This window comes from Prosopis cineraria, unplaced genomic scaffold (genome assembly GCF_029017545.1).
Source record: "Prosopis cineraria cultivar Desert tree isolate PC_DT_omini unplaced genomic scaffold, ASM2901754v1 PC10, whole genome shotgun sequence".
In the NCBI taxonomy this organism is placed as follows: Eukaryota; Viridiplantae; Streptophyta; class Magnoliopsida; order Fabales; family Fabaceae; genus Prosopis; species Prosopis cineraria.
Window position 1 is genome coordinate 12,122,267 of NW_026555341.1, and position 144,179 is coordinate 12,266,445.

The 144,179-nt window shown below is 30.2% G+C and overlaps 11 protein-coding genes and 1 pseudogene across 19 annotated transcripts; 7 read left to right on the forward strand and 5 right to left on the reverse strand.

Moving 5' to 3' along the window:
* The first annotated feature begins 17,356 nt into the window (after positions 1-17,356).
* On the forward strand, positions 17,357-23,913 carry LOC129321931 (peptide chain release factor PrfB1, chloroplastic). Of its 2 annotated transcripts, XR_008596154.1 has the most exons (9): positions 17,357-17,598; positions 18,129-18,328; positions 18,564-18,626; positions 19,239-19,459; positions 19,799-20,002; positions 20,999-21,214; positions 21,629-21,815; positions 22,231-22,802; positions 23,397-23,913. XR_008596154.1 is itself a non-coding variant. In XM_054967922.1 (8 exons), the coding sequence occupies exons 2-8, from the start codon at positions 18,163-18,165 to the stop codon at positions 22,524-22,526; spliced, it is 1,353 nt and encodes a 450-aa protein (XP_054823897.1). In that variant the 5' UTR covers positions 17,357-17,598; positions 18,129-18,162; the 3' UTR covers positions 22,527-22,805. The 2 variants fall into 2 exon arrangements, 1 of the variants encoding a protein (XP_054823897.1); XM_054967922.1 differs by lacking the exon at positions 23,397-23,913 and having other exon boundaries at positions 22,231-22,805.
* On the reverse strand, positions 23,367-27,816 carry LOC129321932 (ATP-citrate synthase alpha chain protein 1-like). Of its 2 annotated transcripts, XM_054967923.1 has the most exons (14): positions 27,725-27,816; positions 27,499-27,585; positions 27,135-27,244; positions 26,232-26,408; positions 25,965-26,126; positions 25,772-25,852; positions 25,558-25,609; positions 25,349-25,463; positions 25,193-25,274; positions 24,786-24,881; positions 24,599-24,700; positions 24,283-24,399; positions 24,078-24,194; positions 23,367-23,640 (listed from the first exon to the last, which is right to left on the reverse strand). In XM_054967923.1, the coding sequence occupies exons 3-14, from the start codon at positions 27,231-27,233 to the stop codon at positions 23,569-23,571; spliced, it is 1,272 nt and encodes a 423-aa protein (XP_054823898.1). In that variant the 5' UTR covers positions 27,234-27,244; positions 27,499-27,585; positions 27,725-27,816; the 3' UTR covers positions 23,367-23,568. The 2 variants fall into 2 exon arrangements, with proteins under 2 accessions (XP_054823898.1, XP_054823900.1); XM_054967925.1 differs by lacking the exons at positions 27,499-27,585; positions 27,725-27,816 and adding an exon at positions 27,386-27,456.
* Positions 27,817-38,591: 10,775 nt separating this feature from the next.
* Positions 38,592-43,484, reverse strand: LOC129284341 (uncharacterized). 3 transcript variants are annotated; one of them, XM_054919784.1, is made up of 9 exons: positions 43,269-43,482; positions 42,407-42,776; positions 42,017-42,050; positions 41,564-41,764; positions 40,299-40,388; positions 39,817-39,882; positions 39,644-39,735; positions 39,513-39,560; positions 38,592-39,026 (listed from the first exon to the last, which is right to left on the reverse strand). In XM_054919784.1, exons 2-9 carry the CDS (start codon positions 42,727-42,729, stop codon positions 38,909-38,911), a joined length of 972 nt encoding a protein of 323 aa, XP_054775759.1. In that variant the 5' UTR covers positions 42,730-42,776; positions 43,269-43,482; the 3' UTR covers positions 38,592-38,908. The 3 variants fall into 3 exon arrangements, with proteins under 3 accessions (XP_054775759.1, XP_054775758.1, XP_054775761.1); XM_054919783.1 differs by having other exon boundaries at positions 42,407-42,791; positions 43,269-43,481; XM_054919786.1 differs by lacking the exon at positions 39,817-39,882 and having other exon boundaries at positions 42,407-42,791; positions 43,269-43,484.
* A 9,585-nt stretch (positions 43,485-53,069) lies between these two features.
* LOC129322975 (ubiquitin-40S ribosomal protein S27a-like) lies at positions 53,070-53,809 on the forward strand. The gene has a single exon (XM_054969460.1). It carries the CDS (start codon positions 53,124-53,126, stop codon positions 53,592-53,594), a length of 471 nt encoding a protein of 156 aa, XP_054825435.1. The 5' UTR covers positions 53,070-53,123; the 3' UTR covers positions 53,595-53,809.
* Positions 53,810-60,516: 6,707 nt separating this feature from the next.
* On the forward strand, positions 60,517-62,519 carry LOC129284439 (axial regulator YABBY 4-like). The gene is made up of 7 exons (XM_054919926.1): positions 60,517-60,614; positions 60,734-60,868; positions 60,986-61,118; positions 61,247-61,295; positions 61,375-61,450; positions 61,548-61,625; positions 62,146-62,519. Exons 1-7 carry the CDS (start codon positions 60,534-60,536, stop codon positions 62,233-62,235), a joined length of 642 nt encoding a protein of 213 aa, XP_054775901.1. The 5' UTR covers positions 60,517-60,533; the 3' UTR covers positions 62,236-62,519.
* A 15-nt stretch (positions 62,520-62,534) lies between these two features.
* LOC129284440 (uncharacterized) lies at positions 62,535-63,598 on the reverse strand. The gene is made up of 4 exons (XM_054919927.1): positions 63,370-63,598; positions 63,148-63,253; positions 62,958-63,038; positions 62,535-62,832 (listed from the first exon to the last, which is right to left on the reverse strand). The coding sequence occupies exons 1-4, from the start codon at positions 63,433-63,435 to the stop codon at positions 62,807-62,809; spliced, it is 279 nt and encodes a 92-aa protein (XP_054775902.1). The 5' UTR covers positions 63,436-63,598; the 3' UTR covers positions 62,535-62,806.
* Positions 63,599-68,020: 4,422 nt separating this feature from the next.
* LOC129322882 (DNA-directed RNA polymerase subunit 10-like protein) lies at positions 68,021-70,842 on the reverse strand. The gene is made up of 4 exons (XM_054969330.1): positions 70,715-70,842; positions 70,493-70,551; positions 68,514-68,608; positions 68,021-68,418 (listed from the first exon to the last, which is right to left on the reverse strand). The coding sequence occupies exons 1-4, from the start codon at positions 70,748-70,750 to the stop codon at positions 68,393-68,395; spliced, it is 216 nt and encodes a 71-aa protein (XP_054825305.1). The 5' UTR covers positions 70,751-70,842; the 3' UTR covers positions 68,021-68,392.
* Positions 70,843-82,597: 11,755 nt separating this feature from the next.
* LOC129321552 (E3 ubiquitin-protein ligase BOI-like) lies at positions 82,598-86,937 on the forward strand. Of its 5 annotated transcripts, none has more exons than XM_054967351.1 (5): positions 82,599-82,890; positions 82,971-83,031; positions 84,817-84,996; positions 85,356-85,729; positions 86,251-86,937. In XM_054967351.1, exons 3-5 carry the CDS (start codon positions 84,891-84,893, stop codon positions 86,800-86,802), a joined length of 1,032 nt encoding a protein of 343 aa, XP_054823326.1. In that variant the 5' UTR covers positions 82,599-82,890; positions 82,971-83,031; positions 84,817-84,890; the 3' UTR covers positions 86,803-86,937. The 5 variants fall into 5 exon arrangements, with proteins under 5 accessions (XP_054823328.1, XP_054823326.1, XP_054823324.1 ...); XM_054967349.1 differs by having other exon boundaries at positions 82,974-83,031; XM_054967352.1 differs by having other exon boundaries at positions 82,599-82,874.
* Positions 86,938-88,497: 1,560 nt separating this feature from the next.
* On the reverse strand, positions 88,498-89,743 carry LOC129321481 (cytochrome b-c1 complex subunit 8-like). Its single transcript, XM_054967250.1, has 2 exons — positions 89,498-89,743; positions 88,498-88,790 (listed from the first exon to the last, which is right to left on the reverse strand). The coding sequence occupies exons 1-2, from the start codon at positions 89,665-89,667 to the stop codon at positions 88,742-88,744; spliced, it is 219 nt and encodes a 72-aa protein (XP_054823225.1). The 5' UTR covers positions 89,668-89,743; the 3' UTR covers positions 88,498-88,741.
* LOC129322409 (thaumatin-like protein) lies at positions 89,738-114,728 on the forward strand. The gene is made up of 5 exons (XM_054968738.1): positions 89,738-89,812; positions 95,618-95,699; positions 96,271-96,778; positions 113,007-113,073; positions 114,612-114,728. Exons 1-5 carry the CDS (start codon positions 89,738-89,740, stop codon positions 114,726-114,728), a joined length of 849 nt encoding a protein of 282 aa, XP_054824713.1.
* A 4,446-nt stretch (positions 114,729-119,174) lies between these two features.
* LOC129321804 (S-adenosyl-L-methionine:benzoic acid/salicylic acid carboxyl methyltransferase 1-like) lies at positions 119,175-121,136 on the forward strand. The gene is made up of 4 exons (XM_054967712.1): positions 119,175-119,249; positions 119,395-119,799; positions 120,415-120,669; positions 120,789-121,136. The coding sequence occupies exons 1-4, from the start codon at positions 119,175-119,177 to the stop codon at positions 121,134-121,136; spliced, it is 1,083 nt and encodes a 360-aa protein (XP_054823687.1).
* A 19,675-nt stretch (positions 121,137-140,811) lies between these two features.
* Positions 140,812-144,179, forward strand: part of LOC129321803 (S-adenosyl-L-methionine:benzoic acid/salicylic acid carboxyl methyltransferase 1-like) — a 6,376-nt pseudogene continuing 3,008 nt past the window's right edge.

Genomic DNA, 144,179 nt, shown 5'->3' on the forward strand with positions numbered 1-144,179 from the left:
GAACTACATTATACAGATTGATTGGGTTGAAACCTTTTTTTTTTTGCATGATTTTTTTTTTTAAAAAGTTACACCTAAATGATAATTAGTTCTCATATAATATTTCATACAGCTAAGAAAATTCATATAATAAATATATGAGATTGATTGATTTCATCATGATTCATTCTAAACCTTCTTGTCTTGGGGTTATGCCATTGTGCAGCCAAAAACTCCATCCATTTTTATTTTTCAGATTTTTTATTCTTATTAATAATATGAGTTAAATGAGCTCAACATAACCCATTAAAAGGTTAGCCTATTTGGTTTACCAAGTATTTGGTATGGCAAAAAAAAGATCCATATTTATTTGGATCAAAATTTTTTTCCAACTTAAGTCAGCCTTTATAATAAGTTTTTCGGCTCAACTTATATAATACAATCTATATTCCTTGCTTTAACAGACATATATAGACATGTAGTGACCAAATTGACCAAAAAGGGTGAGAGAATTTAGGATGCAAAAATCTTCTTCTTTTCAACACACAACGAAAGACAAACTTGTCATTCATTTAGAAACGAAAAGAAAGAAGTAGAACAAGATGAAAAAGAAAATAATCACATTGAATTTTTTATTCTTTACGTTGATTTTTCAGAAATTCCATAGGAACTCTAAAATGAAACATTTTAGATAATCCTTAAATATTTTTTTATACTGGTCTTGCCCTTTCTAATAAAGTCTTTTTCATAAAAGAATCGAACCCTGATAACATGCTTAATAGATCCAGCTATCGATCAACTATACTAAACATTGTTAGTATTTTTTACAATCTATTTACTCAAAAAAATAGTGTGTTTTTTACCCAATTAGTTAAGTTACATTCATAAATTATGAATTTTCATTCGCAATTGAAGAACGTTTTGTAAAAAATAATAAAAGTCTTAACTGACATGATTTCATTAAATATAGTGCAAGAGGATTATGAGATCACTTATATTTTGACACAATTTTTTTTTCCCTAAAACAATACCTATATTTTGTATCGGAGAATACTACTTTATAAAATTGTCCTTAATTGAATCGACCTATTTTAACGTACTAGTGTTTTTTCTATTTCAATAGAAGAGAAATTAAGTCAATAAAACCACTTCCAATGTAACAACATTTGTGAGGGGGGAAGTTAATGTTATAATAATATAACATATATATTTAGGACCACAAAATTTCATGTATGATATACTACTTTTAAACTTATATTATATAATAATTAGAGACTTATTAATTATAACTTCATATATTTAAGGCTGCCAGGTAAAGGACGGTGACGGTGACGGTGATGATGATGGCCAAACAACCCACAATCAACATGCTTTTTGAATTAAAGCACTGATAATTATTATGATGCTACGAAAATATTAAATGACAACTGCATTTTACACCGTAAAAAGACAGTTAAAAACTTGAATGATTAATGATACGAATTGTCCCCACATCTAAAAAAAAATAAAATTCAGTATTTTTTGTTTTTTTGGGGGCGGGTTTAAAAGTAATTTTTAACCTTCAACTTTACTTGAAGGGTCACTGATGAGCATCCTAAACTTAATTATGAATCCATTATATCATTTAATGTTAAAGATTCTGTCTCTTATCATCCTGATATTAAAAATGTCTAACATTTGTTTGTTATCAATGGATCCTATCATATTTTTAATTTTGTTTATTTAATTAAGGGTCATTTTTATTTCTTAACATTTACGCAAAAGGCTAATGAAAATCATTAACTCAAATATTTTATAATAAAAAAATATAATGTGGGGTCTGTTAATATTGAAAAGATGATGAGAAAACAGAAAGATGATAAGAAAAATAATTTTCAACATTGAAGGATGAAATTAACTTATAGTTAAATTTAGAATACTCAATGCTCTTTTAGGTAAAATTAATGAATAAAAATTACTCTTAAAAAAATATGTTCTGCATCAAACTCACCGGACAATCCAAAACATTAATATAATAATTTTATTACTTTATTCTTAATTTATTCATAACGTTGCCCCCAGAAGGAAACATAATATTTTAAAAAAAATCTAGAAGTTTTAATCTTGCTTTAAAAGCAAAGACATTAAATATTATTTGATATCTATTAATGTAAACAAGGGGGAGACAATCAGACAATGTCCTTGTTTTTGTTAGTAATCGAAGATTGGCGTTGGCATGCACCCCACTCGCACGAGCGCACTTTTAGCTGCATTTATAACTTATTTTTAATATGTTTTATTGACAATAAAAAATATTAAAAATTCATGAATTTTTAAATTAAATGATAATTTGAATCATAAACAATAAGCTGAGTGGCAATTTAAATAACAAACTCATTTTTAGTGCATTTTAACCCTATACAACTACACTCTAAGCATCCTCCTTCTACTGTTAGGTTGGAATGTACATCCGCTACTTTTAAATGATGAGGCCTAAATCAGCGGCAATAGCTTGTGATGATGAGGACTCACTGGAGACAAGATGACAAAATTGATGGCTGTTGTTAGTGTGACTGTTGTTTGCAATGACGGGTAAAATTATAGTTTGAATCATGTTTAAAAATATTATCCTTAAAAATTATTTTATTTAAGTTAATTGCATGACAGAATTAAACAAACTTTACTGACAAAATAAACAAGGACTCAGAATGAAAATTCATATAATAAACTTAGATAATAACACAGGTGAAGTGATATGATAGAAGATAAGAGAAAGCCCGAAAGCTAGTCTAAAACCCATGGCAAGCACTGTTTTTATAGGTAAAGAGATATTAAAATACTGGACAATAAAAACTCTTTACTTGCAATTGAAAAAAAAAGACAGTTTTAGATAATAATGGTGTTTAAATTACATGTTGCAAAATAATAAATAAACTTAAATAATAATTAATATTATTAATTTACAATAATTCATCTTAAAGTATTCATGAATATTTTATAATATTCAACAATTTTTGCCGTCCCATTTCAAGGAAGGGAGGGAGAAGTTGTGGAGAGGCTGAAACTTCACGGATGTGCTGACCATAAAAAGCCTCACTCTCTTCAAGCAAAGCCAAACAAGGTCACATTATTCGAAATTGTATCCCATAAAAGCAAATAAAGAGAAAGAAAGAAGAGTTTCAGGAGACGGGGAGGGGGAGAGAGAGAGAGAGAGAGAGAGAGAGAGAGAGAGAGAGAGAAGAAATGAAGGACTTTTGAATCAATGCCTCCATTTTCAACTGCTGCACCCCAAGTTTGGCACTTTAATTTTTCTTGCAACTTAGGTGTATTTCCAGACTCTACTCACAGGACGCGTTCCTTTGACTTTTCATTTTTCATTTCAATCCACTCACAACCTTAATTACAGGCAGCAGTGAATGAGTGAGGAAGGGGGCGAGAGAGAGAGAGAGAGAGAGAGCAAGAAAGTGGAGAACGAAAGGCGATCAGGTGAAGAGGGCAATGCAATTCTTGGCCGCCCAACCACTTAATTTTTGATTTGAAGGCCTTTTATTCTCCAAGTGCTTGCCATATTGGTTAGGCATAAAGTATCGCTATCAACCTGACTTTGATACATTAGCCTTTGATTTCACCAAAAAACATAATCTTCTGGAGGATCTTACTTATCTCATGCATTAAACTCCTGTTTGGTCATTAAAAATGAATGAAATTGAATGAATTAAAAAAATAAAGATAAAAATAAGATGATCAAATTGTGAAGGAGATGAATGAACTAATGTTATTAGAGAAAACGGTAATTTAGTTCAAAACATTGAAAGTCATAATTCATGAAAGTTTTTGAGAATGTAATGATTTTTACATTTATGATATATAATATTGAGTTTTATTATACTTTTTATGAGAAAAAGAATAATTTAATTTATTATTATTTTAATTTTTTTAATCCATTCAATTTTCATCCATTCTAGCAACCAAAAGCACTTAAGTTCCGTTATGGCATACTTGTATAGATTGATTTATACAGCAACAATCAAATAAATAAAAAATAAAAAAATGATAATAAAATTCTTTTGAATTATGTAAATGACATTTTTATCTTTTGAAGTACCATAATACCACTGAAATCCCTAGAGATCTCTTCATCAATAATTTTTTTAGAGAAAAAATTATTTTACTTTTATTGACAAATTACAATTTTTTGTTCAATTATTGCAATTCTTTACAGACAAGTTGTAATTCTTTAAATAAAAATTGTGAATGAAGTTTGTTATTTTGAGAACTTATTTTTTAATAATAGAAATTACACTTGACAAATTATAATTTTTTGTTTAACTCTTACAATTCACAAAACAAAAATTATGATTATAACTTATTTTTTAATAATAGAAATTACACTTGATAAGTTATGATTTCTTATTCAACTCTTATAATTTATAGAACAAAGATTGTAATTTTTTAAATAAAAGTTATGATTGGGTTTATTTTTTCAGTAAAGATAAAATAATTTTTTTAAAAAAATTATCGACAAAAAAGCCCCTAAAGACTTCATTGATATTAAATTATGACATTTTAAGAGATCAAATTATCATTTATATAATTTGAAAAAATTTTATTATCATTTTTCTAAAAAAATATTGATGAACGTAACTGCTATATTTGTTTTATAGCGATAAATCATGCATATATATATGAGTTATTTTTCTTTCCAATATAGGAACAAAGTTAATAATTAGAAGGCACGCAGACGATTAACAAACGGCAAACATAACGTGCAATAGTATTTCAAAGTTTATCGGGTAAATGTCTTTTCCTTTAAACTTATGGATAATATATTATATTTAAATTAAATACGTTTTATTAAAATTAACACACTCCAGTTACGTAAACTATTATACTTGAATAGGTGAACAAATTCAAGACTTTTGAATTCTACTTTAACTATAAAAAGGGGAGAGAACAAAATTGAAACTCGTTCCTAATTTTGGGTCTCATATATATAAAGGTGAGTTTTCTATTTTAAAGGTAAAATTTATTTAATTTTTTTTTAGAGTAGCTGTAAAGACGCCAAACTAATTAAGCATAAATTCTTTAATGAATCGTTGAGGAATTTCTGGGAAATAAAAAATATTATTGTTTTCTTCAATATTAAAGAAGAATCGAAATGTATGAAAATTTCAAAGTTGTCAATGAATAGGCTAGCTCCCATGTCATATGTAAAAGGAAAATGAATGACATTTTCAAAATACACACGCGCATCATGCACGTTAAAAAATTATTTTTTAAAATTTCATGAAAAAATGACTTATTATTTAACCTCTGGACTTTGTTTTTTCTTTTCTTGTCCACAACTAACATCAACAATTTCTTATACATAATTATATATTCAACTTACATTAATCAACATAGGGGTAAAAATGAAAATGTAATTTTAAAACAAAATACATCCTATAAAAGTTAAACCAACCATAATTAATCACATACCTGGCTAAATTATACGTTGTATCTATCTTACAAATAACTAGATTAATTAATGTTTACATACATACATACATTACAATATCATGATACTTCAAATTAGATCTTATGATATGCTTGTAGATCTCAGAATGTGTATAGACAGACTATGTAAATTATTTAAAGTATTAAAAATCAAATTGATTATTAAATTAGTTAACATAGTATTTTAAAGGTCAGTGGTTTAATTTTCAATTAAACCAAAATCAAACTGGTACTAGTGTTGATTAAAATAATTAAATTTAATTAAAATATATAAAATATTTTTATTTGACTAAAATATCAATGGAACATTTAAAAAAAAAAAATCAGAGTCCTCTTTCTCATCTTTTTCTTCCTGCTTCTAAATAATTATATGCATTCAATATAAAATTTACGCACACAATACATCTCCGCATGTAATTAAAAGTCCAAAAAGTCTTCTATGCACACTCACGTTTCTCAATGTCTGTCAATGTTTTTCGGAACCATCTTCGGAATCTGAGCCACCTAAATTTTTATTCTGGTTCAAATTTAAAAAAATAATTTAATATTTTATTTTATATTTTTAAAAATAAAAATTATAAAAATTATAAAAAAATTTAATAAATATTTTCTTATTAATCTAAGTCTATATTTAATCTATAATGTCTAATTTAATATTAAAATTTTTATATTTTTATATATTAACTATCCAGATGTATTTTATATAGTTCAGATTTAAAATTTTTAAGTTATAATTTTTTTAAAAAATATTTTTTAAAAGTTATAATTAAAATATTATATATTTTTTTTTAATATTGTATTCATAAATAAAAAATAAAAAATTTAAATTTAGACCTTGCAAATAAACATTTGATATCGAATATAAACTGTTCAGAATATATATAAATAGTCAATTTAAAAAATTATAATATTAAATTAGATCATTTAAAATTAAATTAATACTATTCAGATCAATGGTCAACCTATTTTTAAAAATTATAAATTTTTATTTTAATAAATATAAATTTAAATTTAAATTTAAATTAAAAAAACTGGGCCATTCAAATTTATTTGAATGGTTCAGATAGTTGCTGAAGAAGACCCATGTTTTTCCTTCTAATTTCAAATCAATATCCTTTCTCTCTCCTCAAAACTAAAAGCGACCCCTCTCTGTCTCTCTCTCTCTAGAGTCTCAAATTTGATGCTGAAGAAGTACCCATGTTTTTCCTTCCAATTTCAAATCAACATCCTTTCTCTCTCCTCAAAACTAAAAGCAACCTCTCTCTCTCTCTCTCTCTCTCTCTCTCTATAGTTTCAGCCTCAAAAATCTTCAACTGCGTCCTTCTATTTTTATACTTGTAGACTACCCAGTCTCGCGTCCCGTGCCCTCCTTCCTTTTGATTTCGTTTTCTCTCTTCCATTTTTCTTTTGTTTTTTTGTTTTTGCCGACTCTCTCTTCCATGTTTTTATTTCATCTTGTGTTAGACTTTATTTTTCTGGTGTTGCAATGCTCTTTTACTAGTTAGCATATTCTTCCTCTTCTTCCTTCCTTTTCATCCTTCTTTTTCTTCTCTTATTTTTTATCAGTCTGTTTGGATTGCCTCATTATTCGATTTTTGAGGTAAAAAATCGATTAATATGAAAAGTTAGTCAAACAGTCGAAAATCATCAAAAATTGATTATGGGTCAGGACGCGCGTTTTTCCGTAAGTTCTCTCCATAAGCTTTTGCAGAACGTTTATCAAAAAGCGTTGGAAAAAATTACAAAGAAAGGCTCAAGAAAAAATTACAAAGGAAGCACATAATTTAATAAAAATAAAATTAAACTCTCTTCTTTTCCTTTTTTTTCCTTAATAAAATTTAAACTTTGTATATTCAAAAAATTAATATTTGGTATTTAAAAATTAAATTATATAGTAATTTATATAGTTAAAAATTAATTTTGATTAAATTATCCAAACATCTTCAATTTTGTTAAAATCAATTTTAAAAAAACAGTATCCAAACAGATTACGTTATAACATAATCAATTATGATTAAAATCTATCACTTAATTAATTATTTTCATAATCTATTATACCCAACTGAAATCCAAACGGACCCTATATGCTTCTCTCTTTTTCCTCTTCTGTCTTCGACGGATGCTGAAGACTTCAAGTAGCAAAATAACATGAGCTGCTAAAGAAATGGCAAATGGCAATAATATTTGGCATTTGACTCTTTTGCTTTTTTTTAAACTCTAAAATGGGATCGCTCATGAGATTCACATAGGGAAAAAAAGTAACCCATTCAACTCGTCCGACCCATCAAGTTGAACTGGTTAATTTGGATTTGCTCCAAATCATCCGAGTTAACTTTTATCCAGTTTAATTATTGGGTTACCGATCCGACCTTATTTTCCAAACCATGAAATTATTTTACATTTTAAAACATTTTATTAATTTTGAATCATATTAGTATTCTGTTTAGGGGATATGATGAACAAATACATGAATGCATCTTAAATACATTTATACAAGGAAAATTAATTTGTATATCCTTATATTTTTTTCTTAATTTTAAATTAGGTCCTGTAATTTATTTTATTTTAATTAGGATTTTATATAATTTGTTGATACAAATAAAAAAATTATTAATTTATTTTTTTCTAAAGAAGAATGTAAGAATTTTAACCTTTAAGAATTACTCCCACCTTTAAAAAATGTAAGTCATTTTTTAAGAAGTTAGATATTCAAAATATAAAATATTTTTAGCCTTTCAATATGTAATCATGACTCTTTCTTTTAAAAAGTACCCCTATTGATAATAAATTTATATTTATTGTAGGATATTTAACAGTGATAAATATGAAAAGATATAATTAATTAAAAAATAAGTAATTACTTTATTAAGGGGTAAAATTTGATTAAAAATACCTTTCATTTTTTAACGGAAGGAGTAATAAATTTACTTGATCAAACTAAAAAACTTAATTGAAGTAAAATAAATTATAAGAACCTAATTTAAAGTTAAAAAAATTATAAAGATTTACAATTATATTTTCTCATACATATATATATACATACATATATAAATTCCAATATCATGAACTTTAACACTGTGAAGGTATGGATGTTAGATATTCCCTCCGTTCAAAAATATAAAGTATTTTTTAAAAAATTAAATGTTTAAAAATATAAAATATTTTTAATCTTTTGAGGTATAATTATTATCTTTTTTAAAAAGTGCCCCTATTAATAATGACTTTATATTTATTGTAGGGTGTTTAATAAGGGTAAATATAAAAAGATAGAATTAATTTAAAAGTAAGTAATTTTTATTAGGAATGAGATTTAATTAAAAATATCTTATTTTTTTAATAAAAAAAAGTATATTATGAAGTAGTGTCAGTCACGGACTTGCACCTGAGCTAGTGGGGTATGACAATTTAATTTAAAATTTAATTGTTTTAAAAATAATAACAATTTAGTAATTAAAAATAATAATTATATTATAACTAAAATTATATTCAATATATTATTATGATTTTCATGTAAATACACTCTCAATATATCTTAATTATCTTGATTATAAAAATAGTATATTTATCAATCCTTAAAACATTACGTTTTTAATCAGACGTCAAGAGCAACTTTTGAAAAGAATTATATACAGGTCTTATCTAAAAAAAATATTTATTATAAAATTTATTAACAATTAAAATAAAACATTAGTTTAGTTAATAATATATTTTATAATAATTAATTTTTTTATATAAAATTTTAATGTAATTCCTCTCTTACATTGTCAATAATAGAAAACTCACCACCTACCCCAAGTTACTGCGGGCTAAGGCTGGCCCCTCCCAAACAAATAAACAACAACAAAAAGGTGCTTGGGTGGATGTTGGCATGTGCCAAATATTAAATATATATTAAATTAAATAAGTTAGTTTCTTCTAGAAGCTTGTCACATCCCAAGTACTGTTCATCAAGTGCATCTTTAATCTGTTATCACACGTATATGCACTTAGGCATGTTTGGTATATCAAAATTTAAAAAAAATAAAATTAGATATGAAATTTTTCAGACTTGTTTGGTGTATCAGAATTGCTTTTTTGAAAGAATCTGATTCCATCAAAATTGATGGAATCTAATTCCATTATAAAAACCATAAAATCCACCAACTCAACATGTAATTGACTTATGTGTCATTAAAAAAATAAAATAAAAGGTATTTTGAGCTTTAAAAGTACATTCTTTATTTTGTTATTGTTAAGTTTTTCATTAAAAAGATAAAATAAAGGATATTTTGATTTTTATATTTTAAATACATATACTTATTAAAATTATATCATGATTCCATCTTCATACCAAACACACTTTTAAAACTCAATTCAATTCTGATTTCTTTCAATTTCAATTCTGATTTCAATTCTATCAAAAACTCTTTCATTATACCAAACGAGGCCTAATAATTATTAAAAAGTGTATAAAAAATAAATTATTAAAAAATATTTTATGAAATTTTACATTATTATTCTTGCAAAAATTTTAAATTTATGGTAAGACGAGAAAATCTCTCATAAGAAGTAAGCCCCTTTTAATAAAATTTGCTTCCTGTATACATGAAAATTTTGAACCAAACTTCAACCATTTGCGTAACTTAAAGTGCTATAGATTATATATTTATTACATATTTATTTTTTAAAAAAATATGATGGTAAAAATACCAAAATTAACTGTAAATGAAATCCATGTAATAATTCAACCAAAAGAGAGGAGACAGAAGTCAAATTTAGTTTGCTTAATAATTGAAAAGGGTTGGAGATGTGGTGATGGATAAGTGACAAGTGACAAGAGATATAAATATGAAGTGACCAGATTGGCCAATTGGAGGGCCTTCTTAGTCTAATCCTTCTTAATAGAATTAAGGATGAACTGGCCCTGTCATCATAATTAGTTAGTAATTATAGTTAAATTATCATTTTCTCCCTTCAATCCTAATTATAAAGTAAAATTAACAAATGATTGTATATTTGTATATATATCAGTCAAAAGTGCTTATAAGACCGGTGTTGAAATAGCTTTGTAAATAAGGGAAGAAATGGTAGCTGCTTTCTACACCAATTATCTATAAAACTGGTGTAGAAATTTATAAAAAAAACGTTCACTTACTTTTGAAAATGTCACTTTACGTATTTTTTACATCAGTTTTTTTTTTTCACTCGTATAGAAAGTGCCTTTTTTTTTGGTAGTGGTGGCAATTAATTATAAATAAGAATTGAACCTCTAATTGATAAAGGCTAACTAAAGTATTAGACTTTTGAAAAATCATGGGAAGTTCAAAGAATATGCCAACAAGAACAATTTCAATGAGCCAAATATGAATGAAGAATGATAGGTGCGATTAGTTCAACCATGATTGACCATTTTAACAGAACCAACCCCATCTAACAACTCAAAGTGAGCCTATTATATATCCAAATATCAACAAGATTATACCAAGATCCATAGTTTCAAGAATCATGCATGAGATAGGACATCTAACTAAATCCAGCCAATTAGCTATAATTCCAAGGCATCTAGAGTTAAACATCCCTTTCATTAAGCCATTCCAACATTTAAACATTTCCAAAATTCAAATTATTCTGCATATCCTTGGAAGTTTTTGGACTTTGAGAATGCAAATCATTCAAGGTTATATTTCGTATGAGGTGTTCGATTAACTTATTTTTACACGGGTTGGAATTTCTAAAATTAAATTATATTGTGTTAATGAACTATACAAACCAGCCCACAAACTCACCATGTGTTTTCCTCGTAAATTTTATCAATTTCTAAAACTTATAGCTAATTCATATAACTCATGTAATCCATCTTAAAATCACATACTATATAATTCATAATATCTAATTTCCATCTTTCTTAAAATAACATACTTTAGTTTAATTGATGTACATTTAAGAAGCATACTATTATTCATATTAAAAAGATAAAAAATAAAAAATAAAAAATAACAATCAAATCGTAGGTTAAACAGGTTAAGGTTAACTCATCTACCCATAAGCTAAATTTAACCCATTTTTATTTAGGTCAATTTTTTTCAACACAACTTACTTAAAAAGTAGGTTATAAGGGTAAACCCAACAAATTGAGTTGTATTCTTGGTTCTAGTATTTTCTATATCCACAATGCATAATTTCACAAACATATATAAAATATACCTGTCAAAAGCCAAACCTGACAAAGAACGCATACAAATATACAATAAGCAGAACCATGGGCTTCGGAAACAGACTTCGCAACCCATTTTACAAAGACAATTCAATGAGGGGCCCAACACATGCTTTCTTCCTTGTATAGCCCAGTAACATTGTATTTTTTTTTTATACAGATATTTAATTGGGTAAGATTCAAATATTGTCAAGTTTAATTGGAAGTGCCTCTTCTAAAAGTATTTTTTACGTTCATATGGATTTTAACTAGAGATTTTATATCTGTACGTTCATAACCCATTTTATTAATTAGGACCAACCACTGTTGGCAAATGAGATTTTATTTAGGAAATGGGTATAAGCATCACTAACCATCCATCTTTTATAACTCTGAAAAGGCATTTACTGAATAGTCTATGAATAGGCATTTTACCTTTTATAATTGAGCACAAATGCTACAGGCCTACATCATTTTTCACTCTCTAATTAAAGGATTATAATTTATTGAATATAGTTACAGAAAATGTGTTGCACCACCTTTTACACACATAACTTGTGTGTAATTTTTTTTTTTAAACAAATCACAGACTGTGACTGATTAACTTGGATGGAGCTGAAAGAAAAACCTTGGTGTACTTCTAGTGAATAGATATCTACCACTTGATAAGCATCAACAAGGCAATCAACCATCATCCCAAGTTCTTCATCATCATATTACCATGCATCATATATGGGGAAGTGTACATTTCATCCTATAATTTTATATAATGTTCCAGTTTGTCAGATTGTTTTGACCTGGTTGACTCTGTTGATACTATTGTAATATGCCTTGAATGGAAGTGCTCAACTTTAGTGGATTTCATTGTGAATTTTGGTCATACACTTAGCGATTATCACTTTTAGGGGATTCCCTCTAGCCTGTTCCTAGATCAAGCTAATTCTGATCTAGAATCCTGAGTTCTGACTTTGGAGAGTTTTGATTTTGTTTTTGGGATGTTAACGCATTTCCAGCTTATATGTGGTCATATTTTTCTGGCAAAAAAAAAAAAAAGGGAAAAAAAGACGCATGTCTAAATTCTAACCATTCTCTCTCTAGATATTCTATGCATCAGCAAAGTATAAATTATATTACCATCTTAATAATAATAAAAAGTAAAAATTAATTACCACGGGCTAACATAACATATTTCACATCTCATTTCATCTCACTATATATAAAATCTTGTAATTTTGTGAGCAAGATTTTGAATCTATATATGCACCCAGAACAATTAACACACCCCGTATGCAATGAATCTGCAGATGAACTAATGTTTGTCAAGAACTTTAAAACGCAAGGTTGATGACTTAATATAATTACCATAGAATCAGCACAGATAATAATTATTAATCGTACGTTTAGAATGTATCTATAAGTATGTGTGCGTGTGTGCAAGTGTGACATAAAATATAGACTATTACATTATTTGTTTCTCTTGCACTGTGACTTTTATGAACAAGTGATGATGAGTAAAATACATTTACTTTCCATTTTGTTTTAATTATAGAAACCTCTCTTCTATTTTCAAAATTTATATCTGCACTTTAATCCAATTGTTAACATGCTAAAAATATTTCATTCCATACTCTAAAATACTTAATTTTTTATTTGTAATTATGTTAAAAATTTTAAAATTATTATTTTACCCGTATGATTTAATTGTCAACTCTTCCTCTTAATTTTAAAAACTTTAAATAATTATGTCGATACTTAGATAAATAATTTAAATTTTATGTTTAAATTAATAAAATAAATATAAATATAAATTATATTGAATTTTTATTTTATTAAGTTTTTTAACTGCATGTTTAAAATAATATTTTGGTCAATTGATATATTTAAATTTTATAAAATGTTACTAAATAAATACATTTATATAATTAAAAATTTTAAATTTAAATAAAAAGGTAAAAAAAACATATGCATCAATTTTGTTTAATTTGAATGATTTTTAGACCACATTTATATTTAAAAAAATGAATATTTTGGTCAAATACAAATAACTTAATAATCAACTAATGGTCGGATGAATAAAAATGAAATTTTAAAAAGATAGAGAATGTTTATATTTTATAGAAAAAATTATCTTTTAATCCTTCAACTTTTAATTCATTTATAACTCAATCCCTTAACTATTACTCACTGAGTCTCAGTCCCTCAACTATAACTCACCGCAACTCAATCCCTCAACTTTTGATTCACCTATAATTCGATCTTTATTTTTTATTTTTTTTAAATTTTTTTATCAAATAAGAGGATAAAAAATGCTCATATATTATTTTAAAATACCCTCCTCTTACTCATTGATGTGAGATATAAGTTAACATAAAAAAAAATTAACAAAAGTTAAGGGACTAATTTGTAAGTAATTCAAAAGTTGAAAGACTGAGTCATAAGTGAGTCATAATTGAAAGACTGAGTCATAGCAAGTCATAATTGAGGGATTAAGTTGCAAGTGATTTAAAAGTTAAAAGACTAAAAGATTAATTTTTTTTATTTTATAATTATTTATAATAAGAGATGTTGATATAAGTTTTTAAAATAGGAGAAATGTACATGTAATTAACATATAAATACATTTTACTCAGAGAATTTTACTCGGGGGGGGGGGGGGGAATCTTGGTGGTGAAGTAGTTGAAGCGTTGAACAATTAGAAAAGATAGAGCTATGCTATGATAAAAAGAAAAGATAAAGCTGTTTGTATGAAAGAAAGAAAGAAAGATAAAGCTATGAAGGAAGGCCCACCAAAACGCAGAAATTGAGTCCGCTTTCCGACAGCCTTTGCTATGTCGGCTTCCTATTCTAGATTTGGCTCCATCCAAACTTGGCTTTAGTTATAAATTTTAAATTGAAGATTTGATTTTTGGAAGATTGCTCTCCTCTTAGTTTAATAGTTCAAAGACAAATTTTTCCTAATTCTATCCGTAAAAGATCCGTATCTTGATTTAATTCATAAAAAAATTAAACAATTAGATTTATGATCACTAAAAATGAATGAAATAAAATAAATTAAAATAATCAACATAAAAATAAACTAAATCATTATCCTTTCTTACAGTAAATATAATAAAACTTATTAATATATATTATAAATATGAAAATTATCATACCCTTAAAAAATTTTATGATTTATAATTCCTAACTTCATGAACTAAATTTTTCCTTTCCTTTATAAATGTGGTTCATTATTTCTTTTAATCATTTTATTTTTATTTTTATTTTTTAATTTATTCTATTTCATTTCTTATTATTAACCAAACAGTGACCTTAGTTTTTAAATTAACTTTTCTTTCCCAAAAAAGTGATGCCGCCCCAAAATATTATTGGTGTTATGAATATATTATAAGCCAAATGGGCGTTTATGTTCACATCATATATATTACATATATTATATATACATTCTTTATTGTTTTCGTTGTTTCACCAATATCAACTATTTATAACAATTGACTAAAACAAAAATGAGTTCATTTTTCTTTTTTCCTCGAAGGAACTACTTTTTGTAGGAAAAATAATATTTAAGGGACTACATTACTCATTATGAGTGTTGGTTAGTGTAGAATTTGTTGATTACTGTAGGTCTGAAAAATCTGAATAGAAGAAAAGAGGAGTGAAGGACGGTAAGTATGTGAAAAAAAAAAAAGGAGAGAAGGATAGGGTGAAAGAGACAAGAACAATATTTTCTTTTTCATTTTAAATACATATACAGAAAATAATTAATTTTAGGATTCCATTTTTTTAATCTCATACCAAGCATTTTTTTTTAATCAACACTCATAATGAGTAATGCAGTCCCTTAATTCTATTTTCAATTTCAATTATATCAAAATGCTTTTTACAAACTAAATGAGGCTGTGGTGAAGGTAGGGTGATATATAATCACAATAATCTAGGTTACTGCATAACATTCTCTCACAACCTATGAGAGGCAGGCAGGGTATTCTTATTATATAAAACATACAATGTTCAGGTGTCCTAATTACAATCAGCCACCAAGGCAATCTCCAGGAATCTAAAAGAATGAAGAAATGAAGCAACAGCCAAGAGCCCAAGAATGCACCTCAGCCCAAAAAAACCTTAACTACTATGGGCCTTGGATCTAGAGCCCGATAACCTTGGGCTTTAGTCTATTACTTTTAACTTATATTAGATGAATGCATAACACTGGGCGTTTGCCCTCTTTCTCACAAGAAGAAGAACAAAATGACATTTAAAGCTATATCAAAGAAATTTATTACATTAAAAGTCCACTAGTTTTGCATTTGAAATTATCTTCTAAAAGTATGCATATATTATTGTTAAAAACTGAACTTTAACAAATTTAAGAAACTAAATAGAATAAATAGAGTTTCTAAAAAACTTTATCTTTAGATAACTAAACAGGGAGAAGAATAATCATTCACGGACTAGATTTTCTTTGACTTAAGCCTGCTCATAAATTACCTAAAATCCATTCATAAGAAAGCACTGCGTGCCCATGAAAGTAAACCCAGAATAAATAGGAATGAATAAGATTGATCTCTTTGTTATTGTACCAAGACTGTCATGAAAATGAAGAAACAAAACACTCTCGGACATTATTTTTTCTCCTTTTGCTTGATAGCGCTCTAAATTTGTGAATGCTGGGAATAGAAAAGAGAATAATCAAGATAATTCTGGGAATCAACAATCATTCTAGACCAAAATAAACCTTGTCTGGTCATGGTTTTTTTTCTGGTCCATAAACCTGTAAATACGCTCACAAAAATAATCACTTGGTTTTGTTTCAAACTCGTGCCTAATTAGTTTCTTTATTCGCCTTCGGATCATTTCCATTCACAATGTGAAAGTAGAGGGTCTATTCTCTGAGAGAGAGAGAGAGAGAGAGAGAGAGAGAGAGAGAGAGAGAGAGAGAGAGAGAGAGAGATACAAGAGAATGTGGTTGTATATTGTTGTCTGGCTTGCTGCCTCCTCAACCATGGGAAGATTATTAGTGTTACTAATGAAGCTTTTAAGCATCTTTGCCGCTTTCAGCTAGGACTGAGCTCCAGACTTGAAGCTTCAAGATAGAAAGCAATTTTAAGCCGCTTAGGCCTTTTATTTATTTATTTATTACATGTTATTTATTATGCTAATATAATTAATATGATTAATTTTGAACATAACCAATTGTGTTATATGGTATAATTGATGTACAAAATTAATTAATAAAATCAAGTAAAACTATATTTTATGAAAATATATCCAAACTCCTTTTTTTTTTTTTTTGATAAGATATCCAAACATTGTTATTATATGCTATACTATCATCTTCTTAAAAATATTTAAATACTCAAAGTCAATTATAAACTTAAAATCATAATTATCTTATAAACTATTGCTATTTACTTTACAATTTATCTTTTCAATTTATACTTCTTTAAAAATATCTAAAAACTATACAAACTTTGTTTTATAAATTATGATTTTAGATTTATAATTGATTTAAAATACGAGAATATTTTTTAAAAATTATAATTCTAAATTTATAATTCACTTTGACTTGTAGAACATGTGCTTGAATATTTTTTTAAAAAAAATTATAATTTTAATGTTTTGAGGTTATAATTGATTTATTTTTACATTAATAAAAATATTCAGATATATTTTGACATAACCATGTTCTGACTCTAAAAATTAATCATGAATTCCGAATGAAATCCTTTTCCGTTTTCAGTTTCATAATGAAACTTCAGAAGACAGCGGCTTTCCTTCTTCGTTTAATCGTGTTATCATCCTCTACCTCAGACTTCAGCAGAGTTGCTCTCGTCGCTCTCCTTCCTCCGTGGCTTGCGGCCTCAGTGACTCCTCTAGTCTGCTGCTTGTTGCTCTTCATTCATCTCCCTGGTCTCCCTCTCTTCGTTCATCAACATTATCTCTTCTTCTCGGTGTCTTCTCTTTGCTTTGTCTCGGTAGGTCACATAACTATTTGATTTTTTTTTTTAACTGTTTCTGTCGTTCATCCTCTGCTCGTTCTCGCTGATCTCAAATGCTGAAAGTTATTAGTTATAGGGTTTGATTTGTATCAGAACTGATTTTGTTGTGATATTTATGTATTTTATATCTTGATGGGTATTGTTGTATTTTACATTGTTGTGATACTTCTCGTTGTTTGTTTTCCTGAAGCAAAGACCACATAGGTTATTTTTACATAATAACTTATGAGCTGGGATACTGCATAGCTAATTGGCTATATGATAGTTACCCTGAACAAAAAAAATTATTCGATTGTGTCATAGAGTTAAGTTGCTCTTTGCTTCTTTGTTATCATTGTTGCCCGCACTTTTCCAACCCCATGAAAACACCCACAATTCAGCTTTCAAAGCATCACAGCAACCAAAGCTTCTTGCATAACTAAATAACCAGTTTTCCTCATAGTCTCGCATGACATCAATTTTCTAGATAGGTCTTAACCATCATTCTCCCTCTTTATTATCGGCAGCAAGCCAAGCGCACCCTAAGAATTGGTACTCTTCATGGAAATTCTCTCGCACCCTCTCTGCTGCTCCACCACCATGTTCATCAAGAACAGTTTGAGCTGTAGACAACCCCTTCAGATGCGCCGCCAGCATAATATTTTCATTTCAAGACATATTTCGTCACTATCTTTACCAGTCTGCACCAATCTCTCCCACCATTCTGGTAAGTAAATATGAAATTATGTATATTGACCTGTTTGTATTTCCCCCGTAGAGCTTATGGAAAGAATGGGCAAGTTATTTTCCCATGTTGACTTGTCTTCATCAATTATATTATTCTTTTCAACCGATTGAGTTTCAGTGAATTTCTTTTTCATTGGTTTGTTCCTAGTCTTACCCCACTTTAAATGATCCAATCTGTTATTTCTCACTGGTTTATTTTTCTGGATTTCTACCAGTTTTATTCGCGATGCCAGATAACCAGTTGAGCCTTGGGGTGGACAGAGAATGGGCACTACAAGGTGAACTTAATTGATGTACCTAGTTAACAATTAAACTAGGAATATTTATCTAGTCTACTTTGGGGTAGATGCGATGATAGTATAGTAGTATTAGCATTTGAATTCAAGGTGTTCTTGGTGGGAGATTGAAGGAAATGCTAGTTGATACTTCTTCATTTACTTCTTCTATTTTCTTATTGATCATGCATAGAGTCTTTTCCACTCTACCCACTTTATTGCTACCTATCATGTTCTTGTCAGGACCAATTCTTGTTTTATTTGATCGGTTTCAAATGTATCCACTTTTGTTGTCGAATTTTTCTGGAAACATCAAAAGGATGACACAAACATAATAAGGCCATTTCATTTTACTTTGCGTTCTATTTTTTTTTTCTCTTTTCCTAATTGTTGTTTCCCTTTTCAAATTATGGAATATATATAACCTTGGCATAATTTTGTGGCATTCTTTCCATTTAAAGTTCACTTTGCAAATCCAGTTTCTCCTTCTTTTCACAGTGACCATGCTGCATTTTTTTGGGAACATTCATTTGTTTTCAGAGAAAAGTTGCTAAAAGACCTATGAATTTTTTTTTTTTTTTTACAACATGGAACATATGTTATTATTATTGCCAGATTTTTATTCCTTGCGGAGGGATGTTGAAATTTTGTCAAGACGTGTTGAAGAGACTAGAGAGTCTGCTGGTATACTGCGATTGGAACAAGAACTAGCTAATTTGGAGTTGAAAGCTGCCGATAGCTCCTTTTGGGACAATCAAGCCAAAGCTCAAGAGGTTCTTCTGACCTTGACTGATGTAAAAGATAAGATTAGAGTTCTCACTGAGTTTAAAACCCAGGTTAGATATAATTCTTTTACCAATTTTCAACCATTTTTAACCTTATCCTCTACTTTTGTAGTCCTTCCTCCTCTTCGTCAATGATATAAAATAAGGACAAAGGTTTATAAAAAAGTTTGATCTCATGTGGCTAGTTTATAAAAAAGTCTGTGTTCTATAAGTATTGCTGAATTAAATATTCATTATGCTTGTCTGGACTCGAAACCCTCCCTCCCTCCCTTCCTCTCTCTCTCATACACATACTCTTATTTGTATCTCCTGAAATCTTGCCATATCCTAGATTTTCCCCCTGCACCTATTCATGATCGTAAAGTTGAATATATGTCAAAATGACTGTAGGTTGAGGATGCAGAAACAATAGTTATGCTGATGGAGGAGATGGACTCCATTGATAGAGGACTTCTTGAGGAGGCTGTCAATATTATCAAAGAACTGAATAAAGCACTAGATCGATTTGAGTTGACTCAACTTCTTTCTGGTCCTTATGACAAAGAAGGAGCAGTTATCTCTATTACTGCTGGTGCTGGTGGTACAGATGCACAGGTAATTATATATCCTCCATAGCAGTGGCTAAACTGTTGAAGGCCAGAACTAGTGAACCTGCCCCCTCTCCAACAAAGAAGGTTTCGGGAGGAAAAAAAAAGCCAGAATGAGATTTATTCCTTTTTGTTTCTAGTTAGTTAGAATATATACATACCACTTCAATTATGTCTTAACATTGTTTACCTCTCTAGGCTTTTAGGAAAAATCTGTTTGTCAATATTAATTTTACGCAAATAATCCGGTAGGGACTCAAAACAAATATAAAGCAAAAAGGAAGAATCTATTAAATTAAATAGAGCAAGAATCTCACTCTAATTAACTTAATAGCCAAATAGGAGAATCTCCAAGGGAAAAACAAGGTTTATTAATCTTTGATATTCCGCTGTCATACCAGCCAGGATATTTATAACCAGAAATTACAATTAAACAAATCAAATAATGCAGATAATTAGCCTAAAATCAGGAAATAACTGACTAGCACGGGGGTACCCCACTAACGAAGTGAAGGTCCTCTTATTCAGCTACTAACAGTTACTAACAGCAAAACAAAACAATGATTAATTAAAGTAACAGCAAGGAATTAATTTAAATCAGGTAAATCCCTCATAATCTGCGTAACAGCATCAGATTCTGTTATCTTCCTCCTCTTGCTGCGTTGATAAGTGATTATGGGTCTGTTATGCTGACTTGGACCCTTATCACTATCCCATCTTGTGTAATTGTACCTAGATAGGAATTCCCAAGTGTTAATGTGTGAGATTGTCAAAACATTTAAGATTGAGAACTGGATATTAATAATATGTAGTCAAGTAGAGGGCTTTATTAACAGATTATTATTTTCCAAACTACATGGTGGATGTTTGTCCTCCAGTCTAGAAAAAGGAAGTTAACTGTCTCTCATATTTCATTTTCTGTTAACTTATTGCTTGCAATATGAGTACTTGCCAGTTATTCTGATTGTTCAATTCAGATTTTGTACAAAAATTACTAGTGCAGGACTGGGCTGATATGCTTCTTAGAATGTACATGAGATGGGGAGAAAAACAGAGATACAAGACCAGGGTGGTTGAGAAATCCTCTGGAGAAGAAGCAGGGATTAAATCTGCCACCATTGAAGTTGAAGGTCGTTATGCGTATGGGTATATATCTGGGGAAAAAGGGACACACCGTATTGTTCGACAATCTCCTTTCAATGCTAAAGGCCTTCGTCAGGTAACAGCTAGTAACAGCTAACTCCTCTTATAGCTCAAGTCAAATTGCAAGATCTGGGACTTTAGGTGAACTATTTTGGTGTTTTCATTTTCTTACTGCTGACTGCTGAGTATTCAATTGGTGTTTTCTTCCCTTCCCCCCCAAAGTATCCAATGGGTTGTCCCCCCCCCCTTTTTTCCTGAAGGAACCCAATAACTGGCCAAACACTGTTTTTTATCCACATTTTTGATCTGTCATGAGTTGTTGATTAGGAGCTAAAGTGGAATTTTTTATGTTATCCAATGAGGCACACTCATGGGCTTTGAATAACAGATTCGAGCATGAATATCAATATGTTATTCAACGCCTATGAGTCTGCCTCATTGGATAACACCGCAATTACCACTTTAGCTCCTAATGTAATATTGTAAACAGACAAGCTTTTCTGGTGTTGAAGTCATGCCTCTTCTTCCTGAAGAATCTCTGGATGTTGAGATTCCTGAGGAGGACCTGGAAATCAGTTTTTCAAGAGCGGGTGGAAAAGGAGGTCAGAATGTAAATAAGGTTGAAACTGCAGTTCGGATTACGCACATCCCAACTGGTGTTACAGTTCGCTGCACAGGTTCTTTGACATCCTTTGTTATTTATGCAATCTCATTGTGCTTACTGAATCTTGGTTTGTCAATAAATTGGTTGTTCAATAACTTTATCTAGAAAAATAATGAACTGTCGTTTTCTGTGTGTTCAATTTGGAAGCTTTTTCAGGAGACAGTTTGAATTGTCAGCTACAAAAAGCTTCATAATTTTAGACTTTTTATTCGTTGAAATCGGTACATGTCTAACCTTGGGCATTGTACACACCCCAGCATCCAACTTATAATTTTTTTTTTTTAATTTTCCAAGGGATGCCACTTGCTCTTGGTTGTTTTTCTCCTCTATTTGTTTTTTCTTTTTAGTGACTCCAAGGGAAAGTAGTGAAAATTTCAAATGGTGTTGTTTCTAACTTTTTTTAATGGTTAACTGCAATATCTGTGCAGAAGAGAGATCCCAACTAGCAAACAAGATAAAGGCATTAAGCCGTCTAAAAGCTAAGCTGTTAGTGATTGCTGAGGAGCAACGAGCGTCGGAAATCAAGCAGATTCGCGGAGACGCAGTGAAGGCTGAATGGGGACAACAAATACGAAACTACGTTTTCCATCCGTACAAACTCGTAAAAGATGTTAGGACGGGGTATGAAACTTCTGATATTTCTTCAGTTATGGATGGCGAGCTAGAGCCCTTCATCAAGTCTTACCTCAAACACAAGTTCAATATGGCATCATCACAAACATGATGAGGATTAAATTATGTATAGGTGCCAGACATGGTTTCTCTTTGTTGTGTTTTTGTTATGATTCTAAACTATTGAGATCATCTATTAATAGTAAGATTGAGTTGTAGAAGAAAGAAAAATCAAACTCAAAATATAGGATAGAATAAACCCTGTTAGGCCATACCTGATAGCTAGAAGGCTCAAGAATGCATGATGGAAGCCACAACCTCCATATGGGTTTGTAATCCAAGAATCTTCCATGGTTTGGTCTCATAATCTCATTTGTCGATTGGGAAGGTATTTTCTGCTCAGCTTACTTGGCTTCTAATATTCATATTTCATAATTTATATCTTTTAATACCTCCATTATTCTATTATATCTTTTATTATAATCCAATTTATAGGTTTTGATTGGATTAGAATTTTTAAACCTGTACGTATAAATAGAAGACATCCTAGTTATATTGTTGCATTGATATATAAGAAAGCTCTTTTTTTTTTTTCACTCTCCTTTTAACTTTCTCTTTCTCCTATTGTTATTCCCTTTCATCGTTTCACGGTATTAATTATTTAGAACAATTGGCTAAAACAAATATGACTTCATCTGGAAGTTGAATATGTCGCGGCAAATTCTTGAAGAACCATTTTAAGTAGGAAAAATATTTAACGGACTAAAAACGTAGGGTGATACATTATATATTAAATTAAGAAACTTTATTTTTAGAGAACTAAACTGAGAGAAGAATAATCATTCAGGGACGAAATCATTATTTGACTTAAACCTGCTCAAAGAAAAATACTTAAATCTATTCATAGGAAAGCACCGAGTGCCCATGAAAATGAACCTAGAATAAACAGGAATGAACAACATTGATCTCTTTATTATTGTAGGAGGACTGTCATGAACATGAAGATACAAAACACTCTTGGACACTATTTTCTCTTTTTGGACGATGGCTCTAAATTTCTGAATGCTGGGAGTATGAAAGGGAAATTAAGAATCAACAATCATTCTAGAATGTGTAAAATAAAACCAGGTACAGATCTAACAATGAGAGGATCCTTAAGCAGCTGCAGTGATGCATTGGATTGCCTGCTTGCATATACCAGTCATGGTTTTTTCTGGTCCATAGACCTGTAAATACACCCAGAAAAATGGTCAGACCCAGTTGTTTTGGACAAAATATGACCTTCCACAGAACAGAGGATTTAATTGTGTTTGCAGTTTCCATGGGATTTGTGTCTCATATAATGCTTAGTTTGTCTTACTTGCCTTTGGATAATTTCCATTCACATGTGAATGCAGAGGATGCATTCTAAGAGTGAAAGACATAAGAGAATGTGGTTGTATATAAGGCCCACACCTCATACTAAGAGAATGGGATCTACCATTCCATTTTGATTTTAATCCCTCTGAATTTACGCTAATAATTTTATGAAAGTAAAGGATCCGGTCATTGTGTATTGTTGTCTGGCTTGGCTCTTTAATCATATCTACTCGTTTGACACAAAAAATGAGGACCAGATACTTATGGTGTTACCAATGAAGCTTTGAGGAGTAAGTTATATAACCTCAATAGGGAGGCCGATATCTTCTCCAAGAGCCCGCATTTTTGCTAGACCTTTCTGATAGTTGGGACCTCCTCTCCTCACATATATGTGCATCCTTGCCGCTTTTAGCTGTACCTCCTGGATTGCAAAACCTTAACGTTCAACTATCTGTACTACCAATTGGATGATTTAAGCTATACCATGATGATATACTGATATGCTTTACCTTCTCCTTAAGTGCTCGAATTATGCCATTAAATGTAGCAGCAACATCAGTGAAGTTTGCTATCCCTCCTCCAATCACAAGTGCTCTCTTTTGGCCATCAGGGTTTGCTGTTGCACACTGCAAAAGAAACGTTTGGATTATCATAGAGATACAGAAAACCTGTCGCTATAAGTTGCAGTGTTAAAAATCATTTTCATAGGTCATCTTTGGATTCTCCTAATAAGGTATTGATTAAGATAGTAAAGTAACAATGCTGGATCTCTAAATTCAATTGTAGAAGCAGAGCACAAATAACATGAAGATGAGGTTTACTTACATCAATTACAACTCTGGCATACTGCAAGACCTCCTCTTCCTTGGGAGCTCCACTGTATTCTGCGTAGTTTCCAAGTTCAGATGCATATCCAAGATCTCCAACCTGTTTAGATCATTAAATTTGATAGTTTAGTTCCATGAGAAAACAGATTAGCTGAATTTCATTTTTAAATTTAAAAGAGACGCACCGTGTCAGCATAGATGACACTAGCACCTCCCCCGGCTACCATTGTCCAAATTCGGCCTGCTGGGTTCAGCACTGTGAACTTCAGAGATGCGCTAGTCTGCAAGCAATATCAACGCTTGTTCGTCTTAAAATATTTCACTAACAAAATAATTTATAACACATGGTCACTAGACACAATAGTATTATTGGTGAGAGACTAATATGAGGGGTTCAAATATTTCTTAAGAGGGCTAAGATCTGCATTTATTTCTAATTACCAAAGATAGGATGTTCTCTGTGAAATAAGTATTGAATTATAGTTATGCAAGAGGAAAATAATTTCATTGGTTAACTCTTGTTCATAAATGGAAACAAAAGGTTATACCCCTCCACACACACCCACACGTCAAAGGTACAATATTTTCTCACCTTTTCATCTAATCCATGGATGACACTCTCTGTGGGACTCATAACCCTCCCAAACGGCATTGGAAATTCAATGTTTCCCCATCTGTTGCAGGTTAAACAGATTAGGAATTGGAGTTAAACAGTATTCTTTGAAGAAGATTTGAAATCCATACTTACTTTTTGAAGTTCTTGAAAGCAGCGGTGTCATCTAGCTCGCCTCTCATATCCAAAGGATAAGGCTTTCCCTTGACCAATGTGAAAGGGTTCATTTCTAGGAAAGTGAAATCCAGGTCTGATACACGAAGAAAAAAAGGGAAATTCAAATTCAAATGAAATAATAAAGTTGTCCCCTAATCCGTTGCATAAATACGTCCTCTTATAAATACCTTGAAATAAAGCAAAAACCACCTTGAGGAATTCCTCAATTTCTCCCCTGATCTGTTGCATGCATGAAGAGAGATTATTATAAATAACGCAGACAGTCAATTCCATCACCCATTGATTTAAATTCAAAGTAACAGGCCAAAATACAGGTAAAGAAAAACGTCAAAAAGATGTCCTGTTCATACAATGACATGTCATCGAGGAAACAGAATTTACCTCCAAGGGAAGGGTTGCAATAAGTGGAGCAACGATTTCAGATGTAAGAGGCACTCCTGTTGGAACAAATACTGTCTTAACCTGAAATGCGAAATAAACCAAATTTTAGCTTATGCTACTCTGAGGGAAGGATATGTGAGTGAACATATATTGATTAATAAATCAGTAAGGTGAAAAATCAGCACTGTAACACCTTATCCCAGTTCTCTTCAATTTCAATTCCTCCACATTCTGAAAAGCTTATACTGTTCCCAAGTCTCTCTGAGACAATGTTAAGGTAGAACTCTTTATTGTGTGGGATGAAAGGCTCAACAATGAAGGTTGTTATTGGTCCTTTACATCCACTCATCTCAACCTATACATAACAAGATTTATGACCAAACATTTCGGGAGCATACAGAAAGACCAAAAAGGAAAGAACATGCAAGAAAGGTTAACTTCACAAGGGGAGGGAAAGCACCTCTTTGCCAAGACGCTCTTTCACAAAAGATATAACTTGTGCCAAATCCAGATTCAAGGCAACCAAACCACTTTTACCACGCTTTCCAAATAACATGTCAGGTTTCACAACCAATTTGGAAGTTGAAAGCCATGGTTCCTTCTCCACTAGCTGATTAAAATCAGTGGACTCTGTAATCTGAGGCATTAAACACAGAGAGAAACATATTTGAAAATTAAGCCTGATGTGCATTCAACATGCATGTCTTCTGGCCCAAAAAAAAAAAATGCATGTCTAAGGCGCAGATAACTGGTTTATGAACTTAAAGAATTGTTTACTTTTAATTATGGAGTAACATAGACTGAAGAGTAAATACCAGTAAAATTTTCAAATGGAAATGGAGCTTTCTTGATTTGATTAGGGAATTTCAGAGAAGAAGGTTCAGAGCATATATTTTCAGATATAAACTTAACATTTCAAATGTAAATTGTAATTACCACGCTGATACTTTCACAAACACGAAAAACGGAAAAAAAAAAAAGATACTAGCGTTTATAATAAGCTTGTAAGATCTTGGACGATAAACTCAATTGCAAGCTACGGAGATTGATATATGACTATTGTACTCTCCTAATAAAGTTATTGATAGACGTGTAGCATCCCTTGAAAGTGCAATCCCACGAGGTGAGCTCTGTTACTATCTTATATAAGGGAAACATACATGATGATTAGAGTTTAATATTGGATTTAAATAACAATGAGGTCATAAACTTTACACTGAAACTAACATTCACAAGCCCAAATTGATAATCAGCTTAATCCAGCAGAATTGGGATACAAGATTGAAATCTAAGTAAACTTATGGATGAAATTTTTAGAGGCGTGAGCACAAGAAATACTGATAGAAACGACAAGCGTACATACTTGTGCAGACTTAACAGGTAACTCATAGCCAGAGAGTCTCTTAAAATGCTCCTTCAACAATCTCTTGGAATCGTACTCTCTGATCTTCTTGCGCGCCATTTCTTCTTGGTCTATTTATCAAAAATAATAATAATAATAAACACAATCAAATCAGCAACTCATTATATCGGACCCAAACGATCAAACCAAACAAAATGTGCAATAGTTTTCAGAAAACAGCATCTCATTTCATCTCGCAATAGAAATCCTACACTAAATTCTTCAGAAACCTCAAAATTCAAAGCGAAATGAAGGAATCAGAACGGTGAAAGCAGCGAAGTCAAATGCGGAAAGGGAATGAAGAAGGTCCGGGAATGGCATTTACCGTTTGAAACAGGAAAGAGGTGGGAAGAAGCAGAGGCAGGTGGGTAGTTAGATCCCAACCAACAGCTGAATGATGGGAGTGGTAGAGCTGCATGTATTTATAACTAAAGCTTTGATTTTTACCAAAGGCCAAAAAAAAAAAAAAAACAAGAAGAAGAAGAAATAATAAAAGTGAGGGTTAAGAATTAAGAAATTAGAAGGGGAGGTAGAAGGATCCAGAGGGTTACCTAACTCGCGGGACCAACATTTCAAGCTTTCAGCCACGACTTCTCTGTTGCGAACTGTGAAGCAGGTGGCGGTGGTTGACGCCGTGGATCTTGATGGCGTGGTGCAGGAATCACCCCTGAGCATTACTATCTGTTACTGCTCCCTTCATTTTAAATTATAAAATATTTTTAAATAAAATTTTATACATTAATAAATTTTATTAAATATATTTAATAATTTTATTTTTAAAAATATAAATTTTTAAAAATATTCCTCATTTAATATATTAAAATAAAAAAAGACATGAATTAATTATAAAAAAATAATAATATTAAAATTAATGTATTTAATTAAACTTTAATCTATTTAAAATATTTTATATTTTAAAATAAATTTTTTTTAAAAGTATCATATAATTTAGAATGAAGGAAGTATTATTCTTTTTGTTTGAAAAATTAATTATTTAATTTCATATTTTTAATTTAATTTTAACTCAATCCTTAGGCCTTATTCCAAACAACTTGGTTCATATACTTTCACTCAGCTGTAAATTAGTCTTTAATTTTTAAGTCAGTGTAACTCAATTCCTCTAATTTTAGTCATTTAAAACTTTAGTTCCTAAACTTTGATAATAATAACAACTATTATTTATAATTTTATTTTTTAAAATATAATGACTAATATTTTAAATAAATAAAACTATAGTGACAGAGTTGTGAGAGTTAAAACTATAAGATGGATAAAGTTTTAATTAAGTTAAAACTATATAAACTGAATTGTATTAAATTGAAATTTATAAATTAAAGTGTAGCTATCTCATGATTATATAAATAAAATGATTAATTTTTTCCTTCTTTTGTGATACATATGTCTGTACTCCCTCCTTCCTTTGTGCTTGTGCTATCCACCCCCCCCCCCCTCTTTTTCTCTTTCATTTTGTTCCTAAGCAATGGTGCGTAGATGTCTTGTTATTTTAGGTCATTTTGTGCATCGAAATTTAGCTCGCCATAATGTGAGGATTAGCTCTTCTGCTATACTCAAATCTCGTTGTTTTAAAAATATTTATTATCATAAGTTTTCCCTTTCATCTCTATTGAATATTGGAGAAAAAATATATTATTTAAATATGTATATTTCATAAAATAAATTTAATTTATTAAATTTTTAGACAACGTTAATGAGTCTTAAGATTTTTTTTTAATTCTAGTAAATGTACTAAAAGTAATTTATGTATAGGACTAGAAGAAATATATAAGGCATTCTCTAAGGGATAAAGTTAGTTTAATTTACCAGGAGTTGTTGTGAGAAATACCAAATGAGTTTCTTTTTCAAAGGAAAAAAAAAAATACGAAATGACTTTTCTTTTTCACCCTTAAAATTTTAATAGTAGCCTGGTGACTTGCGCTGAAAAATATAATTAAAATATTTTTTAATTTTAATAAATAAATCCAAATAAGAAATTTTCTTGAAAATGTCTTTGACATTTTATAATAACTACGGGATATTTTAGGATTTTATGCTCAAGCTTTATTTCGATGTGTTGATTTTTTTTTTAAAACAAGTCTGGATTCTATGGGTCTTTTTGATTTTTATTCTCATTTTTTATTTTTAAAAATTATTTTCTAATATAGTATCCAAATTTTTTTAAAACAAAAAAATGAAAATCCATTACATTAATTTAAAAATAATTTTAGAATTAAAAAGAGACTAACAGTGATGGTTATAGGAGTTAATGTTAGTAATTTATGATAGAAATTAATTAAGATAATTATAACTTTTAATAACCAAATGTATTATGTTTTAAAATAAAAAATATAAATAATTTTAAAAATAATTAAATAAAAACAGTTATATACATTTTTTTCATTTTTATATTTTCAAAACTAAAGAACAATTTTTAAAAACTAAAACAAGCATGTTCTATTTAACGTGACCGTGTTTGTGGGGCCTTAGGGCTGTTTGTTTTTAAAAATTATTTTTTATGAAAAAATTGGTCGGATAAGTATTTTTCATTTAATTATTTTTAAAATTGTTTTTATTTTTATTTTTTAAAAAACATAGAAATAAAAATTATAATTATCTTAATCAATTTCTATTATTAATCACACCATTACTGCCAATAACCATTATATCAATTTATTTTTAAATTTTACAATTATTTTTTAATTGAAAGAACCCAACATATTTTCATTTTATTTTTTTAAATAATTTTAAAAATTATATTATAAATTAATTTTTAAAAATAAAAAATGAACATAAAAACTAAACAAGTCTTGGTATTATCTTTTGAGATTCTTTTTTTTTTTTTTCGGCCAGCATCTTTGACTTTGGGATTCCACTTTATTATATGGTGCTCGTGCAAAATGAGGAGTGTCATTTTGTGAAATCCACTAATTAAAATATAACTTCAGTTGACTTGTTTGAGTTTCATTTTGCCATATGTATACTAAACATGTTGTGATGATGATAAAAAATAAAAGAAATATTGGAAATATATAAAGTTTAAAATGTATTAAGCTATTTTAGTGAACTAAATTATTCTCTAGCATACTTAATTTAAAAAATTAACAAGATAATTAAAAAATTGATTAGAAATATGTAAAACTTAGCGTGTGGCCAACCAATGATTTAAGTTATTTTAATGAAACAGAGCATCTTCAAACATATTATCCCTTTGGTATTAGTTAGTGCCTATTTAAATTTAATTGGGTATAATAGATTATAAAAATAATTGATTAAATGATAAATTTTAATAATAATTAATTATGTTATAACACAATCTATTTAGACATAATTCTTTTAAAATTAATTTTGACAAATTTAAAAATATTTAGATAATTTATTCAGAATTAATTTTTGTTGTATAAATTACCATAAAGGATATTTCCTTTCAAAATTAATTATTAATAATTTTGAATCTAATTTTATTAAATTTTTTATATTTTATTTGAAAATTAAAATATATTATTTAAATTACATATCTAATTAATTATAAAATTTAAATTATATTAATATTAACATTTAAATTACTTAAATACATAATTTAATATTTTAGTTAAAATAAATTTAATAAAAGAGAAAGATTTAATTTTTAAATATTAAATATTAATTTTACAATAATTAATGGAGATGATAATATATAAATTGATCTCTAATAACACCATGGATATGAGTTATATTTAACGAAGATGTTATGCAATGCCATAAAATTTTAGCAACATAAAAAATATAGCAATATAATGAATGACGCAAAATCTCTTTCTCTGGACCTTTGTAACAATTTTTGTAATAACCTTAAATTTTAAATTAAATTAAATTAATTTTTCTCTACAATTAATAATTTATTTGAATTAATTTTTTAATAAGTGCTAAGTGAATGATGGTGGTTGACAGAAACTTATGTTAGTAATTTTTTTAAAAATTTAAAATTTAAATTTTATTAAAAAAAGAGAGAATTTAATTTTATTTTTATTTAATATTGAGCTTTTTTATAATTTTTTTTAAGTCTTTCTTTGTCATTTTTTCCTAACATTTTTTGAATACCTTTTTCGGAGAAGCCAGAGACCTCATGAAAAAACGTGCGTTTAAAACCTAGAATCGATTTTTGGCTTTTTTTGGTTTTTTGGATAATTTAGCCCAAAAAATTAATTTTAAATTATTTAATTAATTTTGGCCCTTATTCAAACACATACTTATAAGATACTTTTAACATATTTCACTGAATTTTTTTTAAGAAAGCTTATTAATTTTGTTTAAAAATTTAATAATCTCTTAATTTTACCCCTATTAATTATACATATTTTAATAATATATTTTTTCTCTTCAACTTTTAATAGAGGTCAAATAAAAAAATTTGTGATAAAAATTTACTGAGATGATTTATAAATAGGATAAATAATTTTTTTTACTTTGTAAATAAAATTAGAGGAGTATTTAATGTAAAAAATTCAACAATGATGATAATGATAATTAAAGAGTAAAATATTCTTAGGTAAAAACAGTGTAATTTTTACTCAAAAAAAGTGTACTTTAAATTTTGGATAATAAACTCCTGCATTAGCGTAATTTTGACAGAAAATCCTTCACGTTTTATACTTTTTATTTTCACTAGTTATAATTTGTTCTTCTTCAATGAAAAACTAATAATTGTGACGCTAGGCGACCATAATAAAATTATATTTTGAGTTAAGATATATTTTTATCTTTAAAATATTTACAAAATGCACCTAATACCCTAAACCTAAAACATTGATTGTAGTAATGTTACGCTTAAAGCGTTAAAAGAAGAGCAATTTTATTTGGGTGACATAGGACCCACACACATGTCCAGTGCAGTACACGTGGCATTTATGTGCAGAACTTGAAGGGGAAGACGATAGGGAAGAGTTGATGTGGGCTGCAATCGAGAGGCTATCGACTTATGATAGATTAAGGAAGGGCATGCTGAGGCAGATCTACATATTAATTTGGGTCTAAGTTATGTTCGGTCAGATTTTCAAACGATCAACATTGTATATTTAACGTTAGAGTAAAGAATATTGCATTTTAGTTATTTTAAAAATAAAAATATTATACCAAATAGTTTAAAATATTTGATATTTATTGAAGAATATTTTAATGGTAAAATTATACATTTATCATTTTATTCTTAAAACTTCATTTCTAGATTTCTTTTTTAAATTTTACGTTAATTTTGAATGAAATAGTTATTATTTTAATTTTGGTTGCAATTTTGATTTTGCACCTATAAATTATTTCATTCGTGGCTTCAAACTTAGACAGCCACCATTTTTAGAGTATTTAAAAAAAACTGAGAAACTAAACTCGTAGTAATTTGCTTATTTTATTGTCGAGGAGGATATCAATAAATGACTTTTAAAATAATTTAATATTTGCTAAGGATTTGGATGCCTCACATACTTGTTTTTTTTTTTCCTTTGCCAAAGATGGATCACATACTTGTTAAAACAAGAACTTCACTTATTAATTGTTAATATTTATTTATTAGCAGCCTTTTTATGAAATAAAATTGCTTCTAAGGTCTTTTATTGATGTTCTCCCCATTTATTAAGTATAAGCAACCATTACAAGTTAGCTAGGCCAGTTTAATTAATCATGTATACTATTTTTCTTTTATTTTTATGTTAAATTGGATGAGAAAAAAATGAATAATGACATGTCTCCCTACGATTCAAATATAAGCAGTTTTTAGAAAAAAAATGGTATACCAATAAAATCTTCATTCCCTTAAAAATATACATTGTTTTTTCTCTTTACTCCTAATTTCAATTATTAATGCACTTTATGATGAGTAAGAAATAACTTTACGCAAAAATTTAGCCATTTAGGTCAATAAATATATAGGATAAAATAAATTTTTTTTTATATATTAGGTTGCTTATATTTTGAACAACAATAAATTAAAAAAATATTTATATTTTGGATTAGAGGGAGTAAGTTAGATTGTTAAGTAAGAGCCCCGCATCTCTTTTATCTTCCATATATATAAAAATTTTTGGTCCATCAATTTTGTCTGCATAAGTCATGGTACAAAAATTGGATCGGATTGATAACCTGATGAGTCAGTCACCTGACAAATCTAATTGATAAGTTGAACTGGGGAAGCTATGAAACCTAGCTTCAACCCAATTGACTTGGTTTACTTTTTTTTATTATTTATTTTTTTTTCTATTTTCCCTTCTAAATATTGGATAATAAATTAAATCTAAATCCTTTAATTCATGTTTTCAATGTTGTTGTATTTTATTTTATTTTCTAAGACACATAAGGTTCTATAGATGGATTTTTCATTTATTTGAAAATGGACTTTTTTATTTGAGTATTTTTACATATCCAAATTAAAATATATTATGACAGACCTAACTTTAAGTTGACCCTTCATTGCACTACTAACTCTTAAAATATTACCTGAATTGGCTCAATAATCAATCTATTTTTTAGTACTTGGGTCTAAGTTATCAATTTAATTCTTAGAGTATTTATCAATCAAGTATTTGAAGTTTCATAACCATTACTCTTTGTGGTGACACTTTAAATCATAACGACTAATTATGTATGCTTATGAAATTTCAATGACTTGATTTATAAAATTAAACTTAAAAATTAAATTAATAATTAAAATAAATTTGAGAGATTAAAAGTCTTATTATCCATATTATATATATACATATATGTCACACATTATAGCTGCTCAAGACCATACTAATTTTATTTTTCTTAATTTTATTATGGACATATATTTTTTTATTAGAGATAATTCTATTCAAAATACAATTAGGTACTAAATGTGCACTTCTCAACAAGAATTTAAATATTAACCTAGGAGAGATTAATCCTTTTTACCAAATTCAACGCTGGTTGGTTCTAAAGTTATTTTTTATTTCATGCATCACATAAGAAAATTTTATTATTTTTATGAGAAGGACGAGACAAATCTACTAAGAATAATGCGCATTTGTCACGCCTGAAGTATGCAGCCATATTCAAAGGGAATGCCATCCACGGGCACTTAATTTCTCTGACGTGTTTCTTACCTGCAGGATTATTGCCATTTGTACATCTTTCTATTTGAATGATATATGCATCATGTATGTATATGTATGAAGTATATATGTATAATGTGTTTGTAATTGTGTTCCTATCCATGTCACTTTACATCCATTTATTATTTATTTATTCATACTGTTGCATGAATTATTTTAGTCATAAATAAACAAATGGGTGCTTAGAAAGTTATACAAAATTACATGTTCACATATTAAATATAGGAAAAATTAATCTTTTAGTCTTTTAACTTTTAATTCACTTGTAACTTAGTCCCTTAACTATGACTCGTTGTGAATCAGTCCCTCAACTATGACTCACCTATAACTCAGTTTCTCAACTTTTGAATCACTTATAAATTAGTCCCTAAACTTTTGTTAATTTTTTTTTCATGTTAACTTATATGTCTCACATCAATGAGCAAGGGGAGAATATTTTAAAAATAATATATGAGCATTTTTTATCCCTTTTATCTTATAAGAAATTTTTTTAAAAACATTAAAAAATAAGGACTAAGTATAATAGGTGAATCAAAAGTTGAGAGATTAAGTCGCATCGAATTATAGTTGAGGGACTGAGTCACAATGAGTCATAATTGAGGGACTGAATTATAAGTGAGTTAAAAGTTGAAGGATTAAAAAAATAATTTTTCTTTAAATATATTATAAACAGGGAAATAAAGTAATAAATAATAAGAATTTATTTATCTAGGGAAAAGTAAACCTCAGGTCCTTATATTGATTTCAATTTTGACTTAAGTTTTTGTAGTTTATTTTATTTTAATTAAGTGCTTGTAGTTTAATACGTTATATACGTTAATTCTAAAAATTAAAATTATTTTTGAATGACTAAAATTCTAAAAATAAAAATACCTTTAAAATTTATAAAAAATTTGATTTAATTTGACCCAAAAATTTTGATTTAATATTGTTGGCCAAAAAAAGAGAATTTAATTCAATACAATGCTTATATTTTTATTAATTTTTTATAAAAATTTTATATGTATAAAAATTATTTAGTAGACATAACTTAACTATATAAATTTTGAGTTAAGAAATTTATGTAACTAATTAATTCTAAAGTTATATAATTATTTGTAACAAATTTTTTCATCACTTGGCCAATACAAATTTAATCTAAATTGTTGGAAATTATTTCAAAGCTAATCCTTATATGTTAATCCTTAAAAGTTGATCCATTATATATGTTAATCTTTAAAAGTTAAAATTATTATTGAATGATTAAATTTCTCAAAATAAAAACACTTTTAAAATTTATAACAAATTTTAGGATAAATTGGCTCACTAGCTAAAAAAAAATCTTACACCTAAAAATATGGACTAAATTTTGTAAAATTTAAGAATGTGGCCAGTTCATATTAAAAGGCTTTATCATTTAAAAATTAAAAATTTACAAGAAATTTATTATTAATATATAATAGTGTGTCATTGATAAATATAATAAAATAGTCATGATGTAACATGTAATGAATATTAGGCTATTTGCTTGATTTAATCCTATAATAAAACCCCAAAATTTTATTAAGAAAAAAACATAACTTTGAACTCTTGCACTTTACTCATGTTTTGCTATATGTCCCTTTATTTTTTTGGTATTCTAGATTTCTATACTTTTATTTTTTACTGTTCTAGGTCATTAAATGAATAAAGTGTAGCAATCTTAGAGAGATCTAGAATACAAAAAAAAATAGAGAGATTTAGAATAATGAAAAATAAAAGTGTAGTGACTTAGAACATAAAAAAAATGTAGGGACTTATAGCAAGACGTGAACAAAATATAGAGACCTAAAGTTATATTTTTTTTTATTAATATTTTTGGCCAAAACAGGAAAAAAAGATAATTTAATTTAATATAGTGTTTATACTCTCTCTATTAAAAAATATAAAGTATTTTTTGAGAGATTGAATGTTAAAAAATGTAAAGTATTTTTAGTATTTTAAGATATAATTAATATATTTTTTCTAAAAGTCACGTAATAAATAAATCACTTTATATTTAGTTTCAAGTTAAGCACCCTATTAAATAAGGGTAAATATAAAAAAATGATGTTAATTTAAAAATAATTAACTAATTTATTAAAAAGAAATTTAATTAAAAATGTCTTATATTTTTAACAAAGTAAATATTTTTATTAATTTTTTATAAAAATTCTATATGCATAAAAATAATGTACAAAACATAACTGAATTATAAAAATTATGTAACTAATTAATTCGTAAGTTATATAATCTTTTAATAAAAATATAAAAGCTCTAAATATTTTTTAAGGAAAAAATTCAAGAATTTAACCTTTTAGGGATTAAAAAAATTCTAACAATTTAAACTATAAGGACTTCATTAAAATAAAATAAATTATTAGAATATAATTTAAAATTGAGAGAAACTATAAGGATTTGTAAATTATTATTATTATTTTATTATATAGTATGGCTTACCACATGTTGATAATTAGACAAGGACTAGTAAGCCTCAAGTTCAAGCTTACATGATTGCAAAATTATTATTAGGAAAGTTATTTCTCATATTATGGTTTGTGGAACTCAACAATATTCAAATATATTTCAATAGTACTGGATATCAAATATTTTAAAAAAATTACATATTATAGTTTATATATTTGTATATACTTCATCAGTAGATATTTTTTAAGGAATAAAATATTAAAAATATTAGATATTTTTAGTCTTTTGAAGTATAATCATTATTTTTTAAAAAATATCCTACTATAAATCACTTTATATTTTTTTAGGTGTAAATAGAAGTAAATATGAAAAGATAAGATTATTTAAAAATAAGCAATTATTTTATTAAAAAATATAGTTAAAAATATTTTATATTTTTTAATGAAGGGAGTACCATTTAAAACGTGAGAGAGAGAGAGAGAGAGGGAAGTTATAGTATTTATAATACGCGATGAATTACAGTTTATTTTAAACCGAGGTATATAATTCACAGAAAATATGTTTAATTAACATAACATAGAGAAGGGCGGAAAGAATAGAAAGAGGACAAACCTTACGTGGTTTTACTTTCAAAATATTTTTTTTCTTTTTACCATTTCATTTGAGAAGTCAAGAAGTGAAAAAAGATATGTTATCGTTTTATTCAGGGGTAATTTGCCCTCTAAATTATAAGACCTATGGTGTCTCCAATTCTAAACTCACTTTTTAAGTAATTCCCGTCTTAACTTTGAAAAAAGTATAATATAATCTTTATTATTAATAAAAATTAAGTTTAACTGTTAATTGATTAAAAATTAATAAAAAAAGACTAAGAAAATTACAAAAAAGAACTGAAAACCAAGAAAATTTTCTGTAATTTTTTAGTCCCTTTCTAGTCAATTAATGGTTAAAATTAGCTTTTGTTAATGACAGATCATACATTATACTATTTTTAAAAGTTGAAAGGAAATAATACACAAAAAACAAGTTTAAATTTTTAAACATTTCTAGACTTATAGTTTAAGGATCAAATTTTTATTTTACCCTTTTATTTAACTAATCAAGTTGGTTATCAATATTTTTTTACGTTAATATTAGAGTTAAATAGAAATTTAAATTTTAAATTCGTATTTAGTACATTTTAAATTTTAAACAATTAAATTTGAAGTTACCTTGCCTATGCTGGTAATACCAAACTAACGTCCTCCCTCCCTCCCCACTTGGATGCGGATATGGGAAGGGCCATCCACATTCGTGGGATGCAAAAACTTCTCCGTAAAAGAAAGCAGAAAGCAGAAAGAGTTCTTATATAAAAAGAGAGAAAGAAAATGCAAGATTGAGAAAAACAAGACAGGCTCAGAGACTCGATAGAATAGTTGGAAATAGCTAAAAGCACCTGAAGTGTGAATTCGTCTATGATCTTCGGTATCCACGTGCAAGAAGACTAGAGCAACAGATCAGATAAAGGCACCCTAGCAAGCAAAAGCAGATGAGGAATGAGAAAGGGAATGGGGCAAATTGTGACAAAGTGGATGGAAGAAGACTTCTTGGTGGAAGAAGAGACACCAGAGTGAGAAAGATGGATGCTAGTTTGAAATTAACAGCAGAGTGACATTATCCCAGATTTAATTGTTCAGGCTGGACCTATAATTTAAAATCCAAATTACCGTTTAATCCTTCATGCTATCTGTCTAAATTTATAGCTTGGTGCTAAAAGAAAAACAAAAATCTCTCTTTGCATACAGCTAACTTTTCTCATTTTCACCTTGAACATAAAATCATCATTTTTTATGCTTAAATTTTCATATGAAACTGTCATCCACCCACTAATTCTTTATTTTCACATGATAATTCAACAAGACACAATGAAAATTGCTAGACTTCATTCCAGTCCATTTTAAATTTTAAATAATGAAACTGCCTGGAATTCATTTTTCACGATAATTATCGACAATACGACTCATCTCAAATTTAGTACAAATTGTAAGAGATTCAAACATGAATCTCTACCCTCAACATTGGCCACAGAGATAAAATAATGGCAAGCTCCTCTAGACACGCCTCTTAGTATTTCTTAAAGAGAGAGAATGTTAGGGCTTCACAAAAACAGCTTTTACAACCATCATTGTTGTTCAGAATCCTTCTGCAAGAACGAACACTGGAATCAATACGTTAATTTCATCTCACAATCTGAGAGGAGCCGGGAAATGATCTTGACAACCACAACTGCTTCAGCTTCACTACCAAAGCAAATGCTCCATAGCATGGAATATGCATCAGACCCACTGCTAGGTACCTAAAAGTCCAAGTTTTTGCAATACACAGCAATAAGTAAAGATTATCTGAACATGCTCTCTCTTGCTTGAAAGATCCCATCTTTTGTTTTCAAGTTGGTCACATTTCAAGACATTTACTGAAAATGATATTTAAGATTTCACTTGCTTGTATAATCTTGTCTAGTAACATTCAAATATCACAAGCCAATCTGCCAGCCATTCTGGGACTAGGAGACTGGTCTATAAAAGAAAAGTAGATCAAGGCCAATCATGAACAAATATATAGACTCATTCATCAAGATAATCTCCCTTATCTTGCTGAATGAGTCTACCTAAGAATTTCTCCATTTTTAGAAACTCTTGTTGTCTCTATTCATTCTTTAGTTTCTTAGCATATGCTCTCCCTCCCTCCCTCTCCCTCCCTCTCTCTCTCTCTCTCTCTCACACACACACGAAGGAGGAGAAAATCATTTGAATGAAGGTCAGAAACAGAATTAACAACATACCATAAGGGAGCAGATGGGGATGACAAGTCAAGGAAAGGATAAGGCCACCTGCAAAGAAGTTTAGCAAAATTATTAAGACCATAATTTTGTTGGAAAGCTATGTTGGAGAGTGAAGAGAGACTGAGTTTTACCACATTGAAACACAAAAATGGAGGATCCATTGGAAAATTACGAACATACTTGTCCACAAGACAAAATACCCGAACCGAAACATTGGAAATCTCTGATATGTTACCAAGAGACAATGGTGAATCAGAACTTGATCATTGAGAAAGAAATTTAAACCATGAGATGCCAAACTCACCAAGCAATTCAGTGCCATGTCACCGAGAAGGAAAACAGCATTAACTGAGTGCATGCAAACAATCAACTGCAATTTAATAGTGCAAAATTCTTTTCAGATGAAAAATTCCCTTTACAAAATCTAAGGGTAGCATGAAGGACTCCATTACTCTTCAAGAGTGAAGTTAGCATCATGTACAAACACATTTCCCCATCTCCAAGATTTCTCAGTCATGATTAACGTATTGAATGTGGTAATTATTGTTAATTATTGTTTATCAGATAGTTCAAAGAACAAAAAATATGATTTATGTTGATTCAGCAAAGTGATGAACAAAACCGCTAGCAACTTTGATGAAAATGACAGAAATTATCTTTATTTCCCATAACTGCAACACTGGAAAGTATGGCCCAAAACTTTACAATTGCCCCCTCCCAAAAAAAATAAAAATAAATAAAATCCTGAGAAAAATATATGCCACGAACAGAACTGATCGTACTTACAAAATCCAGTGTGATTGCTTTCCCATTCAGAAATGGATAGAGAATGAGCCAGAACACACAGTCAGTGAGTACTACAGCTCCTGCGCACATCTATAAATTGCAAACAAAAAATAACAAGGAAAAAATTAGTAGATAGCTTACTGGATTCGACTTAAAATGCCTAACTGTTTGACATTCAAAAAAAGAAGTTAGTTGTGCAATGAAAACCAAAATAAATAACAAAATATATCAGTTTAACTTTTTGAGTTTGTAAAATAGTTAGGAAGCATGCAAGACGCATAAGAAGACATCTTAGGAACACGACATTGACAGAGACTGCAGAACATAATTTTGCACACTTCTGTTGGTTGTCGATACATTCATTGCCTATCCTCGATTTGAAACACACTAATCTTTAGTAATGGAATTGCGCTCTGGCACTTTGCATCTAAAGTTTTCCAAACAGGGAAATCAAGTGCATTCCTGGAAAGGACAATATTATTACTGTTCCAACATAAATATCACAAGAACTTCATATTGCTGAAGCCTGAAGAATTTTTTCCATGAAACAAATATTATTACCACAGAAAGGGGAATGATGACCTTCTCAATAGTGTTCTCGAGGTTTAACAAGTATTTTGCTTAGAAAACAGTGTAAAAGAACCCCAAAAAAAAAAAAAACAAGTGTTGCATACTCAAGTCATTGCCTCGTAAAAATTTTCTCACAGACTTAGGCTTGAAACCCAAAATGCCTTAAGATAAGTTTCTCATATTCATTCCAGATTCAAGAGAATGAACAGATATCTGCTAATGCTGTTGCTGCCTCTTTTTTTTTTTTTTGGGTGATAAGGTAGTGTTGTTGTGGTTAATTGTGTACACTGAATGGTGTCTCAGGCACCTTGGAAAGTCAACCAGAAATAGAAATTATGTTATTTGGAGACCCAGGTTTTCAATAAGTATAAAACATGACACATCTTACAAGAGGCTGCCTCCAAATATAAAGTATGATACAAAGTGTCAACAAACATGGTAATTTCAGAACCAAGAAAACTCCATTCAATCAATCCCTTCCTTCCCAATAGGACACCTATGTATATATATATATATATATGTATCTCGCAAGGGTAGTTGTTAACTATTACATTTGATAGTCAGTTCTAACTACCCTAGAAGAATTCCCTCCTGTATATTGAATGCATCAAAATATAACCTGGGATATTGGATTAATTAAAATTAAACATTTTCATGTGAAATATCTAAAGCAATAAAATCATGAAAAATGTTACCTGAAAAATTATTTGAAAGATATAAACCCATACACCAGCAGCTTCCCGTGCATTAGGCTCCTGAAGAGCATTTGAATTCTTCAGCAGGTTAGACATATCTACACCAACTCCAAGTGTTGAAGCCATATTGCTGCTTGGCATGACAGCCCCAAACTTATTTCTGTTGACGTGATATCCATATATGGATAAAGATAATCCAAGCTGCAAGAGAAGTTGAAAGCATAAGTCACTTGGAGGGGTATGAACAAGATACATGAATCGTGAAATTTGACAGGTAGTTCTATTGTTCTCTATCAGGAGGATCTGAACCTGTAAGTTGTGCTGCATTTCTTACAATCTAGGTCCTTCTAACGCCATAAAAAGGAAGAAAAAAGTCCTAAAATGTCCTCTTGCAGTTTATTCTGTGATTTTCTAAAATTAATATCTAAAAGAGTTAAAGATGTTAGATGTTACCCCAAAGTAAATAACGACCAAAGAAAAGGTCCACCTGTTCAGCACAAGAAAGAAACAAAATTACACGGTCAGCATATTATAATCAGGATTCAGGAGAGCTGGTTATAAAACCAGCGTTTCGAACTTTATTGAAAAATGAATCATAGACCCATCCTTCTCTTTTCCTTAACTCTTCCTTGATCCATTCCTGATTCATACCAAGGTGAGATAAGAAGCACATCCATTTCTAACTGAGGCTTTCCATTATATAGATATCAACCATGTCTTGGCATGGTACTGAGAAACCTTAAAACTGGATCTTGGAAGGACAGAAATTCTCTTTAATTGTTTGATCCAGCTTATCAATGAATTGTTTTATACTATACTGCAGTGTATGAATGTGAGGCTTACTGAGTATAGAAGTAAAATATGCCACCTCCATTGCAAACGGCATCAGCAATGAGCAATCCCAAAAGCACAAGAAAAGCAATTAGTCTATAGGCCAGCAGCCAAGCAGGATGAATTCCTTTGAGACATGTCATCCATGCTTCATCCTTATATAAGAAACCAGCTGCTTCCCGCTGACTCTCTCTCCCCTGACGTCTTGATCTCTTCAATCCTTCGTACTTCCATATTAAAAACAATCCAAGTACGACGGAGGCTAAGATGAATATTGCACAGAGCAAAAACCTCCAGTTCAACCAGTAACTTAGATCAGTAGTATCTGGAATCATGGTGGGCTGCCAAATATAACTTTAAGGCCGAGATATGACACTTGCTTCTGCAAATACGCGTTCTGATCAGGTAAACCAAAGGGGAACAATTTAGCAGGTGATACTCAGATGGGAAAATAGGGTAGACAAAGAAAGAACGATATGTGGAAGAAAGAAAACAGACATACGAATTGATTTTGGTATTTGAGTATATGAAATTGATAAAGGAAGAAAGAGTTATAAGATATTTGGCCAAAAGAAAAGGTACAAGTAGTAGTCCAAAAACAAAATGGGAGAGAAACGAAATTTAGTAAAGACGAACTCAAATTCTCAATTCAGTCCCTCAGAACAATCATGACAGGAGAAATGGAAAGTCAAAATATTATAATCTAAGCCGGAATTCCGTGGAGACCAAAACCAATTCTTCGCAGGATAGTGAAACAGATGCATGAAAGAGAATGCACTTTCTCAGATTGTCTCATCCACATCACAAATGAAATAAAAGCAAAATCCTTAACCATCAGAGACTCAGAGAAAACTAGAAAAAAAACAACACTTACTGCTCCGTGGTAAATTCACAGGCCAAAACAAGATGCTTTGCTTCTTCCTTTCACTCGGTACCAGGATGAACAGTGAAGCGTGAAAGGTCAAAGACCGGGACGAATTCGATTGGCCTTCGGATTTGTGAGCCTCTGGGATGAGAAAAGATTCAATATTTTTGTGGGTGGTCAAGGAAGATTCATGAGCTTATTGGAAAAGAGAAGACCGAAGAGTGGAAGACGCCATGGTTTGTTATATACGCCCTTTGTTCTTTGTGGTCGTTAACCCTTTTAACCGTATCAGGTATTTTTATGATCATAATATATATATATATATATATATTTGAATTTAAATAATAACATAATTATATGAAATATCTTCCTGCTAATTAAAAAATAAAATTTAAAAATAATTTAATTATTATAAAATATTTTATATTTTAAATTAAAAATTATTTTTAAAAAGGTATCCAATAAATCAGATTGAAGGGAGAAGGTGAGAAGATTCTTGTGTTCAGATGAAATGGGCTACCATTGTACATGACATAAAAGAACCACTGATTTGGCGGCTTCCACTTGGTTTGGTTAGAGTAAAAAACTGCCTTAGTTGAGAGCTTGTGAAGAATCGGTTGAACTGGCCTCAAACCGGTTAAAATCCACAAAACCATTTAAAAAATTGATTGAAGTGGTTCTCTAATTTTTTTTATTTTTTAATTTTAATTCAGATTTACAAACTACTATATGCTAGTAACTAATAAACATTGATAAATGAAAAAATAAACAAAAATTTTAAAAATATGTATAGAATATGTATATATGTATATATTTTAACGTTATAAATTATAAATTAAGAAATATGTATATATTTTGAATTAAAATGATAAATATTGATAGATATTTCTTTTTGATTTTATACTATTTTGTTTGAAATCTAAAAATTTATTTTTATTATATATAACTATTTCTTTTTATTTCAAGTTCATGTTATTTAAAATATATTATTTATTTATTTATAATATGTTAAATCATGATTCAAATCTCGATTTAAATTATGATAAACTATAAACTAATCCCTACTGGTTCAATGACCAGTCATTGTTCATGACTGTCTATCAATCACAATTAATTTCACAAGGTAAGACTTATCACAAACACCGACAGCACCACGTCTACTTTATGGGGGGAAAACATTCAGCTTCAAATTTTTAGACTTTATTGGTGTCACGGTCTTTTTATTAATTATAATTGACTAATTATTATTATTATTATTATTATTATTATTATTATTATTATTATTATTGAAAACGGATAGTTACGTGCGGGAATGGCATTGGCAGGCGGGGTATGGAGCAGAGTACATAACGGAGAGAGACGTGCTCCAATTGGAGAGCCCAGCTAGCCACTTTCCTTTCCTTTCTCTCTTTTTCTTTTTTGCCCTTTCCTTCCTTTTATTTTACCGTTACGTGGTCTGTGTAATGCAACTCCGATCTTATTTATAAAATATTTGAGACATTTTTTACGTGTTTTTAAAAAATTATTATTATTATTCCCTCCTCTGGTGTTTTGAGGTATTCCTAACCAAAGTAGGCTCTCAATGAGTGTTTTTTGCCGCTTCTGTTATCTCTATTGTACAACTCCGATCTTATTTATCTACACACTTTTTACGTATTTTTAAAAAATTATTGAAAGAATGACATTTGAGTTTTAAAGAAGTCAATTAATAACAGTTAAGTTTTTGGGAAATTTTTTTATAGAATGAATTATAAATATCAATTTAAATAATTATAAATAAAATTTCTGCTACAATCTAAAAATTACATTTAATATTTAAATATTTATTTATAATTGAAACTCCTGAATTTATAATAATTTAAATTTATATGTTTAACTTATTTTAAAAAAAATTTGTCAAGGACTTAACTGATATTAATTCAGTGTTTTGAACTTAAACTGTCATTCTTCAATCTTATTATGAAGTATCTACAGTTGAATTATACTTTTAATAAATTAGTTAATTATCTTTAAAATTATATACTTTTTACATATTTACTCTTTGGCACAATTAGAAACTTTTATTAATTACACATTTAATTAAAAATAGTTTTAAAAAAACTTTATTAGTTACACTTATATTTTAAAAATTTAAATACTTTATATTTTATAATATGATATTTTGAAGGAAAAAAAAATCTTATAATACTGAGTGGAGGGAGGATAAAGTATGTTACTTTATTTGTTAAAAAATATCTCAACTTTTTAGTTACACTCTTATTGATTAAAGGGAGTAGGGAGATGATGAGCCATCTTATTATTTGTATGCAGGATTACTTTTTTATTCTTATAAAACAACTTATAAATAAGAACATAAATACTGATTAACAAAGAATTATAAAATTGGTGCGTGTCCGAACATCCAAATCCTTAAGATGTCAGACAAAAATATGATGCCCCATGTTCTTGTGGAGTATGTACTTTGCATTTGGGAAAAAGTTATAAGCGGTGCAAGTAAACTTTATAATTTTACACCTTTTATTCTTAATATTTTTGCACCCATAAAATAAATATAAATATTTAGGTTTAAAAATTTATCAAATATATAATATTTTAACAATATTTTAACGAGCAAGATAAAATAAGAAAATCATATTTATATAAAAAACTTAAAAGATCATATCAATCCACTCAATATAATTTTTCAAAAATAAAAATGATGACTAATCTATTTATATTATTATAATTTTATTCATATGATAATTAGTATTTTAATTACTAAATTATTTTAAAAAAATATTAAATTTTAATTAAATTATCTTGCATTCATGACTCAAGGTGGTCCTAACTCTATTTGTTACTCCAAGTCTCCACTCAATGGATGTTTTAATTATAACCATTAATTTTTATCAAATTTTAAAAATTATTAAGATACATTTTTCTTTAAAAATTCAAAATAAATCTCACGATCAAAATATTTTTTTCATATGCAATCCTTTTAAAAAATTTGAGATTTGGTTCTTTTTGAATATCATATGACAAATCTTTTAAAACTATTCAATCGAAACAAATAATTATTATCATGTTATATGAGATACTCATTAAATAGGTAAATTTTAGTTAGACTATTTAGTGAATCCAACTCCATCCACCCATTTATTTATAATAATAAAACAAACCGTGTGTAACTCATGTGGACCTTTGAATATTAGCCACAATGTTTTTTTTTTTTAATTCAAGGTATTCCCATCACTCACAATCATGAGATTAATGCTTCAAGAAATTAAATGGTCATTTATTTAGGGGATTGTCCTCTCTCAAGAAATATTTTTCCATACACACTAATAAAACATATTTTATAAAATACTATATAAAAATTACTTATTTTTAAATTTTAAACAAATATACCTATAATAAAGTTAATGCTTTTGTTTAAGCTCCGAGAATCATAACTTAAGTACAAGAAGACAGATTATTAATTAGAGGTTAATTAGTGGTCGCCATGTGGCCTTCATGCTTACTGATTGATCATCCTATAAATTTGTCTTTAATCAAATCACTATAGTAGGAGGACTTTATTTAAAATTCAAGGAAAATACGATGCGTGTCTGCACGTGCACCTAATTTTGTCTTCGTTCCAAAATCCAAAGGGAAGGAATAATAAAGATGAAAGTACCTATATGCCCTCCTACTTTGTCTGTTTTTCTGATTTGTCATTCCGCCCAAAGCCAACCTTGACTTCAACGACAAGTATACTTGTTATTTACATATTTTTTGGAATGAAACGGCACGCGATCGCTTAAATGTTAAGCTAATCCATTATAATAAAGAGAATAAAACAAAAGACTGTAAAGTAACTCTGTTAAGCTCCTCAACATAGAGGGTCAAGCAATCTGCAGGTGCCGTAGGTGACAAAATAAATTCTTGATCGTATCTGTGAGCCGGTTTAGCCATTATATCAACACATCCAATACTCTCCCGAAAGTATGATGTAACTCTACTAAATGTTTACTGAGGAGAAAATTTGTTGGCAATGGGTACAGGGATACCTGCCACATAAAGTATTTGATATTTTCAGGAATTGTCCATTTCCAAAAACTACTCCAAACATCACTCTGAGATTTCTCATTCTGCTGGTTCACCAACTTATATGCTGCTTTGACAGAAAAATGACCATCATTTGAGTTTTTGCAGCACCACAGATACACACCCTTTTGATTTGGTGGCTTGTCTTTGTGAATATTATGAATAACCCAAGTTCATTTTATAATTCAGCACGCGTATTTGACGCCACTCTACTACAAGGAAGGTCAGGTCGCTTTCCAGCCCACGACTCCACTCACCAGAACCTTCCACCATTAGTTTCGTTGCATTATATTTAATTATTAAAATAAATTAATCTTTTCATCTTTCAACTTTTAATTACTTATAATTTAATTTTTTAATTATAACTCACTTATAACTTAATTCCTTAGCTTTTGAATTACTTATAAATTAATTCTTAAACTTTTATTTATTTTTTTTAAATTAACTTATATCTCACATCAATGAGCAAGGAAGGAATATTTTAAAATAATATATGAGCATTTTTTTATCCTTCTTATTTGATAAGAAATTTTTTAAAAAATTAAAAAATAAGGACCGAGTTATAGGTAAATTAAAAGTTAAAAGAATGAATCCTGGCGAGTTATAATTGAGAGACTGAGTTATACGTGAGTTAAAAGTTAAAAGATTAAAAGATTAATTTTTCTTAATATTATTATTTGTCTTTTATTATTTATCATTCTCCCTCCCTCCCCCCCTCTTTCTCTAAGTGTTTAACTATTTATGGATTCTGACATTTAGTCATTTGATATGATAAAATTTCACGGTCAGAAGTCAGAAAGTTATTTTTTTAAATAAAAATTATAATTAAAATTTATTTTTTAAAAATAAAAACTATATTTGATAGCTTGTGATTTATTGTTTCAACTTTTATAATTTATAAAACAAAAATTATAATTAAAATTTATTATTTTTAATAATAACAAAATAATTTTTTATTTAAAATTATTGACTTAAAGATATATAAATTAATATTATAATATTTTAAGAGATTAGATTATTATCTATATAATTTAGATGGATTTTATTACCATTTTTTAAAAAGTTATTAACTACTTAACTATAGCTAATTTAGTATTTTAGGATTCATATGTTATTCTCCCTTGATAAATGCCCTCGTGTAGCCGTACACCCACGAGCTGATTTTGTGTGTGGGTGGAGACGGTTACGACGGCGTTGACCGTCGCTGGTTTATAGCCGGACAGAACCACGTGGGTCGGTGGCCATAGCCATTAACGTTGTGTTGTGTGATTTGCCAACAAAAGCGTGTCTTTTGCACAACAATTCGGCCTTGCTTCTCTGTTGGACTTCGTCGGAAATCGGTTCCCACTCTCGCCTGTGATTAGTCACATCCCACCCGCCATATAAGATGCATATGTTGCCATAAAAAAAATGGGTTAATAAAACTGAACGCGAAAGCTACATGAATCTATTTGTAATTATCACGAAATTAATGTGTAAAGACTATAATGATATTTATAATGAGAAGTCAAATTGTAAAAATCACAAATTTATATTTATAAATAGATTTTGTGGCCACGCTTACGTGTGTATTTGGTTGGCACGACAAGAAACTAGTCTTCGACGTCTTTTGGATGTCTGCAATCTGAAATATCATAGCGCTATCAATCTATTAACATATTTGGCCAAATAAAAAAAAAAAATCTATTAACATATGGAATCTCATGACACGTGTGACTACGATTTTAACTATTTAAGTATGCTTTCACATTCAGTTTTATTTCTCTAAATTGACATGAGATTATATTTAAGTTTATGTTTTTATGGATTTGGTTGCAAATATTGCTGTGCTTTGTGTAATAGCCCATAATAATAATAACAATAATAAGTATATATTTATAAGTTTGTATGTAATAGTAGTTATATTAATTTGGGAACATGTTTAGTAAAGAGAAGTTGGTAGAGTGGAACCATGCATGTTAGAGTAATTCAAGGTCCCAAGTTTGAATTCCTGGTGTAAGAAATGAGATTTTTATTTTGTTTAGTTCTTCTGAAATTACTAGAACACCCTTGCTCTATTAGATATATTTTCTTTCTTCTCTCTTTTATCCAAGTCGGTTTTACAGAATATGAGAAAGAGGTAGAGAAATTTGGAAGCTTATACCGATTCTTGCTCTTCGTTCTGCAGTGGTCACCGACTAATCTTCCCCTTCGTATTCTCATTGGTTGTCGGCCAGAGTGGAGCTTGGGCTGTACTAGGTTGATCTACCCATGCTTCTTGTCTCTATTTTCCTCTTCATTTTTTGCTCTATTTCTTCGAGTAGCTGTTGGGATGAGAGAGAGAGCTACGAAACTGCACCGAACTTATGCTTTATTACTGTCGAATCACTATCTTCTTCTTTCTCAACCAAGAGTTGCAGTCGTTTATGCCAGTCACCACCACTAGAGTGTCGCCGCTGTGTCGTTTGCTACTTCTGTCTATGGGAAGAAAAACACGTGAAATTGGGCTTGCTGGTTGAGGGTTGATCACCGAGCTTCATCTCCTCTGTTCGGCATTCCAGATTTTCTTTTCCTTCTCTCTGGTTGTCTGCCACTGTACAGCTTATTAGGGTTGAGAGTGTGAGGAAGAACGAGACCCTGACCAGAATTAAAGGTAAGGATATCTTTAAAAATTTAAAGCTCTAACGAGTAAGTGAATAGCATTCCTTATAATTATTTATTAAAAATCTTTTATTGAAATATTTCATTTTTATGAATTATGTTAGTTTTAAAAATTTTGAGATAACAATAAAGGATCGTTACATTATGATTTGTGCATTTTCTCAAAAATATCTTTCTAGTATTGATGAAGGCACCTTTACTTATTGAATTTGAAAATTTCTTGGTTACATGATTAGTGCAAGTTTGTATATTCACTATGATGTATTGATTTGGCAAGTTTCATATATTTGAAGCAATTCATGCGAGTTTGATCTTGAGAATGAAAATTTGACTTCACAAATAATTATTTCCCTCGTATGTTTGAAACGGGCTTTCTAAGAGAACTCTATACAGAACATTGCTACTAATGGCAATTCCGTTAGTCTGTAACGCGTTGTGTTTAAACACTAGCTAGTTTGTTTTGTGAGTTTTATTCTCATGTTTGGTATTCGTGGGCTTCGTACCCGCGTTTGATTTTGTGGTCTAAGCCGTGTTTGGTTATTTACCCTCGTGGGCGGTGTGTCCACGTTTGTTCCGTAGCTACAGCTGCATTTGATTACTTACCCTCATAGACTGGCGTGTCCACGTTTGTTTTCGTGGCATAAGCCGCATTTGGTTATTTACCCTCATGGACTGAGTGTCCACGTTTGTAATATGTTCTATTGAGTTCTCAAAATTTTAAATGTTGAGTATTATGTGTTTTCAAAATTTATTTAATTTTAACTAGTAATTTGTATCACTTTGAGTTATATGAGAGCAGATTGTTTTCTTTAAGCATGATAACATAAATTATTTTAATTTACTCTTATTTTATAAATATGGTTATGATTTATATGTTTATAAATTTTGATAGAATTGCTTTTAACTAGCTGACACTATTATTAGAAATTATTGATTAAAATTTTAAGAAATTTTTTATGGGAATGCTATTTACTAAAAAATTATTTTGGTCTCAGATTTGTTAGCTGACGCTGATCCCACCAACGACCTCAAAAAGGGCAATTAGCTACAATGGGTGGACCTTTTTGATTGGTATTGTTGCTTTAATGTAAATATATAATCTGTATGTCTATTTGATTTGAAAGAAATAGCAAATACTCCACATAGGTTGTTGATGAATTTTATTTTTGGTCTGTATATTGGTTGTTGGCTGGAAGGAACTACGCTCCTGATTTATACTGATATTTGTAAAATTTTTTGTTGTAGAATTTTTGAAAGATCCTAGTTACAGGGAAGGTTCTGCCTAAATTTCTACAAAAATGTTGACACTTTCTTATAACAATAAATTTAAAAAGGTTATTTTAGTTCTCATATGATTTGATGGAATTTTATTCTTCTCTTGAAAATGAAATAAATATTCATTTGGAGGCATACGGGAAGGTAAGAATGGTTCACACCTGTACCGGTCACCTTCTATTTTGGGGCGTGACACTTTGAATATGAATTCAATTGATCATAAAAAACAATCAATTCCAACAATACGAACCATACAATTTATATTTGCACTCAACAAATTTAAAAAAAATTAACTGATAAATTTATTGTTTGTGAAATAATAGTTAGAAAATTATTTTTATTTGCTTTTATTAAAATAAAAGGATAAATGAGAAAGATACCCTTAAACTTTAAATTTAATGATACCAAAACCTTGAATTTATTTATTGTGTAAATTACTCTCTTAATTTTTGAAACATTACAACTTGGCTTTTACTGTTAATAAAAATTAACTTTGATCATTAATTAATTAAAAAATAATATAAAAGGATATCAAAAATTACAATAAATGACTCAAAATTACAAAAGGATCAAAATAATTACAGTTGTATGATTGTGAGGTTCTTTTATGTCATTTTCTAATTAAATGATAGTCAAAATTAACTCTCATTAATTGTATAGGCCAGCTTGTACCGTTTTAAAAAGTTGAGAGAATAGATTATACAATAAATGAGCTTAAGATTTATAATGATACTAGTTCTAAAATTTAGCAGTAATTTGCTCAGACACCTAAATAAAAAATTATTAGAAATATAAAAATGCCGACCATTCAACTTTAATTGGTTCAGTCCAAATTTGGTGATAATCATTCCGAGACTTTTCACAGCGGTCATCAAAACTAAATCTTGTGACTCTGTGAGTGGTGAATCAATTAAAAATTCCAAACATGATACTAGCATTTTTATTGTAAGTTTCAACCACAGATCATACTAATTAAACGAAAAATAATAATAATATACTGATCTAATCACAGATTTTTGTTAAACATACTCGAACAGATGCTAATAAATATGCATGCTAACTTATTTCACCAAAAAAAATATATGCTAACTTGTTAAAATAAATTAGCTCATAGCATGGATGTTCATAATATTGGGCTAACTGAACCTCCCATGACATTTTGGAAGTGGACTGGGCTAGATTATCAGAAAGACGTGCCACTGTCAAGAAAGGATTCAAAGTTCCGCTCTTCCCTTCTCACTATCTTCTCTCCTTTTTATTTATTAACCTATTAGATCAAGATTTGAATGGTTGAGATTTGATATGTTATAAAATTAATATTAAACTGTGAAAGTATAAAAGAAATAAATAATCAAATTAAAAAAATTCCAAAATTTAATTCGAACAATTTAAAATAAGATTAAAAATGAAATAAAAATAATTATTTTCTAAAAGATCAAATCTAAACCACAGGAGAATCCTCTGCCTAGTGTCTAATCCATTTTGCTTTTCCCTTGTGTACTGTCTTTATCCATTTTCTATCCAAAAGCAAAAACAACAGCCTCGCAATATCTTTACGTGCTTTAGGTTTGTGCCAAAGCCTGACCCAATTCTCGCTTCCCTAAAACGGACACGTTAAAAACACTAAAGCCCAGTGGGCGTCGATATGGGCTACAGAAGATTTAATGTGATGAGCCCAATGTTGATTTGGACTCATACAGTGAGTCCAATTATGAGATTGGCTCACGGATTGGCGAGTCGCGATTCCCTGGATCCTCATGGATCCGCGTTGCACCATGCAAACCCTAAGCCCATTTCACCGCCGCCTCACTATATAATCTCCGTTGAGCCAATTTTCCCACCTCGATCGTCAATCGGCGCCGGTGAGGCTTAGAGACAGCAACCATGCAAATCTTCGTGAAAACCCTGACGGGGAAGACTATAACCCTTGAGGTTGAGTCTTCTGACACCATCGACAATGTCAAGGCCAAGATTCAGGACAAGGAGGGCATCCCGCCGGACCAGCAACGTCTCATCTTCGCCGGCAAGCAGCTCGAGGACGGCCGAACCCTAGCGGACTACAACATCCAGAAGGAGTCCACCCTCCACCTGGTGCTCCGACTCCGTGGTGGCGCCAAGAAGCGAAAGAAGAAGACCTACACCAAGCCCAAGAAGATCAAGCACAAGAAGAAGAAGGTCAAGCTCGCCGTCCTCCAGTTCTACAAGGTCGATGATTCCGGTAAGGTCCAGAGGCTGAGGAAGGAGTGCCCGAATGAGGAGTGCGGTGCTGGGACTTTCATGGCCAACCATTTCGATAGACACTACTGCGGCAAGTGTGGCACGACCTATGTCTACAATAAGGCTGGTGGTGATTAGAAATGGTGCTTTTTGATCATGCATTTGCTACTTTCTTGATACCCCCCCCCCCAAACTTTAGCGCTTTTTAGTAATTTGAGAATTAGTAAGAATTAAGAATTTAAGAATAGCGTGTTATCAATCGTGTTTTTGATATGGATCTGAATTGAATAGCTCTGTTATTTGATGCTTAATTTTCTTTCACCAATGAATCCATTACGCATGTTCTCTTGTTATCGCTAATCGCTATCTGGTTAAGATTTCACTGCTGCTTTAAAATTTCTTTCCTATAGGCTTTATGGTTGCTCCGAAAAGTTGTCTATTTTGCCATTGACGGGTGTGGCTTACCTCTGATAGACACTCTGCCTTTTTGTGTTGACTGTTGAGTTGCCATTTGAAATGTGATATTAGTGGTACAGTCCGTATCAGGCACCATTCCTTGTGAATCAATTCCTGAGATCACGTATATGTCGCATAATTGATGGCAATAGCTTGGGGGGTATGAAACTTGTCAGGATGAACTCGTGTAGTAGATTGTATTTATTCTAGTCTATCAATCAAGGAAGATCGTAGAAGTACCATTTCACCCTCCTATCCACGCTTTCATATTCCGATAAAGAATGATTTTTTGTCAGTCGTTACTTTCTGGTTGTATTCAGCAGAGCCATGGGAGGCTGTTATTCAAATAATATGATTCTGCATATTAACCTGTCCTGCTTCTTGGGAACACTTGCTCTTATCCATTCAGATTCTTAATGACGCTGTTGCTCTATGCTTTTTGATTCTCTGGGTATTATCTGACTATGAAACCGTATGAACAAGGTTAGGTTTTGACAGTGTTAGATTAGCTGTAGTGTTCCTTCAAGATGCTAGATTTGGCGTCTCGATTTGAATGATAACCCCAATGCTCTGGCTAAGTGGTGAATGTGATGCTTTCTTTTACTTTGACGCCCTTAATTTTCTTGTGTGCCTCCATCTCTAGTGTTCTAGGGAACTTGAAGAGGCCAATAAACATCTGTATGTACGTCGCTAGAAAGCTGAGTAGATTTTTATTGCTAGCAAGATTACTTATTGGAGTTGAAAATAATACTCGTGGTTTTCCGCATGCATGCTTCGCTCTCTGAAATCTGAATTCTGTCATATTGGTCATGTATGTGCGGTAGATCTGTAATTTATTGGGGCCTAAGACTTCCATTGTTGAAGTTCTTGTTCTCAGGAACTCTCACAGGCATTAGGAAAGAACGTTAGATGAGTTATTGGAAGAAAACACAAATGATCTTCAGCAAATTAGCAAGTAACTTGGTACTTGTGATTTTACATTCGTCAATATATACAAGTTAAAATCTAGAGCATTGTGATATCGATGCTGTATGAAGTTTGGTGCCAAAAACATGTAGAAGCGAAGAAAATTAGCGAAAATGCGAAGTCAATCAAATGGCCAAAAAATGATACGGACGAATCGACGAATTGAGTCAGCAAAGAGGTGTCACTTAGGTTTCCGGTATTGACTATGGTTTTGGTACGTATCATATTGTTGGGGTTCTAATCAATACATCAAATTCTTAATCAACCAAATCTAATTAAATGGTTTAGATTTGATGTTTTTATTTATAACTTTTACGAGAGAAGTTCATTTTTTTCCCCTCAAAGAGTGATGGAAGATTATCTTTATCCTAGATTTTACATATATTAAAATAACAAGCTTTAAAAATATTAAAAATAAAAGAATATTAATTTTGGATTCTCTAAATTCAATCTAAAGAGATTAGGACCATCTTCTCCCATGTCAAGTCCCAAAAAATGTGGGATTGAATTTTAGTCTTATGTCTCAGCTTGGATAACAAGTTGAAAAAAGAAGAGATAGAAAAATAAAAATTAATCAATTAGTCTCTACGACAATATTTAATTAATCAATTAGTCTTTATGACAATATTTACACCTTTAAATTTTGAATAATCAAGCATGCTTTTTTACTTTTTCCCAATAAAAATCCATTTGTTTTAAAGTATTATCAGTTAATAATCTTCACAAGATATAAAATAATGAGAATTATTGTAAATTTAACATAAAATAAACTTGTAAAATTAAAAATCAATATATTACCAAAAATTACAAGTTGAAATACACAAACATGAATCTTAAAAAGGGAGCAGTAAAATTGGTATGACCATAATATACAAAAAAAAAACTTAAATTCAGTATAATATTTATCAAATCACACTCCTTCTTTGAGCCCAAAACAACACAAATAAACAACCATAAATCACGAGATATTAAAAAAATAAAATAAGTTTATTATTTATAAAATAAAAGAATGAAATAAAATTAATACATACAAGCACAAATACTCATACACACATATTCGGGAAAGAACAAAGCATCCTGATGCTAAATCCATTTCTCATCCTTTCCTGGCACTATTTTGTTCTAGTTTCGTTTTGTCTCGTCTCAATTTTTTTCTGGCCAAAAACAACCTGTTTCTGGTAAATGCAATTATTTTTGGTAATGATGCTGAAGTTTCAATTCCTTTTTATTGGCTTGGAAGATGGTTGTCCAAAAAAAAAAAAACACACACACACACCCACAAAAAGAAAAAAATGTTATTTTATTAGCTTATTAGATTTGTTAAATCCTATTAGTAACCTATGTAACACGGATACTTCAAAAAAGTAAACGTACCCGTATTCGATACGTATCCGATACGATACTTGTATGATATTTCTGCATACGTATCCCATATTCTAACATTTATTATATGATTTTTTTTCAATAATTTTTTACTATATCACTTAAAAACTTGAAAAAACACTTAATATTTTAGTTAATTACTATAAATATCCATATATTACTTTAAAAATTCTTGTTTAAAAATTAAAATACCTATACTTACATCACAAAATGTTGAAATATACATTATAAATATTCCCGTACCCGTATCGTAAAATTTTAAAAATTTGCCATATCCCCATATCATGTCTTATCATATTGGATACTTGTACCTGTATCTATGCAACCTAATCAGCAACTTGGATTGCCCAATTACAGAAAATTGTTATTTCTAATTTTCTCATTAACCTAACGATTTTTTGTTTTTTTGATACAATAGTATTCTAGATTTTAGATATTAGAGTATGGACTTAAAATTTCACCAGCCACCTGACCAACTCGATCCAAGTCCATGAATTCCTACCCCAATAAGGTTGTATTGTAGCCGTGTAGGGTATCTTGAGTCTGACAAGACAAATTTGCAAAGGCAATTTTTAGCAAAAAATAAACAAAAAAACAAAAACAAAAACAAAAAAACGAAAGCAAATAATTGACTATAAATTTGTATACCATTAACATACATGATACATGGCATTGTAGTAAACTGGAAATGGATTCTTTGCAATTATTGCTGGGAAATGCATGGACGAGTAATGTTAAATTAATATTATGCCGCTTTATAAAGTTAATTTTGAACATCCTATACTTTTTTTCCCATGATATGACTAGTTGATTGGGTTAAATTTGAATATAATTGGATTCAATTAAAAAAATAATGTTCAACTTATTAGATTTATTCAACTAGATATGTTTTGTTCATTATATAAAATATGAAGAATCAACCTATTCATGGCATGTGAATGATGCAGTTTATATTTTGTTATAGTACATTGATATTGATTTATGTATGCAATTTTTTTAATATTTAAAATGGAATTGAACTTTTTAAATTTACAGATACATTTCTTCTCTCTTACCTTCATTTATATTTATCTTAGTTCTCCATCTTTTCTCCTTTTTCTTAAGTTACCTTAACCTTTTTCCATTCTTGTAATGACTACCGGATATTTGCGACTATTAACAAGTAATTCACGTTTAAGCACTTGTGGAATTTGCATGAGAATAACACTCCAAGTATGATTTCTTTTCTTCTATATTATTGGAACCATCTATGTTATTTTAAGGATATCAAGTCATTTTATTCAACCTAACAATCATTAATAAGTTATCTAAAAAACAAAGTAGAAGAGACTAACATCCATTAGTTCTAGAAGAAGGGGCAATACCCGTTTAAGTACGAAGCCTTAGTTTGAGTTTGTATGAATGTATAAAACTTGCCTTAGTTTGAGTTTGTATGAATGTATGAAACTTTCATGGCAAAGCTTTTCTCAATTGTGTCAAAAAATGCACGAGTCTGACCTAGTTAGATTGCCATATAAAAAAACAAAGTAGAAGATTATATGAAATTATTAATTATTTTTAAATATTTATTTTTTCAAAATACTCTATTGCTACTAAAGTCAATAATTCAAGCAAATCGAGCTTATTTGAATTGAGCTTAAATATTTTAACATATAAAAAAATCCATATAACTAACTCCAATCTTAACCCCTCTGACTTTCAAGTTTATTTGGGCTAGCCCAAATGCTTAAAATGTTAAATATTATTTAATGTCATTTTAATTTTTATTTTAAAAAATAATATTTTCAATTTTTATCTTATTTTTATATTATTTTATTAATAAGAAAATAGAAATTTGGGTATTCAAAGTAAGCCAATTTGGATTTACGCTTGACTTAGATTTTTTTGAGTTTATTCAAATGACCCAAATAAGTTGAACTGAAAAAAATCTTTTAAACTTATTAAAGTCAGTTCTAAGATTTTTTAAATTTATTCGAATTAGCCCATTGAGCTTGAGTCAAATTACTACCTCAAGTTGCTATTAATAACAAGTCTTATGTCCACCCCTTCAGCATTTATAAATATTTTTTTTTTCATAAAGCGTTTATAGATACATTGAATTAAATATTGATGCTAAACATAACATGTGGGTGTGACAAATATGAGAACATAGAATTGAAAGCAAAATTCTAGCCACCTTATCACTAATATTGCAGTTCACCCCAAAAGCCCAAATATATGTGGAAGTGAGGAGTAACTGCAAAAAAAAAAAAAACAGAGTAGGTGAAAACTTTTGGCCTGACTTTTAATTGATAAAATCGACACCTCTTTGTATCACCCTGCAACGATTAATGATCTGATATTGGACTCACTTATTCATCTCACCTCGAGTTCAAATGCTTACTTAGTCCCTTTCTTGAGCATGAGCTTCTACATCCCATAATTAATGACATAGCCATTACAGTCTTCTTCTGGGTTCTGATGTGTTCTCTTCAATCTTAATTTCCTCTACTGCTATATAGTAATTCATGCCTTTAAATGGCTTGCATTGCTTTCCGTTGCACAGTTTTCTCAGGTTCATGAAGAAAGCAAAAGTTTCTGTGAGTCAAAAAAAGAGTTCAATCCAAGACTGACTTTCCCTTGTGCGCAAAAACACAGCTTTTGAGTGGTGTTCTCTATGTGGTTGCCTTCCAAAATAAGATGCTTTCTCTCTTTCATTGGCCACATTAACTTTTTTCCTTCTCTTCAGATAGATGTCATGTGGAAAGAAGCTTCTTATTGCTGCTTCATCAATTCTTCAGTGCTCATCACTTCCCATAAGTAGCAAGTAAGGCCAAGATTTTGAGGAAGACTAAATCCTCATTTTGCTGTTCCCAAAATCTTTCTGTATTGCTTTTAGTATCCGAGGGTTAATTTTGCTCTAATTTCATATTTTTGCGATCATGAAATAGGAGTTTCCTCTTTCGAGATATTAAGAGCAAATGATAGACTCCTTTCAATTAGGTTTGAGGATCAAACTTCTAACCGTTTACTTAAGGGACAAGATTACCTATCACTTATGCCAACTTAAGTTGGGGTAGTCATTGGGGTGTTAAAAAAAAAAAAATTTTTAGTCTTGAAACAATCAAGAGTACCAAAGAAAAAGGGATTATAAATTGGTGCACTTCTCGTCATGCGAAAGAAACCCTAAACACAGAAGTATATATTTGCAGGTCTTGATTTAATTTCTACAACCCACAGAGACAGCGTTCACTTGCTTTGTCCAGAAAGACATGACTAATGTATTTAACATAAGCAAAATATTTTCACGAATTTGGTCCTTGGTAGGAACTAGTCTCATTCACTCCTGAATAATGGAACATGGCCTTGCAGCAGTGGTCACAGGGTTCCCAACGTTGCCCTGTGCAGTGACACAAAGAGGAAGGTTATCACTTTTCAAATTGTCCCATGTCAATGCATATGACAAAAGATGAGTGTTTGACATGTATCCAACATAAATACAGTTCTATTTTTAAATTATTTGTTTTTCTCTTTTCTCTTTTTCTAATGGATGCTTCTCCACTTACAAGATGCTGAAGAAGTATAGTGTCTCCTTATTTTCATATTTACCTTCGTGTGGAATAACATTTGAAGAGGTTAAGGTAAGAACAAGCATTGGAACTCAATGTGAAACGAAAAGAGATGGAAAGTGACAGATAGCAAGAGCACAGAAAGTGGGGTTGGTTCTGTTTCAGTGGTCAATTGTATTTGCTCTCTTTCAGGAAAGACAAATCCTAAGATTCCATTTTCCCTTCCCCATGCAAAGTCTTCTGTGACTTGAACTTCCCTCCTATCTCTGCACTTTCACTTTCATCAAAGACAGAGAAAGAGAGAGAGGCTTAGAGAGGCAGGAGTGTCAATAAAAGAGAAAACAACACATGAAACAAACAAGTGCTTTGAACTCATTCTGTAAAGTACCATAGAAATTTGGGCCACTTCAATCGCTAGAAGAAGCTTGCAAAGTCTCAAACTCCTTCAGTTGCTCAACTATAATTTATTTCAATCATGAAGAGGCATATAAATATATTGGAGATAATCTCTATTGAAAAGATGTGTTTGACATGCAAGTTAGAAAAATAAAAATATTAAATAATGATAATAAGATCATAATAGATATTATCCATCTCCTTTTTTACAGTGGAAATGGAATTTATTTCTCTTGATTAAGAGTGCCTATTTTCAACTATAAAAGCTTCCTTGTGGGTTGGATTTTCATTCTCGCTTTTTCTCATACAAATCCTCATTCTTGCAATCATGTCAACACTCAACCATCTTTTTGGCCTTCCAGAGCAAATATGTTACGTTCAATGTGGATTCTGTACCACCATTTTAATGGTAACTAATGAACAGTCTGGTCTTTAAGAATCTGATTCATTTGCTTTTAACTTCTTATTACTAACTTCTTTCTTCCACTTTGTATTTTCTGTTTTCAATTCAATCTTGAGCTGCTACAGGTGAGCGTCCCATGCAGCAGTTTGTCTATGGTGGTGACAGTCAGATGTGGACATTGCACAAGCCTCCTCTCTGTTAATATGATGAAAGCTTCTTTTGTCCCCTTTCACCTTTTAGCTTCCTTTACTCATCTTCAGGTATCCGATACTCTCAAAGAAAAAGGAACTTAGGTTCAATAGGTGTTTTTATTTGTTGTTAAATTTTTTATATTCCAAGTTGAACTTTTCTTTTAACGTAACTGTTAATATTTGCAGCCAAAAGAGGGAAGTCCAGAAGAGGAAGCAAGCAAGACTTTGGACAGCCATAATCATAATGGATCCATGATGACCTATTCTGATTGTGAGGAGGAAGGGGACGCGATTCCTATGAGTATTGTCGTAAATAAACGTACGTAAGACTACAGTAAAATTTTTCATAATCAAGGGAAAAAAAAAAGAAAATGAGAGTTAGATTTATGCTTATGTCATATTTTCTTAATCCATCAATTTTACAACTAATGGCTACTTTCTTCATAGCCCCAGAGAAGAGACAGAGAACACCATCAGCTTATAACCGATTCATCAAGTAAAATTTTACCGTATAAGTTGTCTTGTTTCATTAAAAGATGAAGTTCAAATCATGAAATTGCTTTACATTGATGCAGAGAGGAGATTAGAAGGCTAAAGGCTGAAAATCCAGACATGGCTCACAAGGAAGCTTTTAGCACAGCTGCAAAAAATGTAAGTTTCAGGAGTTAAAAAAACTCAGCACTTCATTAAATTATTGTTATAATATGGTGAACTCAAAATCTGAACATTTTGTTTTTATCATTTTCAGTGGGCCTGCAAAGGAGATGAAGAAAGCTGCAGCCAGACAGAGCAACTTGTGGATCTTGACTGTCATGAAGATGCTGAGGTAAAACCATCATTGCTTTGTAACATTTGACTGAAACATGTATCCGATCAAACTTCTCTCATTGTGACTGAAACATGTTGCTTTAGCAAGTTAGAGCTAGCAATCAGTATTCAAGGTGCTTTATCAGATATTCAATCTGAAAGGATTGGCTTAATCGCAGAAGTGAGTGTATAATGCATGATTCATCACATTGTTTCAAGTTCAAATGTTAGCCTTGTCAATTTATTAGTTAGGATACACTTAAGTTGACTCTGACATTACATTATAACAATCACAAACAACTTTTCCCAGATAAGACAACATAAAATGAAATCCTTGTAATATGTTTTGGTAGTCACTTCCCAGGCAGCTTCCTGAGTATGCCATCATAATTTTCAAAGGGTAATATATGTATGTATGTATGTATGTACACACACTTTGAAATTTTGAATTAGACAACTTTAAACCTGCCATGGTTCTGGGCTAGTACATAATGCCTTTGGAATGAGTTAATGACATGATGTGTGAAACATTGGATCAGGTTAAAGAAGAAGAAGAAGAGGAAGGCCAAGGTTACCGTGAAAGAAAGGTTCCAAGGAATTCCATCTGGGCAAGGACACCATTTGAGTGATCAAAAGATAAAGAAAGGCTAGCTGTTTCTGTGTCTCGATCCTTTTCCTTCTGCAGAAAGATTCTCTTGGGAATGAAAACCGTAGCTTGCAGACAGTGCACGATAACTATAATTAATAGCTTTTTGTTTTTTGGACTTCCTGTATTCATGCTTCAAGCCCCATTAGTCTGGAGGATAAGAGGTTAGGTTTGTGGTTAGAATATGCTCGGGTTTCATAGTAGTCAATATTGAATATGCCTCTATACCATCTTGATCTATATTTAGACTTGTCTTGTTAACTTGAAAAAGACACAGCTTCGTGTTAAACAACCTTTTCGTCTCTATCTTTAGTAAGGTAATACAAACAAACGCACAAATATACAAAAGAGGTAGGCACAGAAGTTTCTAATACAACTTGCTTATCACAACCAGTAATCATCACTCTCAAGCTAGTATTTTATAAGAATTTAACCCTGATCCTTCTTGAACTTGATAGTAACTGGTAACATAGTTCCCGATTCTTTTTGTAAACATAGGATTACACAGTGATTCCTCCCAAATTCTCTTATTTCCATCGTTTCCTTCTTGGTAATCATGGTGCCATTTGAAAGCTTCTGCCTGAAACAAAGAATAAGAATAAGTATCAGTAACATAAAAACATTTTTTTTTTTTGGTTTGGAAAACTTAATGCAATCATGACAATCTTGAAATAATACATAACAAAATACAGTTTTTTCTTTTACCATTGATAGGCCTGGGAGAGAAATTCTGTGAATAATATGCCCTAAAGAAGTCTTTGTTCTCTTTCTGTAACTCTTTCCACACTGTAAAGAAAGGAACAAACTTTACTCGAACCAGAAGGCAAATTTCCCAAAAAAAAAAAAACACACACACACACACACACACACACTCACAGTTTGTCAAGTTGTGTACCTGTAAGGGTAACAAGTGGGGTGATGCTGGCATGCTCTGCTAGAGCCTTAATGCACTGGTCCAGGCTCATATGAAGGAGCAAGCATCTCTCAATAAGATGTTGAACCTGCACATTGATGTTTTCATGCATGAAAATGAAGTTTATAACATTTCTGTGAAGAGTAGTTTTGAAACATGGCAGATGATGAGACGGGGTGAGAGAGAGAGAGAGAAGATTCTTACCATCCTAATATAGGAATGTGGGTGGCAATACAAACAAAGAAGAGGATGTTGGTGAGTGTGATGCATGTTGTTCTTGATCTGTAGAAACAGGTTAAGCAGTGGACAAAACACACAAGAAGGAATATAGAAGAAACAAAACAAAATTAAATAGCAAAGGAAAAAGGTGCATGAGGAGAGAGAGAGAGGGTTAGATGTTTTGGGGAGGTTCACTTCTTATCATAAGCAAACAGATGAGAGCCTCATGGTGGTATATCCATTCATATCTCAAGTGAAGGGCCAAAATGGCTCAACAAATCCGAACCTTAGATTCATCCCATCTATAGATAAGGAAGCTAAGATTGATGTGATCTGTCTCTCTGTTTTTTTTTTTTTTTGGGGTTCCCGTTTAGACATTAAGTAGCTTTCTTTTACACCAAACAAACCTGGGTCCTACGTTCTTGAATTGCCATGAGTATGTGGAGTGGTCCTCTCATCATTATTATTAGAGAAACTTCATGATGTGAGACTCATAATAATATCACTCTGTTTGAAAGTTAACATCCCCTATAACTCCATTCCACGGCATTTTGCCTTGTTTCCTACTAATCAAGACTCTTCTTGGGTGGTATTCTTTGTGATACCAACCTCTCAATGAAAACATTAACGTTATAAATATAAATTTAAAGAGAGATTTCATCCTAAAAGACTAACATATTAGATGAAAGGACTATTTGAACTTATAAACACTCACTTTATTTGTGAAGTTTCCCCACATGGTACTCATTACATAAATCTTTTTGGTTTGGTAAAAGTGAACGTGGTCGGCAGAGCTAGAACACGAAGGTTTGGCCTCATGAACATGAAAATAAAGTTCCATAGAAAATGATAACACTAATGTCTAAACAAGTTTAATTATTTTAATCATCATGATAATGCTGTATCCTTAAAATTCACAGAATGTGGTGTAAAATTCGTGGGTTACTAGTTCTGACCCTAAAAAATATTAAACTCTGGTCAGATTATTTTAGTATTCTCAGCGTAGCCCTGATTCTGTTGTTGTGCATGGAGCATGGAGGCACGTAATCTCCTGTTCTTTCAGTACTTCGAGCCCTTGCTATATTACTTCACGTGATTTACATGAGTTCCTTAGTTCAACTTTGTGTTCATCACCATGGTATTTATCAGAATGATGAAATTTGGACCATCTAAATTTTGATCTGTATGGTCCAGATTTAAAATATTATTATATATTTTTATTTTATATTTATTAAAATCAAAATTGATAAATTATAAAAAATAATTTTTTTATCATTAATCTTGTCTAAATTTAATTTGAAGAGTCTAATTTAATATTAAAATTTTTATAATCGTTAAAATAAAAATTGTAAAATATTTTTAATATTTTTTTATTTTCAATCTAGGCTAGATTTAATTTAGAGAGTCAAATTTAATAGTAAAATTTTAACAATTATAAAAAAATTACTTTAATAAATATAAAATAAAAACATATTTCCTTCGTTTAAAAAATGTAAAGCATTTTTAACTGAATCTCACTTTTCAATAAAATAGTTACATACTTTTCAACTAACCCTATGTTTTCATATTTATCCCTATTAATCACCCTACAATAAATATAAAGTCATTATTAATAAGGATACTTTTAAAAAAAGGCAATGATTACATATCCAAAGACTAAAAATGTCTTATATTATTGAACATCTAATCTCTCATAAATGCCTTATAATTTAAAACGGAAGAAGTATAATATTATTTTAAATTTAAATCATCCAAATTAAAATTTAAATGATACATATCTTATCACACTAATGAGCACTTTGATGTGGTGGTCACCAGTGTGATGGACATCCAAGACGAACCTAGCTCCTTGCACATGGTGAGCATTTCATTTTCACTTAAATTTTAAGAATTCAAAAGTTTTCATGGCGTCGCTCATCATAAAAGTTAAAATTAGTTATTTTTTGGCCGAAACAAAATAAAATTAGTTAAAGTTGGTTAAACTAACTAAATATATGACAAAACATTTTTTTTTTGTTTTTTCATTCAGTTGAAATTTTTTCTAGTAAATTTCAAACTTCTTTCTCATGCTATCAATTCGGGGAATTTTACAAAAAATATATTCAATGACTTAAATAGTGATTTGTATTTGCTGCCCCTAACAAGAACCATATATTTCAGATGGGAGAAAGAAACTTCAAACGGAGTGAAATTTTAGTGAATGTGTTAAAGGCAACTTCAAGTTAATGAATGAAAATCAAATACATAAAAATGGTGGTTGTTTCTAGCCTTAATTAATATGGGATCAAAAACTATTACAAAGAAATCATAGTTTTCGGTTTTTAGAATTGTAATCAATTTTAGTCAAGCCCTTATAATTTTGTCATTAAAAAAATTAATCCTTGGAATCGTGGTCAATTTTTAACTGAGGTTAAATAGCAAAAATGTCTAAAAATATTTTCTTCAGGAGTGTTCAGTATTTTTAAATCAAGAAAGATACAAAAGTATCCATTAACTCTTTTTAATAAAAATCTTTCTCTGAAACTATTAAAATAACTTAACGTCTGTTAATATAGACTCAAAAAGTTGGGTTAATAAGAAAAATACCTAAAAAAAATTTTCCATAAACTTGTGGTATTTTTAAGTCAAAAGGTTTTTGGAAATGTTTACATCTTATACTTACTTTTTTTTTTTATGATTAACATTAACAGATATTTGATAAATTTAATGGGATAAAGAAGAATTCCCTTACTAAAAAAGTTTATGAATATCTATACATCATTATTGACTAGATGCTTCTAGCCCTTTAACCCTTTATTGAAATCCTTGCTATTACACAAGATTGTTATTACATAAGCAACACATCCAGCATCTTGTAATCATCTTTACTTTGGAAGTTCATAAATAAAATCGAATCGAGTAAATGATTTTTTTAGTCTTATTTGTAATCCATATTGTTAAAAATTTTTATCACATTTTCTTTTTTACCGCTATCAAGTGTTGATATAAAAAATGCATTATTAAAATATAAACATACTCTCACAATTTAAAAATATAAATATTTTTAAAAGATTAGAAGTTAAAAATGCAAAGTATTTTTAACATTTTAAAATGCAATTAATATATTTTTTAAATATACATCTTAAATATACATCATAAATAAATTACTTTATATTTATTTTAAAATGAAACATCCTATTAAATAAAAAAATAGAAAAGATTATATTAGTTTGTAAACAATTAACTATTTTATTGGGATAAAATTTAATTAAAAATAACTTATATTTTTTAACTAATAGAGCATATATTTAATAAAGCTAAAATTTGAAACTTAATTTTAAAAGAGTTATGAATTTTAAATTTTTTTCTCTCTGATAAAACATATTAAAAATAATTCATAAACAAAAACATAAGAAGTAACTGTAAACATTACACATTCATTTTACTTTTTAGCTCAAAGTCACTAAGATCTTGGTAACTCGGTTGGTATCGTCAATGGGAAAGAAAACAAATGCATTTGATAAAATATCAATATTCTATCATAATTTCATTAGCATTGCTTAAGAATAATTATTTTTATTCACAACTTTCTAATTCAAGAGGAGAAAAATACTTTTCATCCACAAAATTATTTTTCATTTCATTTTCTATTATAAATTCAATTCAATAGACCAAACTGAACATAACCATAAATGTTCTAACTTTCCTGACATAATATTTCTATATCAAAGACTGATACCATATACTTTACAAAAAAAAAAAAAAAGCACTGAAGAAGCTTTTTATTATAGCAAAGCAAAATGTAAAGCTGTTTGCCTTAAACAAAGTAGTGAATCAAAAATCATAACTAGCATACATTGAAAAATAAGCTTCTCGTCCCCCAAAAATTACAGAGGAAGAATCCCAAGGTTACTTTCTTTTATATCCACTTCTTTCGGAGACTTGTTCTCTGAATATAATATAAAAATATATACTTTTCTTAATTTTATTTATAAATCACTTTTAATATATTTTATAAAAATTAAAAATATTCTTAAACCTCATAAATTTTATCTTCAAATTTAATAAATTTTTACCTTTATTTATAATAAATATTTTTAAATCTCATTATTAATATTTTTATTCATAACGTTTAATAAAAATAAGAATATAACAACGAGCATTGAAAATTGATAAACGTCCTACAACTAGGATTAACTTTTTTCTTTTCTATATCTTATAAATAGAACCAAAAGAGTATAAAAAAAGACTAAAAAATCATTTCCATCACAAGCCAATGTAACTAAAATAGCGCTACGTACTAAAACACAACCTACTCTAGTTTATGCTTAAATTAAATTTTAATGGAAAATTACTGTTTTCTAGTCCTCTGGCTAAAATCGCTACAATTCTCCCTTAATCTTCAAAAACCCATTCGGGTGTTCTGATAAACCTATTTAAATTAGTCTTTCAAGTCACTGGCAAACTTAACCAACTTCATGAGTTATGGATATTAAGAAATGGTAGTTACACTTTCAAATTTGTAAATAAATGTGACTTTCCAATTTTGCCTTTCTTTACAATTGATAATCAAAACAAATTGCAGTGTAGGAATTCAAAATACACAATCAATTTTCTGCAAAGTACCAATAAAAACGCTCAATGCCCACAAACACAATGAGCCCCTCAATGATTAAACAAGGGGTAAAATTGGGGAGAAAATTAATTACTCTGACTTGGCCCTATAGTAAAGACCAAGAAGAGCTTTGAAAGTTTGCCCTATAATTGGGGCTGGAGGGAGTGCATTATTTAATTTCAGAGACCGCTGACAAATAGTTCCAAACTATAATTAATACAGTTGTCACATTTGAGTTCTGACAATCACCCTCTAAGCTAGCTAGATATTACACTATTGACCTAATCTTACTTCTAGACCTACCTGACCATTTGAAGAAGAAAACAAAAGCTAGGGAACATTCATTACACGTGACTCGACATGAAGAAACACAGACAACATCAGGGTTCATCCATAATTTCATATGCCTTCTCCTTAACTGGGCTCAGACTTCTCAAGAGCTGCAACCAAAGGTACCAAACATTGCGTGTTGACTAAATCAAAACTTTGGAAACAAAGACTTGAACAGGAAATCAAAAGGGAAGACAGAGCTTACAGTTGTAGTTCAAAAGCTTCTCGATGAGGTCAACATGGGTCATAAGCATTCGTCTACAGCAATAACGAACCAACCCCAAAGCATCCAATGCATCACTGCATTCCATTAGATATTAGAAAAACATATACAGCAAATAGTCTTATCCCACTGAGTGAGATCTGATCTCAGCTACATTGATTGCACGGTTCAATTGAACTCTATCAACAATTAACTTTTTAGATATATCATTCGCTAGTACTGCCTTATATAACTACCTAAATTAATACTCAGTATCCATTTACGAAGGGGAAACATGATTTTAAATAGGGTAGTCAGTAATTAGATTGTGAATAGTTTTTCAGATGCCAAAATGTAAGATTCTTGACATGAAATATCACTTTTTAATGCTTTAAAATGAGCTGCAGCACACTGAGCCTAGGTCCATATCTAATATAGTGAATGGAGATATTCTAAGAAGCTAAAGCCATGTTATTTTGTGTGTAAGCAATAAACGTAGATGCTTAGTCAATGAGAGTTATCCATTATCTTGAAGCATTCTTTCATACTTGCTTTTTAGCTAAGCCACATAACTTTAATTTATCCCCCCCTTTTTTTATAAACGTCATTTTAATTATCATTGCTACAAGTTTTTCCATTTTTCTATCAATGTGAGTGATCGGTCCAACATCATCATCATCAACCCGGAATCAACATTCTTAATTCAAACTTTATAACCCTAAAATCTCCAAGGATTTCAACATGAATGAAGAGCTAGCAATGGTAGGACTTCATCTTCTTCTGCCACATCATCTTAATTATGTTTATTTTTCTTATACTCTATTCAGTAATATATGTAACCATCCTCATCGACATCAACATGATTTCCTCCTCCCAAGGTTCTCTACTAATGGCTATTTCTTTCATCTAAGCTTTAAAGAACATGCCCTTGCTTCCAAAGTACAAGAACACAACACTTTCACTAGGATAGTTAAATATAGTAGCGAATAGAGTATAAGAAAAGGAAACATAATTAAGATGTCACGGCAGAGCTCACCTACCCTTGCTAGCTCCTCATCTACGTTAAAAGCCTTAGAGAGATCCAAGAAGAAAATAAGGCTTTGGGGGTGTAAAATTTGAACTAAGAATGTTGATTTTGAGTTGATAATGATAATAATATTGGACCAGTCACTCCCACTGATGGAAAAATGGAAGAACTTATAACAAAGATAATCAAAATGATGTTTTATACAAAATTGTAGCAAATTAAAGTTATGTGGTTTAACTAAAAAGCAAATAGCAAGTATGAAACCATGCTTCAATGTAATGGAAAATCTAACATCCTTACTGACTAAGAATCCATGTTCATTACCTGCACATAAAATAACGTAGCTTTAGCTTCTTGAAATACCCCCAATCACTACATGCCAACTTTTCCCCTCTTCTAACATTACATGCCTCAAGTAACTAAGCATAAGCATCATGCTCAACCACTTGATCTATTGACTATTGTGCCTAATGCACTTAAACACAACAGACAACACCTAATTACATATGTACACAAAGAAAACCTCAACCGAACAGCAATAAGGAAACTTCTATTGTGCTCATTTTTATTCACTGCAGCATGCGAACCACAATTGAACTCAACGCATAAAATGGTGAGCCACAGACCAAAAATTAAAAGTATTTCGTTTCAGACCATAGATACTAAACTGTTTCACAGCATCTTCGCAAGCAATACAAGGTCTTGGCCCTTCTCTTCTTTCCTCACACAAACACCACCAGAACCAATAACATCGGGTAAAATAAAAGCTGATCAATCCTGAACAAATTTCAGCCTATTACAATAGCTAGTCAGACTCGGTGACGATCATGTAGCATACTAAATAAATACATTGCGCCAACAGAAGCAAAAAGAAGCTGTAATTTGGGACTCTGTTAACACCTCCAGAAAAAGAAAAACAAACACATTAGAAATAGGAGAGGCATAAATTACTGACCCTTCGCTGTAGTCAGCCTGCAGAAGGTCAAGATACGTATCCCATTTGTTTCCAATGACCTAAACGAACAAAATCAAATAAGACATCAAATACCTAAAAACTTAAACCCTGCGTCCCAAAACCTCGAAAGGCGTAAACTTTTCTACAGAAGTAGGGTTTGGCCAAAAAAAAAAACATTGCTCGGGCATGGTGCTTGAAGCTTGTCGAGAAGAAAAGAAGTACCTTTCCACAGGTAAAACAACGAACAGGGATGATCATCCTGCACGTTCGACCTTCTGGGTTCTGAACTTCTGGCTGCTCTGAGCGTTGCCGTTGCTGTGTGCCCACTTTGTAGAAGCTTCGGTTTTTATTTTTCAGTAAAGCGAGGTGATTTGACCCACCCAATGCCAGCCTTATTTAGGATGAGCCCAAAGTCTTTTGTTTGGGTCACAAAAGCCCAAAATCTCCTCCATTATTTGGGCCAGCTCAAAATGTTAGAACTTCATATTGCTTTAATAAATATACGCCAATTGTGTACTAATTAGGGTTGAGTTTAGTAAAATTAGTTAATTTTCACGACATGGCATGCTAAGATTTAAATTATTATTGACAAAATTATTTATATTTAATATTAGACCATACCTCAGCTAGAATTGTTTCCAATAAAAAGACACATATATATAATAAAAAATAAATAAATAAGGCTAAATCAATAAGTGTTGGTCTTAGTGGTAGAAGTTATTATAATGACTTCCATCATTAACCAATATTTAACTAAATTAATTAAACAACCCTTACAATTAAGGATAAATTGTGGCTACAATTAATTAAATCAAGTTCTCAAAATTATTTTAGAAGATTAGGATCTCAAAAATAATTTAAAAGTGCGCTTAAAAAAAATAATTCCTGAGAACTCTTAAAATTAGAGTGTAAGAGTTTTCATAAATATAAAAAATTGGTTGAGCATTTAAAATAGATTCAAATAGAGATAAAACATACATTATGAAAATTTGGGTACATCTACCACAACGTGGCTTGTGATACAGAGAGCACACACCACAGCTAAGAACGCATCTGTAGCAACAAAAACCTCCTGATAGAATAGAATTAAGCATCATAAAATGCTAATTTCTAAACCACATAAAAAATTGCCTAAACCTCCAATTAAGGTGATCCAAACGACCACATACGTATAAATAAGAAATTTAACTAATGGCTTTGATTACAACTCTATCCAGTGCCAAATGAAGATCCTGAAACACTTAAAACTATAATATGCTTGCACACTTACAACTTATCAACCAACTTAGGGTTATAATAAGTGTCTCCCATCTAAAACTAGCCACTAGTCATCATAGCCATAAGCAACATTAATTGCAATTAGACCATCCATGTTCAACTCATCAACACGCTAATTCATTTGACAATCATAACTTAATTACACATTTGCACATTTGGCCTCAAATCACAAGAATATAAGAGGCCTTTAATAAAAAAAAAGGCCTTAATCTACAAGTAAGGGTACATGTAAATTATAAGATATACTAATAACACAACTTCTAGTGCTAGAAATATTAAGTATTCAATTACACAACTAAATAACTAAGGACTTAACTTGTGAAATTAAGCATCTCTAGTCACCATTGCTTCCACCATTAACCTTACTCTAAACGCTTCCTAGAAAAATATTAACAAACAAGAGTGAGGCTATATAATCTAACTAACCAGGAATTTTAATTAAAGCATATTAAAGTTGACAACTACAATTAAGTAAGCAAACTATAATACATAAGATAAATCCACTCATTAATCACAACTTATCACAAGATAGTATGTTGCTTGATTAATGCAACCGCTTTATATCCCTCCTTATCTCATCTAACTACACCTATGAGTTATTAATTCATATAAGTCTTGTCTGTATGACTGGATTAGCCTCACTTTGTTATTACGAGGGGTCATCCAACCAAAGGCTTCCACACTCATGCTCGAATCATAGGTTCCCCTTACTTAAATTTTAGGGTGCCATAAGTGCCCAACCCACTCCGTCCAATTCAAGATTGGTAATATTGAACATCATGCCTGACCACGTCATAGCCATAGATTATTGATAATACTAAGCATATATAGTAATAAAATATGCCAACCACTGTGTGCAAACTTAGTAGAGGTGAATTTTATATCATGATCCCTCTATTATTCACCCACACCCATTATGATCATGTAAGTTCAATCAACATATGCAATTTTAAATGCATGCATATCATAGTAATTCATTATCCTCATAATTTCTAGAACTTGCATGCTTATCATGGTTCACACAACAACATAGTTTACAATAGTTCATTATATAATCAACTCATAACTAGTCCAGGGCTACAATTCATATTTCAAATACCGCATAACATCTATATAAACATAGTCATCAAGCATTTCATCACAAATATATATGCTTATCACAACTCTTCCAACATCATCAATTATAACCACTAATCATGTTAACACATTTATCTCATAGACAATACAAACTTTACATTTCATATATTAATATTACATAGCATCTACATAAATATAATTATTAGACATTTATCCCAAAGAGGCATGCTTATTTACCTATGCATTAATTTAAAGCCAAAGAATTCTACAACAAACTCATATAGTTCAATGCACAAAATCAATAATAATTCATAATTCATAGTTGCAGACATAATGATATATTATAATTAAGTTCCTGGTTATCTCAACTCTTGGGTTACTACTCTAAGAATATAACTTGAATTGTAAAAGAGTTTCCAACAAGCCCAAATACTTTTAAAGGTAGTCAATCTTCAGTTTACATTTTCAAATATCATTAAGGATTAATTGTCATTAATCAGCTCTTAATCATGATCAAGGCCTAAGACCCTAATTGGCAATGTAATAATAAACAATTTTGTTTTTAACTTCCATTAGCTTGAACTTAATCACCATAATAATCATTTTACTTATATATCATTTTTCTAGTCTCTACCTTCTCAAGTCATTATGAAAATCTCCCCTCAAATCTAGGGTTTTTGAATTTAAGGATCGTATTACGGTGATTGTCATCAAAACTACTTAAACTAAACTTATTTAACCTCAAAAGCACTTTGAGTGATTAGGAGCTAGTAATCGTGCCTTGGTGTTGGGAACTCCAAAACCTCAATAGAGCTCTTGAAAAATCACCTCAACAAATCTCTTAGAAACTCAATTATATTGTTCTAATTAGCAACATAAAATTTAAGTATGAAAACACACCATTTGCCATGGCCAAAAGTGCAATTTGCCTCCGCCAATGATAGTTTCATTGACCCAACTTTAAAAATTCATAATTAATTTCACACATTTTCAAAAATTATAAGTTAGGACTTTATAGAAAGTTTGAGATGTTTACTCTCTAATGCAAGAAAAATTACTTAAAAACATCATCATTTGCCTTTTGAAAATATTTGATTACAAAGGTAATTCATTTCTTATCTTTTTCTAAGCCCTAGTTGATCATAAATCATTTTTCAATATATTTAAATACTCTAAAATTCTCTTAAAATATTATTAATTTAATTAACTCAAAGGATAAAAACTTGAGATATTACAACTATGATCACTTATACGTGAAATTTTAAGTTCGAACTCATGAATGTAGAAAACTTATTAGAAATAATAACATTCAATTGGGCTTGACAATGCTTGCTATGATCCAATCATATAATCAAATAAAAAAAATTAAACCCAAAAAATAGCTTTTGGTGTGGGCCATGGTATGGATTACTAAAAGAATGGTGATAAAAAATCATAAGGCCCCTATAAATGGGAATTACCATCCAATGTCCATTCCAGAGTTTTAAGCAAAAGCAGATGAGCGTTTGTATTAAAATAAACAACATTGCATTGCATTAATGAGAGAATTTGCGATTGGAACAAAAAGTTCCTAATTTATTATACAATACCTTAATCTTATACATTACTTAGCATGAGGTGATAAATAATAGTGCAAGGGAACAATTGAATGAAGACATTCAACTCTATTATGTGTTAGCGACAAAAGTTCATGGTTGGTGGCCAACGGCATAACCTAACCAAAAGAGAGCAGAGCGGTGAAGGGCAAGAAGGGAATTTTGACCTCATTCACTCTGACAGCATTCTCAAGATACTTGGCATGTATTCATTGAATTGGCATTTATTAATTTGCCCACTACCACTACATTGGTTCAACTTCACGTAACATAATTCCAACACGTTGAATATCCCAACAATTTCCTTGTTCATATCTACTCAATGTTATACTTCAATTGTAATCTTTCTGATTCTTGTCCATATCATATATCTTAGTGTATATAGTTTCCTTCTCACAGTTACAAAGCTTGAATAATTGAGGTTTATGAGTGGTAAGAGTAATTGGCAGAACTATAATAGATTTGATTTCATATGATGCAAGTTTTGTTAAAGAAATCTACCATTTATTCTGTGTACTTTAATGTTTTGTCATGACAACTAATAAGCAAAGAAAATGAGAGGAAATGAAATGAAGGGAAGAAAAGAGCAGCAGAAAAATATATTATCTCTCTCATGATTAGTTGTAGCAAAACATGTCAAAGGAAAAAATAATTATTTTAATGATTACAATAACTCTCATATATATATATATATATATATATAAAATAAAACAGACTCCATGTTTCTTTAGGGTAATTTTGGAAAGTGCATTTTTTTTCTTCAAAGTCTAATTAATTTTTTTATTAATCACAATAATTATCTTATTGAAGGTAATAATGTTGATGTTTGAAGCACAATCAAGTATTAAATATAGACACTTTTTTTAGTGAAAATTCGAACCTTGGTTTTGAAGAGAAAATTTTAGAAGAAAAAAAAATCAGGCCCATGCTTATTTTTCTTCAATATTTTTCTTTTATTTTCATTTTATCTTGACTTATAAATAGAGAAAAATTATTTTTCTTCATAGTTTCACCCTAATTTTCTCTCCATGTAAACATGGGGTAAATGATCTACCAAAAAAAAAAAACACAGGGCAAAGGAAACTTGTCTAACGTCTAAAGGAAAACAAGAGGATAATCAACTATTTTTTTAATAGCATTATATTTTCATTAATAAACAAATTAACTCGGACAAAGTAATATTCAGAGTATATCATAATTGACCTTTCATCACCTTGGTTCAAAGTAACATGTCAGTCAATCTCATTCCATTAATTTTAAGCAAAGGAATTAAAGTAGGCCCGAGATGATGGACCACTTTAATTTTTATTGGAAATATTAACCTCGAGAAAAATGTGGCAAATTTTAAAAATCCAACTTACATAAGGAAAGCCAAAAACGTAGTATTTGTCGGAGAGACCCACATCGTGGTTGAATTGTGGGAATGCTTCTAACTTTTGTTTGTGCGTGTGAGAAAGAACCATTCACTTGACCTACTTGATGAACTAGAGAACGTAAAATAACTCAACACAGAAAGCATATCAATTAATTGCATATAAATATTTGTTCAGTAGGTAAGATTTTATTTATATCCCATAAAAATGTTGGATTTAAATTTGAAAATCTTCATGATGGATATTTGTAGTAAGTACATCTCTTTTTATATTCTCTTGGAATAGTGAGATCCAACTTTTTCCAGATTAATTTTTTCATAGATAAGATTATGCTTAGGATCAGGAATAAGCAGCCACTTACTTGAATGAAGTGAAGCGCGTTTGGAAAAAGGCCAAAAAAAAAAAAAAAGGGCACGTTAAATGCAAAATTATGATGGAGATTTGGTCAACAATTTGGATTCGGAATTATAGGGTTTCAAAGTAACACGACTCGGTTTCTAATGAGTGGGGACAGGGGAGAGATTCTCTCTCAGTGCTTCCAATGGACAAAAAGTCTATATATTCTTATGTATCGTGTGTTCTTTTCTTTGCCATCCACTTCAACGGAATACACATTCTAAGTATTCGTTTTTTCTTTTTTTATCAAGACATTTTAGGTTGTCGATTTTTTTAAAAAAAATAGTTGCAAATATGGATTCAGTTCATTGTAAACATAGATAAATATCTCAACTACAAGTTAAGACTTATTTTAAGAATTTAAATTTTTTATTTATAATTTGAAACAGTTGAATTTGTAATTATTATTTAAATTAATATTTATAATTTATTTTTTTAAATTTTTTATTATAATCTAAAATGTTATTAATTCTCTCTTTTGGTACGTAACTGTCATTCCCTTTGCATTTTAAGTATTCAAAATTTTAGAGTTTTTTTTTGTTTGGCCATACAAAATATTAGATAGATATTAAATCAGAATAATGTTTTGATTTTTTTAAATCACAAGTAATAAAAACGTTATCAATATAGAGGGAGAGTATAAAGTTCAAGTGTGAATGGATTTGAACTGATGTGAGAAATTTTACATAGAATAAAATGTAAAGTTAGATTTAATAATTAATACTTCTCTGGTCATGAAAGATAGAAGAAAAAAAATTAATTCTATTTATAAAGCATTTGTCAATTTTTAATTTTTTCTCTTTACATTTTTTTTCTTGTCAAATACTTTGAATAAAAATCAATAATATGAATTAATAATATTTATTAGGGTAAAAGTAAAAACTTATTAAATTTTAAGATAAAGTTAATAAGGTTTAAAATTTTTTTGACTCTAATAAAATATATTAAAAGTAACATATAAATAGAACCAGAGGAAATGTATAATAAAAAGAAGGGACATATAAACTTGAGTTATAAATTTTTAAGTTAAGATATTAAGTTTTTTTCACTTTTTTTGTCATTTTTACCTGTTTCTTTTCTTCCTTCATTTCTGGTCAATTACTTTCTATTACCAATCAGTTGTTGCTCATTCTTAACAATGAGTTTGTCTACTTGCAACATTTGAATTCACAACTTCTTTAAAGGAGGAAAAATCAATTCTCTTCTATTTAACTTATAATAGAGTTGGAGTAAAAACATTGAACTCACCTATTTTATCTATGCTCAACTATAAGTTACAAGGACAAAACTTTTTCTCATATTTACATGCAAACAGTTTTTATATAATTGAAATAGACTGGGGACGAAATAAAGTAGAAAAGAAAATCAAAGGTTTAATGGCAAGAATAAGAAATACCAAGAAGAGGACTTTTCAAAATCACTTTCTTTAAATTAAAATTAATTGGAAGCCCTTCTCTTTAGTTAATCACTTTCTAAGACTGGTTTGCTTGAGATCTCATTAGAAATGTAGAAGATCATTAACATCAGGAACAAAGTTAGAGTTTAAGTATGAGGGCGTCTTAATTTAAAAACAAATATAGTATAATTTTTTTTTGAATATAACATGATACATTAATCCAAACAAATAAACAAGGAAATTAGTTCAGATTCATCCTGCGAACTCTTTTCATCATCCATGACCTACCTATAGAAAGGTAGTTGATCAAAGGCATAAAAATATTACTTATATTAACTAAAGCATGTTGGTAGGGATGGCTTTCAAAAGAACAAAAGAATTAGAGATGAAAAAAAAAGTTGTGCATGTCATATTCAATGTGTGAATAACACTTTGGCTTCAGGTGCAAGTTGGATTGATGATGAATTTCTTTTGTGACACAATTAAGATCTTTGAATATGGCTTGCACTACTTACACTTAAGACAACAATGTTTTTTGACAAAATGATAATTTTATTTTATCTTTAATGCATTCAAAAAATAAAGGCAATAAAAGTCAATAGAAAGATATCTTTTGATGTGCAAATAAGTGATGATAGGGTGTATTTATAGATATTTAAGTGATGTTTTGAAATGATACTTTTTAAATAATAAAACTCTCATTAAAAGTTATACCTACTATTGGTTCATGAATAATCTTATGTTAATTTGTGAACATTCATGTTAGTTCATAAAACTACGTAGTTTAATAATTAATATTAACAAATGGTTATTTATAATAAATTTCATGAAAAAAATCCTTTTAATATGTAGATTTTTCTTGAAATAGATTTCCTTTCATGAAATGATATCTTTTAGTTTTATAATTCTTCAAATGTGCTTTTAGAATTTAAAAAGACATAAACTTGATGAAAATAACTCCATGCATAATCATCCATAAAAAATTTCTTAATTTATAAGGGCATGTCTTTTTAAAAGGATATCTCTTTATTTTAAAAACCTTGTATAATTTTAAAAATTTCAAAAATAGAGGAAACAGGCATTTGAGTTGAAACCTAACAATCCAATCAACATGACTGTCTCTAATTACACCATCACACCAGAGAGTACCATTCTTGTAGGACCTATAATTGTCTAAGTGATATTCAATTTCAAAAGGTCAAAATTTGTAATAATGAGTGTTTAGTGAAGGATTAGAAAGAGTGATGGAGGATTTAAGAATATTCATATTAGGCTTGGCCCTTTGTAGGGTTGCTAGCCTAAATAGACACTCTCACCTTCATCATTACAGCACAATAATTTGCATCTAAAACATCATATGTTCCAGCAAACATATCTTGACTTAATTAAGCTCTCGAAACTCAATGCATTTAATTTTAAACTTTTTCATAAAAAAATTATACAATAATCCGTTGTTGAAATAATGTTTTTATATACATATTTGTATAATATCTTATACTATAACATATAAAAAATTATACAATAATTAATTGTTGAAATAATATGTTTTTATAGACTTATTTGTATAAAGGACATGAATTGTCTCGGATAATGATGTGGGAACATTAGAATAAGTAGAGAGATGGTCTGCGTGGTGGGTTGTACACTCGTAGTTGTACCTAAAAGTTTGTGCACCAAGATGGGAGTAGTGGAGCCGCAGAAGCTGAGGCGTACCATAGTCCACCTCCAACCCCGCGCTTACGCGCCAGAATTCCCCGCCAAACAACCGTGGGGCCCACATCCCCCGTCTGCTCTCATCGGTATAGTTCGCCCTAGTCAGAGTTTTTATTCAAGACTTACGTTTCCTTCTAAGAAAATCAACTTCCCCAGTTCTTGCTTTCGTACCAGTATTGGTATTAATATTAATTAATACTTAATTATTAATAATTAATCAATTTAGAATTAGCACCCAGGGATTGAATACTCTTAATTATATGAAACTGAAACAAACTTTTTTTTTTTTGGCCAGAGAAAAGGATATCATTAGTTCATTACCACAAAAACGAAACGTTCAACAGCCCAAGGCAAATAACAAACAAAAGTAAAGCCAAATAGCAAAACAAAGAAACACACAACAAACCAGCAACAAAATTAAAGGCTTATTTGTTTTTTATTTTTGAAAAATATTTTAAAAAAAACAAAAAAATTTAAAAATTTGCTTGAATAAGTATTTTCAGTTTTAATTATTTCTAAAACTGTTTTTATTTTTTATTTTTAAAAACAAAACGATAGAAAAAACTTCAAGTTGTTTTGGTTTTATTTTTCTTGTTTTCAAAATATACTTTATTTAATTATTAAAAATTACAGTTACCTTAATCAATTTTTATCATAAATTACTATTATTAATTACTTATAATTATCACTATCAATTCAAAGAACGCTTATTCATATTATTTGTTTAAAAAGTCCTCACATTAGAAATTTGCTTTTATAATTTTGTAAGTCATGGACCTAATACTAATACTAGACAATTAAGCCAATCTTTGCTACGATTCTAATAGATTTAGGCCAGGGTGTCGGGTCCCAACCAAGCCAAGTTGTAGATCACCTAATAGAGCCTTGACTTATTTTGAGTCCTATTTGTAAATGATGGATTGAATACCAGCCAATGGAACTAATCTTTGTTTGAAATCTAATAGTATAATTTTTAATCCAAATTAATAAGGTGTCAAGTTCAGTCCTGATTATATAATATTGATTAAATTTTTGATAAAAGGTGTATCTTTTAAAAAAGTACTGTAAGTTGCTAATCAAATCAATTTGGGTCAAAGAATTAAGATATTAGAGCAAAAACTAAAAAAAAAAAACTCTCTCTATATCAAATTATAAAATATTTTAAAATAAAATTACGTATGTTAAGAAAGCTTATTTATTTTTTTAAAATAAAAATATAAACTTTTAAAAATACATTTCATTTAATATTTTAATTATAAAAAAATATTTTAAAAATATATAAAAAATTTAATATTAAAAAAATGTATTAATAAAATTTTTATTAAATTATTTTATATTTTGTGATGGCGTACTCAAAATAGTTTTATAATTTAAAATAAAAGAAATAGTATAATATTTAATATTTAAGTAATTAAAATTAGATTGATGTGGAGGTTGGGATCACGGAAGCGACCACCTCTGCCACATTTCCTAACTGAAGCAATGATTCTCGATAACGCCGAACAAAGGCTCACCCATTCACATATACTCCAACAAATAAATGCTAATAATAATAATAATAATTAATAGCATTTTCGATTAATTTGTTATTTTTTATAAAAACCTACACAGAATCTTTATACTCATACGCATAGTAGAATACACCGCTATATTTTATTATTTTATTGGCCTAGGGCCTTTAATGTGCATTTTTTTAATCTCTTATAATCTCTTAACATTTCAATTTTATTTTTTATTTTTTGGATCATTGATTTTTAAATATAATTAAAGACATTTTAATATTTTAAAATTTTAAAATGATAATGTTTTATATTTTTATTTTTTAAAGAAAAATACTACGTGATTAAGATACAAGCTTAGAATTAGTATGATTAATTTGTGGGGTTTTCCTCAGTTTGATTCCCAATATTTATTTATATATAGAATAAATTTAGTTGAAAAGAATCCATATTTTATCTTTCACATTTAGAGGCAACTTAGTTCCCTTTGGACGTACCAGATATTAAAAAAAATAAAATAAAAAACATTCAATAAATGTGAAATAAGTCTTGATTAAGGTACGATGAAAAATCTTCTTGTTAATGCTTTATTATCTTATGTGTGTCTAAATTGAGTTTGTATGTTGATTGATGACTTTCATAAAAAATACTGATTGATATATTTATGCACATGTAGTTATAAAATCATATTTGGATAATGGATAATAATTACTTAATTAGCTTATATTGGGATTATGCATGGTAAGGAAATCCATTACCATTATAGTTTCTATATATATAAGGTTCTTTACATGATTTTAAATCTAGTATGACCGTTAAATAAAGTGATTAGGATTATGGCTACACAAATGAAAATATCTTATAAAAAAGGGTCGACGAAGATTTGAAAAGAAAAAAGTGAATGACATTGGAAGACAAAAATTAAATTAAACTTGAATAAGGATTGAAAGATTTAAAAATCTAAAATAAAGATTATAGCTCATTTAATAAATTCTTGTAAAAATTTGTTACTCTCATTCCTTAAGTTGCAAATAAAAATTTGCCAGTAAGATTTGATAATTTGTAAAGAAGAACCTTGTCAAATAGAGTACATCAATATTTGAATAACATTGTGAATTAACTAATCTTATTTGCAAATTTGTGTTTTGAGTGTTGCAATTAGAGAAACGAGTGTAGCACATCACTAAAAATTGTGGATGTTTAACAAATTTTTCCTTTACAAATAACAAATTTCACTTGCAAATTATGGGATGAGAGCATCAATTAAACCAACTCACTAATCTTAGATCCTTATTTTAAATTTTCAAATGTACTTTCGATAGATATTTAAGTTTAATTTAACATTAAAAACTCATATCATATTATCATATTATTATTATTTTTTGTTATTTATAAATAACGTAATTTTATTTCTTATACGCGGGTATGGAATTAAAACGCGTAACTATGCGTACAAAACGGCACATAATACACAGTAGTAATAATAATAGTAATAATAGGTAGATGGAAAGAGTCCAGCATAACGTGTAATGGGACGAAGAACGAAGAAAGCAGAATTGCGGGATTTCAGAGGCGAGTGGGGTCTGGCGTCTTAGCGTATTTCCAGCATCGTGAGTGAAGAAACAACGAAAAAAAAATATATAGTAATTTATTTATATTTATATTTTTTATTTTCATTTTATTTGGAACGGCCATAGTTTCGTTTTATTTCACAATTATATTTTGGTTGCGATGAAGAAGAAAAGAACGGAGATTTGTTTGCGTAACCAACCACTCTCCCACCGATTGGATTCATTTTCCACCCTCAATGGCAATTGCAATAATAATATTAATAATTAATAATAAAAATTAATAAACACTTCCCTCGATTTCCCAGCACCCACTTCCCCTCCACCATCTATTCTATATCCTTATTCCAATCGCATCTTCGTCTCCATCTTCATCTCCATCTCATATTTTCTAGATCTCTCCCTCCTTTCTTCCCGTTTCACTGGAAGGTTCTTTAAGATCATTCTTTGAATCTTGATGCTACAGTTTGATCTGCTTTCTTTTCCGGTGATTCTCTTCTAAGGTGTTTTCTGGGTTTTTTCCCTTCCTTTTTTTTGGTTTTTATGATAAAGCTTTGTGTTTTGATCGAAATTTATGATTTAGCAGGTTTGAAGTCGATAGCATTGTGGGGCTTTCGCGATAATCCAAAGGGCGGAATATTAAGGTTGCGATGGATTGCACTTGATTGTTCTGCTTCTTGTGTTGAATTTGTTTTGATCTTCACAAGATATTTTCCATATTCAAAGGCTGGGTTTTCTTTATTTATTGATAATCTTTTTCTTATTTAATCCTCAGCTATGTTATTATTTAAGAAATCTTGATGGGTTTCTTTTTGAAATCGCTGTTCTTACCGTTCTGATATTGATACTACCAATTGCGATCTGAACAAAAGATTTTTCTCAGGTTTTTCGTTTTTTATTTTGCTGATCGTAACCGTTTCCTGTATAGATGGCTGGGTAGTTTGAAAATGACAATATATTTGGACTTACAAAGCCCTGATATTTTATGCCATTTCCCTACTCCGAGATTCTTCGCCTTCCCATCTTATTTCCATCCATTCATAACTTTAGACTGTTAGACAGCCACTTTTAGTTACTCATCAACCATCATCTCTTGAAGGGTAAAAGATGGGTTTTTGGTTAACACAAGCCTCTATACATTTTTGCTTGGAGGTTTTAATGGGCTTCTATTGGTTTTGTTTGTAATTTATATTGCTTCTAATTCATTTCCTTCACCTTATCTCATGTTAAATTGAAATGTAACCAATTGGTTGCATGTCAATTTCTATTTGCGCTACTTATCAAAAGGATAGGAAAGAATAAGTAGAGTAAGAAATAACACTCTATATGCCAAGTTTCGGTGATGTTAGTTTTTGTTCTAATTTTTTTTCATTGGAGATGATGTGCTTTGATGAAAATAAATGAGAAAATACGTTCGGAAACAATACTGTGAAACTGGAACCAAGCATGTTGCAGCTGATCATGTGAAACATTTCATGCTTAAAGCATGTTTATACCTGAGCACTTGCCCAAATACTTTCTCATGGAAATTAGTTCCCTCCTTCAGCCACTTGCTTAAGTGGAATACTGATAATAGGTTATAAGGTTGGGGATGTTAATTCATTTATCTGGGATAAAGTCCAAGGCTCAACCAGTTACGTTTTTGGTTAAATGGTCTAGTCATTAATTCTAGTTTTTGTGTTTTGCTCTAAAACATGTTGCTGAGTGAAATTCGGCGTTCATTACATTGTACAGTTAATTGTATGAGAATGATGACAGCCAACATTTGACTTTGATACACTTAAGGATTATACTTACCTATTTTTGCTAAAGGCAGTAAGCTTTCAGTAATTAGATCCTACTTAATTGTTATTCCTTTTGTGCCTTATATGAAAAAATGTTAAGAATGAATATAGTAATTACTGTGCTTTATTTAAAGCATTTCTTTTTTCGGTTCTTTTATATATGAATGATTCAAAAGAAAATAATTTGAAGATGAGATGTATTGTGTGTGGTCTTCTTTGAATATATAGTTCAGCATATCTCTACCCACTACCGTACAGCTTTCAAAATTAGTCTCTGATTGTGACTGAAACCAACTCAACTTTCCCTGTTGGGGAATCGTATGTGTTCCTTGATTTTGGTTGGAGTTCATACTTTGTAGATGTAAAGTTTTTTTCCTCTAAACAAATAGAGGACAATGGAAAACTTGCATCTCCCTGGGGTGACTATAAGACATTATAATCATTACCAAACTGCTTAAACTGATTTGCCCATTGAAGGGTCCTGTATAAGACAATCATCGCCCTTTCTTGCGCTGATTCCTTTTTTGTACTGTGCTTGTAGTGCTCATTCTGCATGGGGTTGGCAGTGCTGGAATATTTCGTGCAGTTGACCTTTCATATTTTAAATTTTTGTGTTATTTACTCCCCTTCTTTTACTCCCTGTAGACATTTGGTGGAAGCTTCTTTTCATTTCTTAAAAGGTGTGTTACTTGAGCTAAGGAGGCATTCAACCGGGAAAAATGTTGGGGGCCAACAATGGAAATCCTGTTCTTCCTGGTTTCCTGGACAATGCCCACATGCAATACCAAGCTAATGCAGCAAATCAACTGCAGTTGTTTGGAAACTGTAAGTTTTCTCATGTCTTCGTTTTTGGTGATAATGAAATTGTTCACTGAATATATTTTGTTTGGAATATGTTTGATTCACTTGTTACATGTCTCTGCTATGTTGGTTAGACTGATGTTTTTGGTTGGAGCTATGCTTATAACATGGCTGTTAACCCACTGCATAGTTGATGCACGTTATTATTGATAATTGCATTTCTTATATAAAAATGGTAAATAAAGGTATTGTTTCCTTGATTAATTTTTTGTACTCGGTCTTTTGTCTCGTGACTGACATCACTTAATAGGATAAGACTTATTGTTTGTGCTGGTGATGCTTAGCCTTGTGACTGAATGATGAATGGGAAATGTCTTTTGCAGTACCTGCTGGGTGTAGTGTTGATCCAGTTAATTACTTTGGAAATGAGCATATTAGTTCCATGGTTCGGCCAAGCAGACAAAATAGGGAAATGGATGACATGTGCAAACAGCAAAGGCTTCAGATTTCCTTAAATTACAACTTCTGTCAAGATGAACCTGCTCGATCAGCAAGTATTCCAAACCCAAACGCAAATCCAAATCCCGTCTCAACAGGATTGAGGTTGTCTTATGATGATGATGAACGCAACTCATCTGTCACTTCTGCAAGTGGAAGCATGACTGGTGCACCTTCAATCATTTTATCCCTTGGTGACAATATTAAAACTGAGCTTGACAGGCAGAAGCAAGAACTGGACCAGTATATTAAACTTCAGGTAATTTATTATGCTCAGCTCTCAGTATTGTCATTTGAAGTTGTTGGTTGACGTCATCTAGGTGCAAAATCAATTGTGTTACTCTGATGCTTTCATATTGCGGTACAAGCTTACCATGTTTTCCTTCTACTATACTATTTGTCGGAGCAGTTAAGTCTCTAATTTCATTAGATCAATCAAGCCCCATAATTTGACCTTTGATCACTGCAGCTTGATGTTATTTTAAATTTTAATGTCCCCATGCATGGTAAGGGAGTTACATATAATTATTTGAAGAAAATCGTAATTGCAACAAACAAAAAATTCATATCATCATTCCAATTGCTATAGCATAATTTAGACACAAATTCTGGACTCAACACTGGAACGAATGATTGCTTCATTGCTCAGACATATTATAGACACAAGTGGTGCCTTGGTTACAGAATATTATCAATCATGTCATGTATGATGTATACATACATATATGTATATATATATTGCACTTCTCTGACTCCTTAGTGTGATTGATTTCTGCACAGAAGGAACAATTGTCAAAAGGATTGAGAGACATGAAACAAAAGCACATGGCATCTCTTCTTACTGCCATTGACAAAGGTGTAAGCAAGAAGCTAAGGGAAAAAGATGTGGAGATAGAGAACATGAACCGTAGAAACCGAGAATTAGCAGAGAAAATAAAGCTGGTAGCCATGGAAGCACAAAACTGGCATTACAGAGCAAAGTACAATGAGTCGGTCGTGAATGTTCTAAGGAACAATCTCCAGCAGGCCATCTCACAGGGAGCTGAACAAGGGAAAGAAGGGTTTGGGGACAGCGAGGTTGATGATGCTGCGTCGGCCATTGACCCCAATAACTTGCTGAGCATCCATGGTGTTCCCATGAGATCTACTGGCAAGCAGCAGCGAGGCATGGATGATGCCATGATTTGCCGGGCATGCAAGGCGAAGGAGGTTTCAATGTTGTTAATGCCTTGTAGGCACCTGTGCTTGTGTATGGAATGTGATGCTTATGTCAATGTTTGCCCTGTATGCCAAATGATGAAATCTGATAGTGTCCAAGTGTATCTTTCTTAACTTACAAAAGGGTAAGTACTTAAAAGGGGAGAAAAATGAAAAATGCAATGGAAAATACATCATCATCCTGCCGTCTGTGTGCCTGTTGTGTCATGTCTGCTTAATTTATAATATCTGAGTGAACTTGTCACCATATATCACTTGACTTCTAAGGATGTTACTACTATCCAATTTGCTTTGTTAGATCGCAAAACCCTCATATTCCCATTTTCGTTTAAATTTATATATGTGTAAATCGAGTTGTGGATTTTAAATGAGAACCTGTTACATGACAAGTATTCCTCTTCAAGCAATTTTAAATAAACTAGACGCAGGTTGCCAGTATTCAATGCACAATAGGATACGTAGTTGACATGTCCGCGCATACACATATGTATAAAACGTATATTAAAATATAATTTTAATTCAGAAAATGTCTGAACTAGTATATTGATATAGTCTTTTATAGTAATAATAAATAAAACATAATTATTAATTATTATTATAGTCTTTTATCTCTAATTTAGGATCTATACACCAAAAGATTATATTCCTACTTTTTATTGTTAAGAAAATTTAATCTTTGACTTTAAAAGCAAATAATAAAAATATATTGAAAATAAAAAAGATTAATATGAAAATATTTAATAAAATTTACTTTTTTAAATGATTGATTTTAAAATATTAACTTGTAATTTAAAAATATCGAATACATGTTACCAAATAATTAAAAAACAATTTTCTAATATTTTATGATGCGTCAATGTCATCGATACCAATGCAGATCTACGGGACAGTTTGAAACATCCGTGTTTCATAGAGTAAACGTCTAGTAGATAGCATCATCACAGCCACCGGTTATAATGGTCGCTAGTAATTTTCTTTTCTTTTTTTCTTTTTAATTTTCGGTTAATTATAACCTATAGATAGGTATTGATTGATTGAATTTACATAAAGACCTTTGCATTAAAATTTAAAACAATATTTTACTCGATATAACTTTACACTTCCACACGCCTTAAAATTCAAATCATTCAATGTATACATTTCTGTCAGCCGGCTCAAGTGTTGAAAAATTCGAGCTAATCACTTTGAATTTTACCTCTCACGGCGTGCGAATGTTTACTATCAATTCGCCTTGTGTTCACAATATCAGGGGCCCTCCGTTAACCCCTGACTTTGAACGTGATCATCCTCCATCAAATTGTCGCCGGCTTGTGGCCTAAACATTCTGAAAAATCAAATAACGTAATGAAACCACTCTCTTGTGAAGTTAAAAATTACGCATTCTGGAACGCTGGCTGGATGATGAAAAGTAGGTGAAGCGTTAGAAAAAACATAAGTAATTTTTAAATAATTTAGAATTGATTACCTTAGTAAAAAAATAATTATTATTTAGTGATTATGATATTTTTTTATTTATAAATTTTTTTATTATTTAGTTATTTTAAAATTTTATAATTATTTACTTATCTCGTATTTTTAAGACATTTTCTCTCATATATTTTATGGTATTATTTTCGTAAGCTACTTATCAAAATAATTAAAAATATATTTTTTAGTTATTTTAAAAATTTAAATAAGCATCATAAAATATTACAAAATAGATTTTTTATATAAAACATAAGTGATTTTTATATAAAAAATAGTGTTAAACAAACAGACCCGAGAGAGATAAAAATATATAACTTCGACAAAAATCACGTAAATTTAAAAATTGCTGAACACAAGTGACAAGATTTCAAATCAGCCTTTTTTTCCCTTTTCCTTCTTCAGGAAGGACAAAGGAAAGCTCAGTTACCCAAACAGAAACTTGGCAACACTAACATAAAAGCAAACTTTGGATTTTGTAATTACATCATAGACTGAGTTGACATACACATTCTACTAACATACAACACTTGAGCATACTGATAACTCTCTATTACATGTATCACCTAATTAAGTTACGACAACTTCTTCAATAACGGTGGGCTAGCTTCTCCTTCTCCTTGTATTGTTTCACATACCTGCATCCATTTGAAACAAGTACCTTACATTAGCATTTTAATTCCTCCAACGCGAAATTTCACGAAACAATTCGAACGTTCTCAGTCTAGACCGCTTCTTTTGGACCCAGTCTATTAATTGCTCATTCACTTTTACCATGTTGATAGTGATTATATGTATATGGATCTAATTAATTAGAACACACTAAGTCCTGGGTTTAGACCTCCAATCACAATAGCTTTTAAAGTTCTCTTCAACATGAAGAATGCGCAGAGACAATCTACGAGACATTCCTAGACTCTAGTTCACCGTAAGTTTGTATAAACTACAACAATAAATAATTTTCCATATACAGAGACCCATGATTCCACTCAAAGCAAATCCCAAATCTGGGTTCTAAATTGCAATTAATCAAACAGTTAATTTGCTACATTGATCCTCAACCCCACAAAACACACCAAATGAAGTTGTAAATTCTTCATAGGCAGTATGCATGATATATACTAAGTTAACCAGTAAAGTCTGAGTTTCGACCAGCCACATACAAACTACAGAGTAGAAATAGAAATCCTTCAAACCAACTCTTATAATTGATGACCAAAAAGCACACATATATGATTCGAAGTCTTGCAGTGGTTGAAACACTTGGTATACGATTCATGCTTGGAGATTTTTAATCTTCTTGTCTTGGATGAAAGAAAAAAGAATAAAAGAAATTAAGAATTACGCGTAGGTGCCGACAAGGGGAGAGAGGAAGAGCAAGGCGTTGAGCCAATTTTCGGAGACTTTCTGGTTAATCTTTCCGGGCAAGTCCTTCCACAGTCCACTCATCACCTTCTGCTGAAACGGCGACAGGGCGTAGACGACTGCCTTCATCCTCACCGGCTGCTTCCCCATTGTCTTTCGCCTGACGGACGATCTGAAAATGCAACGGAGCAATACTCATCATGTCTAGTTCTGCTCTCACATGGGTCACTCTAGAAACTCCTACACTATTCCGTCGCCCATTTCACTGACAAGTGTCTTCTCCTCAGGCGTCCATGTCAGCTTTATATCCCTTGTGTCGCTTCTTCCTCTCATAGGATTGGAATTCTTGTTTCATTTTTTTTTAAATAAGGAAAAGTTTAGAACATGTTGTAAAACTGGTCGTAGAGGTATTAGTATTGCTGAGCGACGAGATTTTCATATCAATGGCTAAATTTTTATCAATTAGATAAATTGATTTCTTTTTATTCTTCTAATTCTCTTGTAATGTTCACATCCTCAATTTTTTATTTCTTTTCTTTTAATTATAAACTTGTATAATCGTGTAATTTTGGTTTTTTTTATAAAATCATAAAAAATGTAGAATTGCATTGATTCGTGACTGGCTGACTGCAAAGTGAGAATGTATATTTTTTGGGAAAATGACAAATAAAAATTTTATAAGAATATTCATATCAAATTAGAATTTTTTTAACATTAATATTCTTAAATTTTAGTACTCTTTTTACTATATTTCAATGCTGAAGTTCTTAATTTGGTATTGATATTTTTATAAGGTTTTTATTTATCATTCTTCCTATTTTTTTTTTTTTTAATCTAGAGGCTTCAACCTCGATACCACACATGTTAACCGGTTGGAAAGTAATTTCATTAGGAAATGGGTAATTGAGTCAATTTCTTAAATTCATTTGATTACACGAAGGACCAAAAGACCAGACTAATGGACTGAAATTGCAATTTTATTATTTAAATATTTCTAAATACTACTATTTGTTCTAAAATTAATTTTTACTTCCTGTTTTGGTTGGAAGGAAAAGGAGGGGAGAGGAGAAAAAATTTAAATTAATTTGATTTAAAATAAAAAATGCAACATGAGGTTAAAGTTTTTTACTAAAAATAAATTGTAAGATCATTAATAAAAAAATTTAACTTATTTATTTTTTTTGTTTACTAAAATCAAACTCATTAAATCTCTCATGCCCTTCCCTTTTTTACAATGTTCCCCATGGACTGTAGAATATAGTTTATAATCACTTTTAGTACTTTTGGTATTTAAGATTACTTTGATTCTGTATTGGGTTTTGGAAGAGGTTTTGCAACAGTTAAAAGGGTTTTCTCTGCTAGATATGAATGTAATCAATAATTATAAACAAATTCATGTGAAAGATAAATTGTTGAATGATTTGTGGTTACTTAGAGAAATAAACTTTTGATAGTATTGAAAATGAAAAAAAATTATTCAACACTATCAAAATATAAAAACTTATGAGTTCCACGAGATCATGCAAGGCATTTTGAACTCAATCCCATTAGAGAATGATACACTTTTGATTTTGGGCTTGGAAGATATGAGAAATCATATACAAGTCATTTTCAGGCTGGCCGATTTGCATTGCTAGTGTTATATATGCGTTAATGATATATTTTTCTCATTCAATGTTTTCGTTGTTATTTTCTTCTCCTTGTCTTTGTATTTGTCATGTTGACATTTTGGTATTAATTGTTCTTGTTTTCAATTTGGAAACTTTTATTTACGATGGTCTTTTTTATTTACACTATCAAGTCTTATTATTCTTAGAATCATGAATGAAATTATTTGCAACTTGATGATGCGAAAGAAACCCTATGCATCTTAAGGAGGACTGTTATTTTAACTCGGCTAAATACATGATTCAATATAGGCACAATCGACTCTAATACTAGATTAGAATGAGTATGATAAAAACGACATTAAGCATTGCTATATGGTCTTGCTAGTAAAACTTGCTTAAAGTGGGTAGTGAGATTGGCCACTTGGGTCGATGTTAGAGTTCTCTAAGTAATGTGCTTGCGTGTAGATATATAGGTACTCCATGTCCAACTGTCAATTTCTTTGATCTCTCTTCAACAGCTTTGATGCTTGTTCTTTAGCTTATTACTTTTATTTGTGAATGGAGCTACTTTATAATTATGTGATTTGTTCCACATCTTATTTGATTGACATATTTTATACTGAGATGTGAAGTTGATGATGAGCATTCTTTTTCAAATATGACTCACAGTTGTGTCCTCACTTCCTTATTTTAATCTTTTTTTTTTAAGTCCTCTCTTCCAACTCCTTTGATCTTATGTTTTTGTGAATTTGCAAGTTATGAATTTTAAGTCACAATTGTTTTTCTCTCCACCATTTTCTTTTTCTTTTTGTTCTCTTAAAGTCAAATATTTTTTTTTTCTGTTAAGCTCTTTTCAAGTTATAATTACCCTAAATTGTTATAACTTTTTAATATTTGAATTTTGCGTATAAGGTTAGCAAATCAAGTTTATAACATTGGATGTTTGGTTCTTTATCTCATTTTTAGAATTTTGTTTACTTGTTGCATAGTTTTTTATGGGCATTTTTTTATAAATAATTCCTGGTCTTTCCTCTGTTTTTTCCCCTTTCTTGTTTTATTTGTTGCCTTCTTTATTACTTGCTTCCTCTACTATAGTTTTTTGTTCATTTTTTTGGCCCTTGGTTTTTTGTTCAAATATATATATATATATATATATATTTGCACTGATTATTATGTTGAAGTTCTAGTTTATATATCTTAATTATATTCTTTTCAAGTTCACCATGTTAAATTGGATTTCTAATTTATGGTGTTAACTTTTCTTATGCTTTGGATTAAATAGAATGAATAAGGGGTATTTAAAATGTTGTTGCCAAGGATATGGAGCATTTTATGTAATGAAGAGTCGTTATGGGCGTACGATATTAAAGGGAAGTTGATAGATTCATTCATAGATGAATATACATGGAATTGGAAATGCCTTGTTATGTTCATTTATTTGGCTATATATTTTTATATGTAAGTAGTTTTCATGTTAAAATACTATGTTAATTTTATGGTGCTAATGTCAAAATGAAATGTGCCAATTTGTTGCAGAGAACAAAAGTTGTATATATTTTAAAGCTCATTTCAATTTGTTTTTCTTCTTAATTTAAATATTTTATATTTAAATTATTGTATATTTGAACCATTCAAATCAATTAATCTGTTAGGTTTTATTCAAAAAACATGTTATTTTTAGCATAAATTAAAAAATTAAATACATATAATAAGTTTTTTCTTTGAGTTTTTTTAATAATCTTTTCCTGTGAGGTTTTATATTTTGGTAGTGTCGAATAATTTTTGTATTTAGATACCATCAAAAAATTATTTCTCTATATAAGTAAACAAACAATTATTTAACGATTTATCTCTCATGCAACTTTGCTTATAATTTTTGATGATATCCATAAAACAAAAAGCCTTTTTAACTGTTGCAGTTATCACTTGTAATATCAAAGCTAATTTTAAAAGCAAATACATCAATGAATATACAATGCGTGAAAATTGTACGAAGATGCTATTTAGGATTTATTTTTTTAACTAAAGTGAAGTTGGAAGAAATGAAAAAACTAAAGGAAAAAAATTCAATTTTAATGAGAAAAATAAATAATAAAAAATAAAATAATGAGTATAAAATGCTACATGAGCCAAGAAAATTAAGTATAAAAAATAAAAAAAAACTGAATGGCATAAAAAGTAATACTTCCTCCGTTTAAAAATATAAAGTATTTTTTAAGGAATTAAATGTTAAAAAGTATAAAATATTTTTAGTTTTTCGAGGTATAATTATTACCTTTTCTTTTTCAAAAGTGACCCTTATTAATAATAACTTTATATTAATTGTAGAGTGTTTAATGGGGATAAATATAAAAAGATAGAGTTAATTTAAAAGTAAATAACTATTTTATTGGGGGTGAAATCTAATTAAAAATATCTTATATTTTTAAATAAATGGAGTATTATTTATTACTAGGGGCAATTAATACCTATGAGATGGGGGTACATAATACACACATTATATATATTTATTAAAGAATTTGAAAAATATTTGTGGAGGCTGTTGCTTTCTCTATACTAATGATTTAAAAATTTGACCAAATCAGATGGTTAGACCAATTAAATTTGGATCCATTAATAGCTTGATTTAGACTAAAAAATTATTTTTATAATTGAGCCGAATTAGAGTTGAGCCACTATTAAGTTAAAAATAGGAGTTGAACCAAAAATTGAAGAGGTTTTCAAAAAATCAAACAATTTTATACATAAAATTAGAAAAAGCTTAATTTTTTTAAAAAATTAAAAATTATATCCCACTAAAAGCTAACTTTATTTTTAGACAACTATATGCATAAAATATGATTTGAGACTTTTTTTAATAAAAGTGTTGATAATTATAAGTGTAAATATTAATACTTTTGAGTCTTCTCATTTCTAATTTAACTAAGATTTATCTATATTTGATAAGTTATAAAATTATAATTTATATTTATAATATTCTTAATTTATAATCATGTTATATCATTTTATTAACATAATATAATTTTTTATCTTATATTTATTTCATATATATATATATATATTTAATATTATTTTTTATTTAATTATTATATTATAGGGAGGTCGAAGTGCAAAAATTGAGAACCATTAGCTCTTTCGTTGTAACATCCTATCCTCTTTCAAAACATTTGTTCTTAACAAACTCGTAGGTTCGTACTTGCCTCGACATTCTGCTTTCTCTCACACATGTCATTTCTGAATACAAAAACCACAAAAAATGTTACTTCTTGTTTAAAAAAAATGACAATACAAACTCTCTAAAATATATAAATAATAATTTAATTTTTTTAAATGTCATAATTTTATCAAATTATCTTTGTTAAAAATAAAAAAGTTTATAAATTTTATCTAAATAATTATAATTTTTTTATATTTATAACAATGCAACCATAAATCATAACTTTACATTTTAAATTTTTTATTTACTGTTGCATTATTATAAATATAAAAAAAATTATAATTATATAAACAAAATTTGTCAATTATTTTATTTTTAACAAAAATAATTTAATAATTTATATAAATTTATTAATGACAGAGAAGTTTTAGAGATTTCAGTGAAATTATAACATTTTGAAGGATCAAATTATTATTTATATAATTTAGAGGAATTTCATTGTATTTTCCCCTATTTTCTAACCATGGTTTTGGACGAATTGAGAGAGTTGGATTTTATACATTTTCTCTTCCTTTACTAGGCTTAAAACGATATCATTTTGAGTTTAAAAATTAAACATATTTAAATAAAAGGAAAAAAATAGTACATTTTCAATCGAGAAATTTGTTGGGCCACTAGAATAGTTAAATTAAAATTAAAAATAAAATAAAATAGAGATGTTAGGATAACTTTTTTAATCAAAATATCTTTAATATCCACCCAAATATGGAATATCATACTCCCATCAAAACTTTTTAGTTTTTCATTTTTTTTCCATCATAGTTTTTTGGGAGAATGACATTTAAGGCCCTTTTAACAAAATTTATTACAATAAAAGTTTATAAGTTTTGCATTAGATTTTGTCTTATAAAAACATGCATATGATCTTAAAAGCTGAACCTTAACTTATATTTTTGTAAAAGTTTTCTTAAAAATTCAGTTTTTAATAACCACATATTTTTTTTTAAAAAGAAAATATCACATACAAATTAAAACTTATATATGTATACTTATTGCCATAAATTTCCTTCTTTTTTTTTTTGTAGAAACGTGAATATTATTCAACTCAAAATAATTGTACAGATAGAAGGGTTACATCGAGACAAAATAAAAGGATAACAAAGCTCGAAAAGACACAATGAGCTACGTTACAGCTGGGACTAAATCCTTATTGCCATAAATTTCTTTGATAGATCTTAAATGTCATTCTACCATAGCATTTTAAGTTAGCCTTAGCGTTTTGGAGCCTCTATCAGTTTTCGTTCTCCGCCTCTTCCAAGTTTCTCATTCTTAGCCGTCTCAGCCACCTCCTCCGTGCGGCTTCGTCTTATGGTCTAGTGTGGAGAGAAGATTGAGACCGAAATCTTTGTTCCCAGGTTTGTGCGTGCATTGAGCATTTATATTCATTGTCAATATACCTTCTTTCCTTTTTCTTCTTTCGTTTCGGGCTCTTCTCTTCCACCTTCGAGTGCTCAATCCTTCTCTGCCTCTCTCTCAGTTCTGACCCATGCTTCAAACTCAGATCCTCCTTGAATCTCTCCTTCGGTGATCTCCCTCTCTTTCGTGCTCCATGGTTTGCGTGGGCGATGAATTAACCAGAGGAGAAGCACGTCCCTCTTAATCATATTTTTATATTATCCTTATGATGCTTTTCATCTTTTGATTTTTTTTTTAATTTTGATTCCTAAAGAAAGATTATGGAGGATAAAGAAAAGAAGGAAGGGTTCAGCCCAAACATGGCGGCACAGCCCAGAGACGCCGGCGAAGACTCTTCCCTTTTATGTCTAATTCCATGCTTTGCCATTATCATCTTGGGATCCGGCTGCCTCTTTATCTCGTCCAATGCTGGAACTCTCCCTCTCTCTCTCTCTCTCTCTGTGTTTCTATGTTTCTTTCACCTTCACTCTCCCCTCAATCTCTGTCTTCTTGTTTTTTGAGTGGTTTCAGAGAAATCAGTTACACTTCATAACAAATGCTCGCACTCCGTTTGGCCGGGAATACAACCCAGTGCCGGAAAACTCCTTTTGGCTCGCGGAGGCTTCAAGCTCCCGCCCAACATGTCCCACGCTCTAAAGCTTCCCCCTCTCTGGTCCGGCCGCTTCTGGGGCCGTCACGGCTGCGCCTTCAAAGCCTCCGGCCGCGGTCCCTGCAAAACCGGGGACTGCGGCGGCTCCCTCTTTTGCAATGGCACCGGTGGCACCCCTCCGGCCACCTTCGTGGAGTTCTTTCTAGGCAAGCATCACGACTCTTACGCCATCAGCCTTGTCGACGGCTACAACCTGCCTGTCTCCATCACCCCGTACGGGGGATCTGGGACATGCGGCGACGTCAGGTGCGTGATGAGCGACCTCAATCTGATTTGTCCGGCAGCCTTGCAGGTGAGGTCTCACGACAAGAGAGCGCTGGTGGCCTGCAAGATCGCCTGCTCTGTTGATAGGGACGCGGAAGCAGAATCGTGCTAGTTCAGGGACAGAACCCTAAAAAAAACAAAAATACAAGAATAAGAGACTAAATTTATGACAGAAATAAAGAAAGATATGAAGTAAACAATAGGATAATGATCAAGGAGAAGATCCTCTAGAGCACCTGCCTCTAGGAACCTCAACCTTCGAAGACACCATAAGAGTTGATCACGCTCTTGATCACGTCTGTTTCTCACACGGGATACCACCACAAAGCACTAAGGCTCACAAGAGTTATAAACTCTAAAATGAATAATTTCATTCAACTTCTGTCTTCTTTACAATAGGGAGCATGCCTAATTTATATAGGCTCATAGAAAAATATTTCCTAAAATTAAAACCCTAATTTCCTAATACTAAAAGGAGAAATAATATAAAATAATGATAAAATATTCAGCTACATAATTTAGGAGATGTGATCCTAAAATTATGAGATTACAAAATTTAGAAATTAATATTATAATTAATTCTAACCTTTGACTAGACTCAAAATAGAAAATCAAATCAAAGGATCATTAAAATAGGAAATAATTTAGGAGACAATCAAGGGATCATAAAGGATTTAAAATCACGCCACCCTTGACTTCTTTACTAGGGTTTCATGCCTCCTTGCTTGCAAGAGGCTCAACTTGTAGTCTTCCTTACATTGGGCTAAGGTCTGCATCTCTTGGGCTTGACTCTTCATGAGTTTGGATCTTAAATACATTATACACATATAGATGCTCTCCTTTGGGCTTGAGAGGAGTGCCCCAATGCTCTCCAAGCTCTTGAACTTCTTGCACAAGACTGAACAAGGCTTGCTTCATGGCTTTGGTTCGGGCTCTTGTCATTGGACCTCCAATATGTTGTAATGGGTCTTTAGGTACGTTGGATTGGAAGTATTGGGCTCCTTCTATGTCACCATGCTCATGATTACCATCCTCAGGCTTCGTTGCCATTAATGCTATGTCACCCGTGCCATGGGGTCTATCATTCCCTCCCAGTTGGAAAGGATTCGTCCTCGAATCTGCAGAATCATATAAAGATAAATTAGAAACATTAAATGTGGCATTAACATTGCCATAAGAGCTAGGCAAATTAATCTTGTAAGCATTATCATTAATTCTTTCCAAAACTTGAAAAGGTCCATCTCCTTGAGCTTGAAGTTTGGACTTCCTTTGATTAGGAAATCTCTCTTTCCTTAAATGTAACCAAACCCAATCTCCATGCTCAAAGATCACATGTCTCCTGCCTTTATTAGCTTGCTTGGCATATTGCTCATTCTTTCACTCTATGTTTGCTTTAACCTTAGCATGTAAGTCCTGCATAAACTTAGCTTTTTTCTTGCCATCAGTGTTAGCATGCTCAAAGAAAGGCAAAGGTAAAATATCAATAGGAGATAATGGATTGAAACCATAAACAATTTCAAATGGAGAATAAGAAGTAGAAGAATAAACAGTCCTGTTGTAAGCAAATTCAATATGAGGTAAACAATTCACCCAATTCTTCAAATTCTTCTGAATTATTGCTCTTAATAGTGTAGTCATAGTTCTGTTAACTATCTCAGTTTGACCATCAGTTTGTGGATGAGCAGTAGTAGAAAAAAGTAACTTAGTCCTTAATTTATGCCATAGGGTACGCCAGAAATGACTAAGAAACTTCACATCTCTGTCACTCACAATAGTCTTAGGTAAACCATGCAAACGAACAATCTCTTTAAAGAATAAGTCAGCAATGTTAACAGCATCATTAGTCTTAACACAAGTAATAAAGTGTGCCATCTTAGAGAACTTATCAACAACAACAAATATGGAATCTTTGCTTGCAGAAGATTTAGGCAATCCAATTACAAAATCCATAGAGATATGTTCCTAAGGGTGAGAGGGGACGGGTAAAGGAGAGTAAAGTCCATGAGGTTGGATCTTAGATTTTGCTTGTCTACATTTAATGCATTTATCACAAACAGATATGACATCTTTCCGCATGTGAGGCCAAAAGAAATGATCAGACAAAATAGCCAAAGTTTTATCTACACCAAAGTGTCCCATCAAACCACCACTATGTGCTTCCTTAGTAAGCAACTCACGCATAGAACAAATAGGAATGCATAATTTATTTTTCTTAAAAAGAAATCCATCAAATTTAAAGAAATCACCAGATCCATGATTTTCACAAGATTTCCAAATATTTTCAAAATCAGGATCAGTTTTATAAAGATCTTTTAGAATCTCAAAACTAAGTAATTGAGCATGCAAATAGGAAAGTAATGTATACCTTCGAGATAAGGCATCAACAACGATATTTTCTTTACCTTGCTTATGCTTAATCATATAAGGAAAGGTTTCAATAAATTCCATCCAGCGAGCATGTCTCTTGTTTAACTTACCTTGAGACTTGAGAAACTTTAAACTTTCATGATCAGAATGAATGATGAATTCCTTGGGCCACAAATAATGTTGCCATGTTTTTAAGGCCCTCTTTAGAGCATAAAGCTCTTTGTCATAGGTGGAATAATTCAAAGCTGCGCCGTGAAGCTTTTCATTGAAGTAAGCTATGGGCTTAGAATCCTGCATTAAAACAGCACCTATATCAATACCAGAAGCATCACATTGAATTTCAAATGCTTTAGAAAAATTATGTAAAACAAGTAAAGGGGCATTAGTCAATTTATCCTTTAGGGTTTGGAAGGCCCTTTCTTGTGTTTTACCCCATTTAAAGGTCGCATTCTTCTTAACAAGTTCATTAAGAGGGGCAGCAATGCTAGAGAAATCCCTAACAAATCTCCTATAGAAGCTTGCTAAGCCATGGAAGCTTCTCACTTCACTTGCATTCTTAGGGGTTGGCCATTCACGAATAGCCTTAACTTTCTCCTCATCTACATGAATTTCCTGTGATCCAACAACAAATTCCAAAAAGATAACAGAGTCCATGCAAAAGAAATACTTTTGAAAATTAGCATATAACTTATATCCCCTCAAGATGTCAAACACATTTTTAAGATGATTCATATGATCAGTCAAAGATTTGCTATAAATCAAAATATCATCAAAGTAAACCACAACAAACTTGCCTATAAACTTTCTAAAAACATGATTCATTAATGCCATAAAAGTGCTAGGAGCATTAGTCAAACCAAAAGGCATAACTAACCATTCGTATAATCCAAATTTAGTTTTAAAGGCAGTTTTCCATTTATCACCCTCTTTCATACGAATTTGATGATAACCACTTCTAAGATCAATTTTAAAAAGATAGAAGCACCATGCAATTCATCAAGCATATCATCAAGTCTAGGGATAGGGTAACGATACTTTACAGTGATTTTTTTGATTGCTCTACAATCAACACACATCCTCCAAGATCTGTCTTTTTTTAGCACCAAGATAACAGGGACAGCACAAGGGCTAAGGCTCTCACGCACAAAGCCTTTCATCATCAATTCCTCTATTTGGCGCTGGATCTCCTTAGCCTCTTCAGGGTTAGCCCTATAAGCAGGCTTGTTTGGAATAGCAGCTCCAGGCAAGAAATCTATCCTATACTCAATTCCTCTTAAGGGAGGAAGTCCATCAAGAATTTCATTAGGGAATAGATCTCTATAATCCTGCAACAAAGAGACAACACTAGAAGGCAAAGTGGGGTCAAAAGTGTTAGTAGAAAAATAAATATTCTTGAGAATTACAATAAGGGCTTGCTTACTCATCAAAGCCTCTTGAATCTTACTTTTCCCACACAATAATATTTTTTTTCACTATTTTCCTTCACTCCCACCATTCTATTTTTTTCTTTTCTCACCTTCTCACCACTCTTTTTCCTCTCTTTTGATTGATTTTCAAGTAAAGTAATACTCTCTTTCTTTTCTCTCTCACTCATGCCACAATAAGGAGATCTCTCCTTTGCTTGTAATCTTGAGTAATCTTTAGTTGATCTTCATAGGTTTGGATGGGCCTGAGAGGATTTAATACAACAGTCTTGCCTTTAAAAGGCACCTTGTAACAATTTCTAAAACCATCATGAGTAGCCTTACTATCAAACTGTCAAGGCCTACCTAATAACAAGTGTCTAGCAAGCATAGGGGCTACGTCACATAATACATCACAAGTATAAACTCCAACAGAGAAAGTAATCAACACTTGCTTAGAAACCCTAATTTCAGTAGAATCATTCAACCATTGCAATTTGTAGGGCTTAGGGTGTGGAATTAAAGGTAAAGATAATTTATCTACAAGTAAAGTGCTAGCGACGTTAGTGCAACTACCACCATCAATTACCATGCTACACACTTTCTCTTTGATGAAGCATCTAGTGTGAAAAATATGCTCGCATTGCTCATGTTCATCATCCTCCTTTGGTTGAATATTGAGAGCTCTTCTTGCCACCAAGATAGAGTCAACTACACCATTGCATTTAAGCTCATCATTTGATTCATGGGAGGTAGAATCATCATCAACATTATCAGCATCATCTTTATCACTTTCATGCACACTATCATAGCCACCATCATCTCTCAAGATCATAACCCTTTTATTGCTACAATCTCTCGCCATGTGGCCTACACCATGACATTTGAAACACTTAATAGGAGAAGTGTTAGATGAATAAGAAGAAGGTTTAGGGTTAGAAGTTTTACCCTCATACTTGGTCTTTATTTCTTCCTTAGCTTGGGATGTATCTTTAGCTTTGGAATCCTTCCATTTGGAAGTTGTCTTGGAGTCTTTCCAAGAGGACTTAGAACGTTTGTTCTTATTTCTCTGCTCCAACTTTATAGCCTTGTGTATGAGCTCTTCCTTGTCCACAAAAGTGTACAAGTCAAGTTTATCTCTCAACTCTGGCCTCAAGCCATCCATAATTCTTGACATTGCTTCACGTTCATTTTCTTGAATGTTTGCACGAAACTTCAAGATATTCAACTCGTACACATACTCCTCCACTGTCATAGATCCTTGAGAAAACATTTTCAATTTTCTATTCAGCTCTGTATAGTAGTAGCTGGGGACATAAGCCTTTCTCAAGTACCTTTTAAGCTTCTCCCACGTTTTAATGGGCTTTTTTTCAAGTTGGCTTCTTTTGTACTGTAAATCTTGCCACCAATAAACAGCATAGTCAGTGAAATTCAAAGAAGCAGTTTTTACCTTCCTTGACTAAGACAAATCAAGAGTCATGAAGATTTGGTCCATCTTCATTTCCCAATCAAGGTATTTTTCTGGATTGTTGCTACTCTTGAATGAAGGATACTTTACTTTTTGGTCCGGTAAGTCAACACCATGCTTTGAGGATTTCTTTCCCTTAGGAGAAGGGGGTTCTTCATACTCCTCATTATCACTGGGGTTCTTATGCTTCTTTCCTTTAGAAGAGGAAGTCTCCGGCTCATCTTTATCCTCTTTATGAAACCTATGATCAAGTTCCAAGTGAAACTGCTACAACTGTGTTTTGATAAGTTTTAAAACAGAGTTCATATCAATACTAGGGGATTCATTCTTGTTACTTATGTTTACAGAAACACTAGAAACCATATAAGATAAAAATAGGTCCTCACACACACAAACTCACGTGTTTACTCTCAAGATAAAGTCACTCGTGTTTCACAAAAAGTAATGGCTTTTTTTTTAATGATGAAAAACACACTTGCCTTTTACCACTCACTAACTTGTGGATAGAATCGAATGGTGAAACCCACAAATCAAGAAACTAAGGAACAATCAAGTAAATATCTTCTAAATTAAGAAAACTAGAAAACAAGCACAAGGTGAAAAGAGGATTTTTTTTTTGCAATTTTGAAACAAATAGGAAAGCAAAATTTTCAAATAAAATTAAGCTTGTTAAAGGAAAAACCACACGTGACAACAAAAATAAGAAAGAAAGAAATAAAAGTCAAAGAGTCAAGTACTCAAAGACAAAAATAAAAAAACTAAATAAAATAAAAGAGTAGCACAAATAGCAAATAAGAGAGTAGATAATTTGAAAAGTGCTACCAAAAATTAAAAATAAGAAAGTGATCAACGTATAAGACTTTCTTATCACCCAAGTTGACTTTTCTTTTTAGGCAACCTCTTGGTGACTTGGAGTTCAAGAATAGCCTTTTTTTACAGTCATAACTCACAGCAATATATTTTTTTTGTAAATTTTTTTTTGAATTTTTGGATTTTTTTTTCTCTGTTTTTTTTTCTCAACACACTAACGCTTTTTTTTTTGCCTTTTTTTTGCACGAATTTCTAGGTATTTTTTTCTCTTTTTTTGAGAAGGCTAATAAAATGAAAACTCACATAAGATAAAAAATCACAAAGATGAAGAAGAGAAAACCAAAAGATAGAAGTAGATGGGGTAGATATGAGATGATCACAAAAAGAAATAACTCAAGATGAAAAAGAAGAAGGAAGGACAAGAATTTAAACCAAAACTAGCAATCAAAGCTCTGATGCCAATCTGATAGGGACGCGGAAGCAGAATCGTGCTAGTTTAGGGACAGAACCCTAAAAAAAAAAAACACAAGAACAAAAAGAAAGGGACAAAATTTATGATGGAAATAAAGAAAGGTATGAAGTAAACAATAGGATAATGATCAAGGAGAAGATCCTCTAGAGCACCTGCCTCTAGGAACCTCAACCTTCGAAGACACCACAAGAGTTGATCACGCTCTTGATCACGTCTGTTTCTCACACGGGATACCACCACAAAGCACTAAGGCTCACAAGAGTTATAAACTCTAAAATGAATAATTTCATTCAACTTCTGTCTTCTTTACAATAGGGAGCATGCCTAATTTATATAGGCTCATAGAAAAATATTTCCTAAAATTAAAACCCTAATTTCCTAATACTAAAAGGAGAAATAATATAAAATAATGATAAAATATTCAGCCACATAATTTAGGAGATGTGATCCTAAAATTATGGGATTACAAAATTTAGAAATTAATATTATAATTAATTCTAACCTTTGACTAGACTCAAAATAGAAAATCAAATCAAAGGACCATTAAAATAGGAAATAATTTAGGAGACAATCAAGGGATCATAAAGGATTTAAAATCACGCCACCCTTGACTTCTTTACTAGGGTTTCATGCCTTTGCTTGCAAGAGGCTCAACTTGTAGTCTTCCTTGCATTGGGCTAAGGTCTGCATCTCTTGGGCTTGACTCTTCATGAGTTTGGATCTTAAATACATTATACACGTATAGATGCTCTCCTTTGGGCTTGAGAGGAGTGCCCCAATGCTCTCCAAGCTCTTGAACTTCTTGCACAAGACTGAACAAGGCTTGCTTCATGGCTTTGGTCCGGGCTCTTGTCATTGGACCTCCAATATGTTGTAATGGGTCTTTAGGTACGTTGGATTGGAAGTATTAGGCTCCTTCTATGTCACCATGCTCATGATTACCATCCTCAGGCTTCGTTGCCATTAATGCTATGTCACCCGTGCCATGGGGTCCATCATCTGCCTTCATGCCGACGGCGGATTGCATGATGTTCAAGATGTCGTGCCCTCGGGCTCGCTTTTCAGCATACGATGACCCCACCAGCATGGCTAGATGCACTGCTGATACTAACTATGTCATCACTTTCTGCCCTAGCGGCGGCCATTGATATGTTTCTGAGCTTCTGGTTGTGACTAGCGCCACTTGACTGTAATTTAATTTGGCTTAGTGTGCTGTGTGGTAGTAATAGAGATTATAATTTTATGGTCTGTGAAAATTGCAGTGTGTGATAGATGATGTTATGAAGATATGCTATATATATATATATATATATATATTGCTGATGCTATCGAGTTTCTTTGAAATCAGCCATGATCTCGAGCTGCTAAAGCAGTTCAGCGAGGATCAGCAAAGATGAAGATTCAGTGAAAACACAGGTTTAACAACAGTGATGTTTTGTATCTTGGAAAACAATTTTATGTATATTTCGTGGGCAGTGCTTTTGATTTTTTCATTAATATATGTCTGGTCTTCTTGGTTTGGTTCTGTAGCGGATGAATATTAATAACTTGATTACTGTGAATATCATTACAATATCATATGAAATAAATATGAGATATGAAATGGGAAGAAATAGAAATTAGTTATAAGTGGGTCGATTAAAATTACAAATTAGAGGAAAGCAGTTGAAATTCCTGGACCATGTGCCCCAAATATGAGTGGTTTTAGTGTAAACATCAGTGGATATGTATGTAGTTACGTCATAATTAATCCTTCTGAAAAAAACACTTCAGAACCAAGGAAGAGAAATTGTTTACATATCAATTTAATTTATATACTTATGATTATATATACACAAGTAATCTTTTTGGTTGTAGTTTTGTGTGTGTATGTGTCAAAAGAAAGTTCCATGTTGTCTAAGTGAGAGAAGGCTCAAGTGTATAAATAATGAGAAGTGATTTCAAGTGCCTTTGTGGCACATGGTCCAGTAATTAACCGGATATTGACCAGAAAATTTGAAGAAATTTGATTTTATTATATAGTAATAAGAAATTTGATTTCAACTCCCCACATTACTTTGCAATGCAAAATTTGATTTTATTATTATATGAAACCTCAAGAACTTGTATATAATTGATCAGACCCACGAATTTCTGTTACAATATAATTAATTTACAAATATTAATAATTAATTACTCGATATTGTTTAAAAGAGAGGGAGTTGATTATTTATGCTCGAGACATAAGAGAAATGAGAAAAATGTAGAGACTATCTGAAAAATCATATCCGCCAATGTGACATGGACAAATCCTACCTACCATTCCTTTACTTAGCTTTTTCTTTTTTTAAAAAATTACTTATAGATAACATTCTATCTGTGGCAATCTTATTTGAAACACGATCAGACATTAAATGTAGGCATATCTTTTAGTAAAAATTCAAACATTAATTTATTATGTTGTAAAAAACTAGCTGTTTTTTTTTAATCCAACATTCGTTAGTTTATTTACTTACCTTACTTTTGGAAGGTTATTGAAAAAGAAATTAAAAACCATGATTTTTTTTATTACCTGGAAAAATCATGAAATTAAATGAAAATAAGAAAGAAAGAAACAGGTCGTGTTGCTTTGCTTATAAGGGAAAACAAATAAAAAAAGAAAGAAAGAAAGAAACAGTGGTGTTGAAATTTGAAGTGAAGGAAGGTATAGGTAATGAATATGAACATTTAAGGAGAGACATGGTTGAAATTGGGAAGAGGATAGTGATGGTGACAAAATCCTAAAAGAGAAAAATAACACTCATATGGATGACACTGCCCTGCCCTGCACAATCAATGAATCTTTATTACACATGCAAGGAAAATAACACTAGATTTTTTTTCTTTTCTTTTTTTTTTTTATGGAATTGAAAATGCATCTCATTGTGTCTTGGTCAATGACACCGACCCTATCTCCATTTACACCATTACCCCACCACTCCTCCTCATCCTTGTCCAAATGTTTAGGACGTGTTTCACCTGACTTGAAAATAATTTTAAAAAATATTTTTTAATCTTATTTATAAGTCACTTTTAAATATGTTTTATTAGAATCAAAATTTTTTATTAAATCTTATTAATTTTGTCTTATAATTTAATAATTTTTCACATATAGTCTCTAATAAGCAGGAGCCATGTTGGCTTGAGGAGGTGTATCTTTAGGAAAAAAATACAAATAAGGTACATAAAATTTACAACTTCACACCCCATACACTTAATATCTTGCACTCTTTAAATTAAATAAAAAATATTTAGGCTCAAAAAATTATTAAATATATAATATTTTAATTGTTTAAATAAGATATGAAGAGCATATTTATAATAAAAGATCATATCAATTTTTAAAATAAAAAATGATGATAAAGCTATTTATGTAAACATGAAGAATGCTGGTGGGTTCGGCAAACTCAGAGGAATACCAGTCGTAGCCAAATTCTACAAAAAAGAAGAGAAGGCATAGAAAGAAAAGGAGCCATTTTTGAAGACAGTACTTGGAAGTGCAATGACATTGATATTGTTGGGGGTGTGTGGACGAGGAATTGTGTTTTGCACTTGTTGCCACGTGATTTTGGGTTTACTGACTGTAATAAACTTTTTTGGGCCTCATTGAGAATGATTTAACTGAAATTAAAAAAAATAGTAACATATAATTTACTAACTATTTAAAAGGATAAATAGAATGATTAATTATGAAAGGCATACAAATGCAATAATAATAAAAGAGGAAAAAAAAATGAAGATTGCATAAAAGCAAAATTGAATAGGAGAAAAGAGAGGCAGTGGCATTTAAATTGTCGGTATTGAGGAGTGACGAATAAGCAGAAAAGATAAGAAGGTCGCTTTCACAAATCCAAAGGCATGTCTCACATCGAGCTAAAGTTACCACATAAAACTGGCACTTTTAAAAAAATTACAAATTAAAAATTTTAAATTTAAATAATGTAAAATACATTTAGATAGTTAATATATAAAAATTATAAATATTTTAATATTAAATTATATTCTTTAAATTAAATTTAGATAAAAATGATGTATAATTTTTACTATAATAAATATAATATAAAAATATGAAATAGTATTTAAAATTTAAATGATTCAAATTTTATCAACATTAAAACTAATGAACACCATCGATGGACCCACACACATCATGAAATAAAACGGCATTGTGCTTATCAGTATAATGCTCATCATCCTCAAGAGCATCTTGAGCTCATTAGGGGTGATGAGTTCTAGATAATTCAAATTTAAAATTTATATTTATATTTATATATTATTTTTATTAAAATAAAATTTTTATAAAGTTTTAATAAATTTTTTCATTATTGTTCTGGATAATATAGATTTTACACAGTTAAATTTAATATTAAATTTTTTAATAATTTTTTATAAATTCATATATAAAATATATTTTTAATTGTTCAGATTTAATATTAAATTTTTTTATAAATTTTATTTGAAAAAATAAAATATTTAAATAAAGATAATCTTTAAATTGATACTCTCAAAAAAATATTTTTTAAAATAAAGTTGTAAGGTAAAAACTTTAAATATGAATTGTCTATAGTAAATTTGCACTATCAATTTATAAAAATTATAAAAACTTTAATATTAAATTTAAATTATTTAAATTAAATTTGGATTGTCATGTGACAGGCACAAAGTTAAGTTTGATTCTAGATACTCTCTTTTATTAAAAAATATAAATATTTTTTTAATGGTTAAAAATGTAAGGCATTTTTATTTTTGTAAGATATAATAATTGCCTTTTTTAAAATTTTTTCTTTTAAATAAATTACTTTATATTTATTTTAAGGTCAAACACCATATTAATAAAAATAAAAATAGAAAGATATAATTAGCTTAAAAACAAGTAATTAATTTATTAATGGGTGAAATTTATTTAAAAGTACTTTACGTTTTTTAATGGAGGGAGTACTTCTCAACTTTACACTTGTCATTTATATATTAGTTGTTATAAGCTATACATGGTGAAACACCTTACACAGTTTATTATCAAGAAAATATACGATTCTGTACAAAACTTATGGTTTTGTCTACACCCTTTATGCTATTTCGTTTTCTTCCCCAACATCTCTTGCCAAAAGAGGTTCTGAGGCACTGTTAGCAAATGAATAACCATCTTCGTCTTAGGTGTTTCCAGTTTCAACAATTAATACCACAGTCTCTCCAACTTCTCTTGTCATAATTAAGACATGTCTGATTCCAACGTCCATGGAGCAGATTGATCTGAACGAGGTAGTGAGAGTGACATGAGCTTTTTGAAGATGGGTTTCGTTCTTATTCCATGAATGCAAAATTTCACCACGTACGCGGACTTGAGAATTCAATTTTGTCTATCATCAAGTTGCTTTTTTGTTTTTGAATGTGTATCAGAGGGGGAAAAATTAGTCAATCTTTTGTTATCCGCATTTTTAATTTCTCTCAAACCTAGAAAACGAATAGAGTTGGATGATCTGAATGACTGAATAATCAAAAAAATTTATTATTAACTTCTGCTTTGCACGCCCAACCCCTCTCACAAATTTTTTTTATCATATTTATAAATCACTTTTAATACATTTTACCAAAATAAAAAAAATATTAAAACTTATTAACTCTGTTTAAAAATTTAATAAGTTCTTAACTTTATCCTTATTAAATATATATATTTTAACAATATATTTTCTCTATCCGATGTTCAATAGAGGGTAACGAGAAATTTTGTAATGAAAATTTATTGATGTAACTTATAAATAGGATAAAAAAATTTCTCCCTATCTTATAAATAGAATAAAAGGAAATAAAGTAGAATATTATTGGAGACAAAGCCATGAAGAGGATGAGTGAGAAAGAAAGGAATATTGGAGGGAAAGGAGGTAATGGTGTAGGTGAGGAAGATAGTGGCAGTGGTAAGGATAGTGGCAACAAATAGGAAGGGCGAGAGGAAGGGATAATTTTCTCAAGGAAAACCCCACTGGGTAAGAAGGATGTTGTGGTGGAGAAAGGAGGTTTGAATCCCAATTTACGTAAGCATTGAAAAAATAAAATTATAAAATATATTTAATAAATTATGTTATTATATATAATTTTATTTAAAAATATCTTATAATTTAAGAGGGAAGAAATATACTTTTGGAGAGAGAGACAAAACTTGAGAATTAAAGATGCAAGAAAATGAAGACAAAGGAGTGCATGTTGCTTGTTAAGTGTTTATGCCCAAAAATGATAAACAAGTGAATAAATGTGCCCTAAAAAGTCAAAATAGCCATTAAAGATTTCCGGAAACAAAAGGCCCGTGACCACTACATTAAAAGATATACAAAGTTGGATATAATTACTCAAGTTATTGCGGGTGTGGTAATTGGCATTTAAGGAGGTAGGCCATAGGCGTTTTCCTAAAAAGGAATGATTTGGTTGGGAAGAGCCAGGCGTACCAGCAAAGGAATCTTTCCTTGTTCAGACTAGTGCCAGCGAGAAAGACAAGACAATGGCACTGTTAGTGGACTCATTAAGAGATAATCAAGAAAATTGGATAAAGAAATTTATGAAATATCTTGACAATCGTCCTGTTTAACTTGTGTGTATTCTTGAAGGTCAACATATTTGTTCGAATAATAAATTTATTAAAGTCAACATTTTTTAACTTTTTAGAATCTCCCATACCCATTTTGCTTGAGTTTTTTTTTTTAAATTATTCTCCTATAAAAATTATCAAAAGAATTGGGAAACTCATTATAAAAAATTGGACTACTACTTTTTAATCATATGTCTATGGAAGCTAATAAATATGTTGAGAATGATAATGTAGATTTTAAATTTTTTTTATATTCCACCTCTAGGGTATAGAAATCTTTTGTACTTTAACAAGACATGAATTGTTTTTCCCTTACATGATTTATCCATGGTCTTGTATTTAAAAAAAGACTTTTTTTTTTGGATGAAAATGTGAAAACTATATTAAACAAAGCTATACAGCAAAATGCAAAGAGAGTTACTGATCATCTCATCGACAAAAAAATATGTTAAAATGTTTTATGTATATATCTATGTTGCTATAGGCTTGAAGAATCAATACTTGGTTGTTAACTAGGAGAAATAAAGCTCCAGGAACATGCACAGAGTGACCATTACCAACGCTCAAGCATGACACATGGCCTACTCCGTTCGGAAATGCTGAAGCTTGGCACTGAAACACCGCGCATGAGGGGCCAATAGTCTGGACTGCATAATTTTAAACCAATTCTCCTGTCATGGCCGTCGTGGGTTCTTATAGATTTCAAGTGGTTATCAAACGTAGGTCATCATGATCACTCACTGGGCTAACTAGACCTTAACAAGTGCTATATTCTGGCTTCAGAGTGTCCTCCGTCTAGATCGATATACGACGTCTTTTTGGTAGAATATATACGACTCAATCTCATCGGTGCTGCATACTCACGTCAAATTTTCTTCGTCACTTTTGTTCCATCAATACAGTGCACATAACACAAACACGCAGGGAGTTTTATCTGAGCGCCGAAAAAAGACAACAAAAAATCATCGGGCTTCTTAACCCCATGTGTGCTAAAGTAGGAAAATGGTTGGATCTGTTTGTTGGTGACAATGAACAAAGGCATACTGAACGGTAATGATAATGATAGTGCATTTTTTTTTTTTGAAAAAGTAGGGAAAATGATGATCGCCTCACGCGTTTTACTATCAATTTCTCGCATTTAATCAGTAGCCAGGGCATTGTTAATTTGTTATATTTCCGGGCATTGATGCCAACCAGTGCTAAATTCAAATGACGCATGACATGCCAATCGCAGAACTAATCATTCCAAACCCAAACAAAAACTAAGATATATAAGAGAAGTCAAATTAAGTTCAGGTGGTTGTTTAATGATTCCGAGTCAGGAAGCCTCCCTGAATCCTGAATTGCTGTATGGCCTCCAATAGCTATCAAAATATCATTTATTATCATAATTTGATGGCTGTTGAATGTCTCATCTCATGTAGTACTTTCTAGCTGCACTAAATGTACATGAACTCTGTGTTTTACATCAGGTGTGAGAGAGAGGAAAAGAATACAAAATAGTATTTCTCTGATCTTATTTAGAATGCACTTTTAATATATTTTATTATAATTAAAGAAAATTTTAAAAGTCATTAACTCTATTAAAAATTTTATAATTTCTCAACTTTACTCTTCTTAAATATATATACTTTAATAATGTTTTTTTTCTCTTCAATATCAATAACGGTTAAGTGAAAAAATTTATAATAAAAATTTAATAAAATAACTTATAAATAAGATAAAAGAATTTTTTTTATTTTATAAATAAGATTAGAGAAATACATGAACTATTTGTTTTGCAAGTGAGAGAGACAGGAAAAGGGATACCAAAGATAGACTAACTTGTTTTGTTTCTTCTACGGAGATTCAAAGCAAAAAAGTTATTAAGTTTGTGATAAATGAAAGTTTGTTTTTTTTGGGGGGGGGGGGGGGGGGAGTTGCCTTCCCTCTGTTGAGGGAAGTGTCCTTCACCTTTTGGCTAGAGTAGAAGTAAATTTAGAGCGTCTAAATTTAATTTGAATAATTTAAATTTAATATTTTTATTTTTTTATTTTTAACTTATATTTCTAAAATAAAAAAGTATATAAAAATTTTAATAAATTATAATAAAGAAAATTAAACAGTCCTGTTGTAATTTTACTTTGTTTTAGTTTATTATCCAGTTTGGGGGGGGGGACTTTTTCAATGTATAAAGTCTTTTTTGTTGTTTTTAACTCAGTATAAACTTTAGTTTTGATTTGGAAAACTTGTTCTCAAATAATTTGAGCAGGACATATGTAGAACCAAATCTTTTGGAGCCAAAAATGCAAAAACTACATTATAGTGGGGGCCTAAAATAATTTTAACATTTTTATGAACAAAACATAAAGTAAATTTAACAGAATTTTGAGTAAATAGCCATGCAACTTGGCCCCCTAAATCCACATGTGTCTCTAAATTTGAGACGATAACATTCCATGATAATTAATAGAACATGTTTTGAAATGCTAGTAAGTTCAATTTTTCAAACTAAATCCTACATTGCTAAATCTTCTCCTTTCTTCACATTCCCTGCATCGCAATTTCTCTTTCCGCTCCTCCTTTCACTCTACCATAGCTTGCTTTGACTGTTTCTGTCTCCTTGATTCCTAAGAATCTCGTCACATTATAACAGAATAAGCTAAATATGACGCCTTATATTTGACGGTTATAAATGTAAAATAACAAATTAAAAAGGCGCTAAATACTTGACGATTGTTTTAAAACAACCGTCAAATATTTAATATATATTTGACAGTTATATTGATGTAATTGTCAAATATATTTGCATCTCAAATTTAGTTTTTTTATAAATATATTTGATGCTTGTTTGCTAATAACTATCAAGTAAATTTTAGTGTACTTGACGGTTATTTATAAACAAGCATCAAATATATGATTTAAATGAAAAAATAAAAAAAATTAATTACTTGATGCTTGTTTATTAATAACTGTCAAGTATGTCTATATTTTATTTGACGGTTCTTTAATAACAAGTGTCAAATAAGGAATACTTGACGGTTATTACAAAATAATCATCAAGTATTTTCTTTTAAATTTACGCTCCAAAATCTTTCATTTTTATATTTATGCAACTCGAACATTTTTGAAAACACCTCTAGAGTGCTCGAAAATCATTTTCCATCACTGAAACTGCCTAAAAACACAAATTTAGATTCGATTCTTCTTGGGTTTTGCTCGTGGGTTTCATTTTTCAGGGTTCATGCATTGTTTGTTCATCCAAATCATTTCGAGCATTTTGGGTTCGTTCTTCGTCCTCCATATGTAAGTTTAATTTCTCCTTCATCTGTTTAATTCATTTTTGGGTTTAGTATTTATGATAAATTTGACTTAAAATTTTCCTACTTGCTTTTCAACAGTGCAAAACGTGAGTTGTCTTCTCTCCTCCTTCCCCTACTCTTCTTCTTCATCCTCGTGCTCTACCTCTCTTAGGTAAGTTGGCCTATCCTTCTTTCTTGTAGTATTGTTATAAATTGATTGTAATTAAGAAGTTGATTGAAATTAGCGATTGGAATATGAATTTTTTATTTATTAGAACTATGATGTGTGATTGAATGTATATAGGCTTTGGTTTTTGATTCTTTGTTAGTTATGAAATTAAATTTAAGATTATATAAAAATTAATTTACTGTTGGGTATTATATGAATTTGTTAAAAATTTACTTCCCTTGTTATAGTGATGTTGATAATTTTATTGTTTGATAATTTGATTAAATATGATTGAGTTATATTAAATTTTTAGAATAAAATTTTTGTATTAATTGTTGCTGTGGATAATTTGATTGGATATAAGTATTATATGAGAACTTGCGAATGATAAAATTTTTGAATAAAGAGAGGATTCAAAACTTGAAAAACTCTCCTTTTTAAGCTATTATGCTGTCGAATTTTTTAGGACAAACTTTTTATTTAAATTATTGTTGGGTAACCTGATTGAGTATAATCAAGTTATATGAGAACTTGAATGATGAAAATTTTTGTTTGAGTTAATTAATTGTGTTCTTTTTATTTAAGTTGATTAATGTTTGAATTAATTGTGTGAATTTTGTTTAAGTAAATTAATTTTGATTTAATTGTCTTCCTTTACAGATAAATGGCTTCTGATAGTGAGTCTGTTGATGCCCCTCCATCAATTCTAGCTACAAATTAGATTGAGGTTTCGAGTACACAGAAAAAGCTAGAGCATGAGTATAATAACATTCAGCGGGGCCTAACAATAATGGAAGAGGTGACAAAGGCAAGAGCTACAAGAAAAAAATTGATGTGCAATGGAACAAGAAAGGACAAGCAATTAAATCTTTAAAATTTATAAGTTATATTGAGATGGTGGCAAAGAGAACTTTTTAATAAGTAAGTTGAATTTTTATCAATTGTCAATTTAATATCCATATATATTGAATTTTTAACATTTATTTTTTTGTTCCTTCTCAGAGCTGTGGTCTTATATCGTAATGTGACCAACAAGACCTTGTCCCCCAGTTTAAAGGCATTGGACTCTTGTAAGACATGGGTCACAGTTAAAGTAAACCTAATGGGTTGAGTTTTTAATCAATGAACCACAACCTTTTAACTATTATTTTATTGATATGTGATTTTTTTTTTCACAGAGTCCACTCTAGTCAGATCAAAGTAATGGCTATAGCTATTGCTTGATAAGATTCTTAAAGGACATTATCACCCATGCCCCTACCACATTACCTAACAAGGTATATATTAGATTTAATGACATTTAAATTATAAATTTTAATCAACTTTTGTTAGATAGCTATTGACTTGAATTTGTTGTAACTCTTTGCATGCAGTATTTCGAGGATACCTATTGTGTTCGGTATGCAGTTGCACATATAGAGGAAACCCTTGAAGAGGTAGCTCAAGTCGTGTTTAACATGTGGATAGCAGCAGTAGTTAGACTCAATTAGTTTTGGTATACACATCTATTTTTTTTGGCCAATTTTATGTCTGAGGCCAATTAGTTTTGAATATTTAATCATAAAGTAGGTAAAGTTATAGATTTTTTATGGCATTGGGTTTAGGGTATAGGTAGATATAGGAAATAAAGATATTTGGATTGTAATTTCAATATAAATAATGATTCAATTATTTTTGATTGTTGGCTGACTGGTATATATATTTGATTGCTTTGTATTTGTAGGGGGTTACTTAAAAAGCAGCCCCCACCTTTTAAAAAAATACATCATAAATATTTGACAGCTGTTTAGAAAGAAACATCAAGTATAAGTTTACTTAATGGTTATTTCGAAATAACCGTTAAGTATGTATGCTTATTTGACAGTTATTATAAAATAATTGTCAAGTATTTGGCAATATGTAACACAAAATTTGTCAAAACATATTTGATGATTTTTTTTATTATAATCATCAAATAAGTATACATACTTGACCGTTAAAATAACTGTTAAGTATATTCTTACAGTACACCTGTGCTGTTAATGTTTAAGTGATTATTTGACTGTTATCTTAAAATAACCATCAAGTAATCTTTAAAATATTTGACAGTTTTTAACCATCAAATAAATATATAGCGCCCCATTACTTGACGGTTAAAAACTGTTAAATAATTTCTAAAATAATTGTCAAGTAAGGGGCTACTTTATAGTAGTGTCACCCAAAGGACCCTTCTAGACATCACCCTCATTGATTGTTGGACCGAATGGAGTAATTCAGTAAGGAATTTTGGTTAAGGGTCGTAATCCAGATTAAATTTGAAAAACTTTATAATTGAGCTTGAAAATTTATAAAATTTCCTTTATTTCTACCCAAATAAGCTTGAACCCAAATGGGTTTAGATCAAATTTTTTTATTATCAATAAAATAAAATTAATATTCACCTTAACTTTTACTTAATACCCATGAATCTTCTTCTAAGCTCTCAATTCACATATATTAAACTCCTAAATGAAGTGTTAATGTTCTAATAACGATTTGTTTTTAATATTTTTTGAAAATATTAATGAAAAATAAATATGAGAGATTAATTTATATGCTTTTACTTTTACCTTTTCAATGCTTGATCTCACTTTAATAATGACAGCAAAAGGTGGTTATTGTGTTATGTTACTTGAAAATCTTAATTTTTTGCTATAAAAATTGAAATTAACTTAAATTAAATAAAATAATATCTAATAATTCAAGTCAATCCAAAAGCCCAAGGCATTAGAGTAAGGCTAGGCTATAAAGGTTTTTATATATTTGGATATTTTAAACTCGATTCGAATAAGTTTAATTTGATTACCAACGCTAATTTTAGTCATTAATACATGTCTAAATTTATTCACACTTTAAGGACTTAGGAGTAGAGAAATATTTTCACATTTTATGAGACTTTGAAGTAATTAACAAGTCTATGTGAGACTCATGGGTGATGTTGCGTAGCACTTTTATGGTGGGACGAATTGAAGCTTGAATATTCATGATGGGCATCAAAGTCATGCAAGAGAGCAATTTTGGGGAGGCAATACAGCCAAGTGCGTATGGGAGGGTAAACATCGTATTTTGTCCTGACTGGCATAAGTAAACAAAATAACATCTAAAAATAAATAAAAAAGAGATAATAAAAAAATGGAAATTAGAAAAATATTTTATGAACGCAATTGCCATATGAAAATAGGAAAATATTTTATAACAAGAAAATAAATAAATAAAAATTTAAAAGCTATTTGATCTAAAGATAATAAAAAATGATACAAATATAATCAAGTCAGATCATTATCTAACATTAATAATAATAATAATAATAATAATAATAATAATAATATATGAGCTATAAATATTTAAATATCTCAAATAATATATCAATCAAAACATACTATAATCAAATATTTAATATTATGATTTGAAGATTCTAAAAAATAATAATAATCAGAATATAATATATAAGATAACAAATAATATATAAAACTCTAAATAGTAATAACCAAATAGTATACAAAAATAATGATATAGATTAAAGAGATCATATTATGATTGAGATTCTAGAAAAATTCTAAGTATAGGGGTCTGTATAAAAAAAAAAAAAACTAAAAGTAGAGCAGAGGAAGCAGTTAGAAACTAGGGAAAAATTAAGTGATATAGATTAAAGAGATCAAATTATGGGTGAGAAGAATGATGGAAAAACACAATTTTCTCATACTTGATTAAAGAGAAAAAAAATTAAGAAAAAAAAAATGAAACACAAAGAGATACACAAGGGGCAAGGGCTGAGTCGAGTCAGGCTTCACCCCAAATCCAGTGTTTGGCCCAATGTGCTTATTTGGGCATTTGGCCTGAATTTGACCCTCCCTTACTCAAAAATTATTTGTAAAATATGAAAATAATTTTATTAACCAACAAAGAATATGATCATAATTATTTACAATAGATTTTTTTTTTTCATTTGTAATCGAACTCATTAAAAATCTTCACTCTCTTCCCTTCCATTATAGTCAAACCAAACAAAAGGTTAGCGTTGTCATCGATCCTAGTTTAACACAAAACTTTGCCTCTATTTGGTTGGCACAATGGATGGTAATTGAATGGAATGCTCATTATTATTGACAATTTGTATAGTTTGGTATTCTCCGTTTTTATTTGTAGAAAAAAAAATCATATATTTTAAAAAAATTGATTAATTATATTAATTGTGTCTAAAAATAAAAGAATTGAACTGTAATACCCTTTATTAATTGTCTTTTATGACTATGGATGATAAAATTATAAGAGGTAATTTAAAAAGTTTGTAATAAATATTTATTAAAAAATATGATTTTGTTCATATAAAAAAAAGTTAAAAGTGATAGTTTTTCTTATAAATGAAAACAGAGGGAGTATTAAGTAGGTTGGGATGATATATGCATTTTTTAATTTTAATTAAATACAAATATATGTTAAAAAACTAAATATGATTATATTAATAAAAAAACTAAAATATTAATCTAAATAAGAAAAAATAACGCCCACTTTCTGTTGGGTTTGAAGAAGATTGTATTAATAAATAAACAAAAGTCCATAGAGACCAAACAAAAAAAGGGCCAAGCCCAACAACAAAAAGTCCACAAAGACCATAAGAAACAAAAAGGCTGAGCCCAAAAAAACAAAAGTCCACAAATCTAAATAAATTTTAAGGTTAACGATCATTTTTATCTTTAAACTATATATGAAAGTAGAGTCAGTAATTTAGGCTAAATTTGGTAAGTTAATCCAAACTTGCTTGAAAAAATTAGGGCCAAGCCCAATAAATTTTTTTTAATGTTATGGCCAATTTGAATCGGTCTGAAAAAATTCAAACCAAGTCTGATCGGATTCTGGTTTAAGCTGAATACCCAAATAATTTTTTTAAAAATATAATAAATATTAATTAATTTTTTAAGTTTTATATCATTTTATACTAAAATATCATATATCTAAGTGCATTATTATAGTTATTTTTAAAAAAATTAAAAAATTTATATTTTCATATTTTTATTATTTTTAATCAATAAAATGTTTCAAAATAACATTTAAAATATATTATTTCACAATTACTCAGCCCACATTAAGTTTTCTTCTTTATCATCCTGCCATTTTTTCACAATTAGTCGGCTCACATTATATTATTTTTTCATGTTTTTTTAATTATAAAATATTTAAGTTGAAGTGCAAAATAGCCCTTAACCTGATAAGAATATTAAAAAAATAGTAGAATTCATTGATGACCAACAAACATTAAGTATTTTAATGTTAAGATGATAATAGAGGAAATCATTAAACTTGAAAAATAGAATTGACCTATTGTTAAGTTTAAGAGCATCTATAACTTTTCGTATAGAATTTAAGGATTAAAATGACCATTAATCTTCAATTTTAAATAACAAAATACCTATATTTATTCACCATCTTTTGTTGTGATCTAATTGTTATCGATTTTTTTCTTTTGGGCTTAATTGTATTCTCTCCATACTTTATATGTACAGTGTCATTAGTAAACCGATAAGAATACCATTAATTACACATTAATGAAGAAATGAGAATGTTCAATGTTGTTAATGAATGGATAAGAATATCATAATGAAGAGATGACAATGTGTTTAAGAACAGATAAAAAATGTTTTTAATGAATGGATTAGAATAAATATCGTTACTGAACAGATAAGAACATAATTACCATATTACTAAATTACTAAATAAATAAAAATGTCGTTAATGAAGAAATAAATCTGTTACTTAATGTGCAAACCCCGTAACTTAATTATTTTATATAAGGAATGGTGTAACGAATTCCAATTCTTAATTAGGAAGGATTATCTATTTATACGGACGATTGGCTATAAAGTTCACTCTTTTTTATCCCTATTATTGAGACACATAATTGTAGAAGTAAAAACATGAGAATGGACGTGGCTCAAGTGTTGCATATGAAAGGAGGCACCACAGAAACAAGCTACTCAAACAATTCTTTATTCCAGGTATATATTTCAAACTTTATTAATTAATTAATCATTTTCTAGCATTGTAATTGCATGCATTATATTATATTGCATCCATTATAAAATATAATACTACATACGTCTTCTAATAAAATAATATGCACAATATAATCCATGGTGACAGCAAAAGGTGATTTCTTCAACAAAGCCCATAAGAGAGGATGCTATAGCTTGCTTCTATAGAGAAGCAAACCCTCGAAGCCTAGCAATTGCAGATTTGGGCTGTTCATCTGGACCAAACACTTTCTCTGTCTCCTTTGATTTGATTGAAACTGTGGAGAAGCTTTGTAGAGACCGAAACCAAGAATCTCCAGAATACATGATCTTCTTGAATGACCTACCAAGTAATGACTTTAACACAATCTTCAAGTCTTTTGAAAGCTTTGAACAAAAGGTAAGTAAGGAAGTGGTTGGTGGGAGTGGTCCATGCTACATCACTGGTGTTCCTGGTTCCTTTTATGGAAGGATTCTCCCAACTAAATCTTTGCATTTTGTTCATTGCTCCTACAGTCTTCATTGGATGTCTCAGGTACATAAATAAGTAATTTTCTTTCTTTTAAATTGTATTGAGTAATTAAATGCATGGTTTTTAGAATAAGACTAGACTGGCCAGTTCAATTAGGAATCATCTTATGGTTCGGTCTGTTAAACCATCATAATCAGAAGAAAAATAAATAAGTCAAAATCGATGAAAAACTTATCAAAATTGGTTTTTCATTTTTTTAAAAAAATCAAAAGCCTAAAACTATGCTATTTTTTTTTCTGGTGCTGTGGTTGATTTTTCGTTAGTGTTTTGTGAGAGAGAGAGAGATGATCTATTGGTGATTTTAGTTGATAATGAAACTTTGTGTTGATTTGTTAGGCAATTAATGTGGTATATTTGAGAATTTTGGTGATTTGCAATGAAAAATAATTTCATTATAGTGTTGGTACAACTGACTATAAAAATGACATGTATAATAATAAGGATATGGATAAATATTATTTACATTTTATTGTTTTAACTCAAGCCAATCAAACCATGAATCAATGAACCATGCACCCTAACTAGTTTAATGCTCAATCTACTTCTGACAATATTGATCAAATATTAATATTTATAAATTATATTTAATTAACTGCTGAGTGCGATTATTAAATGTAGGTTCCTCGGGGTGTAGAAAACAACAAGGGCAATATTTACATGACAAGCAAAAGCCCTTTAAATGTGTGCACTGCTTACTACCATCAATTTCAAAGTGATTTCTCAATGTTTCTCAAGTGCCGTGCTCACGAACTTGTTGAAGGGGGTCGTATGGTACTCACACTCTTGGGAAGAGGCAATCATGATTCATCAATGAATAAATATTGCCACATCTGGGACATTGTAGCTGAAGCACTTAATGTCATGGTCTTGGAGGTATATTAACTACACAAATTTCTTTGAAATGCGTACTAAAAGGGGAAAAAAGATGAAGATTCATGCATTCTTCATGATAGAGGAATTTAATTAATTGTTTTGATGTGCAATTAACGCAGGGGATAATAAAGGAAGATCAAATGGATTCATTCAATGTTCCATTTTACAGTCCATCCTCATCTGAATTGAAACTAGAGGTTGTAAAAGAAGGTTCCTTCACAATTAATTATTTAGAGGAATTTGAAACAAGTTGGGAAGTTGCTTATGATGAGAAGCGTAATGGTAGTAAAGATTATCAACTAACACAATTCATGAGAGCTGTGGTAGAACCTTTGCTTGTTAGCCACTTTAGAGAAGCTATAACAGACCATCTCTTTTGGTATTGCCAACAAATACTAGCTTGTCATATGTCTAAGGGAAACCTTGTGCATCTCAGTCTCTCCATATCTTTAACCAGAACAAGTTGAAGAAGCATGCTGATATATGTTTTTATAATTTATGGTGAATAAATCATCTATTTGTCTTATCTAATCCTTTTGAGATCATGTACCCTTTTATTTTACAATAATTAATAACAATGTTTAACTAGGATATCAGATCTTAGAAATGTTTAATTCAATGTTTGAGATGTTATAAAATGCATTAAATTAGAGGTTGATTAAATTGGGACAAGTAAATGATCCAAAAAATACACCACCATAGAAAAGCCCCATATTTGACGCTTATTTTTCACAATAATTGACGATTTTTAACCATCAAGTAAGGATGCGACATATATTAAAAAAAACTTCACTTGATGATTAAAAACCGTCAAGTATTTAGGTAATACTTGACGATTATTTATAAAAAACCATCAAGTATATGAATATAACTTTACTTTCCCCTTAATAAATGGGCTAGTTTTGGCCGTAAATACTTGACTTTTGTTTCCAAATAAGCTTCAAGTACTTACAAATACTTAATACTTATTTGGAAACAAGCGTCAAATGTATAAATACTTGACGGTTATTTTAAAATAATCGTCAAGTACTTATGGTATTTTTTTTAAAAAAAATACGAGGGCTGCTTTTAAAGAAGCCTCCCTGCATAAAGATACAGATACAAATAAAAAATAGCTAGCTAGCATCCAGAAATAATACAATGAATGTTTCTAATAATATTTACTACCTAAGTAACATTAAATTAAAATTCCCATACATTTACCTTTAAAATAAAAAACATCTATACTCAACTTTTATGTATACTAAAGTTTCAAAGCTAAGTGGCTTATCCCATGAAAATTTGCCAAAATAATGTATATATATACATGACTAACTATTGTGCCGGCCTAACCACTATCGCTACCCACATATAGAAAACATATTGGGCTACCTTTTCAAGGATTTCTTCTACATGTGCAGCTGTATAACGAATGCAGTAAATGTCTTCGAAGTATTGTAAGCAAAGTCACAACAATTTCAAGTTAATAGGTAGCTAATTAAAATTAGTTAAAATTTATAATTGAAGTGTAATTAAATTTAATATATACACCTTTGTCAGATAATGTGGTAGGGGCATGGGTGATAATATCCTTCATGAACTTCATCAAGCAATAACCATAGTCATTGCTTTGATCTAACTAGAGTGGACATTGTGAAAAAACATATATATATCAATGAAATTGTAAAACATGACATAGTTTCTTGATTAAAAACTTGGCCAATTAAATAAATACCTTAATAATGACCCATTTGTTTGAATATTCGAATGCCCTCATCCTAGGTGACACAGTTTTGTCAGTCACAATGCGATACAACACCACAACTCTAAAAAGAAAGTATGGAATGAATGTAAGAAATCCAACTTACTCGTTAAAAAGTACCACCATATTTTCCCTGTTGCTTGATTCTCCATTAAGGGGATCGAGATACCATATTGTTGGAGCAACAGGATTGATCATAATAAGCATTCAGTGTCCCTTAATAAGAAATAGTATGTGTTACCAAACAAATAAATATAAAAAATATTTACTCATAACAAGCATTAGTAGCTCACCCTTGGTAGTAAGGAGTGATAAATAAAGTATCCTTATCCGCTTCCCTTTCCTAAAATTGACCTGAAAGCATTTTTACTTGATTTTCAAGAGCTTCCTTTGTAATATTATTGTAGGGAGAGACATCATGAGGATTAGCCAGCTTAATCCTCGACTCGAGGCTACCAAGAACCATAAACAAGGTATAAAGGTGACTTGGGTGAAAAAATATACAAGTTAATACGTGTGCGCACACACACACACACACATAATTCAAGTAATTAATTGAAAAATATTGAAGAATTACCTTAGGTAAAATGTTATCAAACTAGTACTTGCCATATCATGCTTGAGGATCTCATTTAAAATTTCATCTCGAATGACTTTAAATGATACTCTATTAAATAGTCCATCATTAAAATTAATGATATCCCCAATCAACACTTGACGAATCATCCTCATAACAGAAGCATAAGTCTCAAGAGAGTTATGAAATTTGTTTTTTACAACAGGTATAAGTGCTGGATACTGTAAAACTGTGGCTGACTCTTTAGTATGGCCCGACACCTTTTTCTTCAATTTGCTTTTCCCCCTTAGCTATGCAAAAAAAAAGTTAGACATGTATATATATTAAAAGATTCTAAACAATTATTTAAATCATATATACCTTTTTTTTGTTGGTAATAGGTCCTTTAATGGCTTTGGATCCTTTGCTAGTTTTGGTGTACCCACTGTTACAAGGTGGTTGGGCCATGTAACAAAGCTCCCCAATGCATCTCCTACCATCTGCATCTCATCGATAGGATAAGGTAATGGATACTTAGGGTCGATTGCAGCAAGCAAGGAAACCTTAATATAATCAGGTGGGAGGGAAAGGTTATGAATTGTGTCCCTGACAATGTTGTACACATGTCCTATTGCAATTACTTTATATGAAGGATCGTCTGCTAAACAGTTGCAGTCATTCTCACCTTAAATAAACAAAAAAATGTTAGTAAGACAAAAAATTAGTTAAGTAAATTTAGAAGATAAAATGTATTACCTTAGGTGTTTTGTCTGAAGGAACTATGTAGCTATCTTTTTCGTTAGGGCTAACGTTAGCCAAAAGTCTCCCAAGGATCTGCCCCTTCAGTAGTATGTCAATTAATTTTGCCTAAGCTTCTAGCTGCTACTTCATAATGGCTTTCTCTTCTCTCAACTCTTGGACCTTAGATGAAGAAGTCAATATTCTCTCCTTAATCTTACCAAATTATTGCTTCTTTATGACACTAAAGTTGACACATCTGACACAATTAGGGTGGTCAGGGGTCCTTAACGTTCTAGCCAAGATATGCTCATGCTTAAAAAGCTTGCCTTGTGAGACTTCCTAAGAGAGGAAATCCTATGCAAAGTAGAGCTAATTAGTATGCATTTTCATAATAATTTATTAATTAATAGATAATAATAATAATACTTATAATTTTTTCAGTAACCTCCTTCACACGAAGGTTGTCAATAGCTCCATCTTTATTTATTCGTGCCAATGCCTAAAGTCTTTGGTGGGATATGAAAACATCTAATCCCTTCACCTCTAGTTGTTTCTGCTTTATGCCTGTATACCCCAACCTCCCCGCTCTGTAAGGATATCCATTCTTAGCCACTCTCTCCTTATTTTGAGTGCTTAGTTCCTTTAATCAATAATAAAAATATATTGTTAGTACACATATATACATTCAATAAAAGGCATCAAAATTTAAATTTTAGAAACACACATACCTTGAATTTCTTCTTGCACTGAGAGGCAACAAAAGTATTTCAATCTTCCTGTTTTACTAAAGACTGTAATATGGGAGGAAGTCGGGCTACAAATTCAACATCAGGGTCTTTCAAATATTTTTGTGTGATAAAATGTATGAAAGACCACAGTGCCCTCTCAGCCTTTTGAATGAGAAAATCCTTCTTGTTCTTGTCTATTTTAAATCCTAATTGCACAATAAAATAAATATGTTAGGTGCATCAATTTAAAATACTATAACAAAATATAACTTAGTAAAATGTAACTTACAGCCACAGTCTCCCAAACAATGTCCTTCCCAGCTTGATCAATTTTTTGCCATGATTTATGCATGATAGGTATAGTTATCTTTGCCACCACCCTAATATAACTTATAAATTTTGCAGATTTAATGGCTTGTCCTTTTTTGTTCCACTGCATTGCCAATTTTTTGCTTGCAGCTCTTGTTTTTGTAACTTCCTCCATTATTGTCAGGCCTCACTAGATATTGTTATATTCCTACTCCAGTTTTTTTTGCGACGACGAAGCATCAGTAAAAGTTGTAGTAGGATCTGATAAAGGGATTTTACTAGACTCAGAATAACCATTTATCTATAACACAAGAAATTCAAAAATTAATCAACTATAATTAATTTAAAAAATTAATCAACCATAATGAATTTAAAAAATTAATTAACCATAATTAATTCAAATATTAATCAATCATAATTAGTTCAAACATTAATCAACTTAATTAATTCAAACATGAAACAAAAATGGTACAATTAATTCAAATGTTACATGTTCAAGTTGCTCCTTTTCATTTCCTTAACTCCTGTTTTTTACTTCCCCCTCCTTGAAATATTTTCTTTTTATGTTCAAATAATTTTCTCCTTTTTAAAATTTAAATACCTTTATTGTGATCATTTCTCATGTATAAAACATCATCTGCAGTGTCACTACTTTGATTTGATGTCCCTTTAAATGGGTCATCCTCAACTGCTACATTTTTCATTTATTTTTTCATGTAATAGGAGTCAAGAATATATAACACTTGGTTGGCTTATTGTGCCAAAATAAAAGGCTCATCTTTATACTCTTTCTTGTTCAAATTCGCTTGTACAAATCTAAATTGGTAATCAAATTTCAAGCCATTTTTTTGATTAATCCACTTGCACCTAAAGATCAAAACCTGAAAGGATATGTAATCTAAATCTCATATATGCTCAATTACACTTAAGTATGACATGTTTGCATAAATAAGATTTTTATCCTTAATACTGAAAATATACATGGAATGAGCTATAAGGGTTACACCGCTATTTTACATTGTGCTCCTATCATCTTGCTCCCTTGTATAAAATGTGTACCTATTGATAAGGTAAGTAGTGTAAGAAATGGCCTATCTGCTTGGATCATTATCTAACCATCTCAAATTTTCAGAAACTGAATTGGAATCAACATTTAACATTTCAAGAATGTGCTTCTTAAATCATCTCGTAAAAGTTTTATTTTGTTCCCTAACATGCCAAATTTCTGATCTATTAAGATTATCCCTCCTAAGTTCAATCATATGCTTGTCTACATACTCTTCAACCTCTTTGATATTGTGCAACACACATAGGTGGGCTTGCTCCTACTATACACTTAAGATAGTAATGACTTTGTTTCCCATTATCCCCTCTCGACCTATTATGCCCATATGTTAAGACTTTGGAAGCCTAACATAGCTAACATGGCTTAGGTACTTAGTATAAAAGTCAACAATCTCTTTACAAATATACCAATCAACAATGCAATCCTCCAGTTGACTTTAATTTTTCACATAGCTTTTGAAAATCTTCATATAATGCTCAAAAGGATACATCCATCTCAAATAAATAAGTCCACACATTTGAACCTCTCTAACCAAGTGAACTGTTAGGTAGATCATAACATCAAAGAATATCAATAGAAAATACATCTCAAGCTCAGACAGTGTTAATACAATTTGGGCTTACAACCTTAGCAACTTATGTAGATTAATCACTTTAGTACAAATGGACTTGAAAAACAAACCTAACTTAGTTATCATCCCTTATACTTTAGGGGGTAAAATTACACGTATAGCTACCGGAATGAAATCCTTCATTAAAACATGGCAATCGTGAGACTTTAAGCCCTTCAATTTTAGATCTTTCATTGACATAAGATTTTTTATGTTTGAAGAGTAGCCCTTGGGAACTTTAATTGCATTGAGGAACTCACAAAATGTAGTTTTCTCTTTCTTAAATAGCATATGAGTTGCCAAAGGGAGAAAGTACAGTTTCCTTTATCTTGGGGTGCTAATTCTTCTCTTATTCCTAAAGAAACTATATCCGACCTTTCCTTTATGCCATCTTTTTTTTTTGACACTTGGAGTAAATTGCCAATAAGACTCTCACAGAAATTTTTTTCAATATGCATAATATCAAGAAATTGCTGAACATCTAAAGTAGTCCCATAAGGGAGTTTAAAGAAAATAGATCTCTTCTTCCATCTGCTTGTCCTAAGGGTTCATTGCAAATGGTTTGCCAAATTTAATATCCAAATCTTTGATCTCCTCAAATAGCTCATCACCTATTAACGGAAAAGGTGTCTTACCTTCTTCTGGATTTTTATTGAACAATTTTCTCAACCATCGATAATGATGTTCTTGGTGTAAAAACCTATGATGCCTGAAGTAAACATTTTCCATCCTATGTTGAAGCTTTATAGAATGTGTTCCCTTTTCACAAATAGGGCATCCAAGTTGCCCTTTAATGCTATACCCTTACATATTATCATAGGCAGGAAAGTCGTTGATTATGTCGAAGAGTATAGCTCTTAAATTGAATCTTTCTTCCTTGTACCCATCATAGACCTCTACACTTGACTTCCATATGATCTTTAAGTCATCAATTAGAGGAGTCAAATATATGTCTATGTCATTCCCAGGTTGCTTAGGTCCCACAATTAGCATAGACAACATTACATACTTATGCTTCATGTAAAGCTACGGAGGAAGGTTATAAATCACCAAAATGATTGGCCATGTGTTATGGCTACTATTTTGAAGCCCATGAGGATTCATACCGTCAGTAGATAAATCAAGGTATAGATTCCTACTCTCTTCCCTGAATTTAGGGTACTCATAATCAATCTTTTTCTATTGTGGAGAATCAGTAGGATGACAAAGCATATCGTCTTTTATCCTTTCATCCGCATGCCATGTTAAGCTTTTCTCAACTTTTGCACTACTATACATGCGTTTAAATCTAGGCACGATTGGAAAATATCATAGTGCCTTTACTGAACTTGATCTATTTTGCATGTAGTGTAAGCCATTACACTTCAAACACTTGATTAATGATTCATATTCATTCCAAAATAAAAGGAAATCATTAGGGCACGCGTGTACCTTTTAATAACTCACGTCAATTGATCACAGTACTTGTTTTATGTTATATGTTCGGTAAGGAAGCTCATTTTCCTTGGGAAGTAATTCTACTTTCAAATACCCAAGTAACTCGGTGAAGCTTGCATCACTCCATCCATTTTTTTGCCTTTATGTTGTACAATTTTAGCACTACTGACAACTTTAATGCACTACAACTAGCATACAACGGTGTCTCCACATTACTTTTTAACTTCTCAAACATTTCTGGACCATCCTTGAGGTCCTTTTCAATTGCTTTGGCCATTTGTTTGGGACAATCTTCCTCAAGTGTGCATGTGTCAAAATCATCAGGAGATGATGCACAGCTTTTATTATGCTGCTGGCTACAACTAATATCATCCCTTGTCTCACCATGCATTGTCTAACACTTATAACTTTGACTCATCCCATTTATTACTAAGTATTCTTTACAAGTATCTGGACTAACCCGCTTCATAAGACTGCAACTTAAACACGGGAAAACAATCCTAGCAAGGTCCTCCGCATGCTTAACTGCAAATTTAACGAAATCTGCCACTCCATCCTAATATTCATTAGATAGATGGTTGGCAGACATCCATTCCTTCTCCATAATTTTTAGAAAGATTAAGAGGGAAATATGATAAATGATTTTGACTACTCATAGATAGTGGGAGAGTTAGGTACAAGGATCAATCAGTCAATAAGTCACTAACCACATGTTTGCACATTCCCTTTTTAATCTTATTTAAAATTAATAATTACATTTTAATACTAGCCATTGAAATAATTTGAGCAATATAACGACTTAAAAAAGAGAGCTTCTCAAGCTTCATGCCCTCTCTTTATTAAAAAGTTTCATCATTCAAGTTCTCATATAATTTAATTATACTCAATCAAGTTACCCAACAATAATTGATATAAAAATTTTATCCTAAAAAATTCAACAGCATAATGGCTTAAAAAAGAGAGTTTCTCAAGTCTTGAACCCTTTCTTTATTCAAAAATTTCATCTTTTAAAGTTTTCATATAATATTTATACCTAATCAAATTTTTCACGGCAACAATTAATACAAAAATTTTATCTTAAAAATTCAATATAACTCAATCATGCCTAATCAAGTTATCCAACAACAAAATTATCACCATCACCACAACAAGGAAAGCAAATTTTTAACAAATTCATATAATACCCAATAGTAAATTAATTTTTATATAATCCTAAATTTAATTTCATAACTAACAAAGAATCAAAAACCAAAGGCTATATACATTTAGTCACAAATCATAGTTCTAATGAATAAAAATTTCATATTCTAATAGCTAATTCTAATCAACTCCCTAATTACAATCAATTGACAACAATGCCACAAGGAAGAAGGATAAGCCAACTTACTTGAGAGAGGCAGAGTGTGAGGATGAAGAAGAAGAGTAGGGGGAGGAGGAGAGAAGACAACGCGCATTTTGCACTGTTGAAAAGCGAGGAAGGGAATTTCAAGTCGGATTTACTCTAAATACTAAACCTAGAAATGAATTAAGCATATGAAAGAGAAATTAAACTTACACATGGAGGATAGAAAATGAACCCAAAATGCCCGAAATGAAGACTTGGATGAATGAATCACGCACAAACCCCAGAAAATGGAACCCAGGAACAAAACCCAAGAAGAATCGAGGGTAAATATGTGTTTTTAGAAAGTTTCTTTGACGAAAAATGATTTTAGAGCACTCTGGGTGTTTTTCTAAAAACATTTGAGTTGCAAAAATGTAAAAATGAAAGGTTTTGAAGTGTAAATTTAAAATGCAATACTTGATGGTTATTATAACCATAATAACTATCAAGTATTCCTTAATTGACACTTGCTATTAAATAATTGTCAAATAAAAGACAAACATACTTGATGATTCTTAATAAACAAGCATTAAGTAATTAATTTTTTTATTTTTCTATTTAAATCATATATTTAACGCTTGTTTATAAATAATCATCAAGTATATTATGTTATTTGTAAACAAGCGTCAAATATATTTATAAAAAAAATCAAATCTGAGATGAATATATATTTGAAGGTTATGTCAACATAACCACCAAATATATACTAAAGTGGCTTTTTTATTTGTCATTGAGAAAATTAATCTATTTATCCTTTAACTTTTAACTCACTTATAACTCAATTCTCAACTATGACTCGCTGCAACTTAGTCCCTCAACTATAACTTGCTGCAACTCAATCTCTCAACTTTTGATTCACCTATAATTTGGTCCTTATTTTTAATTTTTTTAAAATTTCTTATCAAATAAGAAAGATAAAAATGCTCATATATTATTTTAAAATATCCTTTTCTGGCTCATTGATGTAAGATATAAGCTGACATGAAAAAAAAATTAACAAAAGTTAGGAGACTAATTTGTAAGTGATTCAAAAGTTGAGGGATTGAGTTATAGGCGAGTCATAATTGAGGGACTGAGTTATAAGTGAATTAAAAATTGGAGAACTAAAAGATCAATTTTTCCTTTGTCATTTTACACTTATAATTGTCAAATATTGGATGTCATATTTAGCTTATTCTGTTATCGTGATAAAAAAAACATGAAATCTTGAATTCAAATATGTTTGAATGTTAAAAAAAATGTCATTACTATTTTTGATTGAGTTCAATAATTCTTGAAGATGTCTCAATTAAATAAAAAATTAAGAAAATAAAACATTTTGCGACAAACCGTCACTCTCGACATGCTTTTCTAATTATAAAACTACCAGATCTACCATCATATTGTTAGATCTCAAGAAAATCAAGCTGCTCCAATTTGTGAGACTTGCAGAGAAGGACAATGGAAAAGGGAGAATCATGTTCAAAAATTTGATAAGAAACTTATGTAAGACTTGTTTTTCTCGTATGGAATTTATTATCAATCTTCATCTATAAATAATTTTTTTGTTAGACACTTCGATATAATCCCAAAGAAAATGGAGGAAGAAAATGACAAAAAAAATGAAATAAGAAGAAAGATCGGATAGGCTTCTACATTTGGACTGGATTGTGATATCACTTCAATTTAATACCCTTTCTCTTCTCACATGCCATAACCCAAATTAGTATTTAATATAAAATAATAAAAAATGAGGGAGTGGAGGAGGCGGAAATATCAATTACAAAAAACAAAAAAAAATTATTTTTCTTTTTTAATTTATAAAATACTTTCAAAAGCTTTGACATTTTAAAATATAAAATATTCTTGAAATTTGACATTTCAAATAAAATATTTTTGATAAAAATAAAATTTTGATAAGAATACTTTTTTAATATATTATTAAAACAGTCTGTTCAATATAATGTGTTCTTTGGTTTTATTTGTAAACAAATTTTAAAAGTAATTTTTTAATTTAAAATGTAAAATATTTTATAATAATTAAATTATTTTTTTAAATATATGAGATGATTAAAAAATATTATAATAATGACTTAAAAGGAGTAATTCTTTACCAGAAAATTTAAGTCAAAAAATTATCATTTCCATGGCCCCACCCCGATCAAGTCATCCTTGATTTTTTTAAGCATTCCTGAATAAGGAAAAGCAAATCAAAGTCAAGGCGAGATGGCACTCGTATATGGCAAAACATCACAAAGTCAAAAAGAAGCGACCAACCCCACCTTTTTAGTTAGTTTTTTGTAAGGTCGTTGGCTTGATTTATTTGGTTTTTTTTTTTTTGGGCGCCTGCCTTTGTAGTTTTGTATGTATCCTCATTCGCTTGAATGTTAGCTTCTTGATATTCACAAAAAAAAAAAAAAGCAACCGACAATTATAAATAGTCAAAACTTTAACAGTGATTTAACACTTTATATCAGTGATTAAAATACTAAATCAGACTGCCTGATTGTCCATCGGTCTAGATTTTAACTATATCAATGTATAAAAACTATTTTAAAGATTGAATTGGGTTAAGTCATTTTGGCTCGGAGATAAAACTAAGAACCTAGATCAAGTAGAGAATTAGATTCGATTTTCAAAATATTTTTTTAATTTTTATCAATTTTTTTAAAAAAAGATTAATTTTTTAATCATTTAATATTATGTTATATCATGTAACTTATTAAGTTAGGATAAACTTAAAATATTTAATTTTATTTTTAAGTTAAATAATAATTTTATATTTATTTTTTTATATTTAAATTATATATATATATACATACTCTTTTTAATTTAATTATTACTTTATTTATTTGACTATTTATTCAATTCGATTGATTCCTATAAATTGTGAACTCTTGATCTTCTCAATTTAATATCGGTCTGATCATAAAAACATTGCTTTGCATATGAAAAGCAGCCTGTCACGGGCTGAGAGTCTGGCGCAGCACACAGCGCCCGTGCGGCGTCCTGGAGGACCCCATAATCCTCAGGACAAGCCTTACCACATACGGATCGCACTGGTTTCGCCCTGTCATGGGCTCATCAGGGAGGCGGCACTAGCTCCCGACCAGTTGTGCACACAGTCCGAAGACTGAGGCAGAACACCCCCAATACTAATGTCGCCCCCTTTACCCATATTGTGCGAGGCTAACCAGCGGACTGTTCATTATCTTAGTCTTTACACGGTCACGGAAATATCATCCGTGACAAGCCGTTAATAAAAGTCTGCCCCTTCAATTTTTTTTTATTTTATTTTTTTTTTTTTGTGGATTTGGTCACCTTCTCTCTCCACACACACGCGCACACATACCAATCCTCTGCAACATCTTCATCAGATCGAATCCACAAAGAAGACGGCAACATTGGAAAGTCTCAGCCCTTGACTCTCAATCCTCTAATCCCACTTTACGTGAGTTTCTATTCTCTACCACCCTCTCACTTTTTGGATTTGGCTTCTATCCTCACATTCATCCCGCCCCCCACCTTTTATTAAAACTAAATAATTCAGATTTGAGTTAAGTAGTTCAAATTTAATATATTTATATTTTTTATATTTATTAAAAAATTATAAAAAATATAAAAAATATATTTCATTATTAATTTGAACAATCTATATTTAACATGAGTGATCCAAATTTAATATTAAATTTAGACCATCTATATTCAATCTAAACCATCCAAATTGATGATTAGATATAAAAAAATTTAAATTTGTATAAATTGATTATCTAGATATACTTTAAATAGTATAGATTTAATATTAAAATTATGTAATTTTTTAATATTAAATTTGGTCAACTCATATTAAATCTGAACTATCAAGATTGCTGATTAAATTAATAATTTTGTTATAATTTTTTATTTTAATAAACATAAAATTAAAATTAAAATTAAAATATTTAATCTAGATGGTTCATATTAAAGTATTATTTGATTTACAATATGAAGTTTTAGGTAATGGCTCAAAAACTAAGAAATCTTCTTATATATGTGTAAGGATTAAAATAATGGTCTAATTATTAAATATAACCACTTATGGAATTTAGCACTTTGAGGCACAGTTTATGTAAAATTTTAGTTCTTACAAAACTCTTATTTTCTAGCATAGTTTTTACATCAAATCCTAAAAAGTTGTTTTACTATTGAATATTTCTTGTATTTTTGTACAGTTTTTGTTTAGAATCAAGAAAGAAACAGAAGCAAGATCTCTACCTTCTAATGTTGCTGTTGGAATCATTGATGGACCTAGAAAAATTTATCTAAGGGGGAAAAATTTATATTAAATATAAGTATTAATTTCTTTTGAAGAAAATATATTTCTAAATATTAATAAACATAATATATAAATAAAAAATATGATAATTTTTAAAATATATGTTAAAGTCTTTTGTGTCATAAATTTATTTTTATAATAAATATAAGAGAGAATAATGTTTTTAAATATGTATGCTTGATAATTTTAAAGAAAGTGTGGGGCAATTAATTTTTTATGGGGGGCAATTATAATTTTAAAGAGGTGCAAGTGTAATTTTAACTAAAGCTTGGGTAACATTTTTTTTTCTAGTTGAGGCAATTGCCCCCTCTGTGCCTAATATAGATACATTCCTTGCTGGAATGGAGGAATTATACAAGAACTTTAAAAGTGCAATATATATGTTTTTATTGATCTTGTTTATTTCAATAAAACTATGCTACATTTCATATGTCTTGTTTTGAAATATATGTGAGCTTTCCGTTTTGTCATATGCATACAAAATGCCATTTTTTTTTGGAATCACTTTATTTTGCAATATAAATGTAAATGAAATATTTGACCATAATTTACTTGACTAAATCATTCCTAACATCATAATAAAATCATGAAAGTATTCAGAATTTCATAATGAAACTCCAAAAATTTATGTTTCAAGTATCAATAATATCTTGAGTCTGTCATCTCTTTTATCTATTCATGTTTGTAACTTCAGTCATTATCTTATGATTAGCATGTCAACTTATGGTATTGGATTAATGTTGGTGTGCTTTATATTGTGATTTTGTCTTTAATATGTTTTATTTTTTATTTGTATAATAAAAGACAAACTTGTTATAGATTAAATTACCCATGTCAGTTGTCACAAGAATCTAGATTTCTCACAAGATAATTGTAAATTGATGGCCTATTCAATATTCTTTTGAATTGCTAGTTGTAATTTTATAGGTGTTGTATATTAATGCTTGAATGACCCACTTGTAATGGCTATTAATTTTCATTTTAGGTATAATATTTTAGATACAGTACAGCATAAGATTTTGGCTGAAGATAAGGGAAAAAAGTTCAAGTCAAGAAACTCTTACACACATTATACTTCAAGCGAGCTATAAGGAAATGTTGATCAAGGAATTCTTCTAGAAGATTGAATGAGAAGGTGATTGTATTTTGAAGTGTGCTTATACACATCTGCCTTATTTGTTTTTCTTTTTTTGTATAAAGTATGATGTAATTTAACATGGGCCTGATGTTGTACTTATCCCTCATCATATATTTTTTATTTATTATTTTGATTGTATTTGACAGAAAGACAAACCAAACCTAATGGAATTATTATTGTGTCATTCAAATTTTTGTTGTTCATTATTCCTCTTCACATTTACTTATTTTTCAAGGATAATTCAATTGTCCTCTACATTACATTGTTGAATCTACATCATTTACAAGTTAATATAGCTTGCTATATAATGTATAATACTGAAATAAGAGGAAAATTATTGTGAGTGTTCCCTTATTTGTTTTTTGTATATAGTAGGATGTAGTTTAATATGGACATGATGTTCTTACTCCCTATAATATATTTTTTGATTTAGGGTGCCAAAATTAGAGGGTGCAGGGATTTTGGTTTAGAATACAAGAGTTCTGATTTGAGTGCAAGAGGTATGGCTTGGGTGCAAGGCTTCTAACTTAAGATGCATATGTTATGGCTTGGGTGCAAAGGGTATGGCTTGGGTGCAAAGCTTCTGGCTTAATCATTTTCATATACTACTCCGTTTCTATTTGTAAGAGAAGCTACCATTTTTTACTTTTTTTTTTATATAAGCAAAATCTATTAGAAATTATATGTAAATTATTCCTCATACATGCTACTAATTTTTTCACTTATTGATTTACATATAATCCATAGTCATTTTCATGTAATTACAGGGGCATTGATAGTGAGTGCTCTCTGTATATTTGATTTACATGTAATCTATAAAATATTAAATGTAATTATCCACGTCAGAAGCTTTACACCTTAAGTCATAACATGTGCACCCTAAGTCAAAAACCTTACACCCTTAGCAAGATCCATTACATCCAAGCCAGAAGCCTTACACCCTAAGCCAAAACATGTGCACCCTAAGTTAGAAACTTTATACCCCAAGCTAGAGGCCTTGTACCTAAGTCAAAAGTCTTACACCCTAAGTTAGAAGCCTTACACCCTTTGATTGTTGAGTTTATATGTAATCCTTGATGATTACATATAATCAAGGGCTGTTGAATTTTTTCGATAACCCTTCACTTGTTGATCGGAGCTCTGCAAGTGCATTTTCAACTATTAGAGGAGTAGCCGAAGGTCGCTAGAGCTAGCGACCTTCGGCGACCAAATTTTGTGCCTTTTTCTTAATTTCTTTTTAGTTAATATAAAGGGGCATTTTGGCCATTTAATCAAATTATTTTATGAATAAAATAATAAGCTTGGTCCTTTAAGCTACTTTGGTCCTTAGACATAATTTGGGTTTTAACTAGGCCTTTTCTACCAATTTTTCCTAAAATTAAATAGTTATTTGATTTTTTAAGAAAAAAAAGCTCCAAATCCATATTCGATCATCCAAAATTTTTTCAGAAGGATTAGTTCAAGAAGCCTTTATTCAATTTTGCCTCTAAATGTGACAAGTACAAGCCTAAAGGTAAAGCACATCCCAAAATACTAGCCTATTAGGTAGGAGAACCCTTCACACTTATAAATCTCACACCACTTGCGAGACTCCCTAATATAGGAGCCATGACAATACCACCCTATCAAGAGCTGATGTCCATAGCGACTCCACTTCATAGCACTTTACTTGGCCTTATGCCCTATCAGAACTCTCTATAGGTAACCCTTTTCGTGACACCGAACTATCAATGAAAGCATCAATGTTACAAGTATAAGCTTAAAGGTAGAGCCCATTTCAAAATATTAGCTTATTGCGTGAGAGAGCCACTCACATTTATAAATCCTACATCACTTGTGAGGCTCCCCGATGTGAGACTCATGACAAAATAATAGATTCAATTCATTTTAGAGATTAGTGATAAATAACAAAACAAAAGGCACGGTTGAAGAATAAGCAAATGGATTTAGAGTATATCAAAATGTAAAAGGAAGAAAGTAGAGAAAATAGAGGAAGTGCACAAGAAAAAGTCACAGAAGACATTCACGAAAGAGGGTTGGAGTGGTCATGACAGGATGGACTGAACACTAAAAGTAAAGCAAGGAGGTTGGAGGCAATGATCTACGTGACTTATGAGGACGCTAGAGTTTGGATTGAGGTAAGGTAAGGCTTACTACTGCATTTTGGGTTTTGTCTCTCTGATTTGGTCACTCATGTCAGAGGCAAGGCAACACTGATGGTGACAATAATGACTTGTGAGGACTGAGAAGGAGAGGAGGCGAATGAACTTCGAAGATGTTGAGTGAAGCTTGAAGAGATGAGGGTTTTGTGTCACAAGGAAGAAAGAATTAGATTTAAAAAAAAAAAACATAACCCATTGCAAGTTGAAGTTATACGTGAGGCCCAAACAGGCTCGCATATAAATAAACATATTTTTGCCAACCCAATCCATCATTACTTGCTCATATTACAAGCTCTATTTAAGAGAGACTTCTAACATTAAGGACATTTTCAACTTTTTACCTTGAAACATAATTTCACTTGAAGTTTTTGGGCAAGCAAAAAAATTTAAAATTCTATATATTAAGCCCTTTTTGCAAATTTTTTCCTTAGAGGAGCCTAAGCTAGATGCCATTCTCCCTTGTTATTAATATAATTTGATTTTATTATAAAAAAAATAAGGTCCATAAGAAATTAAGAGGGCACATAAAAATGAATAATTGAAAAAGACAAATTTAGTCCTAAATATAATCACGCATTAACCTTAACGCATTCTTCTCCTTCATCTCCTGCATTCATATCCTGTTTTACATTTCAATATTCAATATTGATATAAAAATATGGAATTGATTTTAAAAACATGTATTTAATTTGATTTCGCTTAGAAAATTGATTACTTTACTAACATATTCCTTGCTCCTAAACCGTTCAATTTTTTGTTGGAAAAAACTGCTGAAGTTTTTAATTTTGATTTCTAATTAAAAAAATGTGTTACTTTAAGGCTAACAGATGAAAATTATCCTAATTTTACAATTTAATTATCTTAAAATAAAATAAAAATTAGAACTTATAAAAAATGTAAAATAATTTTTAAAATTTGATACTAAGGGTTTCTGTTAGGTGATGATCAAGTCACTTGTCTCCATCTATCTATCGTGGTCGGTGAAGGCTGGATACCGTCATATAGAAAGGGTGTCTGTAATGTGATACAATCATATTCACCAACTATTTTACTTGGTCAAGAAAAGGAAACAGTTCTTTCATATGATTATTTAATTAGATCGCCAGTATATAGTGCTCTAACTCGAAATTTTGTACTTAAATAGTCGTAGGTTATTTTACTATGAATAATACCAACTCATAGAAAACAATTCCACTATCATTAAAAGTGAATAATCAAAATAAACAAATTTACCCTTAAATTAAAAAAAAATAGTGTACTGCCATTATTACACGCTGACAACAAATAATTCGCACATTCAGAGCCAAGATGCTAATATACAGTTTGATTTTGTAAATAAATAATTTAAAAAATTAATTACATATTTTACTGCTATCCTCTATTTAATTTTATATTTTGTTATAATTATATAATATGCTTATTGTCAATGTCATTAAATTAGTTTCCTTTGGTATACGGCATTTGAACTCATGACCAAGTAATTTACTACTCTAGCTTTTAATACAAGACAAAGTTAAAAAAAAAAAAAATTCCCTCTGGACATAAGAAGAAGTTGGAGGAATTAATATTTGTTTTCTAATTTTACCTCTTGAATTCCTAAACAACAATTCATTATGGTCATTAATTATGAAGAAGGACAAAATTAAAAAATTACATTTTTCTTTACAATTTCAAAGATACAAAGTTACAACGAACATTTCTTAATGAATGTGAAATTTGCTTTTACATTATGCATTGGAGGAAGTAGTCCTTTGGATTCAATTTACAGGGTGAGGAATTTTTTTATCCTATTCATAAAATTCATTATTAAATTTTTTTCATAAATTTTTCATTTTACCTTTCATTAAATGTTGAAAAAAAATATATTATTAATATATATATATATATATTTAATAAGAATAAAGTTAACAACTTCTTAATTTTTTACATAAAATTAATAAATTTTAGAATCTGTTTAATTAGGAGGAGAGAGATTTTAATACAAATTATTTATAAATAAAATTAGGGCACCCTCGAGCAATGGACGGTCAGAAGTCAAAAATTATCATTTCCATGGCCCCAACCCTACCAATCTCTAGTTGATTTTTGGGAGAATTACAATAAAGGATCATTAATTATACTTAATTATATTCAAAATCTTTATATTTTTAAAATTTCACTATAATTCAGGGATACTAGATTAATATTAAATTTTTGAAAAAAATTATAAAATTATCATTTATTTAAATTAATATCAGGACTTTCATACTTTACTTATTAATGGTTTTACTTCACTTACTCATTTACTTATTGAATGTTATTAATTACCTTACTTTACTTATTTATTTTTTAAAAATGAAATTAGGCGAAAGGTTGGTCATGAATAAGTGAATTATGATAATGAACAAGTGAAATAGAGTAATTAACAATAGTTCGTAAGTAAATAAATAACATACAATATAAAAATCAATAAATTATCTTAAAATGATTTAAACACTTAAAATAAAAATAAATTAAGTAAAATAATTAATATTTTATAAGTAAATGAATAAATAAAAAAAATTTAATATTAATTAAGAGAGATAATTTTATCATTTTTATTAAAAATTTAATATCAAATTAATAGTTCAATAAATTTGGTTGAGGGTCTGTTGTTGACATTCTCGCTTGATTTTTTCGCCATTCGCACATTAATTTGCATTGATCCACAGCGCAGAAGTCAAAATTATCATCCGACACCAATGTCAAGCCATCTTTGATTTTTGCACCATTCATACATTAATTAATAGCATCGAACCACATTGACAAAAGTCAAAAATTAACGTTTCGATGGCTCCCCACCGATCTCAAGTCATCCCGACATTAAGTAGCAAAAGTAAAACAAATTAAGACGAGGCAGCACCCGGATATGGCAGAAAAAGTCAAACAGTTCTTATCCCATCCCATTAACCAGACAATTATGGAAAGGTCTAAACTTTGTTAAATTATAATTTTTTGACCAGCTTTACTAAGTAACATTCCCTCAATTCACAACATAAACATGTTTTTAAAAAGGTTCGCATATCAATAACATTTTCAGTTTTATAAAAATATGATTAAATTATACATTATTCTCAAATTTTAAATCACATACATATGACTTTCTCATACTTTGAAAACCCCCTCAACTCTTATATTTATATAAAAAATTTTATATAATTAATTTTATACATTAATTATTTTTACATAACTTAACATTTAGAGGATTATCCATATATTAATTAAAATTTAGGGGCTTAAATACACACAAAAATAAAATTTAAGAGATATATAATTAACAGTTAGGGGTTATTTGCATAAATTTAAAAGATAAAAAAGGTTTTATTATTAAGTTTTAAAGATTAAGGAGGTTATTTGTACATAATTTAAAGTTTAAGAGAGTTTTGTGTAATTTAGATTAAAAATATATATTATTTTTTATTTTTACTCCTAATCCCAATTACCAAAGCACTCTATGATAAGTGAGAGGTATGCTTATATAAATATCTAGATTAATAAATATAAGTGGTAAACTGAGAATTTTTTTTTTACATGCACTAAATTAATTATATCTTGAACCAAAGTTAGTTGAGTGAAAATGCTTATATTTTAAAATAAAGAGAATACTCCTTTCATCATAATTTATAAAACACATTTAAACAAATTGCATATGCAAATAAATTTCATTAAATATACCTTATACTTTTATTTTTCAAAACAAAAACATAAACTTTTAAAAATACTTTTTATTTAATATTTTATTTGTGAAAAAATATTAAAGAAAGAATTATAATAGGAGTAGGTAATATTAAAAAAATATCATTCATAAAATTTTAATTTTGTCGAAGTATTTTATATTTTGAAAAATGAATTTTCTTAAACTGTTTTGTAATATTCAGGAGGTTGTAATTGAAATGATCATTTAACACCCTGTGGGACAAGCAACCGCAAAGAGTCTCCATGTTCAATTGTTCTTTTATCTTCTTTTGAATCTTCGTCTCCTCTCCATGTATCTCTCATTCTCCAAAAATTAAATCTCTGCCACATCTTCATCATCCAATCTATAAGAAGACGAGGAAATTCAAAAGTCTCTCAAGTTCTTGACTCTCAGCTCTCAACATAATCGATCCATTTTAATCCCAGTCAATGTGAGTTCTATCCTCTACCACTCTACCATTTTTTTATCAGTAGTTCTTTCAATTCTTCTGTTTATTATGTGCTGTTGTTTGATGAGCGCCAAAAGTAAATCCTTATTCAATGTAGCATCTTGACGCTACTGCAAAAAAACTTAGAGGAGCACCTATGATTGTAGCTTGCATACTGATAATCATCTTCCTCTTCATGATTCGTCAAAACCTTCTCTTTTCCTTTCTTCTTAACTTGCTCTGTAAACTACCTTCTCCCATATTAGGACTGCTAGAGCTTTGTATCTGAGAAGAGGCACCCTCCGGGTTCTTTTAGATGAACCCAAACCAGTTAATTCAGGGGGCTTAAGGGTAGAAGCAAAAACTTGAGACTTAGGTAGAGTTTTTACCCCTTTTTCCCTTCGATGGAGTAGGCTTCGGAAACTTGAGGATTGGAGTTGTGCCTTGATCAGTGTGAGGAGGAACTGAATTAACGATGACCTTGGGCTCTTCTTGAATCTTAACCTTCTTCACAGACCCTCTTTCTTTTTCCTAGCATTCACGAATTGCTTCACTACGGTCTTCAAAACTTCAGTTTAATTGATTGCTCATAGCAAATGTGCTTCGACTTGACCTTTGCTTTTTCACTACCACATCTCCAGCTTGAAAGAAATCTTGCATTGTAATCCCTTGGGCAACCGGAGACTCTTCAATATTCTTTGGTTGAGCTGTTCTCTTCACTGTGCCAAACATTTGAAGAATCAAAGGATGGATTTGAGTGGTTTAAAGGTATAGTTGATCGAGGGGTTCTGGTTGAGTGACTGTTTGAGAGAGATTTACTGAGAGATTTTAGCTAGAGAGGTGATATGGGAGAGATTGAGTTGAGAAGATGGGTGTTTTATACCGGTACAGTTCGAGTAAATGGGAATAACTGAATAAAGCACCCTATAAAGATACCTTTATTCAGGTATAGGTACCTTTTGTACTGATATAAAGAACTAGTCGTTGCAATAATAAATGAAAAATAAATACATCCAGAGATGAAATGTTACCTCGCACCTGTATAGGTACAATTATTTTGGTATAAGCGTGGTTTTACCCCAATAAGCGCTTTAGTTCAAAATAACCAGCTTGACCCTCTTCCAAAGCTTGTACCAATATAAGTGGAGTTATATTTATATAAAGAGCTTTATACCTCAATAGTGATCTTTTTTCAAAATAGAATGGCTTCCTCCTCATTTCTCTATCTTCCTTCATTTTATCGGTGTGGTTGACGTTATACTGGTGTAGCCAGCACTATACCCCAATAGCTTTCTGTGTTATGAAATAATTAACTTGGCCTACAAAACTCGATACACACATTAGTTTCGACATAGCTTTGCTTATTCTGGTAGAAAGAACTTTACACACAAATAAACAATTTTACTTTGAAATGAGAAACAGAGCTGCAAAGCAACTTAACAAACTCTAATGCTTAAATTAGTCTCTAATTCAAAATAAATTTAAAAACACAAATTAAGTTAGAATTACTTATTACTCATTGGGATTTAATAAACCTAATTTTCTCCTTATATAGACAAAATGTTCATTTGCTAATGGCTTTGTAAAAATGTCTGCAAGCTAAAAATTCAAAAGGATAAATTCCACTAATCCATCTTTCTTTTGAATGTGATCTCTGATGAAGTGATGTTTAATGATAATATGTTTTGTTTTTGAGTGATATACATGATTCTTGGTTAACTAAATTATGTTAGTGTTGTCACATTTGATTGGAATTGCTTTGATTTGTATCACAAAGTCCTCAAGTTGCAACTTCATCCACAAAATTTGTGAGCAACAAAGTCCTGCAACAATGTATACTAACTCTATTAATGATAGTTAGGGAGACCATTCCTCTTCTTACTTGCCTAAGAGACTAAGAAGTGACAAATTCCACTTAGACTCTTTCTCTCTATTTTACAACCTCCAAAGTCCACATAAAAATACACAATCAAAAATCCACTTCCTCCTTTAGAATACCATACTCTCAATGAATTAGTATCCTTAAGATATCTAAAAATTCTCTTCACGACTATCATATGATATTCCTTTGGAGTTGATTGGAACCTTGCACAAAGACCCACGCTGAATGATATATCAGGATGACTTATTGTCAAGTATAAGAGAGACCCATTCATCCCCATATAAGACTTGCAATCATATTCCACTTCTGAATCATTTTCATCCATCTTAATGTTTGAACTCATTGGTGTCTCTATTCTTAAGTATCTCTCTTAGATACTTAGTCTGACAAATGAAAATTCCATCTTTTCGCTGCTTGATTTGTAGACCCAAGTATAAATTCAATTATGCCATCATTGACATTGCAAATTCTCCCTGTATCAACTTAGAAAATTCTTTATAAAGAGATTCATTAGTAGCTTTGATTATTATATCATTAGCATAAATATCTATAATAAATAAATAATTTTTCTTTCTCTTTGTGAATAGGATAGTATTAACTTTACCTCAATTAAATTCCCTTTTTTTTTTTAAAAAAGAGCTCAATTGATTATACCATGCTCTAGATGCTTGCTTGCGACCGAAGAGTGCCTTTTTGAGCTTGTAAACTGCTTCAACCTTATGTGGATCTTCAAAATAGGTGATTGTTTAACATACACTTTTTAAAGGATATACCTATTGAGGAATGCACTTTTTAATTCTATCTCATATGGCTTGATGTCCTTCACAACAGTATAGGCTAGAAGTAGATAAATTGCTTCCAATCTTACAACTGAAGTAAAAGTCTCCTTATAGTCTATTATTTCTTTTTAGTTGTATTCTTTGGCTACCAAATGATCTTTGTTTCTGACTATGATTCCTCCTTTATTAAGTTTGTTCTTAAAGACCCATATTGTTCCAATAATAGGGTGATTTTTGGATTTTTGCACTAAGTCCAAAACTTAAACTTTTTTAAACTAATTGAGCCCTTCTTGCATAGTATCTATCCAATATGATCAGATAGAGCTTCATCAATAGTCTTTGCTTCATCCTCAGAGATAAAGGTAGAGTGACCAGTAATATTTTGTAATCAGCTCCGTGTACGAATAGGGTCACTAATATCACCAATCACTTGATCAAGTGGGTGATTCTTGGTGTTTCTCAAAGCTGTTGCTTGAGTAGGTCCTTCTTCTTCCATTGGTGAACTCTTCCCTTTTTCAACTAACTCTTCTTGCAGGTTTGG

What these genes read in the sequence shown, in the direction of transcription:
- LOC129321931 (XM_054967922.1), top strand. Translation starts at nt 18,163, where the DNA reads ATGGAAATTCTCTCGCACCCTCTCTGCTGCTCCACCACCATGTTCATC. An exon ending in CTGGTGGTACAGATGCACAG is followed by an intron (nt 20,003 to 20,998) that starts GTAATTATATAT and finishes TTACTAGTGCAG; the next exon opens with GACTGGGCTGATATGCTTCT. An exon ending in ATGCTAAAGGCCTTCGTCAG is followed by an intron (nt 21,215 to 21,628) that starts GTAACAGCTAGT and finishes TATTGTAAACAG; the next exon opens with ACAAGCTTTTCTGGTGTTGA.
- LOC129321932 (XM_054967923.1), bottom strand. Translation starts at nt 27,233, where the DNA reads ATGGCGCGCAAGAAGATCAGAGAGTACGATTCCAAGAGATTGTTGAAG. An exon ending in TTGCAACCCTTCCCTTGGAG is followed by an intron (nt 25,610 to 25,771) that starts GTAAATTCTGTT and finishes TGCATGCAACAG; the next exon opens with ATCAGGGGAGAAATTGAGGA. An exon ending in GTGTCATCTATGCTGACACG is followed by an intron (nt 24,701 to 24,785) that starts GTGCGTCTCTTT and finishes TGATCTAAACAG; the next exon opens with GTTGGAGATCTTGGATATGC.
- LOC129284341 (XM_054919784.1), bottom strand. Translation starts at nt 42,729, where the DNA reads ATGATTCCAGATACTACTGATCTAAGTTACTGGTTGAACTGGAGGTTT. An exon ending in ACATGGCACTGAATTGCTTG is followed by an intron (nt 39,736 to 39,816) that starts GTGAGTTTGGCA and finishes GTAACATATCAG; the next exon opens with AGATTTCCAATGTTTCGGTT. An exon ending in TCCCCATCTGCTCCCTTATG is followed by an intron (nt 39,027 to 39,512) that starts GTATGTTGTTAA and finishes TTGGACTTTTAG; the next exon opens with GTACCTAGCAGTGGGTCTGA.
- LOC129322975 (XM_054969460.1), top strand. Translation starts at nt 53,124, where the DNA reads ATGCAAATCTTCGTGAAAACCCTGACGGGGAAGACTATAACCCTTGAG.
- LOC129284439 (XM_054919926.1), top strand. Translation starts at nt 60,534, where the DNA reads ATGTCAACACTCAACCATCTTTTTGGCCTTCCAGAGCAAATATGTTAC. An exon ending in TCTGTACCACCATTTTAATG is followed by an intron (nt 60,615 to 60,733) that starts GTAACTAATGAA and finishes GAGCTGCTACAG; the next exon opens with GTGAGCGTCCCATGCAGCAG. An exon ending in ACTGTCATGAAGATGCTGAG is followed by an intron (nt 61,626 to 62,145) that starts GTAAAACCATCA and finishes ACATTGGATCAG; the next exon opens with GTTAAAGAAGAAGAAGAAGA.
- LOC129284440 (XM_054919927.1), bottom strand. Translation starts at nt 63,435, where the DNA reads ATGCATCACACTCACCAACATCCTCTTCTTTGTTTGTATTGCCACCCA. An exon ending in CACATTCCTATATTAGGATG is followed by an intron (nt 63,254 to 63,369) that starts GTAAGAATCTTC and finishes ATCAATGTGCAG; the next exon opens with GTTCAACATCTTATTGAGAG. An exon ending in CTCTCCCAGGCCTATCAATG is followed by an intron (nt 62,833 to 62,957) that starts GTAAAAGAAAAA and finishes TCTTTGTTTCAG; the next exon opens with GCAGAAGCTTTCAAATGGCA.
- LOC129322882 (XM_054969330.1), bottom strand. Translation starts at nt 70,750, where the DNA reads ATGATCATCCCTGTTCGTTGTTTTACCTGTGGAAAG. An exon ending in CAGGCTGACTACAGCGAAGG is followed by an intron (nt 68,609 to 70,492) that starts GTCAGTAATTTA and finishes AATGGAATGCAG; the next exon opens with TGATGCATTGGATGCTTTGG. An exon ending in GAAGCTTTTGAACTACAACT is followed by an intron (nt 68,419 to 68,513) that starts GTAAGCTCTGTC and finishes CTTTGGTTGCAG; the next exon opens with CTCTTGAGAAGTCTGAGCCC.
- LOC129321552 (XM_054967353.1), top strand. Translation starts at nt 84,891, where the DNA reads ATGTTGGGGGCCAACAATGGAAATCCTGTTCTTCCTGGTTTCCTGGAC. An exon ending in ACTGCAGTTGTTTGGAAACT is followed by an intron (nt 84,997 to 85,355) that starts GTAAGTTTTCTC and finishes TGTCTTTTGCAG; the next exon opens with TACCTGCTGGGTGTAGTGTT. An exon ending in ACCAGTATATTAAACTTCAG is followed by an intron (nt 85,730 to 86,250) that starts GTAATTTATTAT and finishes ATTTCTGCACAG; the next exon opens with AAGGAACAATTGTCAAAAGG.
- LOC129321481 (XM_054967250.1), bottom strand. Translation starts at nt 89,667, where the DNA reads ATGGGGAAGCAGCCGGTGAGGATGAAGGCAGTCGTCTACGCCCTGTCG. An exon ending in CCCCTTGTCGGCACCTACGC is followed by an intron (nt 88,791 to 89,497) that starts GTAATTCTTAAT and finishes AAATGGATGCAG; the next exon opens with GTATGTGAAACAATACAAGG.
- LOC129322409 (XM_054968738.1), top strand. Translation starts at nt 89,738, where the DNA reads ATGGGTCACTCTAGAAACTCCTACACTATTCCGTCGCCCATTTCACTG. An exon ending in TCTTCTCCTCAGGCGTCCAT is followed by an intron (nt 89,813 to 95,617) that starts GTCAGCTTTATA and finishes TCTCATTCTTAG; the next exon opens with CCGTCTCAGCCACCTCCTCC. An exon ending in TCGTTCTTCGTCCTCCATAT is followed by an intron (nt 113,074 to 114,611) that starts GTAAGTTTAATT and finishes CTTTGCATGCAG; the next exon opens with TATTTCGAGGATACCTATTG.
- LOC129321804 (XM_054967712.1), top strand. Translation starts at nt 119,175, where the DNA reads ATGGACGTGGCTCAAGTGTTGCATATGAAAGGAGGCACCACAGAAACA. An exon ending in CAAACAATTCTTTATTCCAG is followed by an intron (nt 119,250 to 119,394) that starts GTATATATTTCA and finishes CCATGGTGACAG; the next exon opens with CAAAAGGTGATTTCTTCAAC. An exon ending in TTAATGTCATGGTCTTGGAG is followed by an intron (nt 120,670 to 120,788) that starts GTATATTAACTA and finishes CAATTAACGCAG; the next exon opens with GGGATAATAAAGGAAGATCA.